At 40.0% G+C, this 144,179-nt stretch overlaps 2 protein-coding genes across 2 annotated transcripts; both read right to left on the minus strand.

Moving 5' to 3' along the window:
- Nucleotides 1–20,662: 20,662 nt before the first annotated feature.
- On the minus strand, nt 20,663–107,892 carry LOC146003632 (putative cytochrome P450 301a1, mitochondrial). The gene is given in 11 exon segments (XM_083141954.1): nt 20,663–20,994; nt 25,313–25,555; nt 26,948–27,026; nt 31,705–31,874; nt 34,056–34,218; nt 69,909–70,110; nt 72,745–72,821; nt 76,082–76,198; nt 79,833–80,079; nt 100,338–100,565; nt 107,850–107,892. Coding segments are annotated over 11 exon segments (1,641 nt in total). The 5' UTR covers nt 107,854–107,892; the 3' UTR covers nt 20,663–20,883.
- Nucleotides 107,893–122,664: 14,772 nt separating this feature from the next.
- LOC146003477 (heterogeneous nuclear ribonucleoprotein A1-like 2) lies at nt 122,665–130,363 on the minus strand. Its single transcript, XM_083141767.1, has 2 exons — nt 130,253–130,363; nt 122,665–123,188 (listed from the first exon to the last, which is right to left on the minus strand). The coding sequence occupies exons 1-2, from the start codon at nt 130,361–130,363 to the stop codon at nt 122,748–122,750; spliced, it is 552 nt and encodes a 183-aa protein (XP_082997893.1). The 3' UTR covers nt 122,665–122,747.
- Between the last annotated feature and the right edge of the window lie 13,816 nt (nt 130,364–144,179).

Consider the following 144,179-nt stretch of genomic DNA (forward strand, 5'->3'; position numbering starts at 1 on the left):
AACTACAAATATTTTGTGTGGAATTTTTATTAGTGTTACGAATTTCGTCATATCTCTTTTAAAAACAGGAATATTATAAAAATGCAACGAAATAAGCTTTCTTCAGTTAAAGAAAAGCTACTCTGTGCTTTTACAAGATAAACGAAGCTTTTAATGGAAAAATATTTTTTTAACTGATAACATTAAAGAGAAAAATCTTCTAAAGATAGTTATGGCGAAAGTGCGGATAATATTTGACTCCCCCTCGTATATTACTTACGAGAAGATTAGAAAGTAACGTTTAGGCCGTATTGAGTACACATGTACCCAAAATGGTCTAGCGATATATTTTGTTCTTTCACACTACAAAATACAACAGAAATCTTAAAGAAAGTACCACAATGTTACTTTTGTATGTACCTAGATAGATAAGTATATTGACACACTGATATTCTATTTACATAATGGCATACGAGATTTACAGAAAGAAATGACATCCTTTGCAAAGTAATAAGCAAGAAATTGACGGCTCACAATTTGCCATCACGGATTACACTTCACAGTCTGGGTAAATGAAAGGTCCCTTTTCGTCCTTAGCGAGTCCCACACATTTTACATGAACATAAAATTAACAAATGTCATGTTTTTCACGATATCTTCCTATGTAGGCCATATTGATTCTACCTTACATAGTGTTCGTTTTTTCTTTGTTATAACCAGGACGCTAAAGTCTGAACTAAGTAGTGTTGTAAAGTACATTTACAAATGATGAGCTACCAGAATATCGAGTGCAGATATAAATTCACATCACTTGGAAGGTATATAGAACACAATCACGAGGTCCAGCTATTTCGTTTCTTTATGACCAATGTACCATTTACCATTACCATCGGTCTTTCTACGCACTTCCCCAAGATCTCATTTTTCTGCTCTCTGAGAAAAGGACAGCAGTCTCAAACGAACCAGCATTCTTTCCCATGAATCCCTGGATATATATACAGGGAGGTTATTTCAGTCGTTCACCGCCAGCGTGTCAGCCGTTCGGCGGGCTCTTCATGCAACAGGTCCCGGCAAATTGCGTTCAGGAAGTCCGTAACAGAAACCGCTTGTTTTGTAATGTTTCCACTTTTCACAATTACAGTTACAATTACAATTGAAATAAGCACGTACCTTGTCGCAAGGATGCTGTGTGTGTGTGTGGAAAAGGTGTCCTCCCAAATACAAATATTTCTGGCACCTTATTTCTGACAGAAAATCTTAGATTAGACATCGTTACTTTATCGTCAGTTGTCAGAAAGGGAAGACAGCATCCCGGCGCATAAAGCAAACCGAAAGCGTAAAATGATATTTAAAAGTAATAATAATGATGATCACTAACCTCCTGTGTTATAAGAGATGTTGAAAATGACCTCCTTTAACAGCAATACAACACGTTTATTAGGTTCAAGAGATCCTGTCTATCGTAATTCCCTGACCACTTTTCTGCAAGAATTCGTTTTCACGTAATTATCGTACATAAAAACTCTCTGTTCAAGACTATATTTGTTTAACGACATAACTAATGAATGAATAACAATTAACACACAATAAAGCACTGGCCATGAGTAGCACATTACAATAACACAGTATAAGCAACACGTGTACTGATAAACGCAAACAGAAGTGAACATGAACGTACACTGACGTCTGGTAGCCGACAGTGTTGCTAACCATTTTTCGGCAATGTCCCTACAGACGTAGTCAAAATGTCCCTACAACTGACCAAATGTCCCTACGCCAAGTAAAGCGACTAAAAAAATTATCACCTCATGAGCATGCAAAACAGAAGATAAAATATACACATTTACTTACCAAATCTTTCTGCTCGGTGCTTCCACAATTAATGAAGGAGCGAATTTACATTTGCCTATCCTAACTTAACCTAACCGTACCTGGAAGCGGCCCCGGCGCCTACCCAGCGTCGAATAACATGGGTACCTGGGGGAAACCCTGGGGGGTAAAGGCGGTCAGGGGCGTGATGCTGATCACATCACCCCCACTCACGACCGGATCAAGAAAGTGTGGGGCGTTACCCTCACACCCCCTATACGCCTTCATGGCGTGGTGCTATGCACAGGGGAACACTTTACCTTTTTTGTACCTGAATGGTTCGTGGGGCTATCCGTCAATGGTTTGTTGGGCTACCCGTTTTTCGAGCCCAAATTTTAACTATGTTTGCCTTGCCTAACCTAACTTAACCTAACCTTACCGAGAATGCTCAGTGGGGCTATTCCTGAATGGTTTTGCGGTAATTGTGATTACGAACCGATAAAAAATATTTTTTTCGTAGCACTTTAACATCATCGAAGACGCCATTTTAGTATCCTGTAATTTTATGATTGATGTAATGTTGCCAAATTTACCTGTAATCAAATCAGTTCTTCTACATCGTGATTGTCGCTGTCACATGTAAGCACGTTCTTTGGGCAATATTCGCGATTAAAATTACCACCTGAGCGCTAGTGTCGCTTCCAATATGGCCGCTCTAAGTAGGATAGATCTTTGTTTACATTCAGCAGTAGTACAAAAGAGCAGCGTGTTGGCATGACTGGTATGGTAGAAAACGTTTAAATTACGCATTATTTTTAAATATTGCGAATGCGATGTGAATTCCAGGTACTCTAACAAACGTGAAGCTGTACTGAGAACGAAGCATTTAATTATGATAGGCAAAAATAACACGGAAAATGCAGACCAAACTATGTATACGCACTGGTTGTCCAAAGCAGTGCCGTATCATCTGCACGTCATGTAACTGGGGTTCTCGGAAATTATTTGAAAATAAAGGAATTGAAATTGACCTGTACTTGAAAAGCTGGGACAGGAGAAAATTGCGAACATATAGTTGCAGTTCTTTCTCGAAAGAGAAAGGCTGGTTTAATAATAATATTCACGATTTCATGACCAGGCTATACTCACTGAAAAAGGACATCGTACTGAATGAAACAGTAACATTAGCATGTCCACTTTTTTTCTGGTTACATTTGACATGAATTCATTCTCAAACTATTTTCATCTTCCCTCTCAATCGACTTGCACCTGCTCCAAATTTCACACATACGTAACACCGGTAATACATGGACGCATTGGTTAAGACGCTTCATGATTTTTCGAAAAAAAACACCTTTATTTATAAAGTACAATTTAAAACTTTACTTTCATGGAAATATATATTTATCTTTCGATAAATAAAGTAAGCAGACTCGTGCATTCTTCGTAATTTCCTTGCCGAATTACAGTGTTATATCCCCCATACCAATCTTCTGTCAATTACGTTTTCCCTGATTTATTAACAAATTTCATTTTGTTGATTCCACGGGGTGGAAACACATGAAAACTTTTAATTTGTTCTGACCCAAAAAACTATTTAGATAAAAAAAAAACTAAAAAAAAACTGAACAGTAGACCTTACTTTCTCGCATATTCACCATGCTTTAAACGACTTCAACACAACGTATCCTACTTAGAGTACTTCCTGAAAATCCCGGCAGATGGCATATCGGTTAATTTTAAATACTGAAATGAATAAGTTTATTAATTAGCCCTCCTGCACACTCCACCTAACAATCTGTATAACATTAACAACTTTTTTACTGTTCTCTTCCGCTATTCTTACACAATCCATGCTCTCCAAGTATGAAATCAACAGTGTGGCAACGCTGTAGACAGCGTAACTAATTGTAATTTGTTCATATCAACAAATATGGCTACCATACTTGTATACGGAGAATCATTGCGAGAATTGAAATGCTTATTTTACAACTTCTACACGTTAATTAACATTTTTTCCCCCTCACCCCAACATGTTAACTTGAGATAAATCATCACGAATAATTATTTCGTGAGTATAAGACGTAGCATAGAAATTACAGAAGGGTCCGGTATTGTAAATTCTTGCCTTAATGAATAATAGGGGTGTGCGGGACAGAATTTTTTGGGTCGGGACGGGATCGGGACGGTAATTTTTTTAAATCCCGACATTCGGGACTGAAAAATTTGCAATTTCCCGACCAAGTCGGAAAATTTTCGGGACGGGAAATGTTCGAAATTTCCCGAAGCACTGGAAATCTCGAATTTTACAAGTCATTTTCACTTTAAGTGATTGTTTTTGCATTTCTAGAATAAAAACTTACAATTTTCGATAAGTTCCAGAAACTTACAAGGCAGAAAACGTCGAGAATTAACGACTTTTTAAAGTAAAGGATCCCGCACACACCTAATGAATAACGTTGAGTCGTTTACTGTTGATTATGTTATTTGAAGTCATACATGCTGCTGCTGTGCAGAGATAGATGTTGGTTGGTGATGCTGTATTTCCTGCAGTCTTTAACAATTCTGGTCCCATTTTATTTCCCTTTTTTTGTTTTTGTATCACTTAACATTGAAAATATTCTTTCCGTTTCCGCTTTAGAATGTGGCAATGTTAGCACTATTTTCGCGAGAGTGGAAATGTTTTCAAAAAGGAACTTGCCTTGAAAGTTTTTGGCAACCGATAACATGTTCCAAAATTCTGATGGAGATTTGTTAGTTAGTTCTTTTTTCTCCTCTTCGCTAAAGTATCCAGATAAACTAATTCATAAAATGTCATTTACCAAGATTGAAAAAAGTACCTACGTTTTCCCTCATTTGGCAAAATCTGTCCCTACGTTCCTACGCGGGCGAAATTTAGTGAAAAGTCCCTATGCTTAGGGACATGTCCCTACGGTTGGCATCACTGCCGACACGTGCAGTATGAATCGCCCTCTCGCGGCTGACAACTCACCCAACCCCCGATAAGCTGCCGGCGCTGTCGCGACAACTGAGGATAAAGTAGCGAGGTCTAATCTAAGATTTTCTGTCAGAAATAAGGTGCCAGAAATATTTGTATTTGGGAGGACACCTTTTCCACACACACACAGTATCCTTGCGACAAGGTACGTGCTTATTTCAATTGTAATTGTAACTGTAATTGTGAAAAGTGGAAACATTACAAAACAAGCGGTTTCTGTTACGGACTTCCTGTAATGCAATTTGCCGGGACCTGTTGCATGAAGAGTCCGCTGAACGGCCGTCACTCTGGCGGTGAACGACTGAAATAACCTCCCTGTATATTAGATCACCGCACATACTTCGCGAGAAAGAAGCTAGTGTGTTCTCGCAATGAACTTTGATATCCGTCCAGTCCACATTTGTCTCACGTTACCATCAATTCAAGTTCAGCTTGATGGTTGAAATTTAGATATGCAGCTAATCACGGAACTTCAGGCATTTTAAAATTTAAAACCCCAACGAGACTCTCCCTCGTCGTGAACAAGGATCCTCTGTTCTCAACTCAAGGGAGTATGCAGCTGGAATCAAAACAATCGTTCTACACATAACAGGCTCAAACAAACGACATAATTTGTGCAAGCGGGCCGGCCAGTCTGGCTCAGTGTCAGTGAAGTGACAAGGGTAAATAGTACGGAATCTTGAACCCCGACCTCGCTCGAAAATATATCTCTCCACCGTGAAAGTTAAGACAGCGAGAAGACGCATCAGTGTCAAAATGAAAATGCTCGACGTAAAGTTATTAGAGACTTAAATTTAATTAGGGCCAGATACTTCTTCGCCCTCCAAATTAACTTATGAACAAGGTCCGTGCAAGGCTATCACCCCTTCTCTCATCCCCCTCAGTGTAAACATGACCACGTGTGGGAGGAGTTAAAAGTGCAACGACCAATAGAGAAAGGGGACAATTCCTCCTGGAGCAAACTCGGGGAATCATGGATGAAGGAAGAACTTCAAGAAAGACTCTCGTGTCAGCAACTTTAAGTATCGGAGAGGAAGATATTTCCTCTCACTTCGAGGACTCTCACTTCAGCACCTTTGCGTATCGGAGAGGAAAATATTTTCTCCCCACTTGACAAAGTTTAGACTCTCAGCATTGAATCCAGTTTTCAATCAGCCTTTTTAACTCTTTAAATTATTAAGAAATGGTGCGTTCGTAAATACTAGTGTTTGTATGCAACGCTGGCCATCAACGGCCTCCGCTGCTAACTTGTTTTGACCCAGTGCATCACGAGAAGTGATCGTATTTTGTCTGCAAGGTGTGTGGAGATGGGTGGCGAGGTGTTGTAAGTATTTCAACTGCAGCCTATTAAATACTATCTCATAACATGTTTCAGTGTTCTCATTTCTGATTTCTTCTTGTAATAATAATTTTGGCATGAACTTGGCTCGTGAACGAAGACCAACGTATTAGGAACGTATGCGTCCTTTTCCGTTAGCCGAGCTCTGGGCCGTCGACACGATGTACCTCCCCGTGTCTTAAATATTTTGGTACATTTATTTCTTTTATTTTTATTCAATCACAACATAAGTGAACATTCATGCCTAATGTTAAATAGATTCGAACTCGAACATCCTCCTTCTTTGTTATATCACGAGTTACTACACTATTAGTGCAATCAACAGGTTCACTCAACGTCATTTACAGTGTGAATGCCATACTAACGCCATCTGTTGAATTCACCACGTAACTTCTTGGAAACAGCAAATAGGTTTAGGTATCTTTCGTATCGTACCCAAGGTATTGGGCAAGAAGTATAAAGTCTTAGCATAGCAGGTATCAGAGAAAGGAATGCTGAATAAGTAATCAGGCAAAGGTCGGGTGATTGACTTGGAAGGCGTATGTGGCATGAGTATTGGAATTGTCAGGAGGTGTGATCAGTTGGCGAGAATACGAGAGAGAGTAAGGACTACGGATTGTGAGAGACGAGCAAAGTGGGGAACGACTATTGGACGATGGTGTGTGACAAGAGACAAGTGATAGTTGAGAGGACAAGCTAGGAACAATCTCCATATATTTGTAAGGCAAGTAATATCCTTTCCTTAACCAATCCATATCGGTTCAGTCATGGAGAGTATAAAACCCATATCTAATCTAAGCTAATTTCTATCGCCATTCCTTTAAAAGGTAACCTCTTGCATTTATCACATTTAGGCCAAGCGAGTGATAACCATCTGAGAGATGAATGAGGAATAGCTACATCACCCAATTAAATCTAGAGGTTCTTGGTTCGATCCCAAACGCAGCATGGGAGTTGCGTTACGTGGTGGACGTGCTTTGGGCTTCTCATCAACTTTTTTGCAAATGCGATGAGAAAACACTGCAGTACGTGAAATACTGCGATTTTCATCTATTTCATCCCGAAATATGATGAAAATAATAGAGCCTTCTAGCTTTTCAAATTACGTACGTGCGATATGGCGCCGGAATTTTCACTTGTTAGCGCTTCACGTTGTGTTAATTATCAATTGTTACCAAAGATCAAGAAAAGAAAGCAAAAGGTAGGCCTAGCAATATGCTACGCGGTAAGGCGCAAATAAATAAGAGTAGAGTTTTAACTAGGTTATTCGGCTATTGGCTTGTGAAAAGATGAGAATTAACATTAGGATGTTGCATAAAGGTTGGTTAAATATTTTAAAGATGTGTTCGGTACTGTCGTCACTCTGTTACGCGATTGTTGAACCTAACTTATCAAATTTCCGGGAGAGTAAACAATTGAATTGCTGATAATGTCCTGTCAAAGCCACGGGGGGATGAGAAAAGAAAACAAGCAACTTAGTGCTAATTTTAAGCTAATCAAGCATTTTTCCTGCGCATAGGCTAATCATAGAATCATGGCGCAATCTAGATTTATCCACCCCGACATTTTCAAAACTATCCAGTTTCAAGGTAACATTCACGAGGATGTATTAAAATTCATTGACAAATTTGAAAGTTTAGCTATTCTTAATGAGTGGAATGACTCAAAGAAAAGGCAAATGCTACCGGCATTTTTGGCTGATTCAGCATTGGAATGGTTCAATACTTGGAGTCGAACTCAGGAAGCACAGGATATAGATTTTGTAACTTTAAAAACTAAAATTGTGGAACAATTTACGGAACCGGGGGACACTTTTCAATTAGAAGAACAAATCAGATTACGCTTCCATCAGGAAAATGAACCTGTTTCAAAATATGTAAGAGAAAAACAATTATTGTTATTAAAATTAGATCCTGCCATGGACATTAGTGAGCAAATTAAGCAAATAAGCGGTGGTTTACAACCTAACTTTATGAAAGAAGTTTATAACAGGGAATATGATTCAGTGCATGAAATGTTACGAGACCTGAAACATGTTGAACAATTCAAATATCTCGTGCAAAAACGTAAAATTCTAGAAACTGAATGTGAGACAATGAAAGCTCTGTCTTGTTCTGAATCGAGTCGAGCCTACATGCCGACTCAGCAAGCTATCACGTTGCAGCGCACGGTCAATGGTCATGTTGACATAAGTTATTCTCAGGCTAATCGGGAGATCGAGGAAAGATTAAATGCACTGCAACAAGACCTTGATCAATTACAGTCGAACACGGGACTCCAGTCTCATGAGTCAGATTTAGTTTTGCAATTTCAGAATCTTGAGGCTAAAGTAAATGCACTTGCAGAACATCGGGAAAAACATTCATTCACTGAGTCATCATTCTCATATCCAGTTAGAGAATATGGACATAGAGATAGAAACAATAGAAGAACCTATTATCATAATAGTAATCATAGAGCTCAGAATAGAAATACTTGGCATAACAACCACAATGATAATCTCGACACACAGTCGCAAAGCTCGCATAGGGGGCGATGGCGCAATGGCGGTAACCCTCGATTTCAGCGTTCGCATTTTTCATCTTTATCTCCGCGAACATTTTTGGAGCAACAACAGGGGCGCGAAGATCCAAATAACCATACCAATCAGGTTGTAAATACAAATCACTCTACTTTTCGTAAGAACAGAAGCAATTTTAAACGAGTAAGACCTGCATATGACGGGGACCTAGGTGTAGGACCTACGGGGAAAACTCTAACGGTCTCTACTTTTCCTTCTGAAGATCTGATTTACATCAATGTGAAAGTAGATGGGGAAATTCGACAGTTCATCCTGGATAGTGGAAGTCAAATTTCGGTAACTGGAGATAAGAACATACCAGTCAATGCCAAGCGATTTAATATAAATACTGCGATTAGAGGGGTCACTAATAGTCAACTGACGGTTAAGGAAATTGTGTTACTACCATTTTCTATACATAACCAAATATTTGTTCATCCATTTAGAATTGTTAAGGATTTTAATCAAATTACTATATTAGGAAATGATTTCTTGAAGGGACAAAAGGCTAAGTTAGATTTTGAGAAAAATAAGCTTACATTGCATAGATTTGGCACACCTCCTAGAAACCAAATAAAAAATGAGAATAAGAAAGCCTTTGACGTGTCAATCAAAGTTTCCCATTTATTACAGCATGTTTTGCAACCAGAATTTGTAGCTCCTAAAAAGATAAAAGTGAAACCCAGGACGCATTTGTGCATTCCATTGAAATTGGCTAATTCATATGACAAGGATAGAACACTCTTGGAACCGGACCTACAGTTTCAAGAGAAAACGGGATTGATGGTTGCCAGAGCAATTATTAATCCGGATTCGAATCTCATTTGGATCACAAATCCTTTAAATTATAATGTTACAATTAAGAAAGGCACTATTATCGGGAAAGCTGAAACATGGGATAGGCCAATCATGAGTAACAATAATGATGAGAATAAGGATGAAATTGGTGAACAGGCACAGGTTTTCGCGACGGAAGAGTCGGGAAACGTCAGTGACGCACGGGCGGACCCTAGTCGGTTTGATGTGAATCCGAATTTAGAACCCCAGCAAAAGGAGCAACTTTTGGCTGTTTTAATGAAATATCCACATGTTTTTGCGTGGTCAAAGGATGATATAGGTAGAGCCACGAATTATAAACATAGAATTCAACTAAAAGATGACACAGAATTTCACTTAAAATCCTACCCAATTCCAGTTCACCTTCGTGATGAAATTAAAGATCAGATTGAGACTTTATTAAAGCAAGGGGTTATTTCTCCTACACAATCACCCTTTAACTCTCCAGTTATCCTTGTAAAGAAGGCAAAGGGGGGTTATAGATTATGCCAGGATTATCGCAGATTGAATGTTTCGTCTGTATTTGACGCTCTGGGTGTGAATAACATCAATGAAATATTATACAATATGGGGGGCAAGAAATATTACTGTACGGCGGACTTGAAGAGCGGATTCTTTAATATTCCTCTCACCGAGGACAGTAAGAAATATACAGCATTCACAATACCAGGAATGTCACAGTATCAAATGAACGTAGTGCCACAGGGCCACGTCAGTTCATCAAGTGCGATGACTCGTTGTATTCATCTAGCGTGCTCAAATTTGGATCCCAATCACTTTGCCCATTATGTGGACGATTTGTTTTGCTTTGGAAATACCTTTGAAGAAATGATCTTAACTCTGGAAAAAATGTTACAATGTTTACAGGCCGCGGGATTGAAACTTGCAATAGAAAAATGTCACTTCGGATACACTGAGATTATTGCTTTAGGACATAAAATTTCAAAATTTGGCTATCGGATCAATGACAAAATCATTGATTCTATCAAGAAATATAAGACACCGACAACTGTGAAACAAGTTCGCACATTTCTCGGATTAACATCTTATGTCAGGAAGTTTTTAAAATCATATTCCGAGATGGCACTTCCCTTGCAAAAATTGATAGGAAAAAAGAAGAAATTTCTCTGGGGGGAAGAACAGCAAACTGCGTTTGAGAGGTTGAAAGAGGCTTTACTTACAGCTCCTGTATTAATGGCATATGATCCATCAAAAGAAGTAAGGGTATATACTGATGCAAGCAGTAAGGCTATTGGCGCAGTGATTTTACAACCGAATGCGAACGGTGATTTTCAGCCTATTTCCTATTGCAGTAGAGTTTTAAAAGACCATGAAACTCGACTTTCAACCATCGAGCAAGAATTGTTGGCAATCATATACGCATTTAAGTCATTCAGATTCTTTTTACTTGGGAGACATTTCGAATTATTTACCGACAACCAAGCAATCACATTCATTCGCTCCTCAACGCAACTTTCAAACAAATTATTTAGATGGTACACGTTGATGGCCGAGTTCGATTTTACGCCAATTCACTGCAAAACTACACAAAATATGGCGGATGCTATCAGCAGAGAAACAGAACATGATCCACAGGGAGAAGACGAGGAGCTTCCAGAGCCACGTACATTATTATTGTTAGATGAGACAATTGATGTTGCTATACACCAACGAGAGGATTCTTTTTTTGGAAATATCATTAATATTTTGGAAGGAAAAGAAGACGAGGGGGGCAACAACCCACCCAACCCCTCCCTGCAAAGGCAAGCTTGCTATTATGTTATGGAAAATGGACTTCTTTATAGACAACATAAACTGGGAGCTACGACTAAGAAATTATTATGCATACCGAAGTCACTTCGCAACACTGTCATTGAGACATTGCATAGTTTACCAGCTGGAGGAGCACATTATGGCTTCACTAAAACATACAAGAATGCACTGGACAGGATTTACTTTCCATTCATGAAGAACCATATTCAGAAAATGGTCAAGGAGTGTGTAATTTGTCAGCAGAATAAGCGCATAAAAGGAGCACCATATGGAGAACTTTTAACGTTCAACTCACAGAAACCATTCGATAGAATCGCTTTAGATTTTAGCGGACCGTATCCACCAAGTGGTTTGCTTCGCCATAAATATATACTAAGTGCAATCGATCATGGTACTCGATTTTTAATTGCTCAATCAGTAGCAGATACTTCAAGTGAGACAGCAGCTAACTTCCTTTTTGAAAATGTAATTTTACGCTACGGATGTCCTTCTCGTATAGATACGGACAGAGGTACTTCATTCACAGCTAGTTTATTTAAAGAACTATCGGAGAAATGTGGAATCCATCTGAAATTCGCTCCAGCAGCTAATCACAATTTAATTGGATTATTGGAACGATCACATGCTATTTTACAGGGACTAATGAAAAACTTCGTGAACTCAAAACACACAGATTGGCTTTTATACTTGCAATCGGCCGTGTGGTCGTACAATGTTAATTACCAGGAGAATTTGAAGAACAGTCCATTTTTTCTTCTTCATGGATTTACGCCTAGATTAGTCTGGGAGAGCGGACTACATTTAACGCCCAGTGTGAATGTAAACAACGAGATGAGATTCAAGATTCTCGAAAAAGCACGAGAAGCAGCTTATGAGTCTCTACAGAAACGCCACCGACAAGCAAAAAAGTACTACGATAAACGTCATCAGTCCATTGAATTTACGCCAGGAGAATTGGTTCTAGTATACGATGGCAGTCATCGTGTACACACCGCTAAATGCTTTTCGGGAGTATATAAAGGACCTTGTAAAATTATAGCAAAAGAAAATCCCAATGTTTACAAAGTGGAATATAAGACAAAACGAGGACAGACAATCGTGGACTCAATTTCGGTCCAGAGATTGAAGAAATACTATGCTTCGGAACACGGTAGCGGCGATGAGAATGTAAATGGTGATGATGAGACTGAAGAACAGGAACAGTCAGGAGTGAATGAGCGAGAACATACCTTTTACCCTGTACGTAACTTCCTTTTCAGTACTCTGATGCACTAAATAAATTTTACATCTTGCAAATATTTTTTTTTAAACGAACAAACACTAAAATTATGTGAAATATTATTGTTTAGCCCTTAATATTTGCACGGAAGTGTAAAACTAGTTATTACCACACTAAAATCATTAGTTATAACACGTAGACATCGAGGTTTCATAATAATGAACAACAAGTACAGTAACGCGCAAAAATAATAATAATTAATATTATTGTATTCACGGATAGTGAACAAAGGGAATGTTGATGAATACAAATTGCGCGCAAGGAATTTTCCTCAGATTTTTGTAGGCCTGCAGAGAACTGATGGAAATAATCTTTTGTGAACTACAAAAGATAAGTAGTGTAAGTCAATAATAGACTTTAGTATTTTTTATGAATAAAATGTGTTAAACACATTCGGTAAGGAAAATGAGAATTAAAATTCTCTATGATTTAGCGTGGTTAGTCAAAATAGGGTTTAAACAATTGCACATTTTAATATTTCAATTTTTAAATTTAAGTAATAATTACAATTATAATTTTAATAACTAAATAAATGACAGAAATATGAATTTATAAGATTTAAATAACGTTAAAATAAAGAGAGCAGTTATAATAGGAGCTGAGAATGCGTACAGCCAGTAAATTATTCAATAAAACGAGTTACAGATCAATAATAACTAAATAAGAATTGCGAGAATAAGAATTATAATATAGATAATAATAATACGAAGAGAATAGTGAATATTTTGGTTCTTGGATAATTATAAAGCTTAAATAAAATGTATCACATGGAAATAATATAAATATTAACATTACCTTTATAATTATACGCATTTTACATTGAGATTAAATTTTTTGTATATCTTTCTTATATAACTTTACATAAAAGCTAGATTTGAAATCTATGAAGAGTAATAAGTCAATTAAGAGCATAGGAGAAGTTACAGCTACGATCGTGAGTTATCAGCAGCCACTTGTCACATTTTATTAACAATTTAACGACACAGTCATGAGATGAATTACGACAGTTTTGAAGAAGTAAAGTATCTTTTATTAAACATGTAGACATTACATTGATCCATCTAATTTGGGATATTTCATTCCAAATATCACTCTACAATTATTGAATGTTATAATCAAGTTGCTTAGAGTACTTCCTAAGATATTTTCCCGTATTGTAAAATTCCACTACCATAAAATTTCCCTCACATGTATTTCACATTCTGAAAACGATATCGCAAATCAGCTTCGAACGTCTTCATGGTAAAATATCTGTTGTCAGCAAAAGGATAAAGTTCAACCGGGGTGCAACGGAAATGTCCTTCCTCCTTAAGCAATGGGGAAACTTGAGTTACATTCAGAGAGACCGAACAACTGAAGAAATATGCAAGTTAGGCATTCTATTCGTTCTTGCGGCAACGATATCTACCTACATCGGCAGACATTCTCTCTTGGCATGAAGTAACCAACACGTTGCAAATTAAACAGCAGATATCTCACATTCCACATTAGCCGGGGAACTGAATAAACTGCCGACAGAGCATTCTTTCAACTCAGGCTATCGACTTCAAGGATACAAAAGAACATGCAACCTTATGTCCGTTCGGAACGATATTTCTTCATCTGGCAACATTTGGAATATAAATTGCAATTAAGTTTTCATTTTTATGTCATTTAATTTTAGGATATATATATATTTAGTTAAACACTACCAATTGTCAACTTTCATTTTTTTTTGTCTCCATATTTTTTTTGTATACACAATTGTATATATATATTTAATATTCTTAGACTGATAACAATATCATTAAGGGAGAAAGAGTCTATAATGGACAACGAAATTTCGGATTCTTAGAATATTATTTTACGTATTCCAATTGTCATGGACACCATCAGCACGTTGTGTATTTTACAATTAATCTCTATTAATGACGATATTTTATCAATATTATACAAACAGAAGGACGATTGATCAACACATTATTTTTTAGGTAATATTTAAAGTATTTCATTTCATTCAATTGTTATTTATATTGATTTCAGTAAAATTAAGCATTCATATATTTTCAGAAATCAATTATGATTTAAATTTTGCAGTAGCATACACTCATAAATTCTCAAGAGTATTTACAGCATTACATTCAATTCATATGTAAAGTTCAATTTGTTTTCAGTAATTATTAGTAGTTATATTTTTTTTCTCTTCTCAAGATTCTAATTACATTTGGTGTGTAAAGGATGGCATTCATCAGAATTTGGGTAATTTATAGTAAGAGTAAATGTTATGACTGAATCGGTACTCCTTTTCAAATTCCATTTCCTCAAATATAACAACCCTGAACTACAAGATTTTTCATACTTGTAATAATTACAAGTACTACTTTCTTAAAATAAGGGTGACTTAGAGGCGCCCTTGTCTCAACAAAACCTCTACACATACCGACACATTAAGTTCTCTCACAAACAACATTACACTAACGATCAGGAGGAAATGCCTGTTCGGTATATGAAGCAAATTTCCTTTCCAAAACCTACCTGAATTGCCTCACAGATAATTCAAATTTTAACGGTGAAATGAACATTTTAACATATTTGAAACCATGTTAACAGTCCTCAGTTCAGCTTTTTCACAGATGTCAACGTCTAGAGATGGTCACCAGCTAAAACCTTGGAGAAATAAGAAGTCAACACGATTTACACCTGGAAGAAGCAGAGACATTATTATTTTGGTCTACGAACTCTTTTTGAGAATTTCTCAAGATTTTCTTTTAATTTTTTGACACGTGGAAACATGAAACACAATTAGACCTTTCATCAGTTTTAATTACGCAGTTCAGCGAAATCACCAAATCGTTTAACACGGATCTTCTTCATTCTATTCTAATTAACTCCTACTAAAGTCAAGTAGTAGTGAGACCTGACATTCAACGCTGATAATACATACATCGATTTGAAGGAATATTTACATACAACTAAATACTTCACATTCACAATTCGACGATATGCAGTTCTCTACTGTACGTTTTTCATCAATGACAATATTTGTAGCTGCAAAGTTAATGCATCAAAGTGAAAAACATTTTTCACGGCCACAAGGAACTAATATATACATATATACGTGGTTTGGTTCAAGAAGAAACTTCATTGCTATACGCAGAGACTATTAAGTGATGTTAACAAGAGTAAAATTATGGTATTTTACTTGAACTCTTTGTGCGAATCAGAATCACTCAAGCATTAATTTTATGGACAAATGTTAGTGCTGTGATTTTATCTATCGAACACTATTATATTCTTATTTTCAAATACATAAATTCATGTACATATATTATTACTCAAGGACAGTTACTGATACAGTGTATATATTTTGATTAACTTCAAGTTTTCTAAGTAAATATTTACTGTGATACTTGACATATATTATAAATAAAAACAACAGCGATAATTACATGATACACTAAAGTAAGAGACGGTGAAATTTACATCGATAAAATGACATATGTGTGCAAGTGTAACTCGGATGAGTATCACAAACGTTGCTGATTTTGTAAATATTAACTTCAAAATATTTAATAGTGTTGTGCAGTGTCAGTGTTTACAGGATCAATTACATACTACTTCGCTAGTGTCATTGAGACATAAATTTTGACAAGATCCATTCTTGTGGAACATTGCTTTTATAATTTTCTCACGTGGTGTCAGAGTGTTGCATGCTTATGCACGGACTTCGCTACGTCATCATGTAGTATTGGAACTCAGATGTGTAGCGTAAGCCTCTCAATGAATACGCGCACGAGCAGATTGTCGAGTTAGCAAAACAAACTCACATGTCAGTGTTTACCTTTCATATGCTGACAAGTTTTGTTTATTTATTTTGTTTGTTTATTGGTTATTTTTCTCCATTCCTTTTTTCTTTTTAAAGAACTATATTAATCAAATTACATATTTTTGGTTATGGTATGTTAATCCAATAATTTTGGGACTATATTTTATAATTAAAAAAATCTCTCCATAGAAAGGATCGATATGGAATGCAACTTTAAATCTTTCATATTTAAGTGAAAATCAAAGGATTTTCTTTAGGGGGTAGAGGAGCGTATCGTACCCAAGGTATTGGGCAAGAAGTATAAAGTCTTAGCATAGCAGGTATCAGAGAAAGGAATGCTGAATAAGTAATCAGGCAAAGGTCGGGTGATTGACTTGGAAGGCGTATGTGGCATGAGTATTGGAATTGTCAGGAGGTGTGATCAGTTGGCGAGAATACGAGAGAGAGTAAGGACTACGGATTGTGAGAGACGAGCAAAGTGGGGAACGACTATTGGACGATGGTGTGTGACAAGAGACAAGTGATAGTTGAGAGGACAAGCTAGGAACAATCTCCATATATTTGTAAGGCAAGTAATATCCTTTCCTTAACCAATCCATATCGGTTCAGTCATGGAGAGTATAAAACCCATATCTAATCTAAGCTAATTTCTATCGCCATTCCTTTAAAAGGTAACCTCTTGCATTTATCACATTTAGGCCAAGCGAGTGATAACCATCTGAGAGATGAATGAGGAATAGCTACATCACCCAATTAAATCTAGAGGTTCTTGGTTCGATCCCAAACGCAGCATGGGAGTTGCGTTACGCTTTGATGTAGAGCAGAAAATGAGACAATGACATTAATCCCCCTCAAAGTGAACTTTAGGTAGCACTATCTTACTAAATTGTGCTTTTAATAACATCAACGGAGAATCACTTTCAAAGATCTATACCCTGTCACAGCTAACTGTAGAGCAGGATCGCGCATAGCGGCAGAGGAGGAGGAGGGAAATCGAGTGGTGAAAGGGCAGTGTTGCCAACCGCACGGTCCAGAGCTTAGTCCGTACTCTAAATGGACGGCTTGTCAAAATTTGCTCTTGCAGTCTTATCCCTAATATCTCCCTAAGAAATTCTTAAACCAAGCGTACGGACCTGTAGACAAAAATACGGTCTGTGTGCCATGTGCGTACAGTATTATCCTTTTCAAACATTTGCAACGCTGACAGAGTAAGCAGGAAATCGGGTAACTCCAGTCGCTCATTACGCAATCCCGTTTCTCTCACTGTTCATTGCTGGAGCCGTCTCGCGTCACTACTTGCGCAGAGACTTGTTCTCGTTCGTCTGGTCTACAGTTAGCTGGTACGGAGATTAGGCATCATAATTTGACGAGCCGACTTGGTGACCGAGAGTGTAGATTTTCGTTCTCAGGTTCGAGTCCTGGGGGTGGGCACGGGTGTTCTTGGTGAGTGTCCCTTCATCATTTCCTTCATATCATCACTCATTCGTATCGTCGCGATTAGCCAAAATTGGCAGAAAGGCAACGTTAAATAACAAAAATTTAGTTCTAACTGTGACGTCGTCGCCTTGTAATCAAGGAGTTCCGGGTTCGATATGCGGTGGAGTCTCATAGTGATCGCATCACACCTTAAAATGTAGATCTACTACCAATTAACCTTTCTGTGCACCAAGTGGACTTAGAAACAAAATAAATCCAATACAATCATTCGTTCTTTATTTATCTCTCTGTTTCTCTATTCTGTATTTCCTTCTCTCTTGTTATTTCTCTATTTCTGTTTCTTATCCATTCTACTCCTCCCCACTCTATCTACCTTCATCCGTCCCCGTTTGCTTTTCTCTGGAACAAATGACCCTTAACACGTTAACTGCCATGTGAGTAGTATTTAACTCTCGCTGCCTGGGGCCTCGTGAAGCGTATCTAACTCACACGTCTCTTTACCTTGGGAGCCTCGTGGTGCACAGACAACTCACGCTACCATGCTACAGCATAGAAGACTGGCCCCGTGGACAACATTGTGCAGATGATACGTAAAAATCTTATTTGGTGATGCTGTTATTGTTACAATTGAAGGGCTCAGGTGTAAAACATGATAATTGACATTTTGGTAATTTTCGAGTTAGAAAGTTAAATGTGCCATCCTTCAGTTTTCGAGCGTCAAACAAGTTTTGTGAAAATGGTAAACACAACATGAAAACAATTTATCTACATTGAAGCTTCTAATAACCTTTTTCCTTAATGAACTCAGAAATGACAAGAATGCCACTTACCATGTTTTACACCCTAGCCCTTCAATTAATAAAACAATGTAAAAAGCGTGGCTCAAATGAATAGATGTACATTGCAACGTGCCACCTCTGTAACTCCAGGGTATGGAGATCCGAATTGGCAACACACGGCTCCTTGCTCTGGTCAGTTGGAAGCACCAGTTCTCACCCAGGGACCGGGATTAAGACGACCCATATTCCTCCAGGAAGGAAACCACCGAACTGCGACACGTGACAGTAAATAAAATTCAAATACTTGATAATTAAAATGTCCAAAATCTTTAATCACGAATCGCGCGCGTACATACTGATTCGCACAAGTTAAAATTATATTTTGTTGGGTCATGCACGCTCGTAGGCAGTGATAAGCAACTTATTTACCATGAGAGTCCGCGCACCGCCTTCACAGTTAATAGCAAGACCTCAACTGCCTACCTCAAGCGTGAGGCGCAGCATAACACATTGTTCTAACTTACAATACAAACTCATAACATAAAATAACACAAGAAAAACTGATAATTTATATAACACATCAATGTTAATTAGCGATAGTAAGCTAAAGTTCAGGTTGGCAACAATTAAAAATGCCAACGTGGAAGTTTTTACATCGCCAAGAACACGAAGCATGGTTCCCCCACTCCTAACATAAATAGGAAACGATATTTTATTGAAAACGAGGGAGAAATACTTTGCTATAATATTACAATATTAAACTAAATAGAAATAACTAAACTGATTTTATCAAATAAATCATATTTGCCCTTGTACATAAAAAAATGATTAAATAAAAATTTAGTTTATAACGAAGACAAATTACTTCAATCTTGTACATTGTTGAACAATAATCGATATTAAGAAGAAATGTATTTAACTTGTGCTTAAACAACAATATTTGCGTGAAAGATAGAAATGATCCTAGCCATTTTGGATTTGAAAAACAATGAAAACGTTGCATATATTATTTGGGATACTTATTAGCCTATAAATTCTGAATAAATGTTGCAAAAATACGCGAATGATATAATAACATAAGATAAAACGTAAATATATGCATGAATTATGAAAACAATCAAGTGTAGATAAGTTAATCCAAGTTCTTAACTTGAAAGCATGCGAATAGGATAAATGCCACTATACGACTGAAATCTGCCTAACATGGCGGTCGTTACAACATTAACTTCTTTAAGATTTATTTTTACCTTTAAATTTAACTTAAATCTGACAAGAAAACAAAGAAACATTTTCACTCATTGTTCTCAAGTTTTCCGAGTGTGCGTTTGGCATTAAAATATTGCTGGCCATCTCCTCGAACAATATCGATACAATTGTATACAGCGAGGCCATATTACAAATAACAAAAGACTCAATGCTCAGAGAAAAGTAAAAATAATGCTCAGAAAGAAACCATAAATATGCTGTGAGCGAGACGTAACTAACGTGGCTTGCAGCGTAATACAGTAAAACTTCGTTAATCCTGACCTCGATAAGCCGGACTTCGCTTAGTCCGGACAGACAAAAGAAAAAAAAGCAGAATGCAAGGTTTTAAATGTGGCTAGAAGTCTACTAGAGAACTTCCGAAAGAAAAGGCAGTCAACCACTGATGAAATTCTGTTTCCCGAAGACTTTGTAGTGTACTGTATAGTGTACGGCCTATGCCCTTTAAATACACCATAGTAAACGTTTTTTTTCTATAAACGGAGTTTTAATGCACTTTCTACTGTTCTTTTAGGTTATTTCAGTTAATCCGGACTTTCTTTAAACCGGTCAACTTATCCCTCACATTTGTCCGAATTAACGAGGTTTTACTGTAATTGATTCTAGCATCGCGTGAGCTGCATATGGCTCGTGCACATAAAATAGTTAAAAATAACATTTTTCATGTAATTGAACATTTTTTCAACGTTTTTATTATATTCTCGTATTGTTGAAACATCGTGGGTCCCAGGTAATTTTTCGATTGTGCGTGTTAAAATGTGTAATGTACGTTACTTGGGAAGGGGCGCTAAGGATAATTTACTGTTGGCTAGAGCTAATGAAAATCGATACAAATAACATACAAATTGATGATAAAAATTTATATTATAACACATTTGATTAAACGAAAAACACACAGTCCAAAATTACATACAAAAATATACAGAAATTAATTTGCATATAAAGCACACAGAGAACTTTAGATATAATTTTACATCTCCCGAAGAGCAATCGATTGGTTGTCTTTCAGTGGTTGATGAAAATAATTACTTCCGATCCAGCAACGTAAACTGCAAAGGCTTCTTTGGAGTGCAGAGAATTTTGCTGGAATATTCCATTTCTCCATAGTGATATTCTATCTGGAAGTTCTGGATCATCTGAAAGAACGAAACACAGGTTCTCAGACAATTGTGCTGATAGCCTAATCCTAGGGTGACCAGACTTTCTGAAACGAAAAGCAGGACATCCATGGATGCGTACGGGGAAGATTGCAGATATACATTAAAAAGCATAGGTTTAAGTGCACCTCCTCCCTCTTTGGCAAAGAAAAAGTCATACAATTCTCTTTAATCTGTTTTCTTCTTGATTTGATTTCATTTTTTTATATTTAACGTCATCTTCCTCTCACTATTGGCTAATTGAACCAATTGATATGAGTGATGATATGATTACATCCATGAATGGTCACTCACGAAGAACATCCATGCCCACGGCGGGATTCAACTCCAGGACCTCTGGCGTCCTAGTGTTCAACCACGGAGGTCTTCCCTTCTTACACATTCTCTTTTCTTTTCTCACTTTTTCGTTTCTCCTCTTCCTCATCTTTTTAATTTTACAGATTAACATTCCTATCTCTCTCATTCTTATTTTTTTTTGTCTTTCCTTACTTTCATATCATAAAACATCCATACATTGTGAAAAAATATTAATATATTAATCAATTCTGAGAATATATTTCTCTCTTGCCGCAGCTGAAGTATATTCCTCCATTATCATCTCACCAACGCATCAACAAACGGGCGTATCCAGAAATAAAATTTGGGAAGGGATGCCCATTCCCCAATACCAATGGCATTCTCCCCCCCATATCAAGTATTTAATTACGACAGTGTGTCTATTACTATCCTATTAAATGCTATTAATTATAATAATAAAAATTACTAAACACAAAGTGAATCATAGTTATCTAGAAATCGTGTTTCACCCACTGACAAATAGTGTTTTTTACTGCCTGGTAAAGTTTGCAATATATTGTTTTTAGTATTTCAACACCGCATGTATTATTCTGACAAAAATAAAACTTTACTAGCTGTACCAAAACAGTATCTCACAGCGCACTTCGACATGGCTAAAGATAGGGCTGAATTTACCGTATGACCAAGGGTGGATTAAAGGGGGGCGGAGGGGGCGACCGCCCTCTCCGAGGTCCTTGAGGGGGGGTCGTGGGTGACTTCAACCGAGGACCTATTTTATATTATCACTAGCTGATTACCCGGCGTAAAAACTTTTACAAATTCACTATAACATTAAAATTAACTCAAAACTTGATTATAAACAACCTTTTTAGTTTCACCTCCAGGAGCAAGAATAAATAAATTGAACAGCATTGGGAGTGTCACTATTCATCTTAGCGACCCCGAAAACTATGGATTCCACACTAATATAGATCGCTTTACATGTCACCCCCTTCCCAGAAATCCACATGCAATTCTCGTGGCACACCATCAGCACAGGTTTGCGGTTAATATGTGGTGTGGGATAGTGCATGACCATTTCATTAGGCCGTACATTTTCCCTGTTCGCCTGGGTGGTGGCACATATCACATTTCGTCGTGATGTTTTGCCTGACCTGTTGGAGGACGTGCCCTTGGCACTGAGGCAAGAACAATGGTTCCAACACGATTGTGCAACACCACATTTCGACCAAAATGTGCGTCACTTCCTTAATGGCTTGTTCCACAATCGGTGTATTGGTAGGGGTGGGCCTGTGCCGTGGCGAGCAAGATCGCCGGACATCACTCCCCTGGATATCTCTCTATGGGGAGAGATGAAACGCCTCGCATACAAAACCCCTGTCGTGTCAGCCAAGGATCTCGTTGCATGCATTAATGTCGCCGCAGCGACATAGCAAACACCGCGGGATTGTTTGCTCGCACTAGACAATCGTTGATTCGGCGTTGTCATATCTGTGTGAAGTTAATGGCCGACAGTTTGAAAATCGTCAGGGGTGGGGTTCCCTCGGCACCTCCACTCTGCACACAATGAACATGTGGACACATATGCAACCTCGCGCACCACCACAACCATCTTTGTTTATCTACGCAATGGTGATGTCCACTACGGATATTCGTTTTCTTCTTGGTTGTGAGTATCCACATATCACATTTCGTGGATTACACATCTCGCTAAACCCTTCACTACCCCCATGACTTCAACAGACCCATTCGCTTCCTTTGGTGAATCCCTTGGGCATCAACTTCACACATCTGCCATGTGCTTTTTTTAATAGCGCATGACGCATTCCTTTGTGGAACGCCCTTCGCCGCGGTCATATGGTTAGCCGTTGTGCCACTATTTCCTTGTAAACATAATTTTCGCACTTAGTTCCACTTCAATAAATTTGAATGGGTGCCGTTTTCGGCATTTTATCACATGGACTTCTGTGTTTATTTTCACTTGTAGAATAATCTCCTACGCGTTGAAAACGAACTTTAGAAACACCCTGTATATATATATATATATATATACACACAGGGTGTCTCAAACGTAATAGCGCAAACTGACGCAGGTGAAAGTGCACGATAATAGAAGCAAAAATGTCTCAGTAAACATGGGTCTGCAAACGAGCCGTTTCTGAGATAATCGCGAATGTGTGATTACAAGCCACCACTGATTTCATTGTTTGTAAACGTCGTCCTAGTTGGTAAAATGCTAATAATGTGTGCGAATGTGTGGGTACAAGCCGTCACTGACTTCAGTGTTTGTAAATGTCGTCCTAGTTGGTAAAATGCCAATAATACAGTATGAAAAATCAGGAGATCTCATTGCTTTTATTGAACATTCAACGTACTTTAACAAGGAATACAGTACTACATTTAGTATGTTCTACGTTACAATTACTGTACACTCGTACCTGTTAAAGGAGGTGTTCAAAGTGTCGTCCATCCTTCTGGATGCAATACTCTACGCGATTCCGCATTGAGTTTCGAATTCTTTCGAACATTACCGTATCATTTCGGAATTTGTAACAAGCATATACAATTCTCTGTTCCAGTTCTTCAATCGTGTCAACGGGAGTGTTGTACGTACACTACGCTTTTGCGGTGACCCCAGACACAAAAATACAAATGATTTTGATCCGGTGACCTTGGAGGCCACAGTACAGGCCCGCCTCGACCTATCCATCTTTGATGATATCTGCATGTTAGATGTCGTCTCACAGCAGCAGCAGCAAAATGTGCCGGTGCTCCATCATGCATGTAGCACATACTCAGACGTGGATCAAGGGGAACATCCTCAAGCAATCCAGGAAGATCATGCCGCAAAACCGGAAGGTACCTCGGTCTATTGAGTCTTCTTGGAAGAATGTGTGGTCCAATGAGAGGATTACCTAGTACCCCTAAACCACATTCAATGAGAAACGTTGCTGATGTGGTGCCACATGAACAACATGTGGGTTTAGAACACTCCAAACATGAGAATTATGAAAATTAAAAATTCCATCACGTGTAAACCCCGCATCGCCTGTAAATAAAATGTTACTTGCAAGACGAGGGTTGAGAACAACCTGTTGTTGCATCCACTGACAAGACGTCACTCTAGGAACACAATTCGCATCACTGAGACACTGAACTCGTTGGAGCTGGTAAGGGTAGAATTGCGATGTAAAATTATCCATACACTACTGCGCCTGTTTCTTGCACTTGTGCGGAAATTCTCCTCGTCGAGGTTCCTGGCGAGTGTTCTACAGCTTCCAACACCATGTCCTCAACTTCAGGCGTAATGCGTGCAGGTCTACCTGGTTTCCTACCATGTTCGAAGCTCCCATGTTCTTTGAGGCGCTGATGTACCCTAGTAAACGTGCGACTCTCGGGGTGCCTTCGAGGAGGGTATTTTCCTTGGTACAAGCGTGCATCCTCCCGTGCATTGCCGTTAGCCAAACCATACACAAAATGCATATTTGCATACTCTTTGTTGCTTTAAGGTTCCATTTTCACTACGCAGTCCGGGACAACTGATGTGACTCTCACAGTACGATTATGCTGTGTACTGATTGTATCCATACAACGTCACCTCTCGGAAATGTTCTGTTTGATTGCAACGCCACCTCTCGGAAATGTTCTGTTTTGTAAACAAAGAGTAAACCTCGGACCGCCCAAGGAGTAAAGCACTCGGTGTTTTACAAAATGCAATCTATGCCGGCTTGTACCCACACATTCACACACATTATTAGCATTTTACCAACTAGGATGAAGTTTACAAACAATGAAATCAGTGGCGGCTTGTAATCAAACATTCGCGATTATCTCGAAAACGGCTCGTTTGCAGACACATGTTTACTGAGACATTTTTGCTTCTATTATCGTGTACTTTCACCTGTGTCAGTTTGCGCTATTACTTATGAGACACCCTGTATTATATATAATTTTATATATATATATCGTATATATCTTACAGATTGCAAAATTGCCTTACCTTAGCAAGAACAACTTCAATTTCTAGCTCAGCGAATCGGCGACCGATGCACATTCTTGGTCCAAACCCAAAGGGCAAGGAAACGAACGGGTTAGGCTTCGAGCTGAAAGGACATTCTTCGCCTGGGGACTGAGATGACTGGTTCTTCCTGGTATTCAGCCATCTCTCCGGAATGAACTTGCTGGCTTGAGCAAAGAATTCATCCTCATTACTCAACATGAAGTTTGGCATCAATATAACCGTCTGAAAGAAAGATGAAAGATTAAAATATTACAAGAGTCAAACGAGAATCTGAAAAGTACAATAGAAATTGTAGGACAGACTATGTACGAGAGGTCAAATTCACATGAGGTATCAACTGTAATTTACAAAATGACCTCAAGGCTGCAACACTAATCAAGTGAGCTTCTAAGCGCCATTTTTGTCATTTTAAAGATGGCCCCTCCTGTACACACTTGCACCAGTGAAGAGAAGTGGTTTCTTGCCCTCTGTCAGTCTAAAACTTGCAGAAATTTCTCGGCAAATGAAAATGCAATATCTCAGTTCATGCTTACTGCACCAGCAAGTTGAGTAATGAAGGAGAAAGTTCGACAATGACGTCAGTTTGCAGGCAGAGGGTTGGAAATGCCTTCGCAGTGGCTCAAGTGACTGCACGTGGACCCAAAAGACTTCTTCTTCTGAAGGTATACAGGTCCTAACTCAAATTATCAAATATATGTATGTATTGATCAGCAATAGATCTGTGCTGACATGGAGCAAACTTGTGCAACCTTACATACAGAAATCTACTATATGAGAAACAAAAATTAAGGTTTTCATTTTAATGTATGATAAAGTGAATCTGTGACAAACAAATATAAGAGTCGAGGTTATTATCGTATACATTCTTCATTCGTTTCGCATATATTTATATGTGTAATTTGTCCATTGCGCCACACTCAAATACTTTTGATTGATTTGCTTTATTTCACGGTAGACGCATTTCAACTGAAAGTGAGAAAAACTAGAAGTTTTCTTACAGGATATTTTCCATTGTAAAACTTCCATTGGGGCTAGGTCATTACAATGTTCAAATGTATTTCCTACTTTAGTAAGATCGCAAGATTACTTTATTATAGTGTGTTCTAAAATCATTGGAGTGTGTAACTTCGATGATAAAACCTTCTACCACACATTTTTTTTCAAATTTGCCTTTGAAATAAATGGCTCCACCACATCCTGTTTTACAAGATCGACTTAAAGCTATGCAGTCTCATATCCTGATACCACCTCAACTTCCTCCTCCTGATTTTCGTTCCCCATTCAACACATTACCTCCAACACCTTCTTTAACATACCATCCATCTTTACAAACAGCTGTTCCGTCTGGTTCCCAGTTTAGTCGATCTAACTCGTTAAGACCTCGGACAAATTTGGCATTGCCATCTCAAAGACAAGGTTCGGTTACAAGGGGTCACTCCCAGATCTGACTAGATCAATAATGGTCACTGATAATTTTTTACTAAGTAATTGACCAATTATAAGTCGCCCATTTATTTCCTTCCTCCTTTTTGCACGCTTTTACTGAATCACCCTGCAAATAAGACCCCACGCATCCTTCAACACTAGTTTGAAATTTTCGGACCACCTACTTACACCTTTAGGTATCCTGTATCCGCCCAAAACCATGTCTTTTGGCGCTGTCCTATTGTTGCCAGGAAATACAGGGGTGAGTCTAAGGATAAACAATACAAGAACATCACTTGGAGAACTTAAATATTAGAGTGGTTACTTTCTCGAAAGTTAGGCTTAAACAATGTCCCTTTGTACTGAATATAGTCTCCACTTTAGGGACGGAACAAGGGTATCCTCAATTAAATGGCGTTGAGGTAACGCAGTGGCTTTCGAATCAACGTATCCGGGGTTCGATTTAAGGTGGAGACACATTTCACAATGGTTCAGAGACCACTTTAAAACTATAGGTACAGTCTCGATTAGCCTACATGAGCAGAAAATAGACTTGAAGCAAACGTTTGACGTACACATCCGCAACATACCCATACTATCTCAGTACGGTTCACACATAGACGGTGTCCGAGCTAGAAGTATACAAAAATACATATATTGGAGCATCAGTGAAGTTTATTAACTTCCTTGTCCCGAACTAGACGTTTTTATGTACGCTGGTAGAAGAAAAGTCAGATTATTTTCATAACAACTCCAGCTGACCGCGTGAGTCCAGTTAGTGAGCCTACCAACAGCCCAGAGCGCGAGCAACAGGGATAGCGATAGGTGCTGGGTAGAGATGACGCCAGCTGCTCGTTTGTTGATTGGCTGCTCCGGGACTTATGACTCGCTCCAAAGCTGCCAATGCAAAACAGCCAGAGATGTTACGAAAGTAATCTCACTCTACGTACACCTCATCAGTTGTAGCTCGCCAGATATCCAAACGATACTCCAGCTCGTGCCAAGTGTTGACCAGCATTTGAGGTGTTATTAGCGCAACGATACGCTGTCTCAAATCACCCACATTGTGAACTTTCCTCTTGTATACAACATCTTCAATGAAGCCCCACACAAAAAAATCTATTGGTATCAAATCTGGGGATCTGCGCATGCGTGACTCAACAGCACTGTTGATCGTACAAGTGAACTACTGAAATCTGGGATCGATGATCTATCGAATTAGCTTCATTCACTACGAGACAATATAAGGAGTCGCTTTCGCATTATAAGCAGTTGTTTTCGTATACCTCTAGCCCGGATATCCTGTATTACTTACAAGCCCATGTGGTAGGAAGGTGACATATAATAACAATTAAAATATCTTGTAAAGTGGTGGATAGAGCCCAAACAATCCAAAACATAAAACTTATTCTTCGGAAATGTATACAAAAGCAAGTTATACAGTACACGAAGATGGTTAGTGAACTGTATTTAGAATAGTCTATCTCGTAGAATTAATTAACATAACTATCATGGTTCATACAACAGTCAGGCATAAGGGCCTCCGGGATGGAGTAGTAGTAGCGTGGTCGCCTTGTACTCTCGGTTTACCAACAGTGCCTAAACATTTCCTCAGTTTAGCAACAACTGTCTTAACTTCCTCCCCCGCTTATCAACAACTATCGTAATCAGAGTGAATAAACATCACGATTTTTATTTAAAAAATATTTTTTTGTTGACTTTTTAAAATTAAATCAGATTGTTTTGATTTAAATCGATTTTCTTATTTTTTAAAAAGCATGCTAAAAATTTGTTTTTGGCACCATACATATAGATACATATTTTTTATAGAAAGGCTTTTTCTGGTAAACGGCCCTGTAAACTATTTGAATAGTTTGATTAAAACAAATAAAAAAAATATGTGTAAATATATATATTTTGATTTCTGATACTGTGTATATATGAACCTACTATGGAAATGTTTTTTGGGTGTGTTAATGAGACCCTAATATTTTCAGTAACTTTTCTTCCAGTAGAAATAAAACATTCTGGATGTACTATATAATAGAAAGTATTTTTTTACATTTTTGGGTACTTGAATTTTGGTGTTTGTTTTCATGATAGTTTGTAAAATATCAGCTGCCATGTTTATCTATAGTTTAATAAAAATAACACTATTTACATTTTAACACGATTAATATTTTGTATATTATTTTACACCAAATGTTTGTTATTTTTGCCAATAAAAATTATTCGATTTTAAATCAAGATAAATTTAAGTAAACATATTACATTTGCGTTACGTATAAGCTTCACCCCATCAGTACATATATATTTTGTTTCCTTTATTTCCTTTCTTAGAGCCTAATAAAGACCATTAAATGATTACAAGATTAATGTACTTTCACCAAAAGTGGTTCTGATATTTACAAAACTCTCATGTACATTATTTTATAAATTATTTCTTGAAAGTGATTAAAATGAATCAACCTTGATCGTAACCCTTCTTCCGTTAACCAACAACTTGCTTAGGGATCTACCGTTTACCAACAACTATCTTACCCTACCTTCTGTTTATCAACGAATAGTTTGGTACTCATTCTGTCTCTCAACAACTGGCTTACTGATTTTTCTGTATGCCACCTGCCGACCTTCATGACGAGGCTGTTAGCACAGCGAGCTATGACAACAGGGGTCCCGGATCCGAATCCCACCGTGTGTGTTCCTTTATAAATTTCATCATATCATCACTCATCCTCATCTTCGACATTATCCAAAAGATGGGCAAGAACAAAGTAAAACAAACCCAATGAATGAATCAGTGTTTACCGACAACTACCTTAACGCTTCTGATTTTAAACTTAACCGTTTTGTTTATCAACAACTAGTTTGTTGCTCATTCAACTTAGTGACAACTGCGCTCCTTCGGTTTACCAATAACTGGCTTGTGCTAATTGTGTTTCTCCTACAACTGGATTCACTTCCATTGTGTTTTACCAACTATCATAAGCGTGCGCACACCCTCCGATTAAGGGAGGGAAGGGGCAAAGGCCTCGATGAAAGTTCAATCGGAGAAAGAGAGAATTCATTTCATCTCACTATTTCATTGTATTGATGGATCTGGAACAGGGGCTTATATACAGAAGGTTGTTCGCTTTATATCCGACCATGTTTGATGGGTACTCACCTTAAGAGATACCGCGCCGCCACCACCGATCATGTTCTATTGGACCCCCAGCATTGTGGACTATCGCCTGGCATCGCAGTTTCCATTGCAGCAAGCTCCGGCGCAGGACAGACATGGAAATTCTGACCCACTCCTCCCTGCAAGCTTTCCATAGACCATCCAGGGTGCGCGGGCGGCGATGTTGAAGACGTAGTTTCAACAGTCCAAATGCGCAAAAATCCATTGGACTGGCATCTGGGCTTTTCACAGGAATGTCTTCAAACGGAATGACACGAATTCCTAATTCCTCTGCCATTTCTTGATGAAAACGTAGTGATGTTCTGGCGGTATGACTCGAAGCCTTGTCCATCACCTGGTTCGCGTCCATTCCATACAATTTTGGGATGTCTCTCCGATAGATAGGTGTCAGAATGGAGTCTTGGAAGTATCTGGCATTCACTTTCACGTTTTTGTCCACCTTGCGTATCATCAACTTACCCTCATATCCGAATCCCGTCACAACCATAAAGCCACGAAGGAAACCTTCCCTGCACTGACGAACAAAGTTGCTGCGCCCCTTGCCGTCAATGTCACGGTATGTGATCGCCCGAATGTGACCACCAGCAGTGAGATGGACATATGATTCATGCATGGTGACAACTTTCTTCCATTTTGAACCCGCCAGGTACGTTTCATACAGTTTCCTGCAGTTCGTCAATGTGACGCGGTAGAAGGTGGTGTACACGGGCCTTCCGCACACACTTCAACCTGAGGCGCTTGCGAATTGTTTTGTTCACAGTTGACGGTGAGAGGTGAAATCTGTGGGCCATATCACGTTGAGTCGGGGGATTTTCTTGGCACGCCAATCGACGGATCCCCCTTCCCACTACGGGTGACACTTTGCTTGCAGCCCTTCTCCTGGTGGTTTTCGTGGGTGAATGTTTCGCAAGGAGAGCATGTTGTGTGTAACGGGCCACAATAGCTTTCGCAGTAGTCACCCCGAGTGTTAACCCATTCTCCCGACACTGTTTCACAATGCGTACGTATGCAAACTTAGCATGGAAAAGGGCCATTACGTAACCCTCCCAATACCGGTTGATTTTCGGTGCCATTTGATAACATTCACTAACAACACTCACGCACCTACAAGGTCAGACACAACACTCCTCCAGCCAGCAGACCCATAGTTCCAGCATGATACCCCAGGTGGCAGCACAGAATCGACAATGGTCGGATATAAAGCGAACAACCTCTGTAGAGCGTGTCCGGACCCGCCACTTTTGCCATCCAATCGCCCTACTGATTTTCAATGTAAGGACAATTTATTCTGCAGACACATAGAGGCAACACTAACGAATAAAGTGTGTGGGAGTGTTAATAACTGCTAGAGAACAAAGTTGGATAGTACAATTTCGTAGGAAACAATGCACCCCTTCCCCGTAGTTGCTTTGAACTTTCGTGGGATTTTTAAAAAGAGCGTGGCATTATTTAACAACAATTATAAGATTCCTCTACACTTAATTTCTAAGTGAGAGTATTAGGGGGGCAACTACCGCCCTCTTGACCCCTACGTGTGCACGCCTATGCCAACTACGTCTTTCGCCCTCATAGACTTCCAATAATTAAAACTAATTTTCAAAATAATGTAAATATAACCCATAACATAACACTCCAATTAAGAGCTTTTGTAAAGTCACAGACATTTCTGTGTTGTAGCAACCCCTTTGAAATTCAATGGGATCATAACAACCCAGAAGTGTACGTGACTTTACCACCTTAACCTCTTACATATTAATCTCACCTAGCAGATTCCTTGATGCATGCTCTTAGGTAAGGCAATTGCTCCAGATCCTCCGAAGTGATTTCCTTCTTTCCAGGCGGAAGAATGCGACGAACCTCTTCGTGGAGCTTCTGTTGCTTGTCAGGATATTTGGATAATTGGTAGAGAACGTGGGCGACAGAGAGCGACGTCTAGGAAGTAAAGGTAATTCAGCTGCTATGTGTATAATACACTTAGTAAAAATTCATGTCTCTTACCTTAAAAACACAAACAAAAGCGAAAGATCATAACAGGATTACTTTCACTTTGTATATTCTGTCGCTTTTCCACACACACACAATTGTGAATAAATATTTACGTATTATTTTTAAACGTCATAGATTTTTCGTTAGTCACGTATGTGTTCCTCTGTAAAATAAAAAAGTGAAGAGAGGAAAAGAGAGAACGTCAGCAGAGGGTTGTGTGGAAGGATAGAGCAAGAGAGAATGTCAAGAGAAAGCTGTGTAGGACGAAGAAAATGTCAACAGAGAATTGTGTGGAAGGAAAACGAGAAATGTAGAGAACATCAACAGAGGGCTGTGTGGAGGAGGAAAGAAAGCGAGGAAGGAAAATAACGTCAATAGAGCGCAGTGTAGAAGGAAAGAAAGTGAGAAATGGAGATAACTCAATTGAAGGTTGTGTGGAATGAAGAGAGAAAGGAAGAAACCAAGGAAGACAACGTCAACACAGAATTGTTTTGATTGATTGGTTGAATTAGGTTAGTTTACGTCGCTTTGTGTCACATTTTGATAATCGCGACAATGAGGCTGAGTGATATGATTAAATTGATGAAGGGACACTAAAAAAGAACACCCATGGTCAGGACGAAATTTGAACCCCAACGTCATAGCGTGTTGTGATAACCACTACGCCACGGAGGTCCGCAACAAAGGGCTATGTGGAAGGAAATAGAGAAATGAGTATAAAGTCAATAGAGAGCTATGTGGAGGGGTAAAAGAAGGGAGGAAGGACGATAACGTTCACAGAGCACTGTGTGGAATGAAGGAAAGAGAGATATGAAGAAATCGCCAACTGAAGGCTGTGTGGAAAGAAGGGAACGTCCACAGAGGGTTATGTGGAAGGAAGGTAAAAGATAGAAATGAAAAAAGCGAGATTATGGAAGGGGAAAGAAAGCAAAGAAGGAAAGATAACGTCAACAGAGCGCTGTGTGGAAGGAAAGAGAAAGATTAAGAGAACGTCAATAGATAGATTGCAATAGGTAGATTCTCAAAGGGGAAAGGAAGCAAGGAAGGAAGAGAACGTCAACACATGGCTGTGTCGAAACAAAAGGAAAGAGAGAAACGAAGATAACGTCAACAGAAGGCTGTGTAAGAGGGAAAGGAAAGCATAGAAAGAAGAGAACTTCCACAGACGAACGGACGAAAGAAATAAATGAAAAAAAAACGTCACCAGAAGGCTGTGTGGAAGGAGAAAGAATGAGACATAGGAAGAGAATGGTCGGAGGAAAGATAAAGAAATATATTATGAGAAAGGGAATAGAAGACTGTGGGGAAGGAAGAGAGAAAGGATGAGAACGTCAGCAGAAGGCTGTCTGGAAGGGGAAAGGAAACGACGTAGGAAGAGAACGTAAACAGAACGCTGTGTGGAAGGAAAGAAAGAAAGACAGAAGTGAAGAGAAAGGAACAGAAGATTGTGGGAAAGGAAGAGAGACAGGAAGAAAGAGAACGTCAACAGCGGGTTGTGTGGAAGAGAAGGAGAGAGAGAGAGAGAGAGAGAGAGATAGAGAGAGAGGAAGTAATGAAGAGAACCTCGAAATACAGCTGTGTGGAAAGGGAAAGGAAGCGAGGATGAAAGAGAACGTCGACAGAAGGCTGCGCAGAAGGAGGAGAACATGAACAGGGCACTGTGTGAAAGAAAGGGAAACTAAGAGAAAGTCAACATGATTTTGTGTGGAAGGTAAGGGAGAAATGTAGACACATCAACAGGGAGATTGTGTAAGCAACCGAAATAGAGAAATGAAGATAGCACAAGGAATGGCTATGTGGAAGGAGAATGAAAGCGACAGGGGTAGAAAACAATACCTTTGCATGACTTGGTGGGGAAAATGGACTCAGAATATATGGATTAGATTGAATTGGTGTTTTAAGTCCACTTTATACACAGTAAGGTTAATCGGGACTGGACCTACAGTTTAAAGTGAGATCCGAACCACTATGTGCCTCCACCGGGTATCTCAGAATATATGGAAGAAGGTGAAGACGCAGTATTCTGCTTCGGAGCAATATGCTAGGTGGTGATGACATTGTCAGCAGGCGTCGTTGTAAACAGGAAATCAGAAGATAAATGTAAAGCAACTACAACTATGGACTTACCGTGTCTATTCCTGCGGACAGTGTGTCCATGGCCATGATGCAAGCAGTTTTCGTGGTAGGGTCTCTGGAGATGAGTCGTTCTAGCAGGCTCATGTCCTCATCACTGTCTTCTGGTTTGGCCTTCAATCTCTCAACGGCCTTGTTGATGTGCTTGGTGCAGTACCTGATATGTTCAATCGGTAAAATTATCATTCGGTAATAAGATTTTTATGTCAATTTTCTGGCTAACCATAACAATGAGAATGAATTATGATGCAGAGGCACTCACAATGTCCAGTTCAGGAATCGAACCAGACACGTTCGGTGATGAGATAGCGAATTGACAACCTCTTAATTATTGGGTTTCTGCCCTTGTGGTTTTCTTAGTAGTTTGGGGAACAAATAAATTTCTTTAAGACTTCTTTCCACCTGTTATCATTTTAAGTTCCACCATTTGGGGCTTCAGTTTGGTCAAAGTTTAAGTCCATATTACGCTCAGATAGTTTAAGTGGAACTGGACCAAGAATTCAAACTCGGGTTCGAATCGCTGTGAACCATCTACGGGTAATGGAATCCAAGACCTTATGATTTGCAAGGCGACAAGTTAATGACTACGTCATTGTGGAAGCCGTCTGTGCATTCGTGTTTTTTTTTAAAAAAAAACCTGACAGACCAGTATGTATGCAATAATAATATACACGTGATTGCAGGCAGATTTGTGGTGTACCTTGACAGCGGGATAACCGACTGGTGAGAGTAATGAATGTAGCCGATACGAAACCACAGGTTCCAGGGTCGAACCAAAGGTAAAATGTGCTTTTATTCATCGGCACTGTCGCCATAAACCCACAAAATAAAAGAAGGTGCATTTAGAATATCTAGCTGGAAAAAAAGAAGTTAAATATATAGATCAGGAGGTAGCCAAATACATAGATCAGAAGGTAGCCAAATTATGTAGATGGAGAAGTATCGAAATATCTAGACAAGTAGAGAAATAAACAACAAAACAGCGAAATATAAATCTAAAGAGGTAGCAAAATATCTATACAAGGAAGTAGCAAAATATAAAGGTAAAAAAGAAGTAAAATATGAAGACAACGAAGCAGAGGAAAAATAAAAATAGCGCGGTAGCAAAATATGTTGGTAACGAAGTGGCGAAATATAATGCCTACATAGTAGTGTTTACAAAATTATACTATGAAGCCCAGATAGTCGTAACAATTCAAAGCAAGTAGTGTATATTAGCCGTTTCTAAGTCATACTTTGTAGGTATCCCTTTTTTTTATCAATTGAATATCAGTTTTTGACATATTTTGACAATTTTTTGTCGATGTTTTAGCGTTCAGCGATGTTTTAGTACAAATTTTCACTGCACCACTTTTTTCCCCACTCATACTTGGAAGGTATATCACGATCTTACGTGATATAACTTAACCTATCTTTTTTTTCTTACGATTTTTTAATTTTTTGACGATCCTAAGTGATATAACTTAACCTATCATTTTTTTTATTTACGCACCGAACTAACTTACATTGGACTCTGTTTGTTTTAATATTTCAGTATTTTAAGGTTTTCACAAATTTTATATAACCTAAAATGTGTTGGATGTTAATTTTTTTTTTTAGTATGTGGCAATTTTTTTATGAATTTTAAAACTGTTCCGTCACCCTCTCGTTCTTCACGTCGTACGCGAAGGACTTCTCTGCAATGAGGATGACGCTGCACACGGTATCATCGGGCAGCGCGTCGTGGAACTCACAAACGATCTTGATGTTGGTTCGATCGTTCGAACAGATTTCCCCTCAAAAATATACATCGTAAAAAGCTACGCTCTTGTTTTAGGCACTTGCCTTAGGGGTGAGTTGTAATGTTCTCTTCCCCTCTTCTCTTGTGAAAGGCTATGCTGTTGTTTTAGGCACTTGTCTTAGGGTGAGTTGTTGTACTTTATTGCCCGAAATATAGCTCGGTGACCCCCAAACAGATTTTTCCTAAGTCTTACCGTTTCCAAGATAACCCCACTTCCGGTCGCCATTTTCGATTTCCGAACATAGGTTCTATTCATACTTTTTCTCACTTATAGGCGTACGTGATGAATCCGCAAACAGATTTCTCCTAAGTCTTACCGTTTCCAAGATAACCCCACTTCCGGTCGCCATTTTGGATTTCCGAGCATAGGTTCTATTCATACTTTTTCTCACTTATAGGTGTACATGATGAATCCGCAAACAGATTTTTCCCAAGTCTTACCGTGTCCAAGATAACCCCACTTCCGGTCGCCATTTTGGATTTCCGAGCATAGGTTCTATTCATATTTTACTTACATATAGGCGTACGTGATGAATCCGCAAACAGATTTTCCCTAAGTCTTACCGTTTCGAAGATAACCCCACTTCCGGTCGCCATTTTGGATTTCCGAGCATAGCTTCTATTCATACTTTTTCTCACATATAGGTGTACATGATGAATCACCAAACAGATTTTTCCTAAGTCATGAATTGGAGGGTTCTATGACAACCTATATTAATTCTCGTAAGAGAACAGAAAACACACACACACAAAAAAACAATACTGTGCTCACTACAACAAATAGTCTTCTTCAACCACAATCCAACAACCCAAAAATCATCATCCTAACTAGAACCATGTAACTATTTGCCATCTGTTAGAGGTTTTGTGAACTAAGTGGTGCTTTGTTTGTGTGTAAAAAAAAATGCAATGCTTTTTGCACTTGGTTATCATCACCATGTTATTAATTGTTTTTTAAAATTAATTACAACTGAAAACTAATAATTAATATTATCTAAAGTTACTAATTAATATTATACAAGTAATTGATATATTTTTTTTGTTCTTGTTGCTAGTGTTGGGTAATTATAGTTGTTGCAAAATATAGCTCTCGCGTATAACAGTTTCTGAGTTTTGTTGGGTATATAAGAACAATTATACACGACCTCTCTCGGTTCTCCTCCGTAGCCGTGCGTGTTAAGGCGTTCACTCGTTCTTGTCATTGTTCGTTCTACGTGTGGCCTATAGGTTCGAACCCGGTCGTGGTCGAAAGTTTTTCAGTGTGTCTAGGAGTCTTGAACAGTGTATATATTTACTTGTCTGTGTTGAGTCTACGGATTCTGAACGGGCTGGTATAATGTATATGTTGTTCTTGATATATATATATATATGGTGTTCATGTATGTATCCAAAGCACATTGGAAACAATATTCGATCATTAGCTGCGTTCAACCACTGCTGCGGAGGAGTGACTACCCCCTGTCCCCGGCCCCCCCTGTCCCTGGACCCCTGTCCCCGGGGTCCTATCCCTGTCCCTGGGCTCGTGTTCCCGGGAGTCCCTTTCCCCTTGTCCCTGGACCCCTGACCCCGGGGTCCTGTCCCTGTCCCCGGGCTCGTGTTCCCGGTTAAGTTGTCTATTGTCTATATGTAATGTCTATGTACATGTCTCTGTCTTTGTAGGTTTTTTTTTTGTCCTAAGATTTTTTTAACGCAGGACTTGGAAAAAAATTTTCGATTGATGAAAAAAACAAATGGTTCCATGACGACCTATGTTTATTTTGGTATGGGTGGACAGAGGACACCGAGACTCGACCGACGCACTAAACCCGACCTCTCTACGACTATTCGTTCAAAAGTTACGAGTGATCAAAATTTTTGGGAGGGGGTGGGCTAACTTCTTACCCCTTGACCCCAGGACCACCAAAACTTGGTATACGTATTCTACACCTCCAAAATCGACAGGGGGCATCTAACGATGCCGTATGGGGATGTTTTTCGATATATTTTTTCGATAACTCTTACCATTTTTGAGATATTTGCAATTTAAGATTTTTTTAACGCTGGACTTTTCGGTACATTTTTTTTTGTTCCATGACGACCTATGTTTATTTTGGTATGGGAGGACAGAGGACACCGAGACTCGACCGACACACTAAACCCAACCTCTCTACGCGTACTCTACGTCACCAAAAAAGGTTAAAGGTTCCAAATAACAATAGTTAGAGTTTCCCCAATCTAGTAAAGTGGATTGGTTGAAATCTCCAAGGCGTATTTTGCATTTTTTTTTCAAATATGAATACGTTAAAACTGAACTGTCTCGGATTTTGAGTTTTGTATTCGCCCCGAGAAAATTCTATATAAAATAACATACCTGGAAATTATATTCACGTTAAGTTGAATTTTTGATTTTTGTAATCACCCCGAGAAATTCTATATAAAATAACATACCTGGAAATTATATTCACGTTAAGTTGAATTTTGATTTTTGTAATCACCCCAAGCAATTCTATATAAAATAACATACCTGAAAAATATATTCACGTTAAGTTGAATTTTGATTTTTGTAATCACCCCAAGAAATTCTATATAAATAACATACCTGAAAATTCTATTCACAGTAGATTGAATTTTTTGAGTTTTGTAATCACCCCGAGAAATTCTATATAAAATAACATACCTGAAAATTATATTCACAGTAGATTGAATTCTTGAGTTTTGTATTCGCACCCAAGAAATTCTATATAAAATAACATACCTGAAAATTGTATCGCTATATACTAGACTTTTTGATTTCTGTGATTTTCGAAAAAGCAATGGCATCCACCACCAGTTTCAATCGTAAAAATGATAAAACTGAATGTGTTACTTGTGTGAAGCTAATCTCAAGGAACAATTTATCGGTACACAGGGCAAGATGTAGCGAAACAGGTTCGAGAATTAATCGTTCGTTACCTTCTAAGCCCTGTGCTCGATGCGGAAAAATGATCAGCTTTGCAAATTTAAGTAAACACCTCAAAATTTGCAAACCATCGACCGGACAAGCATCGAAAAGGAAAATCGATAATTCAGAAACGGAAGCTTCCACTTCCAAGCAAATTAAATTATCCAATGAACCCAAACCAATTAGATCTGCATTCAACGACCAACTCCAGGATTTTTCAATTAAGTCAGAACCAGGCCGTGACATCCTTAGTTTCTTGGATGAAACAAAAACATCTGTACTAAATATTTTAAAAGATAAACTTGAAAACAACTCTATAAAAGTATACGTTGTTCTGTTTTCTGAATACGAGAAAGTTGATGGGACAACGAGTATTTTTTATCATCGTACAAAAAACCAGACTCTTTATTTTGCTGACGTCGAAAATTTAGACAACTTCTATTATAAAGTTTCCAACGAGCTGGTTAAGAAACATGACGATTTCGAGGCTAAAGTGTCGGGATGGTCTCTATGTGGAAGTCCTCACACGTTAACTGTTTACGTGAACCAATTCTCGCCTCTTCGTGCATCCAGCTACGTTCCTCTTCCACCGAACATTCAACACAAGAGGGCTGTGTTAAATATACAGAACAGCGATAACAAGTGTTTCCTTTGGTGTGTGTTGGCAGAACTTCATCCGATTCATTTGTCAAATAATCCAGAACGGGTTTATTATTACAAGCAATACGAGTCCGAGTTTGAAAGTGTAATGTCTGGCATCGAATACCCGGTGACATTATCGGATATAACAAAGTTCGAAAATCGTGCAGGAAAACGCATCGCTATTAATGTATATTCCTTCACGTCAGGTAAATATCTCGTGCATCCCGTCAGGATAAGCGATATCGACGATGACGATGCTTGTGTAATAAATCTCCTTCTCATTTCCAACGAGGATGTCTATCATTACACGCTAATTCGTTCAATGTCTCGATTACTAGGAAGCCAAACAACCAAGCATGAACATTGCATCGAAGTTTGCCCGAGATGCCTAACCACGTTCGACGATCAAAAACAACTCAATTATCGAAAATACACCGGACGTCAAATTGCTATCGATAAACTTGCCGAACATAAAATTTATTGCGGTGACAACAGACCGGCTAGAATGTTGATGCCCGAAGCGAACGAAGTCGAAGAATTCAAAATGCACAAGGCATTGTTAGAACATCCCGCAATCATCGTCGCAGATTTCGAGTCTTTCCTGAAACCACTCTCCTACTGCGAACCGGATCCTGAAATTTCCTCCACAACGCCGTACCAGCTTCATCAACCGAATAGTTTCGGCTATGTTGTTGTGCAACGTGATAAAATAAATGAAGCATATATATACCGCGGGCCAAATGTAATCGAACACTTCCTGGAAAAAATGGTGGAGGAGGTTGAGGTAATTGGTAGCGTACTGCTTACATCAAAACCGATGGCACCTTTAACTGAAAATGAACTTCAAAATTACAATTCCACTGAGGTGTGTCCGGTATGTGATCAAAGTTTCACTGATGAGAACAAAAAAATATTCCACCACGATCATTTCAGCGTAAACTACATAGGTGGAATTTGCAACACGTGCAATCTTAAAATCCAGAAACCTAAATTCATCCCCATATTCTTTCACAACGGAAGCGGATATGATTTTCACCACCTGGTGAGACATCTTGGCTACGATCCGAAACGTATAGGTGTCTTGGCCGAGAATGAAGAACGCTACATTAGTCTCAGCAAGCAAATGTCGATTCCGGGAACGAAAAATACAATCGAGATGCGCTTCCTGGATTCGTATAGATTTCTCTCTGCAAGTCTGGATGCTTTAGCGAACAAACTCACCGACCATCAATTTAAAATAACTAGAGCTAGTTTTCCCAACGTAGACATAGAACTCGTTAGACGTAAAGGGATTTATCCTTACGAATATGTTAGTGATAATTCTAAATTTAACGACGACGCTCTCCCACCTCCAAGAGAATTTTACAGCAGACTCAGAGAGAAAGGAATCACGGACGAAGAATACCAACACGCGCAACTCATGTGGGAGAAATTAGAATGTAGGACACTCGGAGACTACCACGATGCCTACTTAAAATTAGACGTAACGATACTCGCGGATGTTTTTCAAGCGTTCAGGAAAACGGCAACGAATATTTATAAATTAGATCCAGCGTATTTCTACAGTCTACCGGGATTAGCGTGGTCGGCAATGTTATTCCAGACAAAGGTCAAGCTGGAACTGATATCGGACGTTGACATGTTGCTATTTATCGAAAGAGGGATACGAGGTGGAATGGTGCAATGCGTACAGAGACATGCAAAAACTAATAACGTACACATGAAAGAAGATTACGATTCAAATCGAGCATCGAATTACATCTTCTACGCCGACGTTAATAATCTCTACGGACATGCCATGGTTCAGAATCTTCCTTACGGTGGATTCGAATGGTTAGATCCCACTTCGATAGACATTATTCATTTCGACGATAGCGAGTGTGGTTTCTTCTCAGAGATAGATCTCCAATTCTCCGACCACCTGCACGACACGTTTTCGGATTTGACTCCGACTCCCGAAATCAAATGTCCACCCGACTCGGTTCAAGACAAGCTTTTGTTAACATTGGACCCTAAACAGAGATACGTCGTCCACTACAAGAATCTCCGGTTTTTGATTGGGAAGGGTGTTCAGATAGTAAATGTTAGAAGAATACTAAAGTTTAAACATTCCACGTGGTTAAGACCTTACATAGAAACTAACACACAACATAGAACAGCTGGCACTTCCGATTTAGACAAGGACTTCTTTAAATTAATGAACAATGCGGTGTACGGAAAGACCATGGAGAATGTTAGAAAGCACGTAGACGTGAAATTAATTTCCGATAAGAATAAATGTCGGAAGTGGATAGCCGATCCTAGATTCAAGTCGAGAAAAATTTACAACGAGAATTTGGCACTTTTCAATCTAGATATAAAATTGATGAAATTCAGAAAACCAATTTACGTTGGCGCAACGGTTCTCGACTTGTCGAAACTTTACATGTTCGAATTTCATTATGACGTGATGAAACCCTTCTACAATGATAAAATATCACTTTTGTACACGGACACCGACAGCTTTATTTACAGCATACAAACACCTAACCTATACGAAGACATAAAAAATCCTTCCATGCTTGAGTATTTCGATACTTCTGCGTATCCTCAACCCAACAGATTTGGAATTCTATCTCGTAACAAAAAAGTCCTAGGTAAACTGAAAGATGAATATAACGGTGATATTATTGTCGAGTTCGCGGGTTTGCGTTCGAAGATGTATGCCATGAGAACAGAGAGTAGCGTCACGAAGAAAGCAAAAGGTGTGGGCAAAAATACGGTGGAGAACAAACTCACCTTCCCCGATTACATCGATTGCCTTTACTCACAATCGACGATACTAAGTATAGAGCAAAGAATCCAGAGCGTCGACCATATCATCACCACAAACAAAGTTAGAAAAATTGCTCTGGATCCCGATCACGATAAGAGGTGCGTCCTCGAGTGTGGTATTCACACATTGCCTTGGGGACATCGTCGTTTAGAAATAAATAAGAATTGCGCACAGTGGAAATAATTAGCACTCACCACCACACACAACAATTTTCACTAACTCAAAAAAAAAAACATTTTGTTACTCAGTAAAATAAACACTTTGACTGTCATTACAAAATAAAACTTTGACCGTATCCTTAAATAACCAGCATGCCTATGAACTTGTTCGGTTTCAAAAAACAGATCATCATGGAAACTGCACCGTCCATACCAGATCATGAAGTCTTACCTTCCGTGTTACCTAAACTCAACAGTCTGTTGATCATTCACCTCAACAGCATTTGGACGAAATTGGATGAAAACGTCGGCAAAACTTTTTACATCTTCAACAACAATTTACATTTTTAAGAAATTCCGATCGGTGGGAAACTTCAAATCACCGTGAATCCGGAAAACGTAGGCGAAATCAAAATCTCTACCGGCAAGAACATTTTTCGAATCAAGCACGACAAGATGCTTTCTAACATTACAGTAGTTGTATTGATACTATTATAAACTCAAGAAAGTATGAACCCCCCTCAAGCAGATTTGGCTATACTTAAAACAAGCTCAACATGCCCATATGAGCTTTTTGCTCAAGTGTGGAACACCGTCTAATCCAAGATTTTTGTAAAAATGCCCTCAAATATTTCCTGAGAAAGTATGAACCCCCCTCAAGCAGATTTGGCTATACTTAAAACAATGCCAAGTTCCCATATGATTTTATTGTTTATAGTGTGTTTTTCTGTCAAAATCCCAGGAATCTTGAATTGATATAAAGCTCATATCTATTGGGTTCTGAGACCCAGTGGAGTGTGGTGCATGGTTTTTATTGCCTTGTAATAAAGGCTCGGGTTTGAATCCTGATAAAATGTGAAGCCTCCCCTGATGGCAAAATGTTAATATTGTTGCCTTGTAATCGGGAGGCTCGGGTTTGAATCCTGATAAAATATGAGATTGAAATACATGTTGCAAAATAATATCTCCATACGTGAGATTTTGAGAATAATTATTCCTAGTTGATATACAACTCCCAGATCTGAAACCTGGTAAAAAGTGTTGTTCAACAGAGCAAAATTATTCTCTATTGGGAACCACCCGCTCAGCCATACAATAGGGGAAAAGCGGGCAAACATAATTAATTGTTTGCATGTTTTGCCGGCACGCAAGAGATATAATCTATACAGCTAGAAGGGAACATTAATGATTCTTCTGTGCGATTCACTGAAGAGGCCATTAATCTTTCTGTGCAACATGTAAAAATGTAACAAAGATTATTGAGATAAAGATACATATCTTCTGGCATAGTGGCAATGAACTGTTTTTCATGCTGAAAGCAATTCTATTCTGATAATATGAGCCTAGGCAAAGACTTAGAAAATATTATGGCAGTTCAAAATCCAATTTTGTCTGTATTAAGGTCTCAGAACCCAGTAAAATGTGGGCATATTCCATATTGAGAAGTGTTAATATTGTTGCATTGTAATCAGGGGCTTTGGGTTCGAGTCCTGATATAAGATTGAAATATATACAACTGCCCACACATAAGATATTCACTGCTAGCTGATAATACAATTGAAATTTGTGTGTTGTATAACAGCATAATAGAAGCAAATATCTTCTAGAATTGCTCTGTGACCCTCTCATTTCTTACATCATAAACATATGATTTTTCACCTATGAGAATAACACTACATATGGTGTCATCAGGTAATGCCTCATGGAATTCACAGATAATTTTAATATTTGTTCTGTCATTCACCACGACTTGTTTTCTTTTTGAAGTGTTGATTACAAACATGGGTCTCTGTGCTTTGAATGAATTCATCTGGTGTGTAATACATGTCAGTATTGCCAGTAGTGACCCTTTTGTATGATGAAAATGCCTCATATAATTTGAGGAAATCATCCTTGGAAATGTCTAAATTGTAATTTTCTCTAGGGAATACCTAATTTCTGCCATTTTTAAGATATATGTTCTTGATGTTGCAGTTATCAAATCTACTTGAATTTTTTTCCTGATTATTGTGTCTTCCAGTCTGAAACAGCACCACCACAAAATCCGGCATGTCATATTGAATACTGGAGAATGAATTTGTAGCATCAAACTCATAATAAGAACCAGTTGCGGGCTTCTGTACACATTGATATGTATAAAATTGCAGAGGAATCTGTGGATTTTTTATTATATCAGCTTTGTATTTAAGAGCATAACTGGCCTCATATTCAACAACAGGGATTCTTAGCTCCATAATCTGAATAATGCATTTGCCTGCATCTGGTAAGGTATTAGGCAGAGCTTCTCCTGTAGGGTTTAATGTGCTGTACCTCATCAAAGCATTATTATCATTGGCAGCTCTTCTAAATGTAATTCTTAAACCACCCTTCCACATAATATCTTTGTAATCTGAGAAGAATCCTGGCAACAGGCGCATGGGGAACAGCACTGTGTGATTTTTAGATAATATTTTCTCACCAGCCTCAAATCCACCTATTTTGTAGTAAGAAGCCTCGGTTTTGGATAATTTTAGTGTGGCCAAAGCTGTGGAGGTAATGCCGGGATAATCCACTCTGTTTATAACAACACCATGCTTTCTGATCTCAATTTCAGAGAACAGATGCGGCACAAAATTGTCCACCAATCTTATATTTGAATTTGCCGGATAATCTGTTCCATCCAGCTTTACAACATCAAATTTGATGTATAGATCTGCTCTGTGAGGGTGTATAAAGCCATCCCCTACATCAAGATCAACCTCAATCTCTGTGTTGGGTTGATTTAAATTTGCAAATGTCCTCCTGTTTGGGGGGAATGATTGTAGCTCATAACTCTCAATATTTTCCATTGTATGTATTTTTATTTAAATATTAATCTCTATGATAGCAGTTGTTGTGGCTCCAGCAAAATCAACTAATTCTTCTTTTTCATTAGTGACCATCAATTCAATATAATCTATTCTATTATGGCACACAGGAAAATATAATGTTGGGGATGGATTGTAGATGATGGGCTCCATAAATTCAGAATTAGGTTTAAATGTTGCAATGATGCCAGTTTGTTTGTGAGTGCCTATGCCATTTGATTTGGTGATCATACCCTCAGCCACATTACAGTGAATATTCAGAGTCTCTATGGCTAAGAATTTAGGTATATTAATAGCAGTGTGTTTGATGCCTGGTTCAAGTTTTGTGTTGTTCTCAAAGCCTAACAGCTCTCCTATAGTACCCAGATCCACTGTTTCTGTAGCAGATACAATCTCTACTCTGTGAGTGACAGAATTTTGAGTTAATACTATACCTCTGGGTAATTGAGCATTTAGAGTGGACAGATTATACTGCCCTGGAGTGATGACATTTTTTTGATCCCCTACTGCAATTGTATTGTTGTGGTGTGTAATATTAGGGATCAAGTACATGCCGTAAAATGCTCTGAGAGCTATTGTTTTGGGATACACTATATCATCATGTAATTTGAGTTTCAATATTGAATTTTGGCTGGTGAGATGGAATACCCCCATGATGTTTTAAATACCACAGGGCCTTTTGAAAATTTTCAATTGATGGTTTATTTATTTGAGACATATATCTGAGAACAGATAAGCACAAATGTCCGCAATTAACATCTTTGAAGTTTTGAACACGGGCATTATTGTAATAAAGATTAGGTGATTTTAAATATTTTATTAAATTTTCAGGTGGAACACCTCCAAATGAATCAAACACAAATGCCTCATTTTTTAAATATTTAAGATAGCAAATCCAGTGAGTGCCCTGATTTTTGTACTTATCCAAATTAACAATGCCACACTCTTTGTTGAGTGGTTGTTCTGGTAAAGAATCAGACATGTACACACCTCTAAAATTTTTGATGCCCAGTGGCTTGATTAAAGCTTCAATATCTTGGTTTGTAAGCGGCTCTTGTTTTTTTTAAACTTATTCATGGCTCTCTTAACACCTTTGCCTTGTTTCTCCATTGCCAGGTTATGGCGCCTCTGCTCATCTAATTCTGCCCTATTTTTCTTGGCATCTATTACTGTTTTTGCTATGGCAGCTGATCCCCCAGCCAAGCTCCCAACAGCCCCGAGAGCAGCTAAGATGGCAGGGATGGTAAATATAAATCCCCCTGTATACAATTTTTTCCTGGATTGCTGTAATTTTTTTAATTGGGGGGTACTAAGCAACAATTTCATACCATGGCCCTTGGCAATACAAGAGCTTTTTTTCTTGCGCTGCTCTTTTGGTTAAAAGACTATCAATAGTTTTAAGAGATTTGAGACCTGCATAAGGTATTTGATACATAACACCCTTGGCCTTCATTGTAGGTTTATTATATATATATTCACAACCCCCACCCCAGTTTTTGTTTGGTGTTCATAGCTATGGTGGTTCCCAATGCTGCTATTTTTTCACTTAAAGAAGCATCTTTGCTTACAAATCTACCAAATGCAGCCTCTTCTAATTTCTTGTCTGCAACATGTCTCTTGTCAAGATCAGAATGTGTGTTGTATGCTATGTCATGGTCTCTACAAGCAGCATCTAGGGGATTTACACCAGGATCCCCTCTGTTTAATCTATGGTCCAATTTTGTGCCTGGACCACAATACTGATAGCCTGGAATATGTAGTTCAAATGGCAGCTTGTTTATAATGTCATTAACCAGGCCCCGACCCTCAGAAATATTCCAAAATTTGGGGGGTAAAGTATTAATAATTTTTATAAGATATCCAATCCCGTTAGTGTCATTCACTATAAAATTAGACAATTTTGTGCTTATCATGTCCATAATTCCAACCTTTTCATTGTAAAAATTGTGGTTGCCAGCATTTTCCTCCCCAGCTATCACCAATAACCTATCTACAAGTTTCCTGACATCATCAACCCACACAAATTCTTTAGGCAGGGTGTTGTATTGTTTGATTCCACTGCCAGTCTTAATTTGTGACCATATGGGCTTGATTAAATTATTGTATTTTGCCCCACTGCTAGACTTGACTCTTTTTTGTGTGGGATCATTGTTCTGGTATAGAGCATCTGATTTTATTAATATTTCTTTGTAATATTCATAATCTTGATCTGTATAGCTGCCAGGCCTTTTCCTAGTTCCCACAACCCAGGTGTTCCGGGGTACTTAACAAAAGCACCTTTTTCTCCGAGACGAGATTCTGAACAAACAATCAGATCATCTCCCATAAATGTTACTCTGAAATTGCCAATTCTATGTATGATGCTACCATCAAGCTCTGTGTCAGCATATAAGCCAAAGACCTAATCTTTGTTGTCTTTAGGTGTGGTTAAATATTTTTGAGCAAGAAGACCCAATTCAATAGGATCCTGACTAGCTTCAATTCTTCGAGGAGCAATAGGACTAGGTGTATGAATACTGGAAAGTGGGGTGAATAGATAATCTAATATGTTCCTTGCAGCTACAGGTACAAGCTCTGTGATCAAATTTTGATCTTGCTCTGTAACAGTTTTGATATTCTTACCTAATTCACCAATAGCATCAATTATAGGCTGTTCTGTTTGTTTGTGTTTTTCATAAATTCCCCGGTTCTCTGATTTCCATCCCTTGAATCTTTTTACAAGATAATCTCTTAACTTAAGATCATCAATGATTGGCCTTTTCATGGTTATTTATATACGTCTCTACGTCTAGAAAATCGTTGATTTTACTTCTGTATTTGCCACTATTGGGTGTTCTTGTCATATCAATTGTGACAAACCCATAATTGTCCTGGCTCCAGCACCTGCTGCAAAACTTGGAAAAATCATTGTAGCTCAAGTCCCCACCTACATATTCATCATGTATGTGTTTGAGGTTGGTATGATCTTGATGAAACACACATATAAAATTGCTGTTGTCTCGAATCAGCTGCTTCGGAATTTTAGAAAAAGTCTGTGCCAGGTAGAAACAATCAATGTTTTTGTGTCGGCCCTGTGTAAAGAAATTTCTAACCTTGTTTTGATTATCCAATATAATGTCATCAAACACAACAACAGAATTATCGAGACATTCGTGAAGTGGCTTAACATCTGGTTCAAAAGTGGCAATATCTAATCCATCATATAGCTTCATCAGCTGCTGATATTTTAATTGTTCCAAGCTCTTAGAGAAGACATACAAGTGCCTGTTTTTCCAGTCTAACCAGTTGGGTGCCAATAAAAAATTATCAATCATTAGTGTAGTTTTACCACAAGCTGATGGCCCAACAATAAGACACCTAATATTATCAGGCAGCAAGTTGCCATTTCTCTTATTCTGTTGTTCAGGTTCTGGCAGCCTTTTTATAACATCCCAGGTGCTCATATTATTATTTTGTTTGCATCGATCCAGCTGTGTTCTGGGAGTCCTAGCCATTTGACAAGTATCTTGTTGCCTTTTCTGCGGATGATTTTTTCTATAAGATATGTGTCAGGCTGTTTAGTTTTGCTGAGCTCTTGTTCATAAAACCTGCCTTTGAGAATTTCTCCTCGGTGATCTTTTATTATATATGTGTTAAGGGTCCCGGGTTTAATTTGAACCACTGTAAATAATTCAGTGCTCCAGTTTCTTGTAAAGCCTCTTTTGAATAAGTGCTTATATTTGCTGATTCTTACTTGATCACCCACCCTGTATTTGGCCTTTCTTGTTGTTGGCTGGTATTTAGGATAATAAACAGTCCTGATCAATTTTTGCTCATCAGATGAAGTTACTTCAGAGGGTTTCATGTTGATTGGGGAATGGACCGAGTTGTTATATTTATGTAGAAGTTCTGGAAGAATATTAATCCATTTATAATTACCTTGCAGTGTAAATTGTTTATACATAAGATTTTTTAAGGTTCTGTTGAATCTCTCTACAATTGAGGCCTTGAGATCACTGTAACTCGAGTAATGTTTTATTGCCTGGCTTTTAATAAATTGTTGGAACACAGAATTATAAAATTCTTTGCCATTATCTGTTTGCAAATAGCGCGGTGATCTTCCACTCTGATTGATGATTGTCCTGATGGCTTCTGTAACACATGTTCCAGTCTTGGATTTGAGTGGCACAGCCCAGGCAAATTTTGAAAATGTATCTATTACAGTGAGTAGATACTTGTAGCCCTTGTTGATTTTGTCTAAGTTTTTCAACTGTCCACTTGCTATTTCAATCAAGTCGCTCTGCCATAAATCATCTATGCCCTTTGTGACTACTGGGAGTCTCTTAAAATTATGTCTGGCTTGTCTGTGTAATTCATCAACAATAATTTCTCTAGACATAATATGAAAACAAGAATATTGCAACTATGGGGTGTTCAGCAGCTGATACTACAGGATTTTCTAAATATAATTTGTCCCCTATTTGTATTTTAAATTCCAGAGATCCATCATCTTCAGCATAGGCTGTTTCTAATGTATTGGGGTCTGTAAAATCCTCCAATTCTACACTGGTGATTTTCACTTTGTTATCAGCATTTGTTATTGATAAGGTGGGGTAGTGGTGTGCCTGTGGTTGTAGCCAATATTTGATCTTGATTGGTCTCAATGTGCCCCCAACAAAAAACTGGTAATAAAATTGAGCAGGGGAGAGCATATATATTTTGCCACCTGGTGTAAATGGTGAATCATATTCTTTGTTGGGGATGCTGTACAATTCAAGAATTAGTGTATGTTTTGGATTCTCGATTATGCCTGTTATTTCTTTTTCTGCTGTAAGCAATCTGCTTGTTACAGATTCAAGGTGCTCATTGATGGTCCTAACAACATCATCATGGCCTGGCTTGATCTTTATGTCCACAATAAGTTTTTTGTATTGTTGCACAATCTCTTGAAGCTGGGTGGCGAAAACAGACAGAGCATTTGCTTGATTGGATTCCATGGTCCCTAGCTGTTGCTTGATATTAGCTACAATTTGTTGTAAATTTTCAACAACTGCCAATTTTGAATTTTGAGCAGTAAGATCATGGACCTGTCTTCTGATATCCTCAAACAGGGCATGCAGTTCATTAATATGTTGATTGGTTGGTAGAGTGGCCACTGTCTGAGTGAGATGTTTGATCTCTGCTTGGATATTCTTGATATCTTCTGATTTCAATATCCTATTCACTGCCCTCTTAATATTTTTAAGTTCCTGTGATGTAGGAAGATTTGATACTGTATTTTGCAAAAATTCAAGTGCCAATTTCACATTATTTAATTCAGAAGCATCAGCCACATTTTGCATAGCATTTTGGAGCAGGGCTATATCTGCCTGAGTGGGTGTTGATTGTTGTAAAATTTCAAGCTTTGTTTGGATATCATCGATCAAGTGATGAAAATGAGATAGTTCAGATTCAGTGTTGAGGTTTTCAAGCTTTGTGATTTGGTGCTGGACACTAACAAGAGTATCTACAATACCGGGCAGGCGAGATTCTTGTACATTTGCCAAATCACTTTGCACTGCTGCTATTGTACCTTCAAGATGGGTTATGGTACTTTGAATTTTTCCAAAATCTTCATATGTTTCAAGTTGCAGCTTAATATTTGCTACACTCCGAGTTATTGCACTCAAAGCATCAGAAGATGGCAAATTGTTCATAAAATTTTCAAGTGTCTCAATTTTTTCTTTAACCTCGGCTATGGCATTGTGCAGAGGATCCAGATTAGGTATTTGGAGTGATCGAATCTGTTCTTTCAGAGTGGAAATCACTAGATCAAAATCTTCTTGTGATTTTATGCTTTTGACAATTGTTTGGAGCTGTGTCTGGACATTATTTATCTGCTCTTCCAATTGTTGTTTCAATTGCTCAGAATTGGTGGCCTGGGTCTTAAATTTGGCTTGAAGAGCTGCTACAGCTTCTTCCAAACTTTGAAAATTATCCAATGTTGCCAGATCAGTATATTTCTGAAGCAATAATTTGAGTTCAGAATCAATTTTAAGAAGAGGGTCCATGCATTGTGATTGTAAATTTGTAATTTTTAGTTGAAGACTGGCATTGAGTGTGGTTTGTAAAGCTTGTAAATCACTTCTTAATTTCTTGACTCTGACATCAAGCATAAGAATCTCATCACTGTGATCTTCATGTCTTGTATGGCCAAATATATCATTAGGCATTTTTGTTTTAGTGGTTATTTATTATAGAGTATCTGATTCTTAATTCTATAAAAAAGGGTATAAGCTTGTCATATGACCCAGGGACCTCAATATATAAGCAGTCACCAGCAGAAACAGTATATACAGCACCAGAAATCATGTTTGAGTGCTTAATTCTATAAATATTTCTCCCTATTGAAATTTTAACATCACCCTCAGGGGTTGTAATAAATTGTAATTGCCCACCTACAGGTAATTGGTAATGATTTATATTATTGTTAAATATGTACAATATTTTACCTGTTTCATCATCAACATCTGTAAGTATGCTGTTCAGATGAATAATTAACAAGCCACTCATTTTAGATATTATATCAGAAGAGGGTTGTGGTGTTGGCAGCTCCATAATAGCCTGTTTTTTGAACCCAAATAAGTTCATAGGCATGTTTATTTATTTCAAATCATGCTCTGTAATTGGGCATTGATTCCCATTTTTCAAATCACAATGCCCCCAAGGTAGAGTATGTATGCCACATGATAAAATGCATCTCTTGTCATCATGTGGGTCCAGAGCCACTTTTCTTACAATATTGCTAGTCAATAAGTGATCCACACTCTGAATTCTGGATTCTGATGTTCTGATTAAACTCTGGGATTTGATGCAATTTTTATAATCTTCAAATTCAATCTCTTTTTCCACAGTTACTTTGCCAATGCCCTTGGCCTTTTTGGCAACAACACCACTACATGTTTCAAAAGTGTACATCTTGGCACTTAACCCAGCAAATTCCACAATAACATCACCAAGTGTCTCATCTTTTAACTTGCCAGGCACCTTTTTGTTGTGGGGTTGAATCTTTGTATGTTCACTGGTATCAAAATATTTAAACAATTCAGGCTGTGACATATCTTGATAAACATCTTCTGTTTGAATATCAAGAATAAAACTATCCGTGTCCATGTACATCAATTTTATATTATCACCATAAAAAGGTTTCAACACATCATAATACAATGTTAACATATGTAATTTGGCCAATTCCAATATCACAGCCCCTACATAAATAGGCTTATCAAACTTAATCTTTGTTTTCTTCATGTTGAAAAGTGCCATATTTTCATCATAAATTCTTCTATAATTGAAATTAGGCTTTGCAACCAATTTTTTGCTCAGGCTGGGGTCAGTAATTATTTTAACATCAGTATGTTTTCTGACATTTTCAATAGTTTTGCCATATACAGAATTAACCATCAATTTAAACAAGCCCTTATCAAATTTGCTCTTTGCAGATGTTCGAAGCTCTGTATTTGTATCAATGTATGGTTTCAACCATTCTGAGTGCCTGAACCTCAAAACTTTTCCAATTTTGGTCACTTGAACACCATGTTTCATCAGGAACTGGAGGTTTTTGTAATATATGACATAACCCTGTTTCGGCTCTAGAGTCATCATGAGCTTCTTCTGTTTAGAGCCAGGTGAGCACTGAACCTCGGGAATTGGGGGCAGATCAGAAAATTTATTGTGCAAATCATCAGGAATTGTCAGATCAACCTCTAAGAAGAGGCCATAGTCACTGTCATCAAAGTCCTGAAGATCTTCAATATTGAAATCTTCAACCCATTCAAGCCCTGCATATGGCAGTTTTTGCATCATGGCATGACCATAGAGGCTGTTTGCATCTACATACACTATATAATTTGATGGCCGTGCTGGATCATAATTGGGAATATGCTTGTTATTTGCTCTGGCATATCTCTGGGAACATTGCACCATCCCTCCTCTTATACATTTCTCCATAAACAGATACGTATCTTGATCTTGGATCTGATCCAATGGCTTTTTGGTGTTGAAAAACATTGCGGCCCATGCTAGGCCCGAAACACTGAAAAAATATATTGGATCTAGTTTATAATTTTGCATGGAAGATTTTCTGAATGCCTGCAATATATCAGCTAAGAGGGTGACATCAAGTTTTAAATAAGCCTTGTGATAATCACCAAATGTCTTGCAATTTAAATTGTTCCACATCAATTGGGCATGGTGATAATCTTCATCAGTGATTCCAGATCCTCTGATTTTGCTGTAAAACTCTTCTTGTGGTGGCAGAGAACACTCATCAAATTTAGAAAAATCTGTAACATAGTCATATGGATATACACCCTTCCGCCTAATTAATTTCAGGTCCTGATTTGGAAACAAAGCACATGTGATTTTGAATTGATCATCAGATAATTGATTTGCCAGTGTAGCCAGGCTAGCAGATAAAATTCTGTAAGAATCAAGAAATCTTATGTGAATAGGAACACTATTAACTTTAATTATTTTGCTAATAGATATATATTTCTCATCATTTTCAGCTAAAATATTTAAATTCTGCTTGTCAAACCCCTCGTACCTGATCAGATGATGGAAATCATAATTGGATGCTCCATGGCAAAATATGGGGACAAATCTTGGTCTCTTGATCTTAATATTACAGCTATTACACAGGGCCATTAAGAATTTACCATCTGTATGAGAATGGTGTTTCACCTTGATATTTGTATCTGAAAATTCAGAATCACATACCGGGCATTTTTCTGCATTGTTGAAATCTTCAATCTGTTTCTCTGTTAAAGGCAACATAGGCTTTGATTTTAATAAGATGTTAGATGCTATGTCACGGCACTCATTTTCTATTCTATGTGCAAATATTTTGATGGCATCTGGTCCCATGTATAAGTGTGGCTCACTAGCTACACCATCCCGTATAACCACATAACAAAAGCTGGAAGGTTCATGTAGCTGGTATGGTGTAATTGAAGATTCTTCGGGATCTGGATTGCAGAATGCAAGAGGTTTGAGGTTTGATTCAAAATCACAGACAATATATGCTGGGTGTTCCAACAAGGCTTCAAACTTTTTGAATTTGCAATTTTCACTTGGATTAGGCATCACCATATGAACAGGTTTATGATTTTTACAGTATTTCAGATGCTCAATTAACTTGTTTTTAGCAATTTCTGCATTTTTTTCCCGAACCCCATTCACCATTTTTTGACCATCAAATACAGTTAAACATCTTCTGCACAACTTGAATATTGTATTGGATTTTTCTAGTTGTGTTCTCACTAAAGCTTCAAGATTTTGTATCAGAGTGTAATGATATGTGCCATCCCCTTCAATTAAAAGCAGATCAATCGGAACAGCAGATTCATCATCAATTGTACTGATTCTGAGAGGTGCTATCAAGCAATTGCCAGTGGAACAAATAAATACATTAATAGATAATTGTTTGCCATTGATATTCCTGACCTTTTTTTCAAATTTATCAATATTCTGAACAGACATTGGATATTCTAAACCCTCCATTGCCTCATCAAAATCATGTTCATGTTGTTTATAATAAGTTATTCTCTCAGGATTCCTTGAAACTGGAAACAAAGCAGCTAAAATACACCACAAAAAGCATTTCTGGTCGGTATTTTCTATATTAACCACGGCTCTTTTGTTTTTAATATTTGCAGGTAATGGCACATAAGTGGAACCTTGTAATGGGCTGAATTCAGAAATATTAACATATAACTTGTGTGGAGAACCGCATAGGCTCCATCCAGACTCTTTTGCTGCAAATTCAGAGTGTTTAATATTCAATTGTTCCATCAACCTGCTTATTATTCTGTCCGAATTTGTATTTGAATAAACCGGTACAGTTTCTGTTATGTGGGGCTGTGTAAATTTTGTGCCATTTGGTTTCTTATATTGTGCAAACAATTTGAGGGACAGCTTATAAGAGCCATTTTGTGCATTAAGAATTGTTTGCACATCAGAATTTACACTGTTCAAAAAATTCTTAATGTCACATCTTGGCTCTGATACAAACCGATAATCTCTTAATTGGCCATTAAAACTGCTATGGATAGGTGGTGCATAGCGTGGCTGCTTTGCTGCTCTAGTATTAACAGGTGCTTCATGCTTCCTTTTCAGACCAGAAGTAGATGGTTGTGAGGGCAATGTTGATAACTGTGCAGAGCAAGTATCTTTATGTTTATATGTAAAGTATTGCATGTTATATTTTCTATGGCATTTAGGGCATATTTTTGTGGGAGTTCTGTATTTGTCCGGGTTACAAATCTTTTGATGCTTGGCCCAATTGGGGCTGGATATATTTTTATTGCATTGATTACAATATTTTTGACTTGGCATTTTTGTTGTTGTTTATTATATACAATTTCCTGGGTTTCAAATCAAAACTCTATGCTGGATAAAAAATATCAGCTGGGTTCAGCACTGTGCTTTGTATATTTTGTATGTGTGTGTGTGTATGTGTATGTGTGTTAATATTTTTGGGCTTTGGTATTTATATAAAATTTCTTGGGGTCCAAATCAAAAACTCTATGCTTATCTTATGACAGGTTGTAAAGCCAATAGCCTACAAGTGGAAAAAAAGAATAAATATTCATTCACACTGACCTAGCACAAATGCCTGCACGGACATGCATGTCTAGAATGGCAATAACATTGTTATGTATTGATTTTTGTATAATAGGCTGGGACAGATATAAGCCTGACCCTAAATATGAGTGGATTACAATAAACAAGCTGGATGTCAGGCAAAATATTGTTCAATATACCAGAAATATGATATTAAAACAAACAGGCCTGTAAGTATGAGAAGCACTGTAACAACACATCTGTTCTTCTCAACCACTCTCACAATAGTGGCTGATGCAATTGTTTGCACGCAAAGCTTCATTACTTGGGAAGCAAAAATCAATACATAACACAGTGCCAGGTCATTGCCATTCTAGAGGGGCTCTGCATATAGATAAAAAAATTGAACCTGGCATCCAATTAAACTTAAACCTGAAGTAAATATGTATATGTAGGTATGGGTTTTAGCTTAATTTCAGGTATAGCCAAAAAATATCAATTTTTGACAAGTTTATGGACAAAAATCCGGCTGATGCAATTTTTGTAAGTATAGCCAAATCTGCTTGAGGGGGGTTCATACTTTCTCAGGAAATATTTGAGGGCATTTTTACAAAAATCTTGGATTAGACGGGGTTCCACACTTGAGCAAAAAGCTCATATGGGCATGTTGAGCTTGTTTTAAGTATAGCCAAATCTGCTTGAGGGGGGTTCATACTTTCTTTAGTTTATAATAGTATCAATACAACTACTCATTACGTACGATATTTCCGCAGGAGATTACCTGTACGTGGAACTCCTCGGAGATTACGACAAACTCATTCCTCTCTTCGTAGAATTACGAATCGTCTATCCTATTATAAATAACCGTTAACAAAATGCCTAACGACATTTTCGGCCACACCAAGCGTGTAGACCACGGAGAAGAGATTCTCATGCTCGATATTCGAGTTAAAAAGTTAAGAAGTGATTTAATTGCTTTGCAGGAGACATTAAACAAAAGTTTAGAGTCAGAGATCGCTACGCTTCAAACGCAATGTCTCGATCCTATTCTGAAAATTGATTCCGAGCTGAAAACGCTAATAAAAAATTATGTTGATGTACCTTCTTAGGACAACGTTCAAAATATACAGTTGAGTGTGGATTCGCTTCAAAATGATTTGGCCAAGTTACAGCAAAGAGGGATATTATTGGAACTTGAAATAGAAGAAGAAGACAAGTTAAGCTATCTAGATATATTGATGAAAAGGAAAAGAGGACAAGAAATTGAAACCGCTTGGCATCAGAAGAAGTGTGCAGCGGGGGTATTCTGCCACAAAAGAAGTGATGTAAGTGAGGTGACAAAAATAAATTTTATAAAGAATATGGAGGACAGAATCAAGAAAATATGCATGAAAGAATGTGAAAAAGAAGGCAAAATAAATAGCCTATGGAAACAGCTGGAAAAGAATGGCTATGAGAAGCAGGATAGACTGGACATAAACAGAAGAAGTAAGAAAACGGGCAGGGGAGAATTGGAAGAGAAAGAAAAAGAGGAGAGAAGGTTTGGAATAAGGAGTATGGGGAAGACCACAGAAAAGATATGCAAAGTGCTTAGGAAAGCAGGAATTAAAACTTACAGGAAGGGAGGAAGAAGCATCTTAGGAATAGCGAGGAATGCTAACAAAAAAGAAAAAAAAAAGAAAAAGGAAAACAGAGAAGAGGAAGAAGAAGGGATTATCTACGAAATAAAATGTAAAGATTGTCAGAGTGTGTACATAGGAGAAACGAAAAAAAGGCTGAAAGACAGGTTGAAACAACATAGGGATGATGTACGACTTAAGAGAGAGAGAAATGCAATATTTAAACACACGAGAGAAACAGGACATGACATAGAGTGGGATGAGGCTAAGCAGATAGGAAGGGAGAAGAGAATGCTAGTGAGAAAATGGAAGGAAGCCAAGGAAATAGAGAAGAAAGGCGAAGAAGACACAATGAACTGGAATGGGGGACTGAAGTTAAACAAAGAATGGAAGAAGATGTTGGAAAGAGTGGAAAGGACAAGAGAAAAAGAGGAGAGGAGAAGGAAGAAAAATGAAGGGAAAAGAGCGTGAGATTAAAAAGTCCAACCACATTCTATATGGAAGTGTTTAGCCTTTTAGGTGAAAGTAAAGTTGGAAAGTGAAAGTCATCTGTTAGAAAGTTCCAAACAACTTTCTAAATAGTCTGGAGGGAGTAATGTTTGTGTATATATATTACCCTTCTTGTTGTATCTGGTTACTTTTGTACTTGATACAGAGTCTGAAGAAGACCTTGCTAGAAGGTTGAAACGTTACGTTAGTTTATGTTTTTTAATAAAATAAATTACTGCCTTGGTCAGCATAATTAGTTTTTCAGCAATTTCAATCGAAAGATTTGGAAAAAATGAAACTCGAAATCGAAGAACGAACTTCCGCAATTGAAAAGAATTTCTCTGAACTTCAAACCGTTGTGAATGATATCGATGTAGAACGCTTGCATGTCGTCGTTTCTAAATTACAAGAAGAATTCACCAGCACGTTGGAAGAAATTAAATCCAAGTTACAGACTTTGGAAGATACCATGACAAACCTACCATCCTCAGACGAACTGCAGGTCATCGGTAAAAGCGTTGCAAACATAAAAATTCAATTGGAGGCTTATCAAGATTTCGAACACATTCAAACCACCATCGCTACGCTTCAGGCGTCCTTGGAGTTGATCAACGAAGAGATTGAAAATATTCACGCCCAAGCAAGCGCGTTGACGAGTATTCAAGACACGTTAAGCACGGTTCAGCATAAAATCGACTACCTGGAAAATTTGAACGTCGAAACGAATCTTGCTCATTTTCATCACGTCCTCGACAACATACAGGGTGACTTGGAATCGTTACGGACGAGTGTACCTTCGAAGGAAGATTTGGAAAAATTGAAAACGGCGGTGACGACATTATCCGATTCGAGTGACATCAAAAATTCATTGAGCGATCTCGAAAGCATGGTGGCCAATCTCCCCACCTCCAAAGAATTACACGCTTTGAAAAGGAACATATCTCGAATGCTGAAACGACTGGAAACGGAAACGGCAAACGTGGAACAGTTTCGAGATGAAATTACTTCGCTGCGAGACACGGTTTCCACGTTGCCCACTTCGCAGAGCGTCGCGGATCTTCATACACCGTTTACAGAGATGCGAAGCATCGTGAACGATCTTACCGAGAAAAGTTCGAAATTGAATCAAGTTGAGAACCTTCAGAACATTGTCGTCAACATCAGAGATCAAGTTGGAGTGCTGGAATCCACGCAGGAATCGACGCTGGCCTCTTTCGGTGCCAAGTTGCAAGAACTCAACGAAAGCTACAAGCAGTTGAACGTGGAAGTGAAAATCAAACCGTCATTTTCTGCCATAACGGATCACGTTGCAGAACAACTTGTACCTTTAGAAAACACACTGGGTCAGCTTCACAGTAATTTGCTCAGCGTCGATACTAAAATCGCTAAACTGCATTCTCTGGATGCCATCGAAATCAACAGCGTACCCAATCAACAGAGAATCTCCACGGTCGTCGAAGGTAACAAACTGTACATGTTGCATCCTTATCATCCGTACTACAAGTTTCTCCTCGATGGCACGATTCAGATAAACGAATTTTCGTACTGGTCTCACGGCAGAAAAGCTAGCATCCCCACCATGACGTTGATATCGAATCGTGGTGTCCAGAAAGCAGGAAACATTCCTCTGGCACGTTGGAACGAAACGCGCAACATATATGAAATACACGAAGACGAAAATCTTACCGTTTTCGACGTGAGTGCCGGCGATAAGCTGATCATTCAAAACACGAGCGAGGTACCACCTTCGTTGAATCCCATCACGCTCGTGCTTCTCTTCAAACGTAATCTTCAAAATGTCTAGGCAAGCCATCGTCGAAGAATTGCATAAACATGCACGCCGCAACTACGAACGTTTGGCGGTGGTAACCAAGGGAATCGATAATCTCTGGCAAAGTGACCTCGTGGAGATGAGCAGCGGCAATTTGAAAAATGTAACATGTACCTCCTCACCGTCATAGACACATTTTCGAAATTCGCATGGGCTCTACCTTTGAAAGCCAAAACGGGAACATGCGTCACGGAAGCATTCAAATTAATTTTTCGCGAAAGCAACAGACGACCACGGTTTTTGCAAACAGACAACGGTAAAGAATTTTACAACGCCGTATTCCAAAAGTTTATTAAAAAACATGACATTCGACATTATTCGACCTTCAGTCACATCAAAGCCAGCATCGTGGAAAGATTTAATCAAACCTTGAAAACAGACATGTGGAAACGATTCACGCTTCGGGGAAATTACAAATGGGTCGACATCCTGCCGGAACTCGTCGACACCTATAATGATACGGTACACAGAACGATAGGCATGAAGCCAGCTGACGTTACGAAATCTGACGAGCAGCGTTTAATTTCTACAGTTTACTGTCCAAAGTACACTCCGACTACCAAGAAATCAAAATTGAAAATTGGAGACCACGTGAGAATCAGCAAATTCAAACGCACCTTCGAGAAGGGATTCACAAAAAATTGGAGCACGGAACTTTTTACGGTGGTTCGAGTTTTACCCGGAAACCGACACACGTATATAATAAAAGATAGTAGCGGCGAGATTTTGAAAGGAAAATTTTACGAAGAGGAACTCTCTAAAACAAAACACCCCGACACGTACCTCATCTAGAAAGTATTGCGTAGGAAAGGTGACAAACTGTTTGTCAAATGGCTGGGACTTCCGGAAAAGAGTTGGATCGACGCGAACGAAGTGATCTTGTGAGTACGTGGAACGTGGTGAAGCGTCTACCGGATTCGGAAAGTCAAACGAAAAAAAGAACGGCGAGTTGCTTCCCGAAAGCATCCGCTGTCTGATCGTAGGTCCTTCGGGGTGTGGGAAAACGACACTGCTCGTGGACAATTTTCTCCTCGCACCGAATTGGTTAGATTGGAAGAACAGGCACCTGTACGTGTTCTCGAAAAGTTTGGAACAATCCAAATACCAGCAACTGATGAAACTGTACGATGGTCTGGACATTGCAACGTTCTTTTCGGAAATAAAACCACTCGATGATTGTCGTGAAAATTCAGTCGTTGTGTTCGACGATGTCATCCTGGAAAATCAAAATGAAATTCGCAACTTTTTCACGCAGGGTCGTCACAAAGGAATGGATTGCTTTTACCTAGCTCAAACGTTTTTCAAAATTCCAAAACAGTTACTACGCGACAACGCTAATTTCATATGTTTGTTTCGTCAAGATCACACCAACCTCAAGCACGCGTAAGATGACTACGTAGGCGGAGACATGAACTAGAATCAATTTTTGGAACGCTGCTCTTCTTGCTGGAACAGTGACGATTTCGGATTCGCGACGATCGACATGACGAGGAAACCCAACGACGGAAAATACAGAAACAAAATCAACGACTTTCTAAACGTTGCAACGTTGTGAGAAACGACATGTATAAATAACGTTATGACGAAACGAAAAATCGAAGACGAAAATCTCAAGCTTCGCGATTACCTCGCGAAACGCTTCAAAGGTTGGAAATCCGAGAATCGCGGATTCTACGAAGAGAATAAGCGTCAGGATCAACCTGTTATCGACGCCATCAGCGATCTAGGTAAAGAAATTAAAGGTGTCACGGAACAAAATAAAAATTTGATCAACGAACTCGTACCACTTGCAGCTAAAAGTTACATTGTACCCACGCCCATTTCGAGCATTCCTTCGACACCGTTCGAACTGAAGGACGTACCACGACGTCGAGCCATAAGCAGCAAGTCTTCGGAAAAAATCGAGTTGGGACCTTTGGCACGAGACTACCTGAGCACGGGGAAGTTCGACAAGGATGAAGTGTTCGGATTGTATCCAAGCATGGAAACCAACGAAGGTGTCGTGTGGAAGATTGGGAAATCGAAAGTCACCTTCGAAGGCAACGAAATTAAAGTTAATTTAGGCGAGAAGAATAGTTGGACCAGGTATCCGGGTACGGTGGGACTGTGGGAACTTGTTGCCAAAAAGCAGCCGAAAGATTACACGGACGAAGATTACCAGAGTTACAGGGAAATTCTAATCATGACGGATGCCATGTACCAGAACAACGATGCCTCGCAGAATAGGGTGAAATCGAGCAGCGGTGAGAAGTACAGGAATCTCATCAAACCAATATGGAACGAGGTGAAAAGTGGAAGCGGCTTCAAACGCTACAACACGTTACCCAAATAATTCGTTTGGGTGGACGACGTGAGGAAGCTCGTGGATCGATTGTTGGTGATAGCCGACGAAGAGAATGCAGGCAATCGTAATTTCTACAACGAGAAGGTTGGCATCGTGGACACGATCAGCACCAAACTTTCCAACTTCATCGTGAACGACGACAAGGGCATAGGTTACCTGATCAAAATTATCAACACGCTGCCTCCGAGATTCTGGAACGTGGCCGAAGGAAAGGGACTCGTGAACGACATCATCAACAAGTTACCTTTCGAGATGCATTTACCTGGCTACCAGTACTGCGGACCGGGTACCAAACTCGAGAAAAGATTGGAGAGAGGAGACAAGGGTGTGAATCCGTTGGACGCGGCATGCAAAGATCACGACATAGCCTACAACAACACTCGCACCGATCTGGATGCACGTCACGAAGCAGACAAGAAATTGGAACATGCCGCTTTCGAAAGGTTCGTCAGCAGAGACGCTTCTTTGGGTGAACGGGTCGCCGCATTAGGTACGACCATTGCCATGAACACGAAACAAAAATTTGGGTGGGGTATATAAATAACATACAGTAAAAAAATAAATAATAACAACATGTCTCGTATAAGTGATTTGCCGCCCAAGCTACTATGTAAAGTATTCAAACACGCAGTAAACGGAGATTGTGAGGATGTAGGGAAACTTGTAATCATAGCAAGAACAACGCCGGAATTTCGTATCCCTTGTGAAATGGTTGTCAAGTACCATCTTCGGGAGATCAGCGGCCTGAGGTGCGGTGATCTCGACACTCTTCTTTCGGCCGCAGGGAAAAAATTAAGCGATAGGATGGACGAACTTCACGAGGAGAGGCAGGGGAGAAGACGATACACGGATGATTGGTGCAAGTCTAAACAGAAGACGGAAGATATTATAACACACATCATCTCGTTTTCCGAAGCACGAGCTTTCTTCCTCTAACACACACTGTGAAAAAAATAAAAATATACGTGTCAAAAAAAATATACGTGTCAAAAAAATGAGACAAAAAAATGTACATGTCAAAAAAAAGTTGCCATGGACATCGTCAGAAAAAAGTTGCCTTATCGTAAAAAAAATTATCGTAAAAAAAAAGTTGACGTGGCATCGTCAGAAAAAAATTGTCTCGACAAAAAAAAAGTTGACGTGGCATCGTCAGAAAAAAAAGTTGCCTTATCGTAATAAATTTTTATCGTCAAAAAAAATTGTCTCGTCAAAAAAAAGTTGACGTGGAAAAATTATCATCGTCAGAAAAAAGTTGCCTTGCCTTATCGTAAAAAATTTTTATCGTCAAAAAAAAATTGTTAAAAAAAGTTGACGTGGAAAAATTATCATCGTCAGAAAAAAAAGTTGCCTTATCGTAAAAAAATTTTATCGTCAAAAAAAATTGTCGTAAAAAAAAAGTTGTCAAAAAAAATGTGCAACAAAAAAAAAGTACGTAAAGAAAATGTACCTGTCCAAAAAAAATATGACAAAAAAATGTGTCAAAAAAATGTACGTTCAAAAAATATACGCCACAAAAAAAACAAAAAAACGTACGTGTCAAAAAAATATACGAGACAAAAAATGTACGTGTCAAAAAAATATACATGTCAAAAAAAATATACGTGTCAAAAAAAATGTACAAGACAAAAAAATGTACATGCCAAAATAAAATGTACCAAGTCAAAAAAAAACTTGATATATAAATAACACACATCGTGAAAAAAAATCTACGAGATCAAAAAAAAATTCTTCGGCATATATAAATAACACACATTGTGAAAAATTAAAATTCTGTAACACACACTCTGAAATTTCTCTTCGATATGACGACTGAAAAAATGAGTGACCTCCAAGCATTAAAACAAATGCTAAATTTGTCAGTCGAGTATATAAAAATTCAGGAATTGGAAGTCGACAAACCTTACACGATAACTTCCGGTTCAATCGTTTCTACCCAGTATGGTCCCAAGATGCGTCTGTTGCTCAACGGACAATACAGTCTATTTTTACCAGATCGATACGCTAACATGTTATCCGACGAGAAGCTATCTATTTTAATCGAGAACAAAACTCGAATCGTGTACAAGGGGACAAAGGAACTTCTTGGTAAGAAAACGAAGCACGTAATAGAATTTGTGTAACGGCTGCGGAGTATATAAAATAACATACCTTGAAAAAAAAATTACACGAGAGAGGGAAACAAAAAAAAATCTCAGAACATAAATTATATATATAAATAACATACCGTGAAAAAAAACATGAAGCCCAAGGGTGTCGTGTACCAGATACCATATTCGAATCTGAAAACGCTGGGTGCCCTCGATGGGTTACTCACCAAGAAACAACGCGAGAAGAAACGTTCTTGCTTGTCCAAAGGACATGGAATGAAATTGCTGCTCAGCACTCCACAATTGAGACGGTTGCAGCGTTCGCGGAAACAGCAAAATACAGGGGGGTTCATATTCAGCATCCCGGCCATCCTGGCAGCATTGGGGGCCGTTGGAAGTTTGGCTGGGGGTAGCGCCGCCATCGCGAAAACCGTCATCGACTGGAAGAAGAACAAGGCGGAATTGGAAGAACAGAAACGTCACAATCTGGCCATGGAGAAGAAAGGGAAGGGGGTCATGAGGAAGTTTAAAAAAAAGAAACAGCACTCACCAACCGAGACATTGAATCTCTGATCAAACCATTACAAATCAAACACTTCAGAGGAGTTTTCATGTCCGACTCGTTACCTTCAACCGTTAAAAGAAGAGAATGTGGAGTAGTCAACTTGGACAGTCAAGAAAATCCAGGCACGCATTGGATATGTTACCACAAAAATGATAAAGCATTTGTTTTCGATTCTTTCGGAGGTGTTCCACCTACAAATTTAGTTCATTATCTGAAAACGAACAATCCTATATACTACAATGACGAACGCATTCAAAATTTCGGAGACGTGAACTGCGGTCATCTCTGTCTCTCCATGCTCGCGTTTCTCTCTAAAATAAATAAGCCATCTGTGGAAGATTTCCAGAAAGCATTGTGGAACCTTAAACACGATGGGCGTGTTCCATCTCACGAGCGAATCTTCGATCTTGAAACTCACGCTGCACGACGACATCGTCTATCCTAAATCCATAGCTCTGCGTGCATTCTACAGCATGTACCTCATACCTAACGTCACGCAGCACAACAACAAAATTAGCGTCGGAAGCGAACATATCGTCGTCCCGCCAGGCCAATACAATCTTTCTACTTTGCAAGCTCAATTACCCAAAGACACGTACCTTTCTCAAAATTCGGTCACGCACAGAGTGGAAATCCTATCGGCGACAGAGACCGTGGACCTGGGCACCATAGGAGAACTTTTAGGTTTCGAGAACAACACCAAACTCGAAGCTGGCATCAAGCACACGGGAGCAAACATTCCTAAATTTCTAGCCATCGAAACTTTGAACGTACACTGCAACGTAGCGGAAGGCATGATCACCAAATCCTCGGACGGGTTGCAGGGAAGTCACAAGCAGACGGGAATCATAGCCACGTTCAAACCCAGTTCCGAATTCATGGAACCGATCATCTACACACCCTCTTCGCCGATCTATTTTCCAGTATGTCGCAACCGCATAGACGACATAGAGTTGGTGGTCACGAACGAGAAAGGCGACATTGTGGATTTCGCAGGTGCCACGATGACGGCCGTCCTGGAGATCAACGTATAATAAATAACCATACATCATGGAACAAATCGAAAGTTACGAATTGCAATCTTTCCCTCCCAACCGTCACACGTTCGCCAATTTGAACGAAGCGAACAGAGAAATCGAATATGACGTGGACGTAGGCGATGGGTTCGTTCATCCTCACAGAGCGGACCTTTACCTTCAATCCGACGTGGTGAAGAAGGAAAGTGGAGACGCGTTTCCGCCCAATGCCAATTTGAAACTCGTGGACAACTTCGTGCCTCACCTGTTCTCGCAGGTGGAGGTGAGGAAACACGGTACCGTCATCGACAGAATCGATTATCCAGGCATCACGTCGACGGCAGTGGGAACTTTGAAATTATCCAAAACGGACGCAGCATACTATCAGGCGGGAGGATTCGAAGCGGGGACGAAAATATTGACGAGAAGTCACACGGTGCTCTTTCCCATGCGTCTGCTTCCGGGATTCTTCTCGGACTACAAGGAGATCATGTGGAAGAGAGGACTGAGGATCACATTTCGAAGAGTGGCCAACGACAACGACGCACTGATGCGATACGCTACTTTGGGTCCGGACGGCACCACGCCACTGCCCAACACATTACCCGAAGCAGCCAAGTGCGTCATCCGGAGCATGGAGTTGAGAATGCCGGTGGTGGAATACGAAACGAACTACGCCCTCAAGTACAAAGCGGAGATCTTGAAGAGTCCGCAGGTGCCGATTCACTTTCACGGTTACCAGTGCGTGCAGAAATTAGCGTCCGGAAGTCATCTGGAATTCGACGTGACGACACAGTTCAACAACATACAGTTCGACATGCCAGATTTCGTCATTGTACTCTTTCAGACCGGACGCGATAACAATCAGGAAAAAGATTCCAGTAAATTCGACGACTCCAAGATCAAAAATGTTTATCTCAAGAATGGACGCAACGAAGTGTTCCCGCGCGAGAATTACAACCTCGACATGACCAAAGATGATTATCTCAAACTTTACGAAGCTTACACCGCTTACAAACGCGTGACCGAGGGAAGCGTGGACATGTACTACGCGCCCAGCGAATTCAAAACCCACAGACCTATGTTCGTCATCAATACAACAAAGAGGAAGCAGGTGGTGGTCAACGATCGAACCAACATCAAGGTCGTTTGTGAGTTCCACGACGCGCTGCCCGATGATACCGTGTGCAGCGTCATCCTCATTGCAGAGAAGTCCTTCGCGTACGACGTGAAGAACGAGAGGGTGACGGAACAGTTTTAAAATTCATAAAAAAATTGCCACATACTAAAAAAAAAAATCAACATCCAACACATTTTAGGTTATATAAAATTTGTGAAAACCGTAAAATACTGAAATATTAAAACAAACAGAGTCCAATGTAAGTTAGTTCGGTGCGTAAATAAAAAAAATGATAGGTTAAGTTATATCACTTAGGATCGTAAAAAAATTAAAAAATCGTAAGAAAAAAAAGATAGGTTAAGTTATATCACGTAAGATCGTGATATACCTTCCAAGTATGAGTGGGGAAAAAAGTGGTGCAGTGAAAATTTGTACTAAAACATCGCTGAACGCTAAAACATCGACAAAAAATTGTCAAAATATGTCAAAAACTGATATTCAATTGATAAAAAAAAGGGATACCTACAAAGTATGACTTAGAAACGGCTAATATACACTACTAAAGCATCTATTTTCTTATTTACATCAAGGAATATAAAACGGCAATATTCGATTCAAAATAATATACTTGATTATAATTCCTGTTTGTAATGCAACCGAAAATACCAGAATATACATTATTTCTTTGGAATCTGAAATTATTTCTGTTAAATGATAAAGGAAAGGAAATTTCCTGTTCTGGCTCACCAATATTCCTCTGTAGAAGGTTCGAAGTATTGTACAGGGTCTAACTTTATCAAAAGAACGATGCAGAGATCTGTCACGCTAACAAGGTAATGAAATATCTAGGTAACGAAATAGCGAAATACATAATTAATGAAATATCTACGTAAAGAAGTAGCAACGTAGCGAAATATGAAGGTACGTACCTTATCAATTAAACATTTATCTATCGAAGAAACATGGTGCCGAAATATTATTATATCAAGATATCGGTTTTAAATTTTTTTAAAAGGGATACCAACCTGTTTCTACATTATTTGTAGTGATTAGAAATACTTTCATGAAATTCAATACACAAGTTGCTAGGTTGTATTTTTGATTGTTAAAGAATAAAACTAGATTGTTTCTTCTCATTCTTCACCTTATCGAGTTTCGTCGATTTTGGTAAACGGTACTCTAACCAAAGATTCACATGAATATATATATATTGTATTTATGTTACCATTTTTAATATTTTACGTCACCTTTCTGCCTTCTTTGGCTAATGGTGTTTTGAATGAATGATGATTAGATTAAATTGATGATGAAACATTCACAAAACAACGCTTTGTGTAGATGTGGAAGTAGGACTGTTGTTTCTGAGTGTTCACTAACATAACGTGTGGCGTGTGTGTGTGTGTGTAAGGTATGCACTCGCATCCACGGTGCTCTGAGACGGATGTCTTCGAGGTCAACAGGGACATCAAATTTCTGCTACGACATGGATTCCTGCTCTCGTCCACTGAAGTCAAGGTCAGCGGAAGTGACATGACACTGGATGTGTCATATTTCTCATGATTTTATAGTGAAAAAGTTACTACTCATATATTGTGGACAGAGAGGGAAATCTTAAAGTAGGAATGCAAGTGCGACTTCTGATCGGGCAATGTTATTGCTGAGTAATGGAAACTGAAAGACATTGGCCGGGAGGAAGTCGTGGCTGATCGGGGAGTGGCGTTTGGGGAAGCGAGAGGAGAAGGTGGTGTTGAGGAGTAAGTGGCGTGCTGGAAGTGAGGAGGTGCCAGGACCGGAGAGAGAAAATATTAGGTAAATGAGAGGGGTTTACTTCTAGTCCACATTCAGGCCCGCATGGTCAAGGTGTTCTAATAAATATTAAAAAGGATCAAAAGCGAGTCTCTCTACTGTTACATCCCTGGGCTGCCAGTAGGTAGTTCAACAATATATATATATATATATATATATATATATATATATATATATATAAGATATATACATATGTATTCAATATTCAGTTTAAATTATCCTTGTCGAGAAGTTTCATACGGTAATCTGTTACGATAGTCTAATTACTTCAGACAAACGAGTTGAAAATAGTAGAAAATGACGAAAGATTACCACCGATAAAACACTGCTCTTAGGAGTTACCGTAACGTTTACAATATTCTACAGTTAAAATTTAACCGTCTACTAATTGTTAGAAAGTAGGACGCAACCGTTATTTTCGTGAGTAGAATTAGAAGTAAATATCATGTCGGTAACCGCTGGGAATATGAAAGATTGACGGACATCTATAAATATCTATTACACTAGTACATATACGTACATGTATATGCCTATAGGACAGCATTGATTCATACCAGGAAAAAGATTCAGATTAAAATTTCAATAATGTCATTCAGCTCAAGTTTTGTAGTATCGAGAGAAAATGTTTCTCCCAATAACCTTTTTTTTTTACAAATAGAGCACAATGCATGTTATCGTTTTTAGTTTTTTTTTTTTTTTTTTTTTTTTTTTTTACAAAACTTTCCTCATTGTCGTTGTGAATAAAACTGTGAATAACTTACATGGTGCTTGTTGTGAAGTGGGAGAACAAGTGTCAACGAAAATGAGGAAAGATTTGAAAAAAAAAGTATCATACATTGTGTTCTATTGTAAAAATTGTATTGGGAGAAAAATTTTCTCTCGATACAACACAACTTGAGCTGAATGATATTGGTTTTCACCATTTTTCAGGAAATGAACTGGGGCGTACAATTGTAAATAATTCAACAACGTGAATTGGCCACTTCGAAAATGGCTGTATATTCCTTGAAAAAGCGAAAATATGCTGAATATGACAGAAATATATAAAAATATGCTCTATCACGTAGAAATGGTCAAATATGCCTAAATATGTCCTTAAAATACATCTTAATTTAATTAGTTTCTTCATTAAATTAATTTCTATATATTTAGGGAACACATCACCCTTATAAAAAAAAATATGCCAAGTCATAAAAATAGTAGCCCTAGTAATAACAATACTTACTCTATCATATAATCCTAGGCACTCGTGTATTTTTTCCACGTAGGGGTAGGGAAGACCCTCCAGAAGGGGAAGCCTAATTCCAACTGGGTTGCGCACTCGAAGAAGGTGTTCACCGCCCTTATCATTTTCTGTGGTTCAGAGTCGGGCTTCAAGTTTGGTTCCAGGCAGCCTAACCGAACATCCAACGCCACCACTGCGATGGCTGTGGAAAACAAGATTAAGCTTACAAGCTACATAAAGTAAATCATTGGTGCTTAACCTGTGACTCGTGGATCCCTAGGGGTTCCGGGAAAGGGGATACGGGAAGACTTGAAATTTTACGAGCTTTTAACTTATACTTCTCGCAAAGATTGAAAATAATATACACCGTGTCCATAAATATACTGTCATACTTTAAATTGGTATTACGTCGCTTTGGATAATCGTATTTAAATTAAATTGGTGACATTTGAAAGAAAAACTCAAATATTTTTGTGCATGTCAACAATGGACACCAATATCAGCAATGTACAACAATGAACAAGATCAAACATAGAAACTGAAATAAATTCACTCCTGACAACAATGGACGATGCGGGTTCATTGTTGGATATTTAGCAGGCAGGCAGGTTACATGTGAATGTTTTCCTTTAAAATTGTGTTGTTATTACAGAAGATTTAAGAACGAACGTAGTTGGTGTGTTTTAGAATATCATTACACGCAGAGTTTGGTGAACGTGTTGGTGTGTTTTATCATTCCACGAGAGGCCACTGTGAAAGGTCCAGCTTATCTTGACATGCTCACTGAATGGTTATTTCCACAATTGGAAGAAAATGAAGGCAATGAATTTATTTTTCAACAAAATGGAACACCTCCTCACTGGCATTTACATGTTCGGAAACATCTGAATGAGCGGCTTCCAGGAAGATGGATTGGACGTGCCGGAAATGATGATAATTTCTTCTACAATTGGCCGCCGAGGTCACCTGACTTACCAGTCTGTGACTTTTTTTTATGGGGTTACATAAAAGATTGTGTCTATGTACCCCCATTGCCTCAAAACCTGCAAGAACTGCAAATTCGCATCACTTCTGCAATCCAGTCCATCCCTGTGGATATATTGGAGCGTGTGTGGCATGAATGGGAATATCGCCTTGGTGTCTGCAGGACCACTCGTGGGGGCCACATTCAATGTCTATGAGTTGTAAAATAAAATATTTGAGTTTTTCTTTCAAATGTCACCAATTTCATTTAAATACGATTATCCAAAGCGACGTAATACCACCTTAAAGTATGACAGTATATTTATGGACACGCTGTATACCAACTACTAATTAATTATTAGATAACCCATTTAAAATAACACAAAACTGAAATTCAACGCAAGCTTTCCCATTGAAGTAATATTGGGCCCCATTAACTGTTCAATATAATTTTCTTCATTAAAATATGTGTAGAAATGTTATTATATAGTTGTAATAACATATCGTTGACGAGAAACTTTAACACGTTAACTGCCAGCGTATTTAACTCACACGTCTCTTTACATTGGGAGCCCCGTGGTGCACAGGCAAAGGCAACTCACGGTACCATGCTAAATATAACGTACATGCTACGTGAAGAGTGGCGCCGTGGACTAAATTTTGCAGATGGTTCGTGAGAATATTATTTAGTGGTGCTGTTATTGTTACAATTAATACGAAGAGTATAAAAAAAGCGTGTATCAAATGAATAGATGTACATTAACTAATTTTCTATCTACTTTTGCCTTGAAATTTCACTTAAATCTGACAAGTAAACAAAAAAACATTTTCCCTCATGAACTTTTTTCCAAGTTTTTCCCATTGTGCGTTTAGCCTAGATTTTTTTTGGCCAGCTCCTCGAACTATATGAGAACAGTATACGGCGGTCATGTTGCAAACAACAAAGGAACCAATGCGCAGAAAAATGCTATGAGCCAAATATAACTCACGTGGCATGCAGCGTAGTAATTGATTCTAGCGCCGCTTGAGTTGCATATGACTCGCGCACATAAAATAATTAAAAATAACAATTTTTCATCTATCGTCAGGAAACACATTGCTTTCAACGTTTTAATTATATTCTCGTAATAAAACATCGTGGCCCCAAGGAATTTGTTATTGTACTCTGGTAGTCAATGTGTTAAATAAACATTTCATGCGCTGGGATTGATTTAACCCTGGTCATCCCTGGTATATGAACGCCTACTGAATCACTGAATTTAAAAACTTCCAAATACAGATACATAGAGTAATGAGGATCAACACTCAAATAATATAACTGGTGTGGACCCTTTGATTTCAATGCGACGACGTTACCACTCCGCTATCGGGGACGCTAATCCCCATCGTCACGATTAACCTAGGCAGTTAGATGAGCGACGTTAATAAATAGAATTTAAATTAACCGTCCACTGACTCATTACAGTTAAATTCAGGGTTTTTGAAGGTCTAGGAATTTTAAATAAATTCAGTTCCGGTCCAGGAAAGAAAATCAGCAAGTATAAATGGATTCTGGTCCCTAATGAACCTTTTTATCTGTAAAGTATTTCAATTCGGTCCAGGAACCTTTTTCCCGGATCAATTTAAATACTGTCCAGGAACCTTTTTTCAAGGGAAGAATACGCAACTTGGACCAAATTCAAATTGTGCGAGAAAAAAGATTGCGGTACTCTTGCGGAACCCAATAGAACCCATTAGAATTTATGAGTTCCTTGACCTTTCACAACCCTTGTTAAAATATGACTGGCGCAAAAAAAACCACTAATAACATGTAAATATGCACCGTATTACAAAATCAAGATGCAGAAGTTTACATAAGTAAATACACACTTACATTCAAGTGCCCACTTAGCTATTTCGTTTCTGAAAGTGGGTGGCATTTCCATTTTCGCATCTCTCATTTCGTACACCCTGAAATACAAATGAAGATATTGGCACGTAATGCAAATATAAAATGTATTTCAACAAATAAATACATAGACAAATTTCTTCATTACTCCGAGGCAGTAGAGGCCATTAGGGGTGCGTGGGGACAGTTGCTGTTAGAGGAGAAGGTCTAAATATGGGTTTTGGAGTTGTCAGCGCTTCCGGGTGCTGCAGCCTGGCAGAGGCTATTGGAACTGGTTATCTGTCAAGGACAAAGGTTGCGGCGCCAATTCGCAAGAGAAAGTGGTGGTTAGTTTCGGCCTTGGATGCTATTCTAGAATTGCTACATCCGAAAACTTTTTGCAGCGTTTTCTGAATTCTCATCTGCTTTGTATAGGTTATGATATTAGCGGTACATAAAACAAATGTGGGCTTTTATAATGCCATGATTTGTTTGTGAAATATGTACCACAGAGAGCGAAAATAAATTGAAGAAGAAAAATAGGGTGATGGTCTAAATATGGGCTATGACATGAGGTCTAATGCTGAGATCACATTTTCAACAAATATTTGGATGTTTTTCTTAATTTCGATTTTTCCCATTCCGTGTGATTTTCAAAACAACAGATTATTCATACATATGAATTTTATAATGTTTTTGCGATAAATGACAATTTTTTTAAAAATTTTAATTGTTTTTTTGTGATATTGCCACTAGTAGTCCATATTTAGACCACAATTTTGAAATACATAATTTTACAATTTTTTGGAAATTGCTTTTTTAAAGAAAAATGGAGACCTTCTATACTTTAGCATGCTATTACATTTAAGTATATATTTCATAGATATGCATTTGAAAGGCAGGTGCTCGATATATTATTTTATCACTCCGAAAATGACAACATAAAAAGGGGGGCCCATATTTAGACCTTTTCCTCTATACTTTTTGCCACTTTTGCGTCCACACTTATGACCTCTCAATGCTAAGCCTAACTAACTAACTAACTCTCTAGCCTTCTTAAACCCGAAGGTTCATGGCTGCAGCAACACAGGCCTTCCATCTGTCTCTATCTTGAGCAAAATCTATATACTCTTTTCCATCCCTACCGATTTCCTTTAGATCCATCTCAACGTTGTCCCTCCATCTTCGTCTTGGCCTTCCTACAGGTCTCTTACCATCAGGTTTCCCAACAAGAATCCTGTAAACTCCTCTTTCCTCTCCCATTCGTGCCACATGGCCTGCCCACCTAAGTCTTCTTCATTTAATTATTCTAATAATATCTGGACACGAATACAAATTATGTAGTTCTAAATTATGTAACCTTCTCCACTCACCTGTCTCCTCATCCCTTTTAGGTCCAAATATTTTCCTAAGGATCTTATTTTCAAATACTCTCAATTTATGTTCCTCTTTCAATGTAAGGGACCAAGTTTCACATCCATATAATACTAAAGGCAAAATTACGGTTTTCTATATTTTAACTTTTAGTTTCTTAGATATTAAACGAGAAGACAAAAGTTTATGAAGAGAGAAGTAACATGCATTTCCTGAATTAAGCCTACTTTTTATTTCCTCTTTAATATAATTTTCACTTCTTAATATTACTCCTAACCTAAGTATTTGAATTTGGAAACTGGTTCAAACGAGTTGTTATCAATAATTAGATTTTGATTATTGCCTAACACTTGGTTTCGGCCTGTAAACATATATTTAGTTTTCTCTTTGTTAACTTCCAAACCTATCTCATTAGCAGTTTTGAAAAATGTTTTAGCATTATTCTTAATTGTATTCACATCATCCCCCAGTAAGTCTACATCATCTGCATATGCTAACAACTGAGTCACACCATTTAATTTTAGTCCTTCTTTAGTTTCTTTTACCTTCCTAACATCATATTCTAAGGCAAAATTAAAGAGCAATGGAGATAATGCATCTCCTTGTTTTAACCCATCATGAATTGTAAATTTGTCAGACATATTAATACCCACACGAATTTTACTTTCTGTTTCACTGGTGCATATTTTTATCATACTAACAAGCTTCTTAGGTATTCCAAACTCTACTAATATATTACATAATTTATCTCTTTTGACCGAACATTGTTTACCAAAATTTCACCCAATTGCCGCTACCTCTCTGAGTGTTGAATCAAGTTTTATCGAGCAAATTATGGAAGTTTTCTAAGAGTTCTCTGAAAATCAGGGCTGCTAAAGGTCCAGGACCATATAAACACGTCCAAGAGCGTCACAACACGATACGATGGGTCAGACAATAGAAAGCTAGCGGCGACGTGCAGAAACAGAAGTCACTGAAAGGTCGGAGGAAGCGTATTCTCTAGTGCCCTCGGTGTCTGCTTCGTCTCCTGAATGGAACCCGTTCGAATGAACGCCTCCACCGCCAAGATTCCTGTCTGAATCTGAACCTAGTGTTGCCACAATATGAGGGCACAATTTCCCTTTTTGGACCAATTTTTCCCTTCACCTAAGCAAATTATATAATAATAATAATAATTAGTGGTAATGGTAATAGTAGCATTATTAGTAGTGGTGGTGGAAGCAGTAGTAGTACGTAGTTAAATACTCCGTTGAATTCGTTATTCGTTTGAAAAATAAAATCACATTTCAGTTTCATCACTTCCTGACCAGATGTCCCAGGTTCGAATCCTGGTCAGGAATCAATTTAATCGTTAATCCTCGTCGTTACTATTTATCCAAAGATGCATAAAAGCAACGTACAATAAACATAAAGGAGCAGAAACAAGCAGGAATAGCAAAATAAATAAATAACATAAAAATGTGTATATGAAATTCAATATCAACATAAACTGTAATAATGTAGTCAGATGACCTTAAAATTTCCCTGCAATTGTGGTATTCTTCATCGAAATTCCCTTTTCCGTTTTTTCTAAAATTTCTGTCCCAATTTCCCTTCATGTGGCAACACTGTCTGAACCGGCCAACGTCCCATGGCAGACTGTTTGCCAGACTGGCATCTGCCTAATCATGGGGGACTTCTGCGCATGCGCACCGGCGTTCCGACATTGTTACCAACTAATATTGGTAGATACAATATGCGCCACCCTATATATATACACACAACTATTGGTAGAAAAAGCTATTGAAAATTTGATATTAAAATCCACTTATCGCCGTCGAGTTAGGCTTCACACATAACACCTTGCGAGCATTTCAGGATCTAGGTGTCCCCTTTTTTCTTGCCGGTCACTGTACATTATTTAAAGTTGTAGGTTTAAAAGTAGACTGAACTATCTGCTTGTATGAAAGTGATCAAGGGTATATCTCACCTTTGAATAAACTCTTCTGATACGTCATTAATAGGTTTCACGTACAATCTCACCGTCTTGGGCTGCAGCATTGGTTGATTCACCTTTGTTCTGAAGTCATGCCACTCCTTCCCGTCCCTGCATAGAAATCAGACGAGATTTTCAGTAACAGCTCATTCATAATTATTATTATTATAATCAGAACACTACACACTAAATTGCACAGGAACATGCTGATCCGATCCGTGATCTAGACAATTTGGCATTTTTGGAAGTTTCGGCAACATTGTATTGCCTTATTACTCTATTTTTGTGGCCTTTTTCATGTCCTGCTTTGTGTTTTAATTTTTTCATAGTTTTCTTCCCTTTCGCACAACTGTCGTGCAAACTGGGTAATTGACATTATACAGGGTGTTTCTAAAGGTCGTTTACAACGCTTGGGAGGTGATTCCTCACACGAAAACAAGCAAAAAGTCTAAGTTCCATTTTTACGACTGAGGCTTCGTTTCCGAGATAGGAGCCTCGCAAAAGGTGACAAAGTGAACGTCACACCTGACTTGGACGAATACTATAACAGATAGAGAGTCGGTTCCAAGGGAATCATAAAGGAATCGTATGTGCTCAGTCCGGAAGTCACTATGAAAAGTTCACTGCACGCATGCGCAATGGAGTCCTCAAAGGAATTGGGGATTTCCAGCAAGAACAATACATGGAAAGGGTATGTAATGCAGCAAGAAGGACCGTGACAATGAGAAATGCGTTAAAGTTAAAGACAACACATCCCGACCTCAAACATCAAAACATGAGCACCGAACATAAAATCCGAAAAGTTGAGCACGGTTGCATACCCCAGTTACACGCGAGGAATGAACGAATCATGTCATGTGGCATACGAGAGACACATTACTCCACCAGGAGGAGGGAAAGAAAAACACAATATCAGATGATTGCGACAACGTGTATTTTTACACGCGACAACTACGTAATATCCCCCCCCCCACACACACACAACAAACAACAAATGCTACAATATCTTACGCACAGACAGTCCGTGTCACTGTACACCAACTGAAGATGTCACTTTCACCACACAAAGGGGGTGGGGAGCAATACCAAGAGTGTTCTCACTGAGATTTGCCGAGGGCAATAATCACAGACGGTTTTCAAAATGTCTGCCATTCACTTCTACGCAGAGATGACAGCGACATTTCAAGGATTGTCGAGTACGAGCAAACAAGCCAGATATATCTGCTACCGTCGCGGCGGCGACGTTGATGCGACAACGAGGTCAGCTGATGTGACAGGTGTGTCGTATACGAGGGTTTTCATTTCTCCCCAGAAGAAAAAATCGAGAGGGTTGAGATCTGGCGACCTCGGTGGCCAAGGCACAGGCTCATCCCTACCAATGAACCTATTGCGAAACACGTCATGCAGGAAATGTCGTACATTACAATCGATATGAGCTGGTGCACCATCGTGTTGGTACCACATTTCTTGCCGCAGTGCCAAAGGTACGGTCTCCAACAGTTCAGGCAGAACGTCACTAAGAAATGCATGATATGTGCGACCATTCAGGCGAACAGGGAGAATGTATGGTCCAATTAAATGATCATGTACTATCCCGCACAACACATTCACTGAAAACCTGTGCTGGTGATGTGCCACAAAAAGTGCATGTGGGTTGTCAAAGTCCCATACATGACTGTTTCTACTATTGAAGACATCAATCCTGGTGAAAATGGCTTCATCTGTCCACAATACGTTTGCCCCGAAGTGAGGGTTTGTGTCCAGATGATGCAACAACCATTGGCAAAACTCCATACGAGGGCGAAAGTCACGAGGTAACAGTTCTTGTACTTTCTGCAGTTGAAAAGGGTGCATTCCTTCCTCTGACAACACTCGCCAAACATTCACATGAGACGTGTTTCGTGCCCGAGCGAGCACGCGCGTACTAGTTCCAGGATGTTCTGCGACCGCTGTTAACACATCTTCTGCAAACTGATGTGTGCGTACACTTCGGGGTCTTCCAACTTCTTGCCGCGGTGGTAACACTGACCCTGTTTCACGCAGTCGATTGTCCACTACCTGAAAGAAGGTGTGAGACGGTAAAGGTCTATGTGGAAAGCGTTCTCCATAAAGACGCCTTGCCTCGCGGCTATTACCACGTGCCTCCCCATACATGAGATGCATGTCTGCTAGCTGCTGGGTCGTATACGCAGCCATCTGTGTAATAGGGAGCTGGAACTGCAAAGTATTGTTTTTGTTTAACACTGGCACACTGCACAAATTGGCCGTATCACCGTACGAACACCACAGACCAATTGTTGCGATACTTGACTTGTCCACTCCACTACGTCAACTTCTTTCAATACAACATACTAGTACTCTTCAATGCGTATGACAACCTAGAGCGAACTGCTGATCATATCCCAGCACCTGCAACACGACTGGAACGACTGCCGGAGAGAACCAACCCTTCGAGCTCCTCTCGCGGGAACAGCAGTCATGAAGGTCAAACGTAGACTACGAGAGCCAGACTTGCCTGTGCAGCGCTTCCAAAACTGGTCTCTTTTACGTCACAATGATCGCGTGCGAACACTTTTGGTATTGCTCCCCACCCCCTTTGTGTGGTGAAAATGACATCTTCAGTTGGTGTACAGTGACACGCACTGTCTGTGCATAAGACATTGTAGCATTTGTTGTTTGTTGTGTGTGTGTGTGGGGGGGATATTACGTAGTTGTCGGGTGTAAAAATACACGTTGTCGCAATCACCTGATAATGTGTTTTTATTTCCCTCCTCCTGGTGGAGTAATGTGTCTCTCGTATGCCACATGACATGATTCGTTCATTCCTCGCGTGTAACTGGGGTATGCAACCGTGCTCAACTTTTCGGATTTTGTGTTCGGTGCTCATGTTTTGATGTTTGAGGTCGGGATGTGTTGTCTTTAACGCATTTCTCATTGTCACGGTCCTTCTTGCTGCGTTACATACCCTTTCCATGTATTGTTCTTGCTGGAAATCCCCAATTCCTTTGAGGACTCCATTGCGCATGCGTGCAGTGAACTTTTCATAGTGACTTCCGGACTGAGCACATACGATTCCTTTATGATTCCCTTGGAACCGCCTCTCTATCTGTGATAGTATTCGTCCCAGTTAGGTGTGACGATCACTTTGTCACATTTTGCGAGGCGCCTATCTCGGAAACGAAGCCTCAGTCGTAAAAATGGAACTTAGACTTTTTGCTTGTTTTCGTGTGAGGAATCACCTCCCAAGCGTTGTAAACGATCTTTAGAAACACCCTGTATATATGAAATAGGGTTTACGTTACATGTCTAGAACTAGGCTAGATATCTAGACCTGATCATAATCTGATATATTGGTAATTATACACTTATATTGCGCCGTATATGGACTCTGTTCTGATTTGATGACCAATGTCGACGCTGCAGCGATCCTCCAAGATACTTGAATGAATTTTCCCTGATTTCATTCCTGTACTTACACCAATAGTAATCCTCCAAGCTACTCGCCAGTCCCCATGGCGGAGTGGTTAGCACATCGCGCTACGACGCCAGGGGTCCCGGGATCGAATCCCGGCCTGGGCATGGATGTTTGTGAGTGTCCATTCATCAATTTCATCATGTCATCGCTCATCCCCATCTTCACAAATTAATTAGCCAAAAGTGGCACAAAAAGCGAAGTAGAATAAAGCAAACCAATCAAATCCAAGCTACTTGAATGAATTTTCCCTCATCTCATTCCTGTACTTACACCACTAGTAATCCTCCAAGCCCCTTGAAGAAATCCTTCCTAGTCACGTTCCTGTAATGTTCCAGGCTTTTGAGAAGGGATCTCAGTGGCCAGACTCCTTCGTTCCTGAAGGCTTTCTCTATCAGCTGAGGATCGCAGACGAAGAGCAAGTTCATGTTGCCGGGCAAGGAACGAATACAGAAAACCTTCCCATACCTTTTATACAGTTTCCTATGCATGTCCAGCATGTCGAAGTTGCTGAATTCACCTAGAAAAACAAGTGTTTGTATGTATATTTATTAAGGCCTGTATATTAACGCCCCCTTCCCCCCACCAGTAGAAGCTGGTATTTGTGGCAAGAAATGTAAATTTATATTGCACATCAGCATATTGGGAAACTAACAGTATGTACAGAGAGTTCATACCGTCCTTGCAAAAATGAATGGGTTGTTTCTGGAGAAAGGCCGTCTCCAGAAATCTGCAGTCTGTAATATTTAGTAGTTTTGTTTTATAACCACTGATGCAAGGTCACTGTCCTCCGTGGCCGTGCGGTCTAAGGCGCTGTGCTTTGGACTCCGACTGCGGGACGGCATGGGTTCAAGTCCCCTTGGGTTCAGTCTCTGGGTTCTCGGCCTGTTTATAGGGCCGGTGGCAACCCACCATCGTGAGGAAATTGGGGAGCTACGTGGGTAGCGTAATCCGGTCTCGGAAATCTCCTATAACGGCTGGAGGTTCGACGTGCTGACCCCCACGTCACCCCATTACCAGTTGAAGAACTCCACACCTTTAGGTAGGATTGTGGGAGGGAGACTGACAGTCGGGAGATAGTTTAAGGCCCTTCAAGGGCTGTTGCACCACGGATTATTATTATTATTATATGCAAGGCTACCAGACGTTCCGATTAAGGCGGGACAGTCCACTTCTTTATCACTCAAGTAGACACAATAAGACAGTTCTAAATAATCATTTGAGGCTCGAATCATCATTTGAGGCTCGTCGTAGCCTTTTATGATGTATATTTTGAGGGCACAGAGTTGGCAACACTGTGGGCTCTTACTGTAGTTTTTTATGAGGGGGGCCCATTGCCCCTTGTTTACATCTGGCAACACTACCGTAGATTTTTTGACAGTGTTGTTAACCTACTGGGTTTTTCACTGTAAATTTTCATCAAAGGGCCTGAGGGGTCCATGTATTTTTTATGTCTGGCAACACTGTTGGGGGCCTAGTGTTGACGACCTGTGGGCTCTTACTGTAGCTTTTTATGAGGGGGACCTATTGTCCTCTTTTTATATTTGGCAACTCTATTGGATGTTTTTTTTTGAGGCTTGGGTTTTGCCAACCCATCCGAAGAAAATTCCACTATATGATTTTTCACTGGCTAAGCTAACCTACAAATAGGAGTTGGCAGCACTGACGAGGCTCGAATTATTATTTGAGGCTCGAATCATTATTTGATGCTCGTCGGTGTTGCCAACCCACTCTACAAAAATTCCACTATATGATATTTTGAAGCTTTTCACGGTGTATGTTAATTTTACTAGCAGTGTTTCCTACTAGCAGTGTTTCCAACTTGTTGTAGCTTTTCACGGTGTATAATTTTTTTAGCTTTTTGTGTGTGTGTGAGTGTACGTGTGCCCGAGCAAAACGTAGCTTTTCACGATGTGCTTTTGATAATGTATGTTAACCTCACTAACAGTATTACCAACTTGCTCTACAAAACACTAAACTCGCTGAAATGGCGCTTGCTGAAATGATGCTCGCTGAAAATGGACGCTCGGGGTCAGTTCTCGGAGAGAACCCAGTGTTGCAAAACCTACGAAAATTTCATCAAAACCTCAAAACCTCACTTTCTCTCCACGTTCCGCGCATTTATTCGTTGCGCTGACACAGCGTGATGAGTAAATAATGCACTCTCTCATCCTTTGAAGGATGAATGCACCTTATTGTAATTTTCCAAGTCCTGGTCAAATGTTTATATATCGTGACCTTTGTAAACCTCTTTCGGGAACGATGTGCCACACACACACGCGCGCGCGCGCGGGTGTATTGTGACGAATGCACTCTCTCATCCTTGAAGGATGAATGCACCTTATCGTAATTTTCCAACTGTGGGACCAAATGTTTATATATCGTGACTTTTGTAAACCTCTTTCGGGAACAATGTGTCGCACACACACACGCGCGCGCGCGTGCCTGTATTGTGACGCAAGCAAACAAAAAAAAACTTTGCCTGTCATTACAAAAAAAAAAAACTTTGACCGTATTCTTAAATAACTAACAAGAACAATGAATCTTTTTGGCTTCCGCAAACAGATCAACATGGAGACTGCACCGCCAAATTTCAATAACCTCTTACCTTCCGTGTTATCTAAACTCAATGGTTTACTGATTGTTCATCTCAACAGCATTTGGACGAAACTGAATGACGATGTGGGCAAGATGTTTTATGTTTTTAATAACAATTTACATTTCTACGAAATTCCGATCGACGGGAAACTTCAAATCACCGTGAATCCGGAAAACGCAGGCGAAATCAAAATTTCTACCGGCAAGAATATTTTTCGAATCAAGCACGACAAGATGCTTTCTAACATTACGTACGATGTTTCTGCAGGAGATTATCTTTACATGGAACTTCTCGGAGATTACGACAAACTCATTCCTCTCTTTGTAGAATTACGAATCGTCTATCCTATTATAAATAACCGTTAACCAAAAATGCCTAACGACATTTTCGGCAACACCAAGCGTGTAGACCACGCAGAAGAGATTCTCATGTTGGACATTCGAGTTAAGAAGTTGAGGACCGATTTGATTGCTTTGCAGGAGAACTTAAACAAAAGTTTAGAGTCGGAAATCGCTACGCTCCAAACGCAATGTCTCGACCCCATTCTGAAAATCGATTCCGAACTGAAGACGCTGATAAAAAATTATGTCGACGTACCTTCTTACGACAACGTTCAAAATATACAGTTGAGCGTGGATTCGCTTCAAAATGATTTGGCCAAATTACAGCAATTTCAATCGAAAAATGAAGATTTGGAAAAATTGAAACTCGAAATCGAAGAACGAACTTCCGCAATAGAAAAGAATTTCTCTGAACTTCAAACCGTCGTGAACGATATAGATGCAGAACGCTTACATGTCGTCGTTTCCAAATTACAAGAAGAATTCACCAGCACGTTGGAAGAAATTAAATCCAAGTTGCAGACTTTGGAAGATACAATGACGAACCTACCATCGTCGGACGAACTGCAGGTCATCGGTAAAAGCGTCGCGAACATAAAAATTCAATTGGAGGCGTATCGAGATTTCGAACACATTCAAACCACCATCGCTACGCTTCAGGCGTCCTTGGAATTGATCAACGAAGAAATTAAAAATATTCACGCTGAAGCAAGAGCGTTGACGAGCATTCAAGACACGTTAAGCACGGTTCAGCAGAAGATCGAATATTTAGAAAATTTGAACGTCGAAACGAATCTCGCTCATTTTCATCACGTCCTCGACAACATACAGGGTGACTTGGAATCGTTACGGACGAGCGTGCCTTCGAGCGAAGATTTGGAAAAATTGAAAACGGCGGTGACGGCACTATCCGATTCGAACGACATCAAAAGTTCATTGAGCGATCTCGAGAGTAGGGTGGCCAATCTCCCCACCTCCAAAGAATTGCACGCTTTGAAAAGAAACATATCTCAAATGCTGAAACGACTAGAAACGGAAACGGCGAACGTGGAACAGATTCGAGACGAAATTAGTTCGCTGGTGTCGACGCTACCCACTTCGCAGAGCGTCGCCGACCTTCACACGCAGTTTACAGAGATGCGAAGGATCGTGAACGATCTTACCGAGAAGAGCTCGAAATTGAATCAAGTCGAGAACCTTCAGAACATTGTCGTCAACATCAGAGATCAAGTTGGAGTGCTGGAATCCACGCAGGAATCGACGCTGGCCTCTTTCGGTGCCAAGTTGCAAGAACTCAACGAAAACTACAAGCAGTTGAACGTGGAAGTGAAAATCAAACCGTCGTTTTCTGCCGTAACGGATACCATAATCGAGCATTTGCTGCCCATCGAAAATAAACTCGGACACGTTCACAGTAATCTGCTCGGCGTCGACACTAAATTCGCCAAATTGTTCACCTTGCAAGCCATCGAAATCAACAGCGTTCCCAATCAACAGAGAATCTCCACGTTCGTCGAAGGTAACAAACTGTACATGTTACATCCTTATCATCCGTACTACAAGTTTCTCCTCGATGGCACGATTCAGATAAACGAATTTTCGTACTGGTCTCACGGTAGAAAAGCTAGCGTTCCTACCATGACTTTGATATCGAATCGTGGTGTCCAGAAAGCAGGAAACATTCCTCTGGCACGTTGGAACGAACATATATGAAATACACGAAGACGAAGATCTTACCGTTTTCGACGTGAGTGCCGGCGATAAGCTGATCATTCAAAACACGAGCGAAGTGCCACCCTCTTTGAATCCCATCACGCTTGTGCTTCTCTTGAAACGTAATCTCTAAAAAAATGTCTAGGCAAGCCATCGTCGAAGAATTGCATAAACCTGCACGCCGTAACTACGAACGTTTGGCTGTGGTAACCAAGGGCATCGACGACCTCTGGCAAAGTGACCTCGTGGAGATGAGTAGCGGCAATTTGAAAAACGTACATAAATTGAACAAGGGCAACAAGTACCTCCTCACCGTCATAGACACATTTTCGAAATTCGCATGGGCTCTACCTTTGAAGGCGAAAACGGGAACATGCGTCACGGAAGCATTCAAATCAATTTTTCGCGAAAGCGGCGGCAGACAACCACGGTTTCTGCAAACGGACAACGGTAAAGAATTTTACAACGCCGTATTCCAAAAGTTTATTCAAAAACACAAGATTCAACATTATTCGACCTTCAGTCACATCAAAGCCAGCATCGTGGAAAGATTCAATCGAACCTTGAAAACACACATGTGGAAACGATTCACGCTTCGGGGAAATTACAAATGGGTCGACATCCTGCCGGAACTCGTCGACACCTATAATGATACGGTACACAGAACGATAGGCATGAAGCCAGCCGACGTTACCAAGTCCGACGAGCAGCGTTTAATTTCTACAGTTTACTGTCCAAAGTACACACCCACGACAAAAAAAGCTAAATACAAAATTGGAGACCAGGTGAGGATCAGCAAATTCAAACGCACCTTCGAGAAGGGATTCACAAAAAATTGGAGCACGGAACTCTTTACGGTGGTTCGAGTTTTACCTGGAAACCGACACACGTATATAATAAAAGATAGTAGCGGCGAGATTTTGAAAGGAACATTTTACGAAGAGGAACTCTCTAAAACGAAACACCCCGACACGTACCTCATCGAGAAAGTATTGCGTAGGAAAGGTGACAAACTGTTTGTCAAATGGCTGGGACTTCCGGAAAAGAGTTGGATCGACGCGAACGAAGTGATCTTGTGAGTACGTGGAACGTGGTGAAGCGTCTACCGGATCCGGAAAGTCAAACGAGAAAAAAAAAGAACGGTGAGTTGCTTCCCGACAGCATCCGCTGTCTGATCGTAGGTCCTTCGGGGTGTGGGAAAACGACACTGCTCGTGGACAATTTTCTCCTCGCACCGAATTGGTTAGATTGGAAGAACAGGCACCTGTACGTGTTCTCGAAAAGTTTGGAGCAATCCAAATACCAGCAACTGATGAAACTGTACGATGGTCTGGACATTGCAACGTTCGCCTCGGAAATAAAACCACTCGATGATTGTCGTGAAAATTCAGTCGTTGTGTTCGACGACGCCATCCTGGAAAATCAAAATGAAATTCGCAACTTTTTCACGCAAGGTCGTCACAAAGGAATGGATTGCTTCTACCTAGCTCAAACGTTTTCCAAAATTCCAAAACAGTTAGTACGCGACAACGCTAATTTCATATGTTTGTTTCGTCAAGATCACACCAACCTCAAGCACGCGTACGATGACTACGTAGGCGGAGACATGAACTACAATCAATTTTCGGAACGCTGCTGCTCTACTTGCTGGAACGGTGACGATTTCGGATTCGCGACGATCGACATGACGAGGAAACCCAACGACGGAAAATACAGAAACAAAATCAACGACTTTCTAAACGTTGCAACATTGTGAGAAACGACGTGTATAAATAACGTCATGACGAAACGAAAAATCGAAGACGAAAATCTCAAGCTTCGCGATTACCTCGCGAAACGCTTCAAAGGTTGGAAATCCGAGAATCGCGGATTCTACGAAGAGAAGAAACGTCAGGATCAACCTGTGATCGATGCCATCAGCGGTCTAGGTAAAGAAATGAAAAGTGTCACGGAACAAAATAAAAATTTGATGAACGAACTCGTACCGCTCGCAGCTAAAATTTACGCCGTACCCACGCCCATTTCGAGCATTCCTTCGACGCCGTTCGAACTGAAGGATGCACCTGCACGACGTCGAGCCATAGGCAGCACGTCTTCGGATAAAATCGAGTTGGGACCTTTGGCACGAGTCTACCTGAGCACGGGGAAATTCGACAAGGATGAAGTGTTCGGATTGTATCCCAGCATGGAAACCAACGAAGGCGGTGGTGTGGTGTGGAAGATTGGGAAATCGAAGGTGACCTTCGAAGGCAACGACATTAAAGTTAATTTAGGCGAGAAGGATAGTTGGACCAGGTATCCGGGTACGGTGGGACTGTGGGAACTCGTTGCCAAAAAGCAGCCGAAAGATTACACCGACGAAGATTACCAAAGTTACAAGGAAATTCTGATCATGACGGATGCCTTGTACCAGAACAACGACGCCTCGCAGAATAGGGTGAAATCGAGCAGCGGCGAGAAGTACAGGAATCTCATCAAACCGATTTAGAACCAGGTCAAAACAGGCAGCGGCGTCAAACGTTACAACACGTTACCCAAAGAATTCGTTTGGGTGGACGACGTTAGGAAACTCGTGGAGCCGGTGATAGCCGGTGATAGCGAAGAGAATGCAGGCAATCGTAATTTCTACAAAGAGAAGGTTGGCATCGTGGACATGATCAGCACGAAACTTTCCAACTTCATCGTGAACGACGACAAGGGCATAGGTTACCTGATCAAAATCATCAACACGCTGCCTCCGAAATTTTGGAACGTGGCCGAAGGAAAGGGACTCGTGAACGACATCATCAACAAGTTACCTTTCGAGATGCATCTACCTGGCTACCAGTACTGCGGACCGGGTACCAAACTCGAGAAAAGATTGGAGAGAGGAGACAAGGGTGTGAATCCGTTGGACGCCGCATGCAAAGATCACGACATCGCTTACAACACCACGCAGACGGATCTGGATGCACAGCACGAAGCAGACAGAAAGTTAGAGCACGCAGCTTTCGAAAGGTTCGTGAGCAGAGACGCATCGCTGGATGAACGGGTCGCCGCACTGGGTACCACCATCGCCATGAACACGAAACAAAAATTGGGGTGGGGTATATAAATAACATACCGTAAAAAACTACACAAGAAAAATCTCAGAATATATATATAAATAACATACCGTGAAAATAACACATAGAGCATCAACATGAAGCCCAAGGGTGTCGTGTACCAGATACCATACTCCAATCTTAAAAATCTAGGTGCCCTCGATGGGTTACTCACCAAGAAACAACGCGAGAAGAAACGTTCTTGCTTGAGCAAAGGACACGGAATGAAAATACTTCTCAGCACACCTCAATTGAGACGCTTGCAGCGTTCGCGGAAACAGCAAAAGATCGGAGGTTTCATATTCAGCATCCCGGCCATCCTAGCAGCATTGGGGGCCGTTGGAAGTTTGGCTGGCGGAAGTGCCGCCATCGCGAAAACCGTCATCGATTCGAAGAAGAACAAGGCGGAATTGGAAGAACAGAAACGTCACAACCTGGCCATGGAGAAGAAAGGGGGGAGGGGCGTGATGAAGAAGTTTAAAAAAAAGAAACAACAGCACTCACCAACCGAGACATTGAATCTCTGATCGAACCGTTACAAATCAAACACTTCAGAGGAGTTTTCATGTCCGACTCGTTACCTTCAAGCGTTAAAAGAAGAGAATGCGGAGTAGTCAACTTGGACGGTCAAGAAAATCCAGGCACGCATTGGATATGTTACCACAAAAATGATGATAAAGCATTCGTTTTCGATTCTTTCGGAGGTGTTCCACCTACAAATTTAATTCATTATCTGAAAACGAACAAAACCTCTATATACTACAACGACGAAAGCATTCAAAATTTCGGAGACGTGAACTGCGGTCATTTCTGCCTCTCCGTGCTCGCGTTTCTCTCTAAAATAAATAACCCTACGATCGAGGATTTCCAGAAAGCATTGTGGAACCTCAAACAGCATCACTAGGATGGGCGTGTTCCATCTCACGAGCGAATCTTCAATCTTGAAACTCACGCTGCACGACGACATCGTCTATCCTAAATCCGTGGCTCTGCGTGCATTCTACAGCATGTACCTCATACCTAACGTCACGCAGCACAACAACAAAATTAGCGTCGGAAGCGAACACATCGTCGTCACGCCAGGACAATACAATCTTTCCACTTTGCAAGCTCAATTACCCAAAGGCACATACCTTTCTCAAAATTCGGTCACGCACAGAGTGGAAATCCTATCCGCGACGGAGACCGTGGACCTGGGCACCATGGGAGAGCTTTTAGGTTTCGAGAACAACCACCCAAAACTCGAAGCTGGCATCAAGCACGTAGCAACCAACATTCCTAAATTCTTGGCCATAGAGACTCTGAACGTACACTGCAACGTGGCGGAAGGCATGATCACGAAATCTTCGGACGGATTATTAGGAAGTCACAAGCAGACGGGAATCATAGCCACTTTCAAACCAAGTTCCGAGTTCATGGAACCGATCATCTACACGCCCTCTTCGTCGATCTATTTTCCAGTATGTCGCAACCGCATAGACGACATAGAGTTGGTGGTGACGAACGAGAAAGGAGACGTGGTGGATTTCGCAGGTGCCACTACGACGGCCATCGTGGAGATCAACGTATAATAAATAACCATACATGTAAAATGGAGCAAATCGAAAGTTACGAATTGCAATCTTTCCCTCCCAACCGTCGCACGTTCGCCAATCTGAACGAAGCGAACAGAGAGATCGAATACGACGTGGACGTAGGCGACGGGTTCATTCATCCTCACAGAGCGGACCTCTACCTTCAATTCGACGTGGTGAAGAAGGAAAGCGGAGACGCGTTTCCCGCAGCAGCAAACTTGATACTCGTGGACAACTTCGTGCCTCACCTGTTCTCGCAGGTGGAGGTGAGGAAACTTAACACCGTCATCGACAGAATAGATTATCCAGGCATCACGTCGACGGCAGTGGGAACGTTGAAATTATCCAAAACGGACGCAGCGTACTACCAGGCCGGGGGATTCGAAGCCGGGACCAAAATATCGACGAGAAGTCACACGGTGCTCTTTCCCATGCGTCTGCTGCCTGGTTTCTTCTCGGACTACAAGGAGATCATGTGGAAGGGAGGACTGAGGATCACGTTTCGAAGAGCGGCCAACGACAACGACGCACTAATGCGATACGCTACTTTGGGTCCGGACGGCACCACGCCGATAGCCAATACTTTACCCGAAGCAGCGAAATGCGTCATCCGGAGCATGGAATTGAGAATGCCGGTGGTGGAATACGAAACGAACTACGCCCTCAAGTACAAAGCGGAGATCTTGAAAAGTCCGCAGGTGCCGATTCACTTTCACGGTTACCAGTGCGTGCAGAAGATGGCGTCGGGAAGTCACATGGAATTCGACGTGACGACACAGTTCAACAACATACAGTTCGACATGCCAGATTTCGTCGTAGTGCTTTTTCAGACCGGGAGGGACAAGAATCAGGAAAAAGATTCCAGCAAGTTCGACGACTGCAAGATCAAGAACGTTTATCTGAAGAACGGTAGGAACGAAGTGTTCCCGCGCGAGAATTACAACCTCGACATGACCAAAGACGATTACCTCAAACTTTACGAAGCTTACACGGCTTACAAACGCGTGACCGAGGGAAGCGTGGACGTGTACTACGCGCCCAGCGAATTCAAAACACGCAGGCCGATGTTCGTCATCAACACCACGAAAAGAAAGCAAGTGGTGGTCAACGATCGTACCAACATCAAGATTGTATGCGAGTTCCACGATGCCTTGCCTGCAGATACTCTGTGCAGTGTCATTCTTATTGCAGAGAAAACATTTGTGTACGACGTCAAGAATGAAAGAGTGACTGAACAGTTTTAAATAAATAAAAAAAAAAATAGCACACAATAAGAAATGTGGAATTTTATATATATAAGTACAAATTGCAATTAGCAGTTTCCAGAAGTTTAATTTTGCTGTGCCATGCATGCATGTAATCGAGGAAGTGGAAGTAAATTAAAATTGTTTTTTTTTCGCATTGCCTATTACTTTTTGTTACACTCTGGGCAGGCCTTACTAGTTTGGAGGCGATAGTGGCCCCACGGAAGTGTATGGACCCCACATTCAAGAATACACCTCTTGTCGTCGTGTGCATCCAGAGCAACTTTCCTGACAATATTAGTTGTAAGCACATGATCGACGCTTTGGATACGATGCTCTTTTTGTAGAATGGGCGATTTTGTTCTGAGGCACTCGAGGTAATCCTCAAACTTGAGGTGCTCCCGAACCACTTGCCTGCTTACACCCTTTGCCTTTTTTGTTACAGAACCCTCAGCCCGGATCGCATAGGCTTTGGCACGAAGTCCAGCAAACTCCACAATCACATCCCCGTCTTTCTCGTCCTTGAGTTTGCCGGGTATTTTTTTGTTCCGGGGCAGAATTCCATACCGGTTTAGCTGGGGATAGCCCGATGTGTCGAAGAGCTTGACAAGAGCTGGAACTTTGGCTATATCACCATACGCATCGGCCGTGCGAACATGGTACACCAAGCTGTCTGTGTCTGTGTAGAGGAGCGAGATATTGTGGTTGTAGTGTGCACGTAGTATGTCGTAATATGTCTCGAACATGCACAACTTGCTCAGATCCAAAACTGCAGCTCCCACATAGATGGGCTTGTTGAGTAGCACCTCGCCCCGGTTCATGTGAATCAGAGACATCTGTTCGTTGTAAATTGTTCGAGACCTGAACAGCGGGCTTGCAACAAGTCGACGACACTGTGTTTTCTTCGTCACCAACCTCACATCAAAGCGATTTCGCACATTCTCCATGGTCTTCCCAAATACCGCATTGTTCATTAATTTGAAAAAATCGCGATCAAGTTCCGAAGTGGCAGTAGTGCGATGTTTGGTGTTCAGTTCGATGTACGGCTTCAACCATGGAGACTGCCTGAACAAGAGCACGCGGTAAACTGCTTTGACCGAGACCCCTTGCTGCATTAACCACTGGAGGTTCCGGTAGTGTAGCACATAACGCTTTTTGGGCTCCAAGTCCATGACGAGCTTCGGTTGATCCGAGCCAGGTGGACACTTGAATTCCGGAGCAGGCGAAAGGTCACAGAATATATCCTGCAGCTTCTCGGGGAAGTCAAGGTCCACCTCGGCAAAAAACCCAAACTCGTCGCACTCTTTTTCGATGTCGTGGTATAAAGGATCAACCCACTCAAACTGTCCTGTTGGGAGTGGCTGCATCATGGAGTGCCCGTAAAGATTATTCACATCAGTGTACATGATGTAGCTTGATGGTTGGGAGGGGTCGTAACCAGTGGCCATGTGGTGATTGTTGGCGTGTGCGAAGCGTTGCGACACTTGGACCATGCCGCCCCGGATAGCTCTCTCGATGAAAAGCATGATATCAATATCGGAGATAAGTAAAAGTTTAATTTTAGTCAGCAGGAGCATGGCCGACCATGCCAGTCCAGGAAGGCTGTAAAAATATACAGGGTCCAGGTTGTAAATTTTTATCGCAGTCGCCCGAAACGCCTGGAACACATCGGCAAGAAGCGTCACATCAAGCTTCAGGTATGCATCGTGGTAATCACCAAAAGTTCGGCAACCCAACTTGACCCACATAGACTGAGCATGCTTGTACTCCTCGTCGGTAATACCTGAACCTCTCAGCTGGCTGTAGAACTTATCCTGGGGAGGCAGCAACTCTTCTTCGAACTTGGAAGGGTCGGTGACGTATTCGTAGGGGTAGACCCCTTTACGTCTGATGAGTGCGACATCTAAGTTCGGGAAACTTGATGTGGTAATGGCTAGTTGGTCGTCTCTGAGCTTCCCAGCAAGAGCATCCAGGCTTGCCTGGAGGAACCTTAGAGAGTCGAGGAACCGAAGCTCGATGCTCCTGCTTTTTGAGTCGGGGATCGGCACCCACTTGCTGACGCTAATATAACGCTCCTCGTTTTGTGCCAGGACATTGATTCTTGCATTGTCGTACCCTAGATGTGTGACCAAGTGATGGAAATCATATCCCGAGCCATTGTGAAAAAAAACCGGTATGAAGCGCGGGTCCTTGGCTCTCAAGTTACACCTGTTGCACCACGGGCCAATGTAGCTTCCGGTCCCATAATGGTCATGGTGGTGGACCTTTTTGTTATCGTCATTGAAGACTGAGTTGCAAACAGGACAATTTAGAGCCATTTCGTGCTGATGCTTGTCTTCTGGAGACAGAGGCAGCATGGGCTTGGGGGCCAACAGCACCTTCCCTATCTTGATGCCTTCCTGTTGCATTCTCTGCAGGAAGTGTTTGACCGGGTCGGGACCGCGATACACATAGGGCTCGGAGGCAATATGTTGGTCTCGCCACACCACAACATAGGAGTAACTCGAGGCCTCGTGGATTTGGAAAGGAATAGTAGAGGATGTTTCGGGGTTGGGATGGCAGTTAGACAGAGGTTGAAGAAAAGCCTCGAAGTCTGCTACAATATAGGCAGGATGCTTCACCATAGCACTGTGCATGCGAAAACACTCTACTGCACCAGGTTTGGGCAGGATAGTTTGTGCAGGCTTGTTGGTACCACAGTAGAGCATGTGGCGAGCTAGCTTCTCAGCAGCAATGTTGGGTCCCCGAGAGTGTTTGAATTTATAATGGTTTTGGTTGTCGAAAGTGGACAGGCACCTGCGACACACCACGATGTGACCATCATGTCTATTTTTCTGATTTGAAACAAGTCTGGAAAGAGAGCGAATAAGCGTATAATGGTGGCAGGTGTTATTCTTGATAAGAAGAAGGTCAATTTGCTGTCCACTATCATCATCTACATCACTTACCCGAATAGGGTAGACGATGTTTGCCTCGGTGAGACCGTAAACATTGATGGCTAATTGCAGGCCCAACAAGTCACGAGCACGAACCTCAAACTTGCGAATATGCGAGACTTCTACAGGGTAGGCAATCCCGGCCATTGCATCCTCCAGTTCCGACTCATACTGCTTGTAGTGTGCAACATAGCGTGGACTGTTTTCCCAAGGTATAGGGTGCAATGCTGCCAGCACCGACCAGAGGAAGCATTTGGTGTCTTTGTTCTGAATATTGAGAACAGCTTTCCTTGCTTCAACCTCGGGTGGTAGGGCAATATAGCTAGACCCTGCCAGTGGCAGGAACTTGTTAAGTGTCAGACAAAGTTCGTGGGGGTCGCCACACAGCGAACCGCCCGAGCCTTCAGCCTGATGCTCCTCGTGCTTTGCCACAAGCTCCTCGACAAACTTGTCGTAGATGCTGTCGAGGTCAGTGACATCTGCCTGATGCAGTGTTTTTGCTTTTGTGGCATGGAAGAATTTATATATTTCATCAGACGGTTTCTTATACTTGCAGCATAGCACAGCATAGAATTTAGTGGAGTGTGTGGCCAATGCATCGTTGAGGATGGATATTATCTTAGCTCGCTCGCTCTCCAGAAACCTACGCACATCGCAGAAGCTGTCTGATGTTATGTCAAAGTCTTCTAATAAATGCTCAAACGCAAACCGGTCTGCTTTCTTTGCCAGCTTGACGCGTTTGGCAGGTGGCGATGCATCGAGGGAGGTTACTTCTACCTTTCGCTTGGAAGGTTGCGGTAGAGATGTTCCAGTGCTCTTGCAAGTAAGCTGGTGTCGCTTGAAGTTGGCAATAGTAATATTTTTTCCACACTTAGAGCACAGTTTGGTCGCACATATTCGCTTTCCCGGCACACAAGTACGACAGTGCCTTTGAAAATTTTTACTTGACACAGCAGTTTGGCACGTAGGGCAATTTTTTACAGAACGCATAATGCAGAGATTTTTTGGGGGTATGTTATTTAATACCCAATGCTGTGCAATGCAAAATATAATTGTTAACTTTTTTAAAAAAATCTATTTTTGAAATATTCTCTATGACCTTCCTTGGGTTTTTCCGCCAAATTATATGCTTCTAGTCTCCTATACTTTGGTGGAGCCCGTTCAGGTTCTATCCCCCGCCATGTGGGTTCCTTTGTTAATTTAGTAAAGGTGAGATTTAGACAGCCAATAGAAATCTTGCTTACTTAAACCAATCAGAAAACACCACGTATAAATTATTAGCCAATCAAAATCTCTGTTTTTTACTCGAGACACTAAGCCAATCAGAAAACAACACGACTGATATGACATCATTATATTACGTAATAACTTGTTGCTACACACTACAGCTTACAGGTTGGCAAAATCTGATATGAAAGCAGATAATACGCTTAAGTCTTATTTATATATAATTTTCACGGGCGTACAATATTGTCAACAGTATCATATTTGAGCAGGTCGCTTGTCACCTAAACACTACAGCTCACAGGTTGGCAAAATCTGATATGAAAGCAGATAATACGCTTAAGTATTATTTATATATAATTTTCACGAACGTACAATATTGTCAACAGTATCATATTTGAGCAGGTCGCTTGTCACCTAAACACTACAGCTTACAGGTTTGTAAAATCTGATATGAAAGCAGATAATACGCTTAAGTCTTATTTATATATAATTTTCACGAACGTACAATATTGTCAACAGTATCATATTTGAGCAGGTCGCTTGTCACCTAAACACTACAGCTTACAGGTTGGCAAAATCTGATATGAAAGCAGATAATACGCTTAAGTCTTATTTATATATAATTTTCACGAACGTACAATATTGTCAACAGTATCATATTTGAGCAGGTTGCTTGTCACCTAAACACTACAGCTTACAGGTTGGCAAAATCTGATATGAAAGCAGATAATACGCTTAAGTCTTATTTATATATAATTTTCACGAACGTACAATATTGTCAACAGTATCATATTTGAGCAGGTCGCTTGTCACCTAAACACTACAGCTTACAGGTTTGTAAAATCTGATATGAAAGCAGATAATACGCTTAAGTCTTATTTATATATAATTTTCACGAACGTACAATATTGTCAACAGTATCATATTTGAGCAGGTCGCTTGTCACCTAAACACTACAGCTTACAGGTTGGCAAAATCTGATATGAAAGCAGATAATACGCTTAAGTCTTATTTATATATAATTTTCACGGGCGTACAATATTGTCAACAGTATCATATTTGAGCAGGTCGCTTGTCACCTAAACACTACAGCTTACAGGTTGGCAAAATCTGATATGAAAGCAGATAATACGCTTAAGTCTTATTTATATATAATTTTCACGAACGTACAATATTGTCAACAGTATCATATTTGAGCAGGTCGCTTGTCACCTAAACACTACAGCTTACAGGTTTGTAAAATCTGATATGAAAGCAGATAATACGCTTAAGTCTTATTTATATATAATTTTCACGAACGTACAATATTGTTAAGAGCGTCAGTTTCCGTAGAGCTCTCTTTTTCCATCTTCCCTCTATACAGTGAATCTGTAGAAGACACAATTAGCTAACCTAGCATACAACATACCTTCCTAATTAATATGGATATTGTCACACATTCCTCTTATTTTATACTGTTGTAAATGGAAAGGATTATGTACGGTAAATGTTTTGTACATTATAGGGAAAAAATGCAAAATATTCCCCAATTTTAATTCGATCCACCTCTGAATCGATTTTTTACATATTTTCACGCCGGCACATATGTTGTTCTATTTTGCTTCTTTTACTTGCCTTGCTTAATTAACTCTCGCTAATTAGCATTTTTTTTTGGAAGAAGTCAACTAGAACAACATATGGCGGTATGAGAAATATGCAAATTAAAGAATATTTTAGTAATATAAGGGCCCTAGCAATTAGCTTCGTCGACTAAGAGTACTCTTTTAAACGTCTTCAGCTAGATCGTATTACTAAGCGAAGACGTTTAAAATGTTTGGGTGTTGAAAAAGTTTGACTTACTTTTTATTTCTGTTGTTTGCTAATAGATGGCGCTGATAGTACCCCCCCCTCCCTCTCCCTCCTCCTCCTCCTCTGCTGTATGACAAATAGCACAAACATAAAATCAAGATTTTGGAGAGCAAAACATAAAATTTGCATGCATCTGATGTCGAACTAGGAACTTTATCTTTCGGGGAGTCAACATTATTTTTTTACTCAGTCGTCATATAACATAAACACACGCAAACATTCACATGTGCTTTTTATTATTTTGTGTTCGGTGAGTACAAGTATATTCTTACATAAATTATTGTTTAATTTAATAAATTGTAAACTCGGAGCCTGCTATACTAACATTCCTTCTGTGTTTCATTATACTATTGAAAGCGAATGTTGCGTGCATACGGAAATAACACAGAAAAAAAAAGCGGATGGAAGCAATTTAAAATCAGTGGAGCAAGGTTAGTATTACGAGAACGTAAAAACATGTGCTTTCATTCAACTTCGAAAAATAAGAATAAATGTGTGCATACAGAACACATATGCTTTCTTTTCACAGTTGTAAAATCATATAAATTGTACATGAAGTAAGTTGCGGGAAGGCTCTCTCTTTTATGTCTGTGTATATGTATGTTGTACAATTAGGTACAAGTATTGTACAATTAGGTACAAATTGTTGTACAATTATTTCCCCCAGTTGGAGTTGGGGGCACAACACTGGTACTATTTGTACCCACAGTGCTTACTCATGTATTTTGTTTAATATTTTATTTCAAATTCACTGTCAGAAACTAGTGTTGCCAGTTCCTGGATGTAGGTTTACCTACTCTGTTGGTTGTCACTGTCAAGCTCCCAGTATTCGTACAGCATAAAAAGCCATAACCCCCCCCTCAAAATATATACATTGTATACGCCAAGATGCCCAATAGCCTAGCAACACATCATGAAAAAACATGCCAAAAGAACCCAGTGGGTTTATAAGTCAGTGCTGCCAACTCCTATTTGTAGGTTAGCTTAGCCTGTAAAATATCATATAGTGGAATTTTTGTAGAGTGGGTTGGCAACACCGACGAGCATCAAATAATGATTCGAGCCTCAAATAATAATTCGAGCCTCGTCAGTGCTGCCAACTCCTATTTGTAGGTTAGCTTAGCCAGTGAAAAATCATATAGTGGAATTTTCTTCGGATGGGTTGGCAAAACCCAAGCCTCAAAAAAAAACATCCAATAGAGTTGCCAAATATAAAAAGAGGACAATAGGTCCCCCTCATAAAAAGCTACAGTAAGAGCCCACAGGTCGTCAACACTAGGCCCCCAACAGTGTTGCCAGACATAAAAAATACATGGACCCCTCAGGCCCTTTGATGAAAATTTACAGTGAAAAACCCAGTAGGTTAACAACACTGTCAAAAAATCTACGGTAGTGTTGCCAGATGTAAACAGGGGGCAATGGGCCCCCCTCATAAAAAACTACAGTAAGAGCCCACAGTGTTGCCAACTCTGTGCCCTCAAAATATACATCATAAAAGGCTACGACGAGCCTCAAATGATGATTCGAGCCTCAAATGATTATTTAGAACTGTCTTATTGTGTCTACTCACTCATAATAGGAACCCCTTGATCATTGAATGATTTGTTCGATTACGGTGTTATTAACGTTTCACATTTTCATAAATGGGAATTTTGGGTGTTCCGACATTTCCGACACCGTCATTTGCGACACTAAGGCAAAAACTGTTTTTTTCCCTTCATAAGCGACACTGCTTGGATTTTCCCCTACGATTTCTAATTTGTTTACCAGAATTAGCGACATTTGCGTACGTGCAGCAGCAATAGCGTCTCTGAAGAAAGTATTTCCCGAAGCTCAGATCAGTGGTTGTAATTATCACTATAACCAATGCTTGTGGCGAAAGGTGCAGGAGTTGGGACTGACAAACGATTACAAAACAGATCCAGACGTGCGGCTGTGTATAAGAATGTGTTCAGCTCTGGCTTACCTCCCTGTGGCTGACGTCGATGATGAATGGCTGTGTGTGATGGAAGATGCGCCAAACCACGACATATTGAGAACATTTTTGGATTATTTCGTTGAACAGCGGATGAACAACTCTGTTTTCGACATTTCCATGTGGAACTGCTCCCAACAGCGGCACAGGACTAACAATGCAGTCGAGGGATGGAACCATACAGTTAATGTATTGACGGAAAAGTCAAGTCCTAACGTGTGCCAATTAGTGAAGACTTTAAGATTAGAAGCTGTGTACAACGACTACTTATGTGAGAGGAGGGCCTTGAATCTTAAAGGGAAACGTAGACGACGTTAGTACATTACATTAGATGAGAGTATACAAAGAGCGTTTGCAGACTTTGAAATGCATAGAGATCTTAAGCGCTTTTTGAGGAGAATGGCGCACGTTCAGAAATTAGAATGAATATAGTAAGATGTTGGTCCAACTACAAGAGAAACGACGCATTCTACATTTCTACATTGACAAGGGATTGCAGTCTGCTCCTATACTGACAAGGGATCTAAAAAATTCCGTCATTGACAAATGATAAATACATCCAGCTTTTAAACACCCAGCTTCCATGATGGCAGTGTGAAGGAAAACTAATAAAGGTTTTAAAAAACACACCAGCTTCCATGATGCTGCCAGTCCTAAGCCTGGATAAAGTGTGACGGGAAGCTATTTACACTTTGTGTCGCAGATGACGGTGTCGCAACTGTCATGGAATATATTTTCCATACAGTGTTGCATATGACGGCAGAAATGCTGGTGTCGCATACGACGGTGTCGCAAAAGTCGTGGATTCGGAATTTTGAGTACTCTTTACATAATGGAACAAAGGTTCCTCAATGACTGCAAAACAAAACCAACCATAAAAGGGGAGGAGGAGGTTAGCTCTCTACGCACACCGCAAGGTCTGTCTTCCCTTTTCGCCACCACAGAGCAGAAAAGAAAGAAAACTTCGTCTTCTTTCTCCAACGTCCAACACAGAGTTTTTTTTTAGAACTGATGTCGCTTCTGCCAATCATAGAAAGACTTATGATTAATAAATATAATGTAAGTAGGAGAATCCGCTTCACAGCAGAAGAGTTGCTACATTTTTTTGTAAAAAAAAAAAATGCCTGAAGTACTTTTAACAGATGCTGTTATTTTATTCCAAAACACACTTCTTTTCATCACACAAAAATTGAAAGAATTATATTTTGTTCCAATGTGGTTATTTAACCTAGTTTTCAACCTTGCGTTAATCGCGACGATTCAGATGAGTCGATGATCAATGAAATGATGAAGGGCCCGGCACCAAAAGGTCCGACTTCCATCTAGTAAACTAGCAAATTTCAAAATCTAAAATTTCCCGAAGCACAAGATCTTGCAAATAGAAGTTTGTCACGACATATTTTTTGTTGTCACCTCTTCCTCGTATTGCCATAATTTCATTGCATCTTAACGTTTTTATGAACCCATAATCTCAATCTACCCTGGTAGCTCACCATTTACTTTCAATTGTTAGAAGTAGCTCCATAGCTCAGGAAGTTTGGCGATATTTGCCCTAACTACTGTGCACAGCGCGGAGCCAGGATTAATCATTTAGGGGTTGGGGTGCGGAATGAACTTTTGGGGGTGCGATCTTGAAAATGAAGAAAATATGAAACATGCATGCATGCTTTAGCTATTATATCACATGGCAATAAACTTTTAGTAGGCTTTTATGAAAATATGCCACGAAACGCAAGACTACTAGTGACTCATTTTAATTTTTCTTTGTTTTGGCCACAACAAGCGCATGTTTTGCAATTTCAAACGAACAAAGCTTGTTTAGACAGTCCAATGAAATGACAAATATTGTTTCTTACTAAAAAGAGAATCAATTTTTAACAAAGAAAGACAACATCCACGTAGAGACTGTTTCTAGTAGAGGAAAGTAAATACGGGTTCATTTTCAGATTACTTTAAATTGCTTGTGTGTTGTATACAATTACAACGATGTCACTTCAACACCAAACATTCTGCGCTCAATATACCACAAGATTTTAGTAAGTGATAACGTAATATGGCAATGCAAGAGTTAATAATGTTTTCGGTTGAAAGCAGGTTTTTAAAAAGGGGTTTTGAAGGGGTGAGGAAGAAAATTAATGGGTGCGCAAGCATCCCTTTGCACCCTTCTGGCGCCGCCCCTGACTCTGCACTAAAACACTGAATTGCTGTGCTGCGCTAGCTAGCCATCTGCTTTCTTACCTATGAAAGGAAGAAATCTCCAAACGTTGCCAAAGATTGGCGCAGGCTTTGGTCCAGGGACTTCCTCAAACGGCCTGGCGTTTCTCCATTCTGCGTCATCCTTGGCGTCTGCTGCTGCCGGAGAGACAGCAATTGACTCGGCACGAAGCAGACCAGCTGCTCTGGAGAACGACCGCTGAATAAGTCCTTCAATCCCTCTGCCAGCGCTTAGGAGGATCATCTTGGAACCTGTAATGTGAAATGAATATATTAATGAAAAAGGTTAAACCTAAACTTTACTGCTATTGCACCGAATCTTCCCCATCATTTTCACCCAGGGTTGATAAAGGTTCAGGAACTCATAAATTCTAATGGGTTCCATTAGGTTCCGCAACAGTCCGGAAGCTTTTTTTCTCGCACAATTCATTCGGAGAAAGGTTCCTGAATCATATTTAATTTCATCCGGTAAAATTTCCCTGGACAATATTTTAATTCATTAAACACAAAAAGGTTCTTTACGGTCTAGAAACCATTTTAATGGCTTATTGCAGAAAGGGACCCGAGTCACATTTTTGAGGTATCGGAGTTAATGGTATTTTTTTATTTTCCTAGTTACAGACACATCTTTTAGTGCAGAAAGGACGTCAGTTACACGAGGCTATACCCAAGAAAATGCACAGCGAAAAGTGTACTTTAATGCAGAAAGGTACCCGAGTTACTTACTCGGGTCCTTTTCTGCAATAAACTTAGCCGTATTTATACGTTGTACGAACTGTGTACGCTAATCTGTAATGCAGCTCGGGCGGTAAAAATACTGTCAAACTTATTGACACCTGTAACATTATTGGTTTCGCAACGTGGTGACCTCATGTCTACAAAAAAATGTGGCATTTGTGAAAACTACTATGTCTTCCTACAAGAATAGGCAGTATTTTCAGTTTTCCAAGTATCATTACTTTGAATACTGTGTTGAACATAAGGGTACTGTCAAGGTCTCCGAATTCATAAAAGCTTTGACGTCTTACACCTTCTATCTGTCCAAAGGTGCAAGAATTGTAATTCCTACGCCACGTACGTTCCCAGTTGCACATATGACGATCAACCTTACTAAATTGAAGGACATATGAACTGCCTTGTCGTATGTACCAGACGACGTCAATGGATTTTATGAAGATATTCTTCAGTGGCCGACTACACACGGCTATGAAACAGACTCAGATGTAGAATAAGACATGCATGTATGAGCTCGTACATTATTGTACTTCAAGCACCGACAATAAAGTCCAGAAAGTGCAACACAGTCGTTTATTGCTGAATCTTTAATTTTCTGTGGCATATATAACATAACCTAACCTAGCTTATGTGGCAATGACAAACGGGCGTTTGTAGGATATTTCTCGTCTTATTTCTCAAAGTTTCCACTTTTATTGCAGAAAGGTACCGGAGTCACAACTTTTTCATCTCCACTGTCTCTAGCAGCATACTGCGGGGGTCCGCATTGAGGGTTGCAAAATTAACTATTCTTTATGCTGAATATTTGAGCCAACAGCGGTACATTTCTTTCTTACACTATCAATATTATACGATTTTTCTTGTTTTTCTCAGAATTGTGCAAAAGTGACTCAGGTCCCTTTCTGCAATAAGGCATTCATTTACATTTGCTAATTTTCTTTACCGATGGGGAATTGAATTTATTTAAAATTCCTGGAATTTTAACAACCCTGGGATTGTTATAGATCCAGAAACCCAAAAATTCTAATAGGTTCTATTGGATTCCGTAACAGGACCGGAACCTTTTTTCTTGCACAATTTAAATTCGGTCCAAGTTGCGTATTCATTAATTTCAAATCGGAACTTGGAACCCATTTAAACTGACCCGGAAAAAAGGTCCCTGGACCGTATTTAAATTGACGAGGGAAAAAAAAAATCGTGGACAGTATTTAAATTGATACGGAAAAGAGGTTCCTCGACCGAAATGAAATACATTACAGATGAAAAGGTCCTTTACGGTCCAGAACCCATATACACTTGCTAATTTTCTCTCCTGGACCGGAATTGAATTTATTTAAAATCCCTGCACCTTTAACAACTTTGCCTAAACCCTTGTCTGGCCACGCCAAAGTGTATTGGTTGTTAGCATGGGAGTCACGTAACTGCAATGATCATTATTTGTTTCTGTATGTGACGTAACCACGAGAGAACGGGTGGAATCGCCCCAGGCAAATTGTTCAGCGAAAATTACTGGTCAAAGCTGATGCTACTTTTGTTTGGATCAGTTTATGAACCTGTAAGTTCCATAACACATAATTACGCGCGAAATGTACAAGGTAGAAGACCGTTTGCGGCGAATTTGCGTCTACAATTATAGAACATTGCTGTGCGACTGTTGTCCAGTTCAGGTAAAAAGACCATACGCAAGCTTCTGTCTAAATCTAAGCTATACTAGTGTCCACGAGATAAGGCGTCTGAACGTAAGTGCACTGTTGCCACACGCGCGAAAGGTGAAGTGAGACCGAGCTTGTTTCCGTGCACTCAGTAGCACCTTCTTGTTCGCTGCATTTTTTAACCCTCTCTGCATTCACGCGTCTAGAGTGCGCGTCAAATCTCCATGGCGATAGCCAATAGCAGCGCACAGGAGCGGTGCCATGTCGAAATCTCACACGGAAAAGAGACAGCGTGGTTAGTGTTGCCCACGAGACAGGACTTTGGCCTGTCTCGTCTCGTGGAGTCTCGTGGAAATGCTGTTTCGTCTCGAAAATATTCGTTGTCTTATGACACATGGTCAATCTCGTCTCGTCTCGAATTTTTAAAAGCCTGTTCCGTCTCGTCCCGTGGGCAACACTAAGCGTGGTTGAGCAAAACGCCTTGTCAAGGAGAGAACGGCAACGCCGCACGTCTGTGATTCGCTGGTGCTGTTCAGCCGTTCAAGGCCATATGCAGGAGATTTGACGCGCACTGTAGTTGGTTACACGGTGCAACACCGACTCGTCTACTTCGTTCATTTGGTGTCAAGTGCTGTATTTGGTGTTTGCACAGTTTGCACTACGTTCTGGAGCGGTGTAACGTTTAGTGTATGGTCACGTGGTGGGTGATAACTAATCAAATTAACTTGTAAAGCAGAAGATAGACACTTGTTGAATTTTCTGAACATGAACACCGCTATTCGTCTACTTGGCTATTTCCTTGCACACCTGCACTACACAGAGTGTCAAAAAGTTCAGTGAACTAGACTGAGCTATTGGCAACATTCGCCATGCATCGTTGCCTAGTTCAAGAGCAAACCCCCCTCCAAAGTCGAAGCGAGTGAGGGGTAAGAGGTATTGTTCAGGGACATGATGTGACAACGTGTAATGTATTGACAAGTTCATTCACGGACACTTGCGGGTTCTAGCGATCACATTGAAAGTGAGTAAGATTGTTACAACCCAGACGTCAGGGCCGAGGAACTCTTCTTCCTATGCAGAATGTGGTAACGTTTACCATGCATCGTTGCCTGTCCAAATGTCAACCATCCAGCCAATGAGAGGTACCTATGTCATCTGATACTTTCACCAGATTTGCCAAATTAGATCATGTATGAACGTTAATATTTGAACACGTCAATGTTCTGCAAGGTGCACTATACTGATCGCACTTCCAGCTGGCGGCTGGAAAAAAACGAATCAGCGATCTGTTGAATTTTCTTCGACTGACATCGGGCATTTTCGAGTCACAAGGCACCGAAAGTTCCTGGCGGGCCGAAACAAATGAGTGTCGGATACACAGCATGTTGCCAAACGTACTGTAATACGAGAGAGAGAGAGAGAGAGAGACAGAGAGTGAGCAGTGAGTTGATCAGCGCCCTTATCGGATATAAGTTGTATAATAGTACACAAAACACCCAAAGAAGCCAATAAAAATAAGTGACAGAAACAGACATACACTTGGCAACGTTGTAACGAGAGAGCGATGTTACCACTACAGCTTTTATTCCGCAAGTTAACACTCATCGAGGCACACAACCCCGAAGATGATTCGTGGGCAGATAGAGCTATGTAACAAAAAGCAGGCCAGCCGCCAGTTGAGCCCGCTATCAGTATAAGAAAAGTGTGGCCATAAGCTCATATTCGTGTAACCGGTTGCGTGAATTTCTCGTGTTGTAAAGGGTGTTTTTTTTAGAGGCGGAGAACTTTAAGTTAAAATAAAACACAGAAAAAATATTTCAATAACCATGTAATTGGTTGTACTTTACAGATCATGTTATGGCATTAATGTTTGAATATGATTTCAGGCATGTGGCCACCGCGACTGGCGCGTACATGACGTAATCTGGAGGTCCAATTTTCACACACTCTTCGCAGTACATCAGTCTGTATGTCGGCAATAATGCATCGAATATTGGCTTCCAAGTGCTCAATTGTTTCTGGTTTATCGGCGTAGACGTGCGACTTGACATATCCCCAGAGAAAATAATCCAACGGCGTCAAATCGCACGAACGCGGTGGCCAGTTAACAGGGCCAATGCGTGAAATTACTCGGTCATCGAACGTTTCTTGCAGTAAATGAATTGTGGCATGCGCTGTATGACAGGTGGCCCCGTCCTGCTGAAACCACATGTCTGCCACATTCATGTCTTGCAATTGAGGCACGAAAAAGTTAGTAATCATGTCCCTGTACCGCGCACCGTTGACTGTCACTTTCTGACCAAAATCATTATTGAAGACATACGGACCAATTATTCCACGGGCCCATAGAGCGCACCACACGGTCGTGGGGACAATTGGAATAACACTTGAAACGATGGAACGGGCTTTTATCTAGGAAAAAACAGATAGCAACTGTTGATGGAATCTAATCCGTTGATCAAGAGATAACCCAATCAAGAAACTCTCAAAATCATGTCACTTCTATTTATCGTTCTTATTTTGCGTAGCTTTTTTGTTACACAGTGGCGACGATTAGGGGAGGCGAGGGGGGTGCAACTGCCAGTTTTGCCCCCGCACTATGCTAAACCTTCCTATCTACAAAGGGAAATAAACTGTTCCTTCCCCCACAGTTTTGGCACATTGCACCCCCCCCCCCGCGGTTTTGGAACCCAATCGCCGCCACTGTAATGTCACATATGACCAGGGAACGGATTTATATGTAAATACATATTTATGTATGAAGCTGAAATCAGTTGTATTTTGTATTATCATTGCGCATCTCTGTAGCCTGTTTGAGGCATCATAGAACTCTGAAATTTGGTGAATCCACTATGCAGACCATGGGAAAGAGGATGGCGATAAAAATAAATAGTTCAATTTTTCGCCACCAGGTTGAAAAGTGGCGCTGTAATAATGAGGTTCAGCACTCACGTTAAGTGATTTATCTGAGTTATTAATTAGAAAGACATTTGTTAGTGGCTGGAAGTTGCGAGAAAATAATCTCTCGTTTATTGCAAGATTGAAAGGTAAATGCAAATCCATAACCAATTGGAGCAATTTACGTCATTATTACAACCCATCATGGAAGTACAGCGCCACATTTCAACCTGGTGCATAGTAGATTCACCAAATTTCTGAGTTCTACGATGCCTCAAACAGGCTACAGGGGGCTCTGAGTTGGGTAACTTTAATTGTGGCCACCCGGTCCACAAAATAAATTCAGTTTTTATTTTCCATATTTGTACATATATTAGGTTTTGGCTCATATTTGACATATTTTACTTATTTTTACATATTATTTCCATGTTTCAGAACATTTCTCAACATACTAAAAATTCGTATACAGTGGCGACAATTAGGGGGGGGGGCGTGGGGCGACAGTTTACCCACACTTTTTGCCACATTTGCTTTATCTACCAAGGGAAAGTAAACTATCCTTGCCCCCAAAATTTCGGAACCCAATCGCTGCCACTGTTCGTGCAATAGTTACATGTGTCCCTTTGTGACCGAAAGAGTTGCGTGAATTTCTTGCGAATAATAGACTAAGTCCGAAGCGACGTTAAACAAACGAAAGTTTAAAACCTTTCTTTTTATACCCTCCAATTGCGTTAATTATAAGTTTTCTGTCATCCGAACAATAATGTTTTTTTTTTTCAATTTTACACCTCCCAACTATTTGCTATTGCTATTGTATAACATTAACAATTCAAATTCCTGTTAATTTACAATTGTTGTCAACAATAGAGAATGAGGGCTTAAACATCGGCCTCTGGTTGTTACAAATGTTATTTTGGCAACGTTGGAACTGGAAGAGAGTCCGAAGTCGAGCAACCCATTGCCATTGCACGCCAGACAGCAGCTCCAGAAGCTCGATTTTGTGGCACACGTACACCCAACGGCAAAGGAAACAGTAGGCGAATTGTCCATCACCATTTTCATTCGGTCTGCATTGCACAATATGATGATGATGAATTGAAATACAGACGTCAATAAGCAGAGGGCGATGCCTGTTTCGCACCAACATAATTTCCTTCTTTAAAACAACACAGGCTGTAGAATAAAAAGTAATGAAATTAACGATGGACAATTTGCCTACCATTTTCTTTGCCGTTGACTGTACGGGATTCGCTTCTGGTTTCTCTTCAAGACAGTCGCCGTAATTGTTATAATGCCGAGACTGTATATATGTAGCTCGTGTAGTGTCTTATATTACTAGAAAGCTAAATTTTTACAGTTTGAAGTCCATATGTAACTCCATATTTTGGTGAAAATAACTAAATGTGTATTTTCATATTTAGCACATTTTAGTACATATAAATCCGTTCCCTGCTTATGACCAACATAGATTCGAATGGAGGATGCCGAGTGGTTAGCACATCGCGCTGCGACGCCAAGGGTCCCGGGTTCGAATCCTGGTCGGGCTTGGTTGTTTGTGAATTTCATCATTTCATCACTCATCCCCATCTTAGCAAATTAGCCAAGAGGCACAAAACGCGAAGTAAAATAAACTAAATCAATCAATCAATGAATCGAATGGAGGATGATTAGATGCTATTGATGAGAAAATACAAAGAATGGCCTATCCCAGACTGGGACTCGAAGTCTGTACCGTCGGTGGTGAGATTGTGAGTAAAACTAATAATCGCACTCGGCCAATGCTGGTGCATTTGACGGCACAATACACATACAGTATATGTCTAGGATAAAAAATGTAAACTTGTTTACAAAAGCAAGTACAAGTCTCAGTGGTGTTCTTGCCAAGGCTGTTAAAGCTCCAGGAATTTTAATATATTCAATTCCGGTTCAGGGGAGAAAATTAGAAACCGTAAATGGGTTCTGGACCATAAAGAACCCTGCTGATTGCATTTTCCTTGCAAAATTTCTACGCATGCCAATCTTAGCAATTACACAAGAAAATACGAATACTTTTCAGAGTTTACCTGTTTTGCTTCTAGACTTTGACAGTTTGTGCTCGCACGCACGCGCTACTGTTGTCACTGCCATAAAACTACAGCAATAAATCTGTAAAGTAAAGAAGTACTTACAAAATATCCCGGAGTACCAATTACTTGGGCGCACGGTATGAAATATTATGCAACTCAGTGAGGGGATAAGATATTAAGCTTACTCATTCAACTTCAAACACTGGGCTAAATCCAAGGCCGTGCGAGATGATTACATAGAAATCGACGACTTACAAGCAGAGCCATCTGTTGGCCGATCTGTGAAACATAATCTTGCTTTGCTGTTTTCAGATGTCGCCACCGATCAAATGACACGATTTCAGCCAGGGGGTGCTCGTTCGGCGGCGCAGATCGTATGCGCAGTTGTCCGTGGATGCATGACGTCACCATCGAAGCACTGGGCACGGAAAAGGCTGGTTCCTTATGCAAATATTGAGAAATTTGACAACGAATATCTTCTAAAATATAGTAGCAAGGGAAAAGCTACAACTTTTACTGTTAAGATTCATCCTTTCTAATCAATTTATCACGAAGTTGATTCAAATGTGTAAAATGGTTTTCAAGAAATCGTGTTACGAAGGAACCCCTGTTTTGTTCTCTCCAGGCTTCCAATGTAAGGGAGTTTTAACTTAAGCGCGTTGGATTTCTCTTTGCTCTATGTTTTGAAATAATATAATTTTGTTCTTGTCAACTGAAATCATGCCTAAATGCTATGGAAAGCTGTGAAAACTATTATCAGAAAACTAACGGAATAAATCTAAAATATCACAGCTTGATTGATATAAAAAATGCGAGATTGCCCATTTTTGTGAAAAAGGCATTGTGCGAGATCTAAAAGCAAAACTTTATAATATTGTATGTAAATGTAAGGGTGTAATAAACGTGACTGCTTCCCAGGCACGTATCCAAGGGGGGGGCTTAGTGGGCTCAAGCCCCCCCGAAAGTTTTCGGTTTACAATAGATAAAATGAGATTTTTTGTTTCTTGGGGTGTCAAATAAAATAATGTGACGTTAATTTAAGGAGAGAAATAATTATCGAGGCAAGACGGAGAATATTTTATAACCCTGTTATTGGTAACAGCTCGTATCCAAGGTGGGAATCAGGGGGCTCAAGCCCCCTTCAGAAAATTTTCAGTTTACGCTAGATTAAATTAGGTTTTTGGCTTCTTGAATAATATGGTGATAATTTGAGAGAGATAATTATCTAGGCAAGACGGAGAATGTTCTATAAGCCTGTTATTGTTAATAGCGCGTATCCAAGGTAGGGATCAGGTGGTTCGAGGCCCCTCCCCCCCGCTCCCCAAGGAAATTTTTCAGTTTACACTGATAAAATTAGGTTTTTGACTTCTTGAATAATGTGACGATAATTTAAGGAGAGAAATACTTATCAAGGCAAGACGGAGAATGTTCTATAACCCTGTTATTGTTAATAGTGCGTATCCAAGGTGGGGAACCTAACTCGTGGACTCCCCCCACGAGGAAAGTTTTCATTTTACACTAGATTAAATTAGGTTTTTGTCTTCTTGAATAATGTGACGATAATTTTAGGAGAGAAATACTTATCAAGGCAAGACGGAGAATGTTCTATAACCCTGTTGTTGATAATATTGCACGTAAACTTTTCTTACGCTTTCGGTGTTGTCGTAGCGAACTTGAACACTATGTAGAAGAGACTTGTCAGCATTTGGAAGCTGCACAACAAAGGTAGCGCCGCAGGTAGGGCGATTCGGATTCATCGTAATTTTTTAATCTCTGGAAAGCGCGAGAGGGAACGTTCTTGAAAAAGAGGAGTCGAACTACTGGCAATATTTACGAATGGTGATATCTGCGGAACGTTCTAGAATATAATGATGATATTAATACGCGGCTTCAATTTCCCGGTTGATCTGTAGAACAGAATACGTGGAGACTTCAGAGGTAAGTGTGACAATTCATACAGTCGATTAGTGATCAGTCAGTGTCCATTGGTTGCTTTATAAGATCTAGTGATTCGAAAATGAAATGGACTAAATACCGTAAAGTAACGAAGTCTACCACTAGTTCCAGTTCGGTCCCAAAGCTAAAGACATTGACGACAGCGGAACTTCGAGTAGTGCTGCGAGTAGTTCGGGTCGAAAGACGAAGAGATCGAAGGTCTCTCTCTCTAAAGTGAATATTTCGGCAGTATCGGGCTGGACATTGGAGCGATTTATTAAAAAAGAAATAAGCTGCACAGATCAACTGAAAATCAAAGTTTTGAGTGATGATTTGGTTGTACCAGGACCAAATATTGTGTATGCAGTCCGAGAATTCCATGGCATAAAAAATACTTTTGTTTAAGGCTACTGGGTTCGACACACAGTCAACAGGCAATTTTGGACACTTGCGAGTGCTTAGGCATGAATATGAACAATTTGGTGGGTTTCGGCTTTTATAAGAGCTGCAAACATGGGAGGACAAGGCACATTAGTGGTGTTCAGGCTCGAATGAGAGAGAAATATTTGTGAACTGTCTGATTCCAGTTGCCAGCACACAGTTTCAATCTTGCGTTGTCGAGTGGATTGTGCATTCCGTGCATATGTAATAACTTCGTAAAAACACTTCTGGTACATACAGGGTGGCTCAATAAGTCACTTAACACCCTCGGTACAAGGCCACTGCGGCATGGAATTTGAAATTGGCGATGACCAATCATTGCCTGGCTAAGGGGGAACCACATTGACGCCACCCACACGGTCGACGGCCATCTTGATGTACGCCATCTTGAATTCAACTTCAGAATTTTAAATGGGAAGGGGGTCGTGCGACATATCAAAATGGGCTAGAATTTCACGAGAAATGCAATGGTGAAGGTTTTTTGGACGTATCTTTAACCAGTAAAAAGTTATGACTGAATTCTTGTACCAATTAGCTCCTTTTCGAGGTGTTAGAAAAATGCCTTAAAATTTGTTTAGCGCATCGGTAATGCATCGAGATCAAAGTGATGTCTAGGGAGAGACGTTCGCATGCCATTGCACATTATTTTAATCGGATACATCCATGAAGAGCTGCTCATTATGAATGGTTGTCGCGAACAATTTACAGTGTGACGCTTCCATTGAATTAAAAGTCCTTCACAGTGACAAGGCTAATATTTATGTTCAGAAGGAAGTTTATAAACAGAATATTCGATGCTTTTTATCTGATAACCCATTTTTGACAAATCAAAGCTGAATGGTTAGTGTTGGTAAGTTAATGGTGTGACGTGCTGTGTGGAACACGATTGGTTAGTCAATTTTCCATCAACGGAACCTTAAATGTTTAGGGCTACTTGGATTTGTTAAATAAACAGTTTTTTTCATCCTTGCTTATGGAAGAAGGTACTCTTTACAGAGTTTTTTCAATAGGCAAGAACACCAGAACACTTATGGGAACGTTATGTACCAGTTTTTGTCCAAAGTTAGTTATCAGATGACAACGGTCACATATTCTGTTTATGAGCTTCCTTCTGAACATAAACATTAGCCTTGTCACTGTGAAGGACTTTTAATTCAATGGAAGCGTCACACTGTAAATTGTTCGCGACAACCATTCATAATGAGCAGCTCTTCATGGATGTATCCGATTAAAATAATGTGCAATGGCATGCGAACGTCTCTCCCTAGACGTCACTTTGATCTGGATGCATTACCGATGCGCTAAACAAATTTTAAGGCATTTTTCTAACACCTTGAAAAGGAGCTAATTGGTACAAGAATTCAGTCATAACTTTTTACTGGTTAAAGATATGTCGAAAAAACCTTCACCATTGCATTTCTCGTGAAATTCTAGCCCATTTTGATATGTCATACGACCCCCTTCCCATTTAAAATTTTGAAGTTTAATTCAAGATGGCGTACATCAAGATGGCCGCCGACCCTGCGGGTGTCATCAATGTGGTTCCCCCTTGGCCTGATAACGATTGGTCATCACCATTTCCATGTTGCGCGCTGCAGTGCCCTTGTACCGGGGGTGTTAAGTGACTTATTGAGCCACCCTGTAGATGTTTTGATGCCTGATGAGAAGAAATGGACAAACATACATACATACTGAGATGGTTCCGGCACACAATATTAATGCATGGAAACAGAGGAGTTGAGTGGTAGAAAATGTCCCGATTTCACGTTCTTATTAAAATGACAGCCTCAAACGCCGCACCCCGTGGCCGAGTGGTTAGCACATCGCGCTGCGACGCTGGGGGTCCCGGGTTCGAATCCCGCTCGGGCATGGTTGTTTGTAAATGTCCATTCATCAATTTCATAATTTCATCCCTCATCCCCATCTTCGCAACTTAGCCAAGAGGCACAAAACGCGAAGTAAAATAAAACAAATCAAACAAACAAACAAAGACAGCCTTGAACAGTGGCGACGATTTAGGAGATAGTTTCTCCCCATTCTTTTGCCTCCACACTATCACACTATGGCCTCTTAATGCTTGTCTCCTTGTCCACCCCCCCCCCACACATTTTGGAACCCAATTGCCACCACTGGCCTTAAACATACAATTGTGATACCCCTTTAAAAAATGGTATTCAGCCACCGCCCCGAAAGGAATTCCTGGATACGTGCCTGCTGCTTCCCGTAAAATATCACTGAACTCTCCGTTCTTCTTCTTCTGTCTTTTCTTTGGCGCCGTCAATAGCTTCAACACGTTGTTTTTTTATATATATTTGTCACATATTTGTTTTAATTAGTATTCTGCTCGTTCCGCCACCTGAATGCAGCAGCAGCTACGGCTCAAAGGGCAGTGTAGTTACACCGGAAGAAGGCTCGGAAATGGCAGGCTTCAGAAGTTAACTCATCCAAATTAAATTAAACAGGTATGTGCTCTCTCTAAATTTAAATCATAGTTCACAAATAATTTGATTAAAAGTTTTAAAAGTATCTATTTTACTTAATAGCGTATTAATTGGTGCATTCTTCTCCAGCATAGCCATAGGCAGTGACCACACTACGTGGGGGGGGGACAGGAACGCCCCCCAATTCTCGTTCGACAATTTCTCTCTCTCTCTTATCTGCCCCCAGTAAAACGACGGAATAATAAAAATGATTGCCCCGGGAAAATATGATTTTACCCCTCCATCTTTACTATTGCGCTGTCACTAGCTACAACATATTTTGATTTCTATTGTTCCCACATATTTATTTTAATTTTACTATTGGGAATCATATTCCACTGTGTTACCTCACGTAGCCACCCCCCCCCACACACACACACACACGTACGACTTCAGTTGTAAGTTTTAGACTAAGCTTGTCAAATATCCACTTATATCTTTGTATTCTTGAACCATTTAAAAATATATATATATTTCGCCCCTTCTTCTGGACTATTTCATAGGTATGTTTTCCCACTGGAAGCCCCTTTGCAGATCGAGATCCGGGGCTATAACCTTCCCAAGCCACCGTCCCCTCCAAAAACTCTCTTGGCCTCATGAAAGACAAATATATGTATTTCTACGAAATATTAATTTGACTTGGCAGTTTCTTTTTTAGAACAGAAATAAGTTTTAAATTTTAATAGCTTATAAATTTACACTAGCAATTTTGAGTAAAGGTTTTGCGTAACCCTAAAAGTACATTTTGAAACTGCAAGGTCAACTCTCGATATTTCAGATATATTAAACATTTTCATCACAACGTCTTGTAACAATTATTTGTTACTTCAATAACCTCCTCGCAAATGTTTCTCGCATATTAAAACATAGATGCCAATTTCTGTTTATTTCCTTGTAATGCTGACCTCCGTGGCGAAGTGGTTAGCACAACGCATTACGATGCCAAGGGCCCCCAGGTTCGAATCCCCGCCCGGGCATGGGTCTACTTTCCTTTCTTCAATTTCATCATATCATCACGCATCCTCATCTTTGCGATTAGCCATATGTAACAGATAAGCGAAGTAAAATAAACTAAGTATATTAATCAATTATTTTTTAAAACTCTTTAATTCTTCTTTAGCATGCCACGTTTTTGTTAAAATTATATTACGATTTGTAAAATGACGAAATTCTAAAGGAGAACACGCAAATTTCTTTGTAGCGCATCGGTCAGAAAGTTTCAGGAATATTCATTTTCAAAATACATTTTTTCACATGTACTTTGCCCCCTTTTAAAAGTAGCGCGTTTTCAATTATGTTACTAATCATTAAAAGGATGCCTCAATACCATCTTGGAGGATGACAATTATTATTTTCCCCCTCCTAAAAGTAATAATATACTTTCGCTCTCTGAATCTCCCATATAAATGCTAGGGGCCGTCTGCTTCAGCCGAGCTCACTGCTTCTCCGGCGACGTCACGCGTTCGTGTAACATCGGCAATCTTCGGATGGCTTTACCTAATCTCTATATTCCTTGGATTTCAGCATCTGTCGGTCCTTTCTTTTACTCAACAGATGACGGCGAAGAGTAAAGACAATTCACGTCCGGAAAGGGGGGGAGGGCACGGCCCCCCGTGGAAAATGTATGAAATGAATGTCCACCTAAAAAGTATATATTTCACACATAATTTCATTTCAGTCACAGTAGGGTAACTTCGGTGAATAACGCCACCAATTGGTCATTTCGTTCTAGAACTCGTACATTTTTATTGTTAGGAACATGAAACTTACATGTATAGGAGAATGAACTTTCCTCTATTGTGTAATAATAAAACATTGATTGCACTGTTATAATGAAAGCAATAAAATACTAAATTCTGTGTTAATGCAAAATGGCGTTATTTCCAGACATGTCGGCTAATAACGCCATGTTCTTAATTACAAGTAAAACATTCACATTATCTTAATTACAAGTAAAACATTCACATTTTCTTTACTAAACTGTACTAGGAAAAATAATTACTGTAGTAAGTTATTAGAAAAAACATGTCTTTTTTTGTCTTTTCGCGATACCCAGTCCCTCAAAGTTTTGCGAGGAATTTGGAACAAATGTGCAGCACATGCTATCTTCATCCCTTGTTTGATAACCGTCATAGCTTGCCTCAAGTCATCTACTGGCCATTTGGCCCGTATATTTCTACATTTTCTCGCCATCTGAAAGAGGAAATTAACCGAGAATAAATATCTGTACGCCTCGAAAGCAACTGAGCAAGGATAAAGCTATTTTCGAAATCAACATTTCCTTAAATTTGAGTTTAAATTGAGTGGCGTTATGCCCCGACACGATGATGGCGTTATTTCCCGAAACAACAGATTGCAGTTTAACCAACTGTTCTAAACTTACGACACCGACCATGAAAACCGTACACACATCATTCTCTTACGTAATAAACGTATTGTGTACGTACAACATTGTTAACATTTAAAATCTAATCCTACAATAGAAAAACACTCATCTTTGTCGGCGCGATGAAAATGTGGACCCTTTTTCCTCGAAACGCAACTCAAACGTCTACACTGTTCAAACTGTTTCTCTTAAATGAAGGCTCGAAAATGGCAACCGTTCTTATCAGCAATGCTACCAGGCACCATTGTTTATCGCGCAACGGTGAGTCACCCCTTAAATTTACATGCGTCCATGCTTTCAGAGTTGAAACTTTGAAATGGCGTTGTTTCCCGCCTGGCGTTATTCACCGAAGTTACCCTAATTTATGTTAATTATTACAAGTGCATTCAAGGAACATGATAATTTCAGATTGAAGGAGTGTTTTTTGACGGGGCATCACTATTATGGGAGAGAATATGACTCCTTTGCCCCCCTGGAAAAAATACCTTGCGTGCCAAGCAATCACGCTGCTGCAAAGGCTGGTAACTGCAGTCGTTTTCCCCCTCCACGGAATCCTCTCACGTGCTCATTGGTGGAGCCGTCTCGCGTCACTACTTGCGCAGATACTTGTTTTGGTTCGCTTGCTCCAGAGATAACCGGGACAGAGTATAGTGCCCACAGTAGCCCTCAGATAAATTTGTATGTGTGTTTTGCATTGGGGGGGGGGGGTGTCAGACCATTGATAAAACTTGAATAATAGAAATAATGATCGCAACAATAATTTTAGCGTGGATATAAATATACCAGTTTTATTCCAATTCTTATTATATCCTTGGAGAGACTCTTCTACTCGACCCATCAAATGAGTTAATATCTAAAGTCCGCCCGGCCAAAGAATGTACTTTAGGAAACCCAGCCTTTCCGCCTCCAGTTCTAGGGCGGAAAAGCGGTGTTGCTACCGGTTGGTACACGCCTGACTTTTGTCCAGTCGCACACAACACCTCTTCCTGTCAACATGCCCCCTTCGTTCACATGCCAGGGTAAAAAAGGTAAAGGTAAAGTGCTCCCCTGTGCTGAACACCACGCCATGAAGGCATATAGGGGGTGTGGGGGTAACGCCTCACATTTTCTTGATGCGGTCGTGAGTGGGGGTGATGTGATCAGCATCACGCCCCTGACCGTCTTTACCCCCCAGGGTTTCCCCCAGGTACCCACGTCATTCGACGCTGGGTGGGCGCCGGGGCCGCTTCCAACGTTAGAAAAGTTCCCGGATTTGAACCGGCAGGGGATCGAACCCGAGACCTTTACTATGGTAGTCAGACGTGTTACCGACTGAGTCCAGTGTTGCCTAAATCTGAAGGCACAATTCCCCTTTCCAAGCGGCAAAATTTCCCTTTTTGGACCAAATTTTCCCTTCACCTAAACAAATATAATAATAATTATTGTTATTATTATTAGCAGTGGTAGTAGTAGCAGCAGCAGGAGCGGTAGTAATAATATTTCCGTTAGTCATGCTCGTATAAATAAAAAATGGAATAAAATTTTCACATAGGTACATGTCAGCTTCATCGCTTCCTGGTCAGATGCCCCAGGTTTGAATCCTGCTCAGGAATCCATTAAATCGTTAATTCTCATCGTTACAATTATCCGAAGATACAGAAAAGCGACGTACAATAAGCTTAAAAGAAATATAAGAAGATACAGGCTTGTATTCAAGGGAGCAGAAATAAGATGGAATAGAAAAAAAAGTGGATATGAAACTGGAACTTGGCATATACTGTTATAATGTAGAGTCGGATGTCTTAAAATTTCCCTGAAATTGTGGTATTTTTCATCGAAATTCCCTTTTCCTTTTTGGATAAAATTTCGGTCCAAATTTACTTGCAAAAGGGAAATTTCCCTTCATCTGGCAACAGTGACTGAGACACCGGTGGGAAAGAAAATCGGAGACCCATTCGTTTGCTACGCGGCGCCAACCATTAGGCTTCTCCGTGCTTGCCTTTGTTGAGGGCGCCATCTGTTTCGGAAACGACCCAAAACGAAAAATTTGGCAACGCGGAATACCACGAGAACTTCCCCTAATCGCGGCAACTCGACAGCGGTTCATGTGACCCTTCATGGCTTTCGACAGAAAAGACAAAAATAGAACTTCCAAGTCCATTCTTTGGCCGGAACCACTGTAGCACAACTTCTTATTTTTAATAAATTTTTTTTTACATTTCTTACCATTATTGTGGTCGAAGATTTCATCTTCGTTGGGAACCCAAATGCATACTCGTTCTATTTTGTTACTACATTTTACACATAAAAGGGACGCTTTAGGTCTAAAATGTATATTTACCCAATTTTTTTTTAATTTTGAAAACTGTGGAACCATTTATTATTTGGAATATTTTTTGTCTGTGGGGAGGCAAGTACCAGGAAAAACGTACCAATAATAATAATTTTAATAATAATAATTTTAATAATAATGTTATTATTGTAACACTATTATTATTATTGTTATTATTATTGATTTGCTCTATTTTACTTCGCTTATTTTGCCACTTTTGGCTAATTTGCGAAGATGGGGATGAGTGATGATTTGATGAAATTGATGAATGGGCACTCACAAAGCCCAAGCTGGGATTCGAACCCGAGACAAACATTATTATTATTATTATTATTATTATTATTATTATTATTATTAGTGGTAGTGGTAGTATCAAAGATGTTATTACCCTTGTAAATTATGCAAAACGTGGTAGAAGTTGTTACTAAAGTATTTGTGTTCGAACGAAAGATTTGAATTATATTTTCAACACGTTCAATTTGACAATAATGGAAGGCAAGCACACAAACTATTTTTGAAAGACAGAAAATGCTTGATAGATGCATTCCAAATATATATTTTTTACATTAACATGTAAAACTTTCATGCACGATATATGATTCACATATATGCAACATGGAGCAATGTGGACAGTAAATTGTGTACGTATTCAAAGTTTCTTTATTACATATTATATACAACATATATTATTTAAATACATTACACAACCAATTCATCCATCTCACAATAAACCAACAGCAAAAACTACATAAATTGTGTCTCAAATGTGCACGCTCCCTTTCCTCAAAACAATAGTTCATAGTGCATTTAAAACAAAATAAATCAATTAGAACAAGCCTCATTTCTCTGTCTGATAATTAAAGTGCATTACAGAGAACAATGAAAAACTGCTAGCGAAGCGACCAAGAAAAGTTTTGCATTTATTCTTTTGGCAGGTTGAAATCAATATTGATTTAATAGGGTGCAAATAATTTCACGGGACGCCAATGCATTCTCTCTTTTACAACTTTTGTGCCTCCCCGATGGTGTAATGGTATCATCGTCGGCTTGTGATTAAGGAACCCGTGTTCGATACCCGGTGGAGGCACATGGCACAATGGTTCGGATCCTACTCTAAACTGTAGGTCCAGTCCTCACTAGCCTATCTGTGCGTAAAGTGGACTTAAGACCACAAGTCAGTCAATCAATTTTACAACTTATTTTCACTTATATGGTCCGGCCCCCAGGTCCGACTCCCGCCGCCCCTTAACTACGGTTCTGAACTTGGTAAGACTAAGAAAAGCAGGGACTGTGAGCGAAGCGAGCAAGAAAATTTTACGAAAAGTATTTTTATTTGCATAAAATTTGAAGTTGCGGGCGGTAATTGCCCCTTGCAGGTACACTTGGCCTTCAATGTTTGCCCCCCTTGCCCCCCCAGAACTCATTTCCGTCTAAGATTGGGGGGGCAATGCCTACTGCCCCCCCTGTGGTTGCACCACTGTGAATGAGTGTATATCACTCCAAAGAGAAAGTTGAAGAATTTCACTTTTGGGTAATCGCGAAGATGAAGATGAGTGATATGATGAAGACACACTTACAAGGAACACCCATGCAGGATTCGAACCTGGGACAATCGGCATCACATGGGGTGTGCTAACCACTGCGCCACGGAGGTCGGTTATGCGTCGTTACTGTACATAATGCATGTCATAAATCAAAAGTTTGAGACTAACAATTTCTGTAATAAATTATAAAAAAATGAATAAACGTGAATAAATATGTTTTCTTGAGCACAAGCAACATTTTCTACGAAACTATAAGCATCTGGGAACAGATGTAACGGTTTTGGAATTATTTTTGTAAAATAAAGTTACAAGCAATTTTATAAAATATTTATACGGTACATGTTGTTCATTAGTTATACAGAAGGTTGTTTCACGTTGATGGTAACGATTTCGATCACCAGGGAGCAGCACGTAGGCACAACACAGAGCAGCCAGAGCCAGTAGGAAGAAAGTACTGTGTGTTGATTTTCAAGGACGATGGTTGGTGTGGGAGTGAGTGTTTATATGGCACCAAAAATTCCAGTCTTTTGGGAGGGGCACATCTGTTCCCTTTCCGACGTTGGTTATAGTTATAGCCATATCATTAAACAGTGCCACATGAAAGCATTCCATGTGTCAAAGAAGGGCATCAATGCAGTGTTGAAGCGCCATAAAGCTTGCACCGTACCTGTTGCTGGAACCAGTCAAAGTGGGCCTCGGACATATCGGAAGCCCAAGCGTTCCTCCGATGTTGTGCGGAAAGTGAGATCCTTGGTGCGATGTGAAAACCCTGCAATGCAAAGAGTGATTGCACAGGCAGTGCAATGTTTCCCTGCAACTGTGAATCGCATCATAGCCCAAGATTTACAACTTGGGCGGAAGCACAAGGCTCAAGTTCATAAGTTGCGTGTCTCACATGTCCAGGAGAGGAAAACCAACAGTCGGAAGCTCTACGAACGCCATCTGGCAGGGGACCGCTGGAAGTTTGTGGTGTCCCTGGATGAAGCCTGGGTGTATCTGTCGGGATGTGGTAAAAAAAAAAAGGGCCATCTACTATCGTCCACGTGATTCAAGAGGTCGATCTGAGTGGGTACGTGAATGTGCTGAAAGTTTTCCACGCGGGTTCAGGGTTGTTGGTGGTTTCCGCCATAACGGCAAACTTCCACTGCGCAGAGTGGGGAAAAAATGCTAAAATAAATGCCTATTACCAGACGAATATTTTGGAGCCACATCACAGACATGATATTCCTTCTCTCTATGGCAGCGACACATCTCGTGTTGTCATCCACCAGGACAAGGCTTCCAGTCATACGGCAAAGTCCACGCAGGCATACATGGATCGGATGGCACGTGAAACGGGCATTCATGCAATCCCCTTTACAGACATCCCTGTGAAATCTCCCGATGCCTCTTCCATGGATTTTTGTGGGTTTCCGTTGTTGAAACGAGCCTTGGGAAGCAGAGGGCCCCGCAGAATTGAGGGTCCTTGGAAAGCTTGTCAGGAGGAATATGATCGTTTGGACCAATTTGTTCTTCAACGCAGTCTCTTCCAATGGAAACTCCGCTGCAGGGCCATTGCTGCAAGACAGGGGTATCACGTGGACCACCACCGCTCGTGACATCAGTTTTTCTTAAGGTGAGGTGGGTTCTAACTTTGTTACCATGGACGTGAAACGACCTTCTGTAAGAGTTATTTCTTGAAATTTCATAAATATATCTTTCATTGGAGATTTGTAATTTGCCCTAGAAGCTTAACTAAGGCCACCTTTGGTTCACCTACCTTAATCAATAATCCCAACGTGGGTAGTTTTGCGTCGCTAGTGTTTGCAAATGTGTTTATATATTAAGGATTGAGCACGGGGTCGGTGAATTGGACTGCACACTTCAGGAATTGGGGGATGGTGTTAACTAACGGACAGACAAATGAAAACAGTAGGGACCACGTATCTACAGAGGAGACATGGAGCTCCAGCCATCTTCTCCAGCCATTACAAGCGTTTCTTGTGGGATCATATAAAGATCAGTGTGCGAATTAACCTTTTTCCTGGGGGGGAGCCCACTCAGTGCCTTATTCGTGATTTCATTTCCGGGGGAAGGAGTAGGTTTTTTTGGGGGTATGTAAATTTGTATATACAAGGCTCATTCAATATATAACGGGAAATATGTTAAAAGCACCAAAAGAACTACAGTACTATGTTTCAACATAGCCCCCCCCCCATATCAATGCACCTACACCAGCGCCTGATAAGGGCACAGATTCCACAGGAAAAAGAAAAAATTTTGGACGCGTGCGTAACCACTCATGCACCGCTCACTGGACTTCTCGTCATTCTGGAACCTCGATCCGTTAGTCCATCTTTCAGTGGGCCAAAGGTGTGGAAATCAGAAGGCGCGAGATCGGGCTAACATGGAGGGTGGGGCAAGGACTAAAACTTTAGGTCCTCGATGGTAGACAATGTGACTTTGGCAATGTGTGGTATCGCATTGTCATGGAGAAAAAGCACACCAGTGGATACCAGACCACGTCGTCTCTGCAGAGTGGCTGGTTTCAGTTTCTCGTGCAAAAGGTTGGAGTAGGTGGTACTGCTTACATTATGACCTCTGGGCATGCAATGTTCAAGAATTGGCCCCTTGTGGTCCCAAAACAAAGTTAACATGACCTTTCCGGCACTCCGTTAAGCACGCAGTGACAGACGCGACCTGGACGCGGAGAATCCTCAACACTGGTTATGCCCTGTTTGAACTTCTCAGCCCACTCGTACACTTGTGATCGACTCATACAGTTGTCACCATACTGAACTGTCACGCGGCGATGACTTTCTATCGGTTTCACGCCTTCACTCAACAAACATCTCACGATTTTCGCTGCTCCAGCTTGGAGCACTCCTGTAAGGGTGCCGCCATCTTGTGTAACTGTTTCCCAGCTTCCCGTGCGCGAGGCAGGAGTGGCAGCCTCAGCTATGAATGGCTAACAGATGCATTCAAAAAATAACAAACATATAACAATCACGGTTGTATTTTCCGGATATTTATTGAATGCACGTGTATTATCAGTTGGTAAACTCTACTATTTCCTTCCAGTTCCAAGTACCTTGTTATGCTTTTTTTCTTGTGAGGACCTTGGCTCGACCTGTTACTTAATTTCGTTACTTCCCCAGGCAAATAAGATGCATTACACTTTCAATAACTAACAACAACGGTTCAATCGAATTAAAAGACATTGAATGGTTGAACCGTGGCCGCTAGCCCTTGAGACTAGCCACAGCCACTCTGCCGGCACCGAGAGAACATTCCAAGGTTTCCCCTATTGCCCAAAAACTCGTAAGAAAATGGCAACCCCGTTATTCAGTCGGGTCCCTTTATATAGGCGATTCAAAAACAGACCAGACAACTGGAATTTTCCACCCTCACAGGTTTGAAGGTACAAGTATTTGAAACTAACCGCCTTCTGCAAGCTGGCTTTCACCGTCACGTAGGCCAACCCTACAGCAGGTTACATTTCAAACGGCATAAAAAGTATAACTGTCACTAAACATAAAATAACATTGAACATACATATACAAATTAATAAAATAAAAGGATCACGTAGTGATTCTATCATTACATAATTTCTCCTACAAGTAAAAAAAAACCGCAATATACAAAAATGTCAAGAAAACAATACATGGGTAGCTGTAACAACCTGAAAAAGAAAATATACACTAATTAACAAAAAGATACGCATGATTCATCAGTCACTGTCTTTAACACAAAGTTCACTAACTGTCCCTGAAAAAGAAAAAGGGACTACATTATTTTTCGTTATGGTCCACTAATTCCGATGACCGGCCTGCGGGATACCCTTTCCAAGGCCTGCCTCCTCTGCGTCGTATCCTCTGGCCCTCTTTCGGAAAAGACCTCGCGGTTTCTCCTTTGCTCCCGCCTGCCACTGCATCAGTGGGGGTTCGAACCTCAGTGTCTTCTCCTCTGGCCGCGCCGCTCTGCTCTCACGCCCTCTTCTTGACTTGTCAGGATCGCCGCTCTCCGACCTGCTCCCTCTGCTGCACAGCTTCCTTCCTTGGTGCTAGTGGTCCTGGGTTCGAGTTCCGACACTTAACGTTCCTGTCGGTCCTCTTTCTAGAAACACCACCGCCGACACCTCTCGAACTTGATCCTCCAGGTTCTCTGCTACCTGCTGTGCTGACTTGGCCTGTACGGCTCTGAAGATTTGCTACTTCAGCTTTTCTCAAAGCTTTTTTCGCATCAATTCTCCTTCCCTTTATCAAATGAGATTTCTGCATAACTATTTTGTCAACTGGATCATAATCATCAAACTCCACAAAACCAAATCCCCGTTTCTTCCCAGAAACTTTGTCTGTGACTATTTTAACGGCAACAACGTTGCCAAACTTCTCAAAGTAGTCTCTACGCTCATCTTCTTCCACGTCATTGTTCAAGCCACCTACGAACTATTTCTTTACTGTTACACCTATCCCTGGCTTTCCTATATCCTGTCGTATAACTGCTCTCTTTGAGTCCTCTTGACTTTTTAGACCCTTCTGGCTCTAGTGTCAGTGTCGTAGGGCAATTGTATGGCTTGTGTCGATTTTTACAAGCTCGTGTTGGACTTCTCTATGTACATCCAACAGCAAAAGAAATGGCATGTGAATTGACTCGTCTATTTTCAACAATATGATGATCGTTGACTGAAGCAAAAATCGTCAATAAGCAGAGAATGTCAACAGGATTTCATTCTTTTAAACAAAGCAGGATATAGAATAGAGAAGAATGAAAATGGCGATGGACAATTTGCCTACTATTATCTTTGCCCTAGTCTGTAGCATCCCTAATCAACCCCAGAGGTTCCAGGTTTGACTCTTGACTTGGCGTGGCTGTTCCTTTGTGAGTGTACTCCCAGTAATTTGCAACGTCCTGCCTTTAATACCTAACTAGTTAAAAAAAAGTAGATCCGGGACTTCGTATGTCAGGAACATGAACTAAATTATAACTTCCAAGGCTTGCACTGTAAAAACGCAACACGAATTTTAGACAATCTTGCATGTCCACACATGTATATCTAACAACAACATACAGATTTACATCCGCTGCTCTTGATTAGCTATCTAGTGCCAGAAAGGATGAAAAGATGAATTGTAATAACATTTCAATCACTTCCAACTATAAAACACATTTACAGTCAGAATTATCGTTATGCAGTTCTCTCGAAAACACGAAAGTTTATGTACGTTGTCACTCCAGCACTTTCACGTAACACCAGAAAAGAAAAACTCAAGCAAAAACTATTCGTGTGATCCGTTTCAGTTACCGTGTTCTTGTTGATTCCCGTTCTTCTTTTGTTTTACATCCCAGCTTGTCGTAAGGTAGTAATATGCAGGCGGGTCTATTCACTTGGTCTGGCGGTTGGAAGTGTGACGTCATCAGTGCTAGGTTATAATATTTAGGTTCACCAAGTTCAATTTACGGATTGACCTTCTAATTAAAGTTGTCTGTGATATCATTAACATTATTTGAAATATAATCTTAACATTTCAAAAATATCAAACCTCAAACACTGAGGTTCATTACAAATTTAATTTTGATTGATTGAATTTATAATTTTGGGTGCTTCAGCACTAAGGCTATTTTGTACCCGTCATATTATGCAGGGTCCAGCCCCTTATTATAACTATAATATAACTAACTTAACTGTAATGTCGGTGGACTAAATATTCATACCTGCTGTGAAGGGGCACTCAGTACACAGGGCAACACATAACAGCCCTACAGAGAATTATACTGGCCGTAGGTCCAGGCACCAGACCCTCGTTAGTCTGCAGAATGCAGTACAGAGTGCACTGCGTGGAAGGATTACCCCTTACACCCCAAATTTAATCTTATCACAAGTTCCTGAAGTGAAAATTAAAGACAGATGGCGCGATGGTTTACTTAACTATACATAGGAAACTATACCAAGGCTGACATTTTATGTTTCTACGATTATTATCACATTAAAATGATGTTCGATTGAATGTTATAACTGCATTTTATTATTTCGCAGAATATGATCATCCTTTTCGGTGAGTGAACAATGATGTATACTCCGTCCCAGCTAACTGTGGAGCAGGCAAAGCAAAACAAGTCTCTACGCAAATGATGACGCGAGACGGCTCCACCAATGAAGACGTGAGAGGAATGGAATTGCGACTGAAGTTACCAGCCTCCCCCATCAGTGTCTGCTGCTTTGCTTTGGCCAATATATTTCCCTCGCGTTTTTAACGCTATGCGCGACCTTGCTGCACAGCTAGCTTGGACAGGGTATACACGTACGTGTTGCACTGTGATACGATATGTTTAATTGCCTAGCCAGGTTTGTCAGCATCTGTATCCATTTTACGTTTCGGTCTGTAGATATTGCATACTTTCATATATACAGGGTGTTTCCGGGCTGATGATACAAACTTTCAGGGATGATGGAGAACGCCACATGTATCAATTTGAGATAAGGAACCCTTGTCCGGAAACCACTCAGTCGAAAGTTATAAGCGAAAAATCGGCGTGTGAAGATGTAATACTTTTATTACCTGCACAAGTTGCACAAGATGCTACAATCACAACAGTTGTTCAACAACTTGTTCAACAACTTGATTTCTTCATGTGGGGTCATGTGAAAAGTCTTGTGTACGAGACACCTGTCGAGACTGAAAAGGATCTCCTGGCCGCTGCCTGTGACGTTGTTCGAACGACTCCGGGGTTGTTCAACGCGTACGCCAGAACTTTGTGCGACGATGTCATGCCTGCAGCGAAGCTAGGGGACGCCACTCTTAACAACTGTTGTGAATGTAGCAGCTTGTGCAACTTGTGCAGGTAACAATAGTATTACATCTTCATACAGCGATTTTCGCTTATAACTTTCGACTGAGTGGTTTCCGGACAAGGGTTCCTTATCTCAAATTGATACATGTGCCCTTCTACATCATGCCTGAAAGTTTGTATCATCAGCCCGGAAACACCCTGTATTGTATTTGAGTTTTACGTAATAATATGCGGAATTATGATTTAGGCTTGTAATTGCATAGAGTAGATTTCTTTCAATGTAGGCTCTGAAATACGGGACGTTGCCAATCATTCCGATTCCAATACAAGTGCGGTACGCTCGAGCGTAGGAGACTCGAACGAGTTTGAGCGAGCGAAAGTGGTCCCATGCAGTACTCTAGTAAATTGTCTACTTAAGGTTTTTCTTTGTTTATGTGTTCTATGTTCGTTTGTGTGTTATGGCGTCGCATATAGGTGAATAGGCAGTGTCCTAATATACGATATCCAATATTTATCTCAACGCGCTACGACGCCAGGGGACCGAGTTCGAATCCTTGCCTGGGCATAGGTGTTTTTATGACTAACCTTAATTAATTTCATCACATCATCACTCACCCCCAACGTCACGATGAAGCGAGTCTACAAAAATTAAGACAAATCAAGTCATGCATCCATGTTTTATGTTTTCATTATTTTAAACTTTGCACCCCCTGAGCCACCTACGTGATAAATCCTGGCGCCGCCACTGGTTGGCTCGATTTAATTGTACTTGAATTGTTCTAATTTCACGTCACTTTTCTGCCTCCTTAGGCAAAGGCTGACGATGAGGATGAATGAACGATAATTGAAACCGACGAGGTGACAATCAAAAAGCCGATATTTCAACCTGGAACTTTTTTCGTTGCTGTAGTTAGGACACTATTTGCACTTGACTCGTTTCGCACAGTTAGATGCTTGGTGTTGCAAGGCAAAACTTACCATTGCAACTCATAAAACTCTCTCAGTATTACTAAAGGGGAAGCTTATGAGATCTCCTAGTGTAAAACTTAATGGTAGACCAATTCGGAATGTTAAGTCCCTTAAATACCTAGGAGTATATATTGACTCCGGTTTAAGATTCAGATCGCACGTTGACTATGTTATAGAAAAAGCAAAGACGGAGTTACATCGAACGTTGAGCATGGAGAATACAGTCTTCAAGGTTCCTTTTGATATCGCATTGATTTATTATAAAGCGATTTTTCTCTCAATTATAACATACGCTGCCAGCACCTGGGCTAATATAGCTTTTGAAGAACGGGTGAAGTCCAAACTTAGATCAGCGCAGCGCAACGTCCTTCTTCGGATCTTGGGAGGTTTTAAAACCACTCCTACTCTCTCACTTATTGCGATTGCTGGGGTCCTTCCCCTGGACATTGAGGTACAGCAGGCGGCTACCAAGTATTGGATTACCAAAGGAACGGGACAGAACTTCCTTGCGAACCATCATATTAATATTATGAGGAAACAAGAGGTTAAAGCCTTCTTCGCAAATAAGTGGGAGCACGAATGGAGTCAAGATGCTTCAATACGTACTAGGAATTTCATAACGACCATTGGTAAGAGGAACAAGTGGGTATACTTTAAACCATCCAAAGGTCTCACACACTTTATAACAGGGCATGGGCCCTTTAAAATGTATCTCAGGAGATTCAACCTGAGAAATAGCGACACCTGTGATAACTGTGGCGAATTGGACACACCCGAACATAAGGTGCTAAAGTGTAAGGAACACGCCTCAAGATATGTGAGTGAACTTAGACGTAACCTAGGCCAGTTCAATAAGGAGACAATTTTTGACAGCCAAATTAAGTTTAATATTCTAAATAAACTATCTGCTGAAATTTTATATATGGAAGAACTTAATTATAGTGTCAGATCCTCGTCGCAACAAAATGAAGTTTCGTCTGTTCCTACATATGTGAGAACAATCAATACAAGATCAATGACAAGAATATCACTCAGGACAGAATCCCCTGAACAGTGTTAGACTAGATTTTATGAAGGTCCCTCTTGCATAAACAGACGGAAATTTTATATTACGTCAAGTAGATCAAAGTGAAATCGGTGGGTGCCGGACTATTTGGCCCCGAGACAATAACGGAACTAAGTGATCTTAAGTGATAAGTCTGAATTGGAAGAACTGTATGCAAAGTGCTCTTAGATTGAGGCTCGTGTGAGTGTGGAATTGCCAACTTGGCTCTAGACCCTTTTGAAGATTTAACCGGATAAAACTTCGAGGGATTCAAGTGCTGTATTAGAACGGAAGAAGTTTGAATGAATGTCATGGACAAAGACAACTTAAGAACTTAGAACTCCCTTGTTGGGAACTATTCTTCCCTTGGAAATTCCCTCAGGGAAGCCGAAGGTGAAAGGATAAGGAATTTTATCATATCATCTATTCAAGAAGTCCGACTTCCAAACATCTTCCACTGCCTTGAAGAGTAGGGAGTAGATTGAAAATGAAGAAGAAATTATGGAACCCTCAAGAGTTAAGGTTACACCAAGAAGCTAGATTGAATCCACAGCCGAATGATCCATCCAGAGCTCCAATGCCAATGGTGCCTTAGGGCTCCCTGTGTGCCACCCAGGTTAGAAGGAAGTTACCAGAAGCCAAGAAGCCACCAGAAGCCAGGATGACTACAAGACTGGAACTTCCCATACTTCGGGAAAGTCCTTCCTTGGGTAATTCCCTTGTTTTCGGGAAGCTTTAGGTCCAAGGACCTGTAATGCATATATATTATCTATTTATCTGTACACTGTTATTTTCTTGTATATATTTATATCTTGTATTTTACATAATCTATCATATTATTATATTATAATATTTTCTCTATTAAAGTGTATCTAATATATATTAGATTACACAGTCAAATAAATTTAGAAGACTTAACACTTAGTCTAAGGACTAATTTAGTAAATACTTATTACATTTTGAACATCTTAACTTACTGCTTATTTTCTTTTCATTCATATATTCTCTTTCTGAGTCATAACTAATTAGTACATACACCTTGGTTTATAACATAGATATCAAGGTATAGAACCTACTCTCCTTTCCCTGTCCTCACCTATTTACCAAGCTGTAAATCTCTTTACCTGTCCTTGCATCCCCAATTTTGGCACCCAACCACCGCTAATGTGCCTAATCGTTCTTGTCACTGTTTGGATGTAAGAAGTTGCCTTTAACGCAGTTAAAGTAACAGTTACTTTCCAGCAGCGTAAAGGATTTTCTATTATCATTGGCAGACAGACAGAAAAATGGTAAAATTAACAATACATTACACTCCAGTACAAGGTATTCACATAAAGTCTGGAACCAATGGAATTTTTATTTCATTTTCTTCTAGAGAAGACTGGTCCACGGTCACCCGATCTAAACCCTCTAGACTTCTCCCTCGTGTATGAGGCGAAAATCACAAGTCTGGATCATCTTCGTTAACGCATGACTATAGCCTGCACGTCCTTGGACCTAGAAATGCTTCATAGAACCTAAAGGAAAATGGTCGAAGGTCTCCAACTATGTGTGGAAAATGATCGTAGACATGTCAAACAGTTTTGTAGAGATCTCGTATTTTATAAAATCTAGTGGTAATATTATTTTTTCATTTTTGCCATTTGTTCCAGACTTTATGAACATCTTGTGGTATGTAGGTACTTTCTATGCCCTTCTGTAGACCAAATTACATACATATGTGTAGTGGCCTCAACGATGGCGTAATGATAGCATCGTCGCCTGTAAAAAAGGATTTCTGGGTTCGAACCCCGGTCAGCAAAAAGGCGTTGTTTAGTATTCCTTCACCAAATTCATCATGTCATCATTTATCGTCATCGTTGCGATTAGCCAAGAGTGACATTAAACGACAAGAATAAAAAAACACCTTACAGTACAAACTCTGATGTTTCTAACTCTAACAATTTCTGAGTTACATTTACGAATCAATTGGCTTCCATTGTATACTGAAATGAAATGAAATGAAAGAGCCAATAGATGGGAAAAAATAACGAATTAAATTCGAATCTGTAAATAATTCGGTTAGACAAGGATCACATCTACAGCAGACAAAAGAAATTTCATTTCGTAAAGTCTAAAAATATCTCAACAGATGTCAAACAAAACTTTAACATATATATTATTTCATATTCATCAACGAAGCCCTCGCCTAATCAAAAGAAACGTACAACTTTTCTTAAACTCATGAATCCCATATAAGCAGTAGAAATTTATAGTTATTATCTTAATATTCATTAAGGAAAATTTCAATTAGTTAGAGAATATTATATCAAAGACATAATTACGAGTATATTAAAAAAGGATTGATATTCAATATATACACGATAAGTGTACAGATCGACATAGTCAATTGAATTATAAAATACGGTATGGTATATTAAGAAAACAACACTTATTCTAATTAAGAAAAATCGGTGTAATTTGCAATTATATACACTTTCATATTTCAATTTATGATATTATAAATTACATTATTACTAATCTTGAGGAACAAGTATCTACATTAGAGTTTAATACTATTTCAGCTATACAACAATATTTGTAATGGATTACTAAGTTCAGTTGACAGACATGACTGTTCACGTCCAAAATCTAAAAACTGACGTAATTCTTGAGATTCTGAAGTCAGTTCACACCCTAAGTGTACAGATGGACGTCCTCTAGAACCTTTGGTATCTCTGTCCACACGCTAGGTGTAGAGATGGACGTCTTCTGGGACCTCTGGCATCTGTCCACACGATAAGTATACAGATCGAAGTCTTCTGGAACCTCGGCCATCTGTCCACACGATACGTGTACAGATCAACTTATTCTGGGACCTCTGGCATCTATCCACACGATAAGTCTATAGATCGACGTGTTCTGGGACCTCTGGCATCTGTCCACACGATAAGTCTATAGATCGACGTCTTCTGGAACCTCTGCCAGTTGTCCACACGATAAGTGTACAGATCGACGTCTTCTGGGACCTCTGGCATCTGTCCACACGATAAGCGTACAGATCGACGTCTTCTGGGACTTCTGGCATCTGTCCACGATAAGTGTACAGATCGACGTCTTCTGGGACCTCTGGTATCTGTCCACACGATAAGTGTACAGATCGAGGTCTTCTGGGACCTCTGGCATCTGTCCACACGATAAGTCTATAGATCGACGTCTTCTGGGACCTCTGGCATCTGTCCACACGATAAGTGTACAGATCGACGTCTTCTGGGACCTCTGGCATCTGTCCACACGATAAGTGTACAGATCGACGTCTTCTGGGACCTCTGGCATCTGTCCACACGATAAGTGTACAGATCGACATCTTCTGGGACCTCTGGCATCTATCCACACGATAAGTGTACAGATCGACGTCTTCTGGGACCTCTGGCATCTATCCACACAATAAGTCTATAGATCGACGTCTTCTGGAACCTCTGCCAGTTGTCCACACGATAAGTGTACAGATCGACGTCTTATGGGACCTCTGGCATCTGTCCACACGATAAGTGTACAGATCGACGTCTTCTGGGACCTCTGGCATCTGTCCACACGATAAGTGTACAGATTGACGTCTTCTGGGACCTCTGGCATCTATCCACACGATAAGTCTATAGATCGACGTCTTCTTGGACCTCTGGAATTTGTCCACACGATAAGCGTACAGATCGACGTCTTCTGGGACCTCTGGCATCTGTCCACACGATAAGCGTACAGATCGACGTCTTCTGGGACCTCTGGCATCTGTCCACACGATAAGTGTACAGATCGACGTCTTCTGGGACCTCTGGCGTCTATCCACACGATAAGTGTACAGATCGACGTCTTCTGGGACCTCTGGCATCTATCCACACAATAAGTCTATAGATCGACGTCTTCTGGGACCTCTGGCATCTGTCCACACGATAAGTGTACAGATCGACGTCTTCTGGGACCTCTGGCATCTGTCCACACGATAAGTGTACAGATCGACGTCTTCTGGGACCTCTGGCATCTATCCACACGATAAGTCTATAGATCGACGTCTTCTTGGACCTCTGGAATTTGTCCACACGATAAGCGTACAGATCGACGTCTTCTGGGACCTCTGGCATCTGTCCACACGATAAGCGTACAGATCGACGTCTTCTGGGACCTCTGGCATCTGTTAACACGATAAGTGTACAGATCGACGTCTTCTGGGACCTCTGGCATCTATCGACACGATAAGTCAATAGATCGACGTCTTCTTGGACCTCTGGAATTTGTCCAGACGATAGGCGTACAAATCGACGTTTCTGGGACCTCTGGCATCTGTCCACACGATAAGCGTACAGATCGACGTCTACTGGGACCTCTGGCATCTGTCCACACGATAAGCGTACACATCGACGTCTTCTGGGACCTCTGGCATCTGTCCACACGATAAGTGTACAGATCGACGTCTTCTGGGACCTCTGGCATCTGTCCACACGATAAGTGTACAGATCGACGTCTACTTGGACCTCTGGCATCTGTCCACACGATAAGTGTACAGATCGACATCTTCTGGGACCTCTGGCATCTATCCACACGATAAGTGTACAGATCGACGTCTTCTGGGACCTCTGGCATCTATCCACACGATAAGTGTACAGATCGACGTCTTATGGGACCTCTGGCATCTGTCCACACGATAAGTGTACAGATCGACGTCTTCTGGGACCTCTGGCATCTATCCACACGATAAGTGTACAGATCGACGTCTTCTGGGACCTCTGGCATCTGTCCACACGATAAGTGTACAGATCGACGTCTTCTGGGACCTCTGGCATCTATCCACACGATAAGTCTATAGATCGACGTCTTCTTGGACCTCTGGAATTTGTCCACACGATAAGCGTACAGATCGACGTCTTCTGGGACCTCTGGCATCTGTCCACACGATAAGCGTACAGATCGACGTCTTCTGGGACCTCTGGCATCTGTCCACACGATAAGTGTACAGATCGACGTCTTCTGGGACCTCTGGCATCTATCCACACGATAAGTCTATAGATCGACGTCTTCTTGGACCTCTGGAATTTGTCCACACGATAAGCGTACAGATCGACGTCTTCTGGGACCTCTGGCATCTGTCCACACGATAAGCGTACAGATCGACGTCTTCTGGGACCTCTGGCATCTGTCCACACGATAAGTGTACAGATCGACGTCTTCTGGGACCTCTGGCATCTATCCACACGATAAGTCTATAGATCGACGTCTTCTTGGACCTCTGGAATTTGTCCAGACGATAGGCGTACAAATCGACGTTTCTAGGACCTCTGGCATCTGTCCACACGATAAGCGTACAGATCGACGTCTTCTGGGACCTCTGGCATCTGTCCACACGATAAGCGTACAGATCGACGTCTTCTTGGACCTCTGGAATTTGTCCACACGATAGGCGTACAGATCGACGTCTGCTGGGACCTCTGGCATCTGTCCACACGATAAGCGTACAGATCGACGTCTACTTGGACCTCTGGAATTTGTCCACACGATAGGCGTACAGATCGACGACTTCTAGGACATCTGGCATCTGTCCACACGTTAGGCGTACATATCGACATATTCTGGGACCTCTGGCATCTGTCCACATGCTATGTGTAGTGTTCTAAAGTTTTTATTACTTCTATTCTGGAGGAGTTATGTGGATATTGAGGCTGGAAATCAAGAACGTTAGACTATTTAAACTGTTTCAAAGTATGATTTTCTTTTGTTTATACCTAATTAGTTTTAGTGTGAGAAATATCACAAATCTAACTTATCGTTGCCCATTAAGTTTGGTAAATTTATATGTTGAAGTTTGCAATTGGATGTTTTTTTAAAAATTTATGCCCTTATTTGTTGCTATACAATAAAAGGAGCTACACGTACTCTATGGTTACAATTTGCTTCATGATTACCAATCAGAATTGTGAAGCAATATGCACTAATTCCATATGCATCAAGTGACTGGCCACGAGAAACTAGTTTTCTTGTATGTGTTTGAATTTCGAAATGTTCTTTTCAATCTATGCTAGTAGCTAATAACAATATTATTTTGTTCGTTAATATTGATTGGTTCGTACAAGCAAATGTGCTAGTGACCGTGAAAATGTTTATCCCCTTGGTGCATGTGTGGACCTGGTAATATTGAGTTCATTCAACTATCCAATGTACATATAAGTTACAAAATATTGTCTGGGATAATGAATATATATCAATTGCTGACTCTCTCTTGTTTGAATGGTGTAGACAGGTACACTTATCGATATCATCATGCCGTTGTAACATAGCTGGTTGGTTGCAGTTAGTTGAACATTTCATGTGTATGTGTATTTTTTTTCAGTAATTTCTATGTGTAAATGATTTCCTTTGTTGACTGGTAGAAACAGTCAGACCCGTGTAGAAGATGTATAGGTCTCGAGTCACTCTCATAATTTACACTTTTCTATAATTTTACTTCAATAGTTTAGGTCACTTTTAGGTCATTCTTCACGTTCTAATATTTTACTGGCATAGACAGACAGACCAATCGAACTTTAATTCCGTCGATTTTTTGCCTTTTGTGGTGTATGTAGAAAATGTAAAAGCGCTTATTGTCTCTTACTTAACTTTCAAGTAACGAGGAACAGTATCATATTTTATGAAATAATACGCATTAGAAAATGTGTAGATCCTACTGACCTATTTAATGAGAGGGATTCGCCTGATAATATCTTTAGAGATATAGCATTGTATTGTATTTCGTTTGTTCTAGTTGGTTATTCTGTAAGAATATTGATTTTCAATTTTTTACTTTCATTATTGAAATAATACAAATATCTTCACAAAACCTGTACTAAAGTTGTAGCGAATATACAGAAAATAATGTTATAAGTATCATCTTCATTCTCGTATACCTATAAGTTTTTGTGAAACAGGAATATGATCTTACGACAATTAGGGTAACATTGTCCAGATACGCATTGACATTTCCTTAAAACACCCCAAATAAATTAGTCTGCTCACGCCTATGGATCTTCTTTCATAAGTGTCCCTTCACCCAATTATTCTGAGGATTTTCCATTTCCATTGCCGTAGTTAGGCTAAAGAAGCAGAGAACAACACGAAACCACGAAAAATCATTAATGTTATGGCATAACTTGTTATCCAATTTTGTTCAAGATTCAGTTGTACTCGTGAAAAAAGAACGGATATATGATATCTATCATTTATTACGAAAGAGGAATTTTGAAGTAGAATTTTTATGTAATTAGCACTTGTTTGCGTTAGAATAACAGCTATTGTTTTGAGGAATTCTAACATGAACTAGTTACTTTCAAAAGTAAGTAGGTTAGACTGTAAGAAAGTTACATTATGCAATATAAGTCACGTTACAAACAATTAATTTATTTTACAGTTACTTTTGACGTTAACTTGAAAATTAGTAACTTGAGGGAGGAACTAAATTTGGTAACCTTCTTTCCAACTATGTGTCTGCTCTGGATGCTTAGGTGAAAGGATTTTCGTTCAATCGCATTATTCAAGGAAACAAGGCTTCGACATATGCTGAGTTTAGAACATCCACGCTATATTGCAATTCATTTGTAATTGCATGCGAAGACTTCAGTGTTTGTTCCTCCTTATTTTTTTCTTGTAGTTATATTAATATATGAAGACATATTACGTACCAAAAACATAAATAAAACACCTGTAAGTCTATATATACATTTATTTTAATACAGCTAATGATTTTTGTCTTTTTTGTTTGTACGGAAATTTCCAGCAGAAAAAAGCTAAAAATGTAACTTACAGTTTCTTCTCAAGGGACAGTAACTGTAACTCAGTTACTTTTGAGCCAAGTAACTGTTACTGTAACTTAGTTACTTTTAAAAAGTAACTTTCCCAACACTGAAATTTGCACTTTGTTATAGGAATATTGTTCAACCAAAAACGATATATAACCATTCCACGAGAAGTGGTTCTACTCCATGCTAATAAGAAAATGAATTGATATGAAAATTATTATTGCTTTTAATTGCATTTAGGTTTAGATGTTTGTGAACGCATGTAATTTGCACATTTCACCAATAAAAGTTACTAACATCTGCAGTCTATATGCTTCATATTCAAATGAGGTCAAAATTTATTAAATTTTTTAAAGTGTCATACACGTAACACACTTTGGTTAATGCTTTTCATGCATTCAGTCTATCCATCATACTCGTCTTTTTTCCATTAACTTGCATACACCATAAAGTAATTTATGATTCTATGAAATCAGTTCACTATGAATATTTTAATCTAATCTTATGTCTAGAACGTTAAATTTTGTGTGTAAAATGTCACACACATAAGGCTGAAATGCCCCTATAGACATTTACATGTTAAAGAGGCACATTTCGTAAATTAATCCTAGCTTCGCATCAAGTTTACATAACCTTTTTGTTACTACGCGGGCTGCTTGGATATTCGCTCCACATTTTGGGAAAGGTAAAGGCTCCTTAAACCAAGAGTACTATTACTAGAAGCGGGTTTTAAGAATGACTAAAGGAATATATTAATAAGATTACCATAATAATAAATCATTCATTTTACACTAATCTTCGAACACCAGGTGCGGTACTCGAGCCCGTTAAGTGCTCGACTTTCGCTCTCACCACCAAAGTTCCCTGGTTCGAATCTCGGCTTGGGCATGGGTGTTATTTGTGAGAGTCGCTTAGCCCAAAGTGGAACAAGTTTGTAAACCTTCCATTTGATAAATAACACAAGGGAACAAATTCCAACTTTTTCATGTATTCTGGATGAAATAACGTGATCTTTACTAATTCCGGTGCGAGGAATTCAGATAAAGTCTCAAAACCTGTGTATCGCGTCACATTTCCGAGATATACAGGGTGTCTGATAAGTCACGCAACCGAGACTTTGAACGTACTTAACTTTTGTACAAAAAACATAGAGACACGAACTTTGTATTGGGTATTTACTTTATCTACGTGGACATTTTTTAAACATTAAACACGAAAATGCATGAACGTTCAGTATGGAAAAAAGTTTGTAAAGTGTAAGCAAAAAAGTATACCAAGTAAAGAAAATCATAGATAAGAAAAACAGATATGGAATTGCTTGGAATAATTTTCGATATATGTCGATGGTCTCTGTAAGCCTTGTTTTGTGTATGTGCGATTTCTTATCTATACATGCACAAGACATACAAAATACGTAGGTTCAAATTAAACAATATAACTTTAATACATGGAAGCCATTCACGTACATCTTACACACGGTTACTATAACAACCAATCAATAACATGCTATAGAATACAAATTTTTCTTCTTCCTCTTATCATGCGTCTATCATCTCCTCCTGTAGTCTCTTTTTTTTGTTTTAAGTGCTGGTCTCACCGTATCTATCTGGAGGTCTCCTAAGTCTATTCGATCTTCTGATTAGTGTGCGCCCAGCGTCTGTATATGGTTGGTTTTGGTTATCTCTTCCCTCTGCATCCTCCGGCTGTCCTTCTGGTATCGATTCAAGGTTTGGATCAGGTAGATCTGTTGAGGGGGGTTTGGTTCACACTCACGTTTTCGTAGCCACCTGACGTGTACCGTTCGTGTCGATCCGTCGAACAACTGCACTTTATATATTAGGCTGTTGCCAACTCTAGACAATACCATTCCTGGTACATGCTTGAGCGAATTTACCTTCGGGGTCTGCACCCAAACTGGATCATTCGGAAGAAATGCAAGATAAGTTTTGTCAAGTCTCTTCCTCTCTACTCGGCTCTGCCGTGATCCAAGAAATGGTGGGCGATCCATTCGCCTTTCTCGCTCAGTCATATCTGTTACCATCCACCAGAGTCTTGGTTGAAATCGCAACACGGAAGCAGAAGGCAAACTTTGAGTTTCTCCTAATCTGGAATTTCTCAAAAACAGAAGAACTTCCGCGATCCTCGCGTCCATTTGTAATGAACTTAAATTGGGGTGTTCCAATACCAATTTTCTCAAGTGGTCTTTAACGGTACGAATATATCTCTCGGCCATTCCGTTACTCGGACTATGGTACGGAGGTATGGTTATGTGCCTTTTTCCGTATTGTGAACAGAAGTACTGGAAAGTTAGGCTACTGAACGCAGGACCATTATCTGACACAATATTGTCTGGTAGGCCTAAGTAAGAACAAGATTGTAATATCCAACGTATGGTTTCCGCCGAATCCAGAGAATGAACTGGCCATATGTCAACCCATTTACTAAATGCGTTGACTAGAATAAGAAATTTCTTTCCTCCGAAGAAAAAGTGGTCTACGTGTAATCTCTCTGCTACGCGTGAAGCTTCTGGTCACTCATTTATAGGGCCTCTTCTTACTTTCCTCCGTTCCGATTGACAAATATTGCAATTATCAACATATTTGTCTATGTCCTTGAGCATCTCTGGCCAGCAGTATATGGACGAAGCTGCATCTTTCATAACACGGGATGCTGCATGATTACAATGTAGTAATTTTAATACCTTTTCGCGTAATATGGATGGTACAACAATTTTTCCCATCCAGCTAAGATAATCGCTCTCCACAGATAACAGACGTCGTCGCTCGAAGAAAACACCCAATCCGGATTGAATATCTTCTACAGATAATCTACTTGGCCAACCATGTTTGGCAAACAAATTTACCTTGTTTAACAGTGGGTCTTCTAATGTGGCTTTATTAAATTCCTTCAAACAGATTTTTGAATCACATCTGTCAACGCTGTTGCAAGTTGTCGCGTCTATGTCTATTGGAGTTTCACTTTGTTGTGGTAACCGACTCAACATGTCCGCCACAGGTACATGCGATGAAGAAACTACACGGTAATTATACCCCGATAAGAATAATGACCATCTTAATAGTCGGTTCGATGTGTGTTTCGAGATACCTCTATCAGGATTAAATATATACTTAATAGCACTGGCATCTGACACAATTTCAAATTGTTGACCCTGCAAAAACTTATGGAATTTCTTAATTCCAAAAATTACACTCAATGCATCACGTTCAATTTGAGCATAACGCTGCTCGGCTTCTGACAACGTTGTAGATGCGCAAGCAATTGTTTGAATTTTTCTATCTACTCGATGACAAAGTCTTGCTCCGCATCCGTAAGGTGATCCATCGCAAATTAACACTACTGGTTTTGAAGGATCATAAGGTATTATAGGTTGTAGTTCTTTAAGTTCCTGTGATATGTCAGCAAACTCTTGAACGCACTCTTTCGACCAATCCCAAGTTACATTTTTCTTCAAAAGTCCTGTAATATGGCGTATCTTGGACGAAAGATTAGGGATGAACTTTCTAAAAGGGTTCAACATTCCCAAATATGAACGTAGCTGCGAAGAATTCTGTGGTACTGGACAATTAACCACTGCGTCCCAATTCTTCTCAGATGGAATAATTCCATCTTTACTAATAGTGTATCCGAGATACTCAACTTGAGAGGCAACAAATACACATTTCGTTAAACTTGCTTTTACGTTATGTGCATCTAACTTTGACAGTACAGCACATGTTCTATTGTAACACTCACGTTCCGAAGTTCCACCGATGATTACATCATCAAAATAAAAGGAAACACCAGGAGTATCTCCTAATATCTTTGCAAGACACATCTGGAATATGTCACCGCTAATAGAGATTCCAAAGCAGAGTCGCTTTATCCGGAATAATCCAACATGAGTATTGACGACTGTGATGTGCTGCGCCTCTTCAGTCAACATCAACTGACAATAAGCCATCTGAAGGTCTATAATACTATAATGTGTACAGTCCCTTAATTTTGCAAAGATGTCTTCTGGCTTGGCTATGTTAAATTTCACATTTTCAGTCATTTCCAGAAAAATTAACGCAAAGGCGTAATGAACCATCTTTTTTCTTAACTACGACGAGAGATGATGCCCAGTCAGAGTACATAATAGGCTCCCAGAGTCCTGTTTCGACCAACTTCGCTATTTCACTTTCCACTTTATCTCGTAGTCCATATGGAACTTCAGAGTGTAATTTAAAAACAGGCGAAGCATTCCTTCTCAAAGGTATATCAACTTTAAACGGTGTGATGGGCTTTGATAAATCACCATAAAAAACTTTAGCATATTTGCTAGATAATAAATTAGCTGGTCTCAAACCTTCACTTTCCGGTATTTTAGTATTAATATCTCCGTCATTCTTTCGTTCAGATCCCGTGTTTGTCAACACAGTGTTACATTGTGTTAACAGTTTTCTCCAACCCGGATGAATACTGTCGAGCCATGAACGTCCAATCAACGGATAACGCAGTTCTTCTTCACACAATATAACCGGTAATTTATACAATACATCATTCAATGATAAATCCACTAAGGTTTGACCTTTCAACTTTAACGTATCATTATTCACGCCTCGTAACGTTAGTGAAGTAAATTGTGTTCGCCGATGTGGAAACACTTGTTATTAAACAGAGTAACCGTAGATCCAGTATCTAGTTCACATTGTACAATTCGCTTATCAATACGCAAATCAACTACGCACGGTTCTGCTGATACAAGAATATTAGTGCCATCTATAGCTTGTGCTCTTGGCTTGAAACTAACACTCCTTGCTTTTGAACGAGTGAGTGTTGCATCTTCCACTTGCGTATTTTCTGCGTTCGATGAAATAGTGCAAGTACTATCTTCTGGCGGATGAGAATCACTAACTTCGAAGTGCAAAAAAGACAAACCATGAAATTCGTTATGTATGTTTTGTTCAACAATAGCGTCTAAAGGTTTAATATTAGACGTAGATATTTGATCACTTGTAATTGTCTTACTCGCAACTCCACCATTATTTTTCCTAAACTTGCATTTTACATGCCAATGACCTTTCTTTTTGCAAAATGAACATATCGAATATTTTGCTGGACAATGTCCAAGATCATGCCTTCTGGAGCATCTATCACATTTTTCAGTGCTTTTATTACTTTTATCCTGAGGAGTAACAAAGTTCTTTTTGCTTGCTTGCAAGGACTGGAAACATGGTTTAAATTTCTGTGTCCCAGCAAATGCAACTAGATTAGAACTACGTTCCTTTTCACGATGTGTCAACATTTGTGTTTCCCGTTCAATTAATTCCATTTGAAGCACAGTATCTTGACATTTTGCTGCAGTCAATGTAGGTTCAGACAGTAATTTCTTTCTAATGGCGTCAGACCGAACGCCTACAATTATTTGCTCTACAATGGCTTCCTGTAAGTACTGGCCGAAACTACATTTAAGTGTTTGTTGCTTAACACGTACCATAATTCGTGTTGCATCCTCGCCGCTTTCCTGCATGCATTGCCTGAACTTAAAACGTTCCACATATTTGTTTGTTCTGTGGCCATAATGTTTAAACAGGTTGTCCTTGAGGATCGAATACGTTTGACGATCGACTGGTTCAGGTGCAAGGATAATCTTCAACACTTTGAAAGCTTCAGACCCTATAACTGCAATCAGTATGGGTACCTTCCTGGCTTCATTAACATCATGAGCCAAGCAAGACTGTTCAAACCTCGTTAAATAATCTTCTATTTCTTCCGAATCTGGCTGGATCTCAGAGAATAAATTCAAACCGAACATATTCATAATTGTGGTCAACTAAATATCACAATATCGTAGACACAATCCATATCTCACTGATTTGAATTTGCCTTGTACAATTATTGTAATCAATACACAAACCGTGTAATCTTGGTTCTTGCCGTAGAAATTGATCAAGCCGACACAATTTCTCCTTGCATAAACCTATGCTGGAATGATGATCGTCGCGTACTCTTCGTGACGTCTTCATCCATACTTCTTCTTACGAAGAATCACCAAGAATATCCTCTACGACTGAGCCATAGATGTAAGCCTTGTTTTGTGTATGTGTGATTTCTTATCTATACATGCACAAGACATACAAAATACGTAGGTTCAAATTAAACAATATAACTTTAATACATGGAAGCCATTCACGTACATCTTACACACGGTTACTATAACAACCAATCAATAACATGCTATAGAATACAAATTCTTCTTCTTCCTCTTATTATGCGTCTATCAGTCTCTATGGGCATTTATCGAACTGACAAGAGAACGATAAATTGTTATGCATTCTATGCATTACAGACGATTCATGGGGTTAATCATACCATATTCATAAAGAAGTATGTTGTTTTAGAAAAAATACGAAGTGTACTTGTAACATTGGTCGTGTCATCGGACAGCGCCAGGTGCGCCAACTTCTAGCAATGCTAATTAAGTCATTTCCAGATGGAATAGATTTTAAATTTATAGTACAAAAAGTAACCTACCGATCAGTTTATTTCGAACACTATCTTTTATATTTGAAAGAACGTTCCTGTTGTCTTCTTGTGTGCCGCTTGAGATGATGAATGTTCCTGGTTGCGCGAATTGTACACGGACACTGCCGGCTAGTAATGAATACATTGACTTTCAATGGAATAGTTACAAGCTGGCAGTGTCCGTGACGTACAAGTCCACTGTGGTGAATGGTGCTTAGGGCTACCATACGTCCTGGTTTTCCCGGACATGTCCTCTTTTCGGACCCTGAAATTTGCGTCCGGGCGGGTTTTTACTTTCTGTTAAAATGTCCGGGTTTTTACTTTTATCCGATCATCATAGGTCAGAGATCACGAAGTTACAACTTTTCGAATCATTAAAAGTCTGATGTTGGCAGTACTGGACGATGCGCTAAGCGTTAGTCGTTTGTTGTTACACTTTCAAGTTCTGGTCGATGTGATTTCCGCGTCATTCGTTTGTTCGTGTTTCGAAGTGGAAGTTAGAGTTTGCGAACACGGTGTAAGCTACTAATATGCCTAAAAGAAATGCAAGTTTACTAATGAGTTACAAGAAAAGTATTCATGTTTTAGAGGTGGTAGAGACGATTTTGAAGGCGGGTGTATGGTTTGTAAACCCGGTACGTATGTGTCTGTGGCAAACAAAGGAGGGCTAGACTTGCAAGCATACGTGGAGTGCGAAAAGCACAAACGAGCCGTCAGAGGTGAAGCTTCATCTACAAAACTGACTCAGTTTTTCACGAAACCTGGCAGTGAACATGAAGATAAAGTAAGTGTTGCAGAAGGTTCTTTCGCGTTTCATACTGTTAAGCATCACAACAGTTATAAAGTGATGGACTGCACATTAACCTTTAGATGCGGTTTGGAATGGACGGAGGAAGTGTTGTTCGCATTAATACAAGGCTAATCAAGCAGACAAACTTTTAAGAATAAGGTTCAGCACACTAACCATTTTAAAAGTGATGCAAAATTAGGAAATTATCAATAAGTTTGCTACAACAACTTTGCAACGTCAGATGTTATTATCATTTATGTAAAATGTTATTTCAATCAATGTCAAAACTCAAAGTAATATGTAATACAATATACATTGCTTAAATATATCTGTATTTTATTGTTCCGCAAATTTTAGCTGACCAAAAAAAAAGAGTAAATAATTCGGCATTAAAGGGGGGGGGGTAGAAGAATATTTTACCTTTTTGGTGAGAGTGCGTCATAGGACTTGGGGGGGGGGGATGGGCAACCCTGATACCATGGGCGGTCTTTGATCTCCCAGCAACATCCAAAATACAGTCTGTACACTATTTTTACACAATCTGATGTTCTTACATTGCAATTTTGGCGTACATTTGTCTGACATGTAACAGAATGTGTTAGGGTGATATACACAGCTAAGGGGTTCTTTCAGTCCACATAGTTTATTACAGCACACTGTGTCACTGCACAAATCAAACGCTGTAAACTGCATGTTTATTTGTTACGATATACAAGGTCTGTCCAAACAGTAATGAGACAATTTTTTAGGTCCAGTCTGTTGGACAGGGCGGTAGGTGGGGGATGTCAGATTACTGTCTGACGCAACTCAGGTGTGTGTGAACCGTTCCAACGTTCGAGTTGCTAGCAAAGTGAGAAGCTGTTTCAGTGTCGCGTTACGGTCGAAAATGCAGCACGATAAAAGTTTGTGTCCAACTCGGTTAATTCGCTACCGACTGGCTTGAAATGTTAAGGCAAGCCTATTGGGATGTCTCTTTGTCGAAAGCACAAGTGTGCAGGTGGCACAAGGCGTTCAAAAAAGGAAGAGAAGACGCGGAGGACGAATAACGCTCAAGGTCTCCATCAACGTTCAGAACTGCCGACCATGTGACTCAAGCGAAGTCTGTTTTGGACTCTGACCAGTGATGTGCCTCTGCGCGTAAACAACGATAGTCTACATTCTACACGGAGACTATTTTATACACGTAGATGACGTAATCTATGTAAACAACATGGCGAAAGGTGATAACTTAGCAAAGGGCGCCGTGGAATTAAAAGAAAATTATACTGCGTATCAGTTGCTGTTGTGTGAGGAGAACTTTTCATACTCTTTCTTTCAAATTCGAACAATTTCTCACCTAGGAAGAATCCTAATATAGGAAATATTCTAGTGTTTTGGGGGGGGGGGAAAGACCACTTTTGCCTCACGACTGCCATCTGTTTTGTTTTTTGCATACTATTTATTTTCTTCGTTAGTTGATAATATAAGAGAAGAGAAATTTTGGTGTAAATTGGATTCTTTTCATTTCGTTAGGAACCAATATAGTTGAAAATGTCACTTT

The sequence above is a fragment of the Lepisma saccharinum genome, chromosome 20, assembly GCF_977018435.1.
Source record: "Lepisma saccharinum chromosome 20, izLepSacc3.1, whole genome shotgun sequence".
NCBI classification, from domain to species: domain Eukaryota; kingdom Metazoa; phylum Arthropoda; class Insecta; order Zygentoma; family Lepismatidae; genus Lepisma; species Lepisma saccharinum.

Bases quoted from the DNA above. Each gene is read 5' to 3' on its own strand.
- LOC146003477 (XM_083141767.1), bottom strand. From the start codon at position 130,363: ATGGCCGAGGTTCCAGAAGACTTCGATCTGTATACTTATCGTGTGGAC. The intron at 123,189-130,252 runs GTTCTAGAGGAC...GTAAAGAAATAG, and splicing joins TGTGGACAGAGATACCAAAG to TTCGTAGGTGGCTTGAACAA.